The 121,896-nt window shown below is 32.4% G+C and overlaps 6 protein-coding genes and 2 long non-coding RNA genes across 11 annotated transcripts; 5 read left to right on the top strand and 3 right to left on the bottom strand.

Annotated features, from left to right (window-relative positions):
- The first annotated feature begins 5,691 nt into the window (after positions 1-5,691).
- Positions 5,692-11,547, top strand: LOC135123047 (uncharacterized). The gene is made up of 2 exons (XR_010279529.1): positions 5,692-5,846; positions 11,181-11,547. It is a non-coding gene; the product is annotated as an uncharacterized LOC135123047 (long non-coding RNA).
- An 8,750-nt stretch (positions 11,548-20,297) lies between these two features.
- On the bottom strand, positions 20,298-22,708 carry LOC135123045 (uncharacterized). The gene is made up of 2 exons (XM_064047542.1): positions 22,544-22,708; positions 20,298-21,700 (listed from the first exon to the last, which is right to left on the bottom strand). Exons 1-2 carry the CDS (start codon positions 22,678-22,680, stop codon positions 20,353-20,355), a joined length of 1,485 nt encoding a protein of 494 aa, XP_063903612.1. The 5' UTR covers positions 22,681-22,708; the 3' UTR covers positions 20,298-20,352.
- Positions 22,709-26,234: 3,526 nt separating this feature from the next.
- Positions 26,235-27,990, bottom strand: LOC135123792 (uncharacterized). Its single transcript, XM_064048669.1, has 2 exons — positions 27,735-27,990; positions 26,235-27,683 (listed from the first exon to the last, which is right to left on the bottom strand). Exon 2 carries the CDS (start codon positions 27,327-27,329, stop codon positions 26,235-26,237), a length of 1,095 nt encoding a protein of 364 aa, XP_063904739.1. The 5' UTR covers positions 27,330-27,683; positions 27,735-27,990.
- A 708-nt stretch (positions 27,991-28,698) lies between these two features.
- Positions 28,699-32,995, top strand: LOC135123791 (uncharacterized). Its single transcript, XM_064048668.1, has 9 exons — positions 28,699-29,163; positions 29,225-29,483; positions 29,533-29,709; positions 29,761-29,892; positions 30,321-30,589; positions 31,670-32,044; positions 32,238-32,496; positions 32,548-32,724; positions 32,775-32,995. Exons 1-9 carry the CDS (start codon positions 28,823-28,825, stop codon positions 32,910-32,912), a joined length of 2,127 nt encoding a protein of 708 aa, XP_063904738.1. The 5' UTR covers positions 28,699-28,822; the 3' UTR covers positions 32,913-32,995.
- A 3,355-nt stretch (positions 32,996-36,350) lies between these two features.
- LOC135123454 (eukaryotic translation initiation factor 6-like) lies at positions 36,351-37,971 on the top strand. Of its 2 annotated transcripts, XM_064048108.1 has the most exons (5): positions 36,351-36,832; positions 37,026-37,284; positions 37,334-37,510; positions 37,562-37,729; positions 37,784-37,971. In XM_064048108.1, exons 1-4 carry the CDS (start codon positions 36,492-36,494, stop codon positions 37,697-37,699), a joined length of 915 nt encoding a protein of 304 aa, XP_063904178.1. In that variant the 5' UTR covers positions 36,351-36,491; the 3' UTR covers positions 37,700-37,729; positions 37,784-37,971. The 2 variants fall into 2 exon arrangements, with proteins under 2 accessions (XP_063904178.1, XP_063904177.1); XM_064048107.1 differs by having other exon boundaries at positions 37,562-37,785.
- Positions 37,972-38,950: 979 nt separating this feature from the next.
- On the top strand, positions 38,951-40,217 carry LOC135123455 (eukaryotic translation initiation factor 6-like). The gene is made up of 4 exons (XM_064048110.1): positions 38,951-39,403; positions 39,465-39,723; positions 39,773-39,949; positions 40,001-40,217. Exons 1-4 carry the CDS (start codon positions 39,078-39,080, stop codon positions 40,136-40,138), a joined length of 900 nt encoding a protein of 299 aa, XP_063904180.1. The 5' UTR covers positions 38,951-39,077; the 3' UTR covers positions 40,139-40,217.
- Positions 40,218-45,669: 5,452 nt separating this feature from the next.
- On the bottom strand, positions 45,670-47,019 carry LOC135123456 (uncharacterized). 2 transcript variants are annotated; one of them, XR_010279621.1, is made up of 4 exons: positions 47,005-47,019; positions 46,796-46,952; positions 46,287-46,655; positions 45,670-46,228 (listed from the first exon to the last, which is right to left on the bottom strand). It is a non-coding gene; the product is annotated as an uncharacterized LOC135123456 (long non-coding RNA). The 2 variants fall into 2 exon arrangements; XR_010279620.1 differs by having other exon boundaries at positions 46,796-47,018.
- A 31-nt stretch (positions 47,020-47,050) lies between these two features.
- LOC135123453 (eukaryotic translation initiation factor 6-like) lies at positions 47,051-48,631 on the top strand. 2 transcript variants are annotated; one of them, XM_064048106.1, is made up of 5 exons: positions 47,051-47,115; positions 47,383-47,822; positions 47,883-48,141; positions 48,191-48,367; positions 48,419-48,631. In XM_064048106.1, the coding sequence occupies exons 1-5, from the start codon at positions 47,077-47,079 to the stop codon at positions 48,563-48,565; spliced, it is 1,062 nt and encodes a 353-aa protein (XP_063904176.1). In that variant the 5' UTR covers positions 47,051-47,076; the 3' UTR covers positions 48,566-48,631. The 2 variants fall into 2 exon arrangements, with proteins under 2 accessions (XP_063904176.1, XP_063904175.1); XM_064048105.1 differs by lacking the exon at positions 47,051-47,115 and adding an exon at positions 47,185-47,331.
- Positions 48,632-121,896: the final 73,265 nt, after the last annotated feature.

Here is a 121,896-nt window from a genome sequence, read left to right as displayed (position 1 = left end):
AATCGTCTGTAATTCACCTAAGGTATGCTGTATGCATAGTTTCATTAACTGAAGGAATTTATACTTGAAATATGTATATGTACTTCTATATTTTTTAAATGACTTTAAAGACTTGGTCATTTTCTAGAGTGTATACCGTTTGCGTATACACCAAATTTTCCAACTCACATTATTCTTTTAAATAAAGTTTATATTCATCTATTATTCATTAACAAATAGTTTTCACATCAATTTTACATACAGGGTGTTTTAGAAAAATCTATCAATATTTTAAATTGATTAAAAACTTGTTCAATGGGTTGATTTCTAGAATCATTAAATTCGGGCGAAGCCCTCATGAACGAAGCGAAATTTGAACTGTTGTGCTGAACAGACCCATCTACATGAGTTTCTATAGCATGCCTTCTACCTTATTAAAACAGGGTAAAATCATCAAAAAAACAAAGTGTGTTCTGAGGGGGCCTACTAGTACAAAATTCAAAACAGGGTAAAATCTTTGAAAAATGTTAATTTTAAAATATACTTTAAAAACAAGGTAAAATTTTTAATTTTAAGTGTTTTTAAAGAGGGGAATTTGTTCGGCCAAAATCATATTCATATGTGTGCTGAAGTGGCCTAACAAAAAAACGGTAAAAAGGCGAATTTTAACTTTTAACAAAGGTACGATGTGTTCTGAAGGGGTTTACTAGTAAAAAAGTCTTTAACACGGGGCAAAATTTCTAATTTTGAGTGTTTTTGAAAGGCAAATTTGTTTGGAGAAAATCGTATTTAATTGTGCTGAAATGGCCCAATAGAAAAACAGGGTTAAAAGACGAATTTTAAGTGTTTTTAAATGGTAACTTTTCTTGGCCGAAACCGTATTCACGTTTGATAAAACAGGATATATTTCTTAAAATTTTGACTTTTTTAAAAAAGGATGACTTCGAAAAACCGGGCAAATTCTTTAAAAATTTTAACTTTTTAAAAGTTACTTTGAAAACCAGGCTAAAAGCATTAAAAATGTATTGTGTTCTGACGGGGCCTTTGTAGTAGTTTACTTTTTCACAACATATTGTAGCTTTAACTTCAAACTTGTCTAAAATGTTGGGTTTTATAATGCGTGCTTCGGCACATTTTAAAAATCCATTGTTATTAAAATTCTTGTATTTTGCGTTTATTGTTAGTCAAGTGGAATATACGTAAGTTTAGCTTTTTCTTAGAGAGTCTTTTATAGGCAAGCAGTAGGCCCGCCCACCCACCGCCTCTTCATTCTGGTGACTACTCTTAATACTGTTAATTATTGACAATATTATTGTGTCACTAGAATCTTCTATAAATCATTCGATCTACACCTTACATTTCAAGGGGTTTTTCTTTGTTTAAAGTGATCGCGATGTTTTATTCGCCATATTACATATAATACAACATAGGTTAATGGCACATCAAATTAAAATACAAAATATAGAATGTGCAATAAGGAAAATATAAAATATAAATGTAAATAGCCTGAACCAACCAAAATCTTGGAGAGTTTGTTATCAATTTTTAAATTCTCTAATAATTTCTTGCATCAAAATTTATTAAGTTTTATGCCAGAGAGAGAAATTTCGAGTCGCCAAGTTCTTTTTTTTAATCTAAGAAAATTTTGAGGCTGCATGCGAGTGTTTTGTTTTTGAAAAAATTTAAAAGAATTTTAGGGGTTTTGATGTTTAATTTTTGATTTTTTGAAGAAATTTGAAAGAATCTTGAGTTCCTTCGTGTTTTTTTTTTTTTAATTTAAAAGAATTTTTATGCTGGGAGCGTTTTGTTTTTGAATAAATTGAAAATAATCTTGGGGGCCCATTATTTTTCAATTTTGAAAAATGTTGAATCTTGAGGTACCTAGAGTTCTTTTTTTTAGATTTTAATCAAATTCTCAGTATCTTTTTTTTAAGATCGTGAAAAAATATTAATATTCACATTGCGGGGGATTTGTGAAAGCAATTGAAAGAATCTTGCTTCTATTTTGGAGAAAGTTAAAAGAATCTTGATGACCCTAGTGATTTTTTTTTTTAATTTAAGAGAATTTTGAAACCGCGGGTGTTTTGTTTTTGAAAGATTTTAAAAGAATCTTGATGTTTCATTTTTGAAGAAAGTTGAAAAAATCTTAAGGACCTTGGCGTACTTTTTTCGAATTTAAAAGAATCTTGAGGTCCCTTGATTTTTTTAGAATTTAAAACAACTTTAAGCTAAATATGATCGTTTTGTTTTTGAAAGAATTATAATAGGAGTCTTGAGGGCTGCTTCATTTTTAAAGAAATTTGAAAGAATTCTGGAATACTTAGAATCTAGAAGAATCCTAGAGATTCCACTGTTCGTTTCTAAGAATCTAAAAAAATTTGAGGCCGCGGGTGTATTGTTTTTAAAAAAATCTTGGGAGGCAGTAATTTTAATTTTTGAAGAAAGTTGAAAGAATTTTCAGATTTCTAGTGTTTTTTATACTTGAAAATAATCTCAGAGTCCCAATATCTAAAAGAATCTTGAGACAGCCGATGTTTTCTTGAAATAATTTGGGATCCCTAGTTTTTTCTTTCGAATTTAAAAGAATATTGGAGTATTCAGTGTCTATTTTTAAGAATCTAAAAGAATTTTGAGCACGTGGGTGTTTTGTTTTTTAAAGAATTTAAAAGAATCTTGAAGTTTGTAGTGTTCTTTTTTTAGAATCTTGGAGTCCACAGTGTCTTTTAAGAATTCAAAAATATCTTGGAGTACCTTTTTTTAATTCTAAAAGAAATTTGTAACCGAGAGTGTTTTGTTTTTGAAAAAAATTGAAATTATCTTGGAGTCCCAAGTCTTTTCAAGATTCTAAAAGAAATCTGTGACCGGGGTCGTTTTGTTTCTGAAAGAAATTGAAAAGCTTTTGGGGGGCCTGGATGTTTCATTTTTGAAGAAAGTAGAAAGAATTTTGAGGACTCTAGTAGTTCTTTATTGGAATTCAAAAAGCGTCTTCGAGTCTATAGGGTTTTATTTTGAGAATCGAAAAGAACTTGGTGTTTCATTTTAGAAGAAAGTTGAAAGAATTTTGAAGTACCTAGTTTTTTTTTTAAGAGTTTAAAAGAATATTGGCGCCTTTGGTGCATTTAGTCTTTTTTTTTAAGAGATTAATAAAACTTTGTTTAGAAGAATCCTAGAATCCTCAGTGCACTTTTTAAGAATCTAAAAAAATCTTGAGGTAGCTGGTGTTTTTTTTTATAAATTAAAAGAATTTTAGGGTGCCTAGTTTTTTTAATTAAAAAAATTCTTGGAGGTTTCAACGTCTATTGTTAAGAATCTAAAAGAATCTTGAGGACGTGAGTGTTTTGTTTTTAAAAGAATTTAGAAGAATCTTGAGATTCGAAGTATTTTGTTCAGAATCTGAAAGCATCTTGGAATCCACAGATTCTTTTAAAGAATGTGGAAAAATCTTAAAGCTGCGAGTGTTTTGTTTTTTAACCAATTTAAAAGAATTTCGGGGGGTCATTGTTTAATTTTTGAAGATTCTAAAAAAATATTCACATCGCGGGCGTTTTTTGAAAAAAATTGAAAGAATCTTAAGGGCCCTTGATGCTTCTCTTTTGGAGAAAGTTGAAAGAATCTGTTTTAAATTTAAGAGAATTTTCGAGTACCGAGGGTCTTATTTTAAGAATTTAAAAGAGTTTTGAGGCCGCGGGTCTTTTCTTTTTGAACGAATTTAAAATAATCTTGAAGACTATTGATGTTTCACTTTTGAAGAAAGTTGAAAAGATCTTGAGAACCCTTTTTGGAATTTAAACGATTTTTCGAGTGCCTAGGAATCTAAGAGAATTTTGAGGCCGTGTGCGTTTTGTTTTTGAAAGAATTTTGGGGGGTCTGGATGTTTAATTTTTGAATTTTTGACGAAATTTGAAAAAATCTAGTGTTTTTTTACAATTTAAAAGAATTTTTAGGTTGCGAGTGTTTTGTTTTTTGAAAGAATTGAAAAGAATATTGAGGTCCCTATTTTTGTTAGGATTAAAAAAAAATTTAGGTTGTTTTGTTTTTGAAAGAATTGTAAAGAATCTTAGGGGCTCTTGATGTTTCATTTTTGAAAAAATCTGAAAAACTCCCGAGGTTCCTTTTTTTAGAATTTACAATAATCTTGGAGTCCCCAGTGTCTTTTAAGAATATAAAAGAATCTTGATGTAGCGGGTATTTTGTTTTTTGAAAAAATTGAAAAAAATCTTGGGAGCAAATAGTATAGTAAAAAAGCTACAGTTAGAATTAAAGCCTTTTTTACTTTTTTTACATCCTAGGTTCAATTAGTTTCCTCTCACACACGACAGAAGAAAATAATTACGTACATGTATTGTTTGGCAATCACATTATACAAACCGTCAATTAAGGATAGAACGTATTCAGAGACGATTTTTGAAATTTCTTTCTTTCAAACGTGATGGAGTATATCCTTCTAGAAATATTGATTATCAGCTGTTAGATTTATGTAGATTTATGTGGAAATTAATTCATGACTACCTATGTAGATTGTGCCCAGCTCCTTGCTAATATTAATTTTCATGTGCCACTTTTATTTTCGCGTTATTCATCTACATTTACATGTATTAAGGAATTCATCAGTACATAATTTATGTCGGAATGCTAACAATGTATATCTTGACATATCTTGATAAAATTTAATTAATTAGGAATTAGGATAGTACTTTGGGTAGCCAAAATTTATATTAAACCTGTTTTTTGTTCTAATGTTGATATTATTTTGTTATATATTTATAGTGTAAAGAATGTGTTTAATTTAAGTTTTTTATTTTATTATTATTATTATAATGAAAATTTACAAATTTTACTTCCGCACATCTGTAGTAAATTGATTCTGAAATGGATTTGTTTTTGAAAAATCAAAATCGGATAATAAATAATCTTTAAATCACATGCCGAAGAAACAAATTATTGGGGACAAGAGCAGGTATACGCCAAAAGATGACGCTACCCGTCATAAAGAAACGGGTTATAGTTAAAAGGCCAATTATGTTGTGATCAAGAATAATCTTTTACTAGAAATCATTTAACTAATTTTGTGAAGTGAAGTGTCTCTCTGGTGCCCGTGAAATGACGCCAGGAATTAAAAAACACTAAAAATAAAAAAACTATAAATTTAAATTTGATAATACTGCTGGTAATTTTTTATTGTATTAATTTGTCGTTATTAATTTTATAAATTTGACACCTTTAAAATCATGATTCTTTGTTTTTGTGTCGTTTTTGTTTTTCCTATTTTGTATTAATTTAATTTTTCTGTCTATTTATGCTAGTAAAAAGTTTTTCAGGCGATTCTAAAGAATGTATTTGTATTTCAAATAAAACCTACTAATAACGAATAAAAATATTCGGAATGAAGGGTATTCCGAACAGTAAGTATGGGCCGAATTTACCTGGAAGGACGGCTTTAACACCCAGGGGTTTCTCCAATCGTCCAATCTATCATAAAACCGAAACTTTTCCTGGTTATTTGAAACTCAGGACAATATTTACAACATGAATCATGACATTTCATCTTTCTAGATAAATCCCGATAGAATGACGATAAATTGTTTTTAAATTAACACAAAAATTGATAAAAAAAGCAAAATATGCAGTTTACAAACATAACAAATTCAAAGTAAGCGCGTCCGCACTCTATACCCACTTCATCGCTGGTCGGGTGGAGGGGGTGCGCGCACACATTGGCTCTTCGCGACCACGCGACCAATTCAGTTTATCCATCCTCTGTTTAGCAAGAAAGCATACTCCAGGATGTCTGAAATTTCACCTTCCGATCCCGCTGTCGAATTTAATTTACTATGTTTACCAGTGGAGCTTTGGGTCATGATCCTGAGGTACGTATAATTTTATTTTGTTGTTATTTTTCGCTAATATCAGTGAGTATACATGTTAATAGACAGGCAACCTCTTACCCCTCACTTCATTAAAGCATCCACAAACGTAATAGTGGATAGTGGCTCTCCCTTCTTTTTTCTTGTGAACTACGTTAACAGTAGTCTGGACAAACACCATCTCATCAGCCTCGAGGCCATTGTGATTACGTTAAAGCACCCCCGAATGAACGGTGGACTGGCGAAAGGTTTTGTTCAATTTTAGCCAAATTTCAGCCTTTCTTTAATTATTGTTATGATAAGCACATGTTGACAACATGCCAATAAATCCCAATTTTTAGAGGACGCCTGGTGTATGTGTTTAAATTCATACTTTATTTAAATAAAAAAATGAACGGCCATTTTACCATATACGATGGCATGAATGCAAGTTTAGCGCTTGGTGTGTTTAATACATAATTAACATAAATAACTTCCAATTTTTACAACAATTAGGGTGTGCTTACGCATAACATCTGTACTTTACTGGTATAAAAGGAGAAAAACAGTACCATATATTCAGATTGTCCATACAATTCAATTATTACTTAGAAGTCATACGTATCAAATAAGTACATATTATCAAAATAAAAAAAAAATGGTCGAATATTTCCACAGAACTCCCTTCGGTGACTCATTCTTAATTTGATCAATAAAAAGTTTGTTATGCCGTCATAAACATAGATAGTACAAGTCAGCGGCGGATTCGTACACCACAACCATAGGCGTATATTACTGCATAACATTTAAATCATTTTAAAATAAAATTCTTTGAAATGATGCCATCAAATTGTTGGTGGGAATGATTAGTCAAATTTTGGTTACCGTTTTATCGTCCTAACATGTACAAAATTTGACAACAATCGGTACAGTTGTTTCGGAAGTTAGGTATCTAAAAAAAAATTGATACAGACGCCAAACAGACAGACAGACAGACATAAATGGGACACTACTTTTTTCGTACTCGATTACTATATTATATTACTGTAGAGATATTTTATAAAGATTTGAAAAAAACTAGTTTTGTAGTTTTCAAAATAATTTATAGAATTTACTCATATATTTTTCCTTCCTGAATGCCGTCACGAATTTTTATTAGACAGATAATCTCCGAAAGTACTGAGCCGATTGTTGTTGTCAAAATTTGTATTTTATATTAGGAATTTCATGTACATGGTAAAACGCTAACCAAAATTTGTCTAATCATCCTCAGCAATAATGTGATAACGTCACTTCAAAATTGTACATATTAAATGGGTTTTAATTTGTATAAAATAATATAGTTCTACACATGTAGTTTTACCAGAAACGTCAAGATTTTTGGAAAAAAATCAAAAGTATAACACATTTTGCAATTTAATTTTGAATCTGCAAAACCGAATGTTTTGAAAAAAAAATTGATACGTCCGCTCAAAATTTTGCACAACAATGTATGTATGTAATGGAACAAATCAACAAATTTTTTGTTTGGGTTTCTCGAGTTTTCGATTTCTCGATTTTTTTATTTTTCAGTTCTTCAGTACATATTCAGTCAATTTTCCAATTTTTTTCTTCGAATTTTCGATTTTTAAACTTTAGATTTTTCAATTTTTCGACTGCTTTATGTTTCGATTTCTCACTAGTCTTTCAACTTTTCGATATTTTAATTTTTAATTTTTAAAATTCTAGATTTTTCGATTGCTCGAGTTCTCAGTTCTTGTATATTTTAATTTTTTACTTTTCCGAGTTTTTAAATTTTCGATTTGTCAATTTTTTGCGATCTCGATTTATCGAAATGGGGATAGTTTAATCTTTCAATTTATCAATTTTTCTATTTTTAACTTTACGATTTTTCGAATTTGGCCTATTTCGGTTTCTCAATTTTTCGATTTTTCGACTTCTCCACTTTTCGACCCCTCGATGTCTCAGTTTTTGAATTTTTCGATGTTTCGATTTTTCAATTTGTCGGTTTTTCGATTTTTAGTTTTAGATATTTGCTTTATTCGTTTTTTCAACCATTGTTCCATTTTTTTTTAATTTTCCAATTTTGGTTTCTCGATTTGTTGATTTTTTAGATTTTCCATTTTCAAATTTTAGATTTTTCAATTTATATTTTATTGAATTTTTGATGTTTAGATTTCTCCATTTTTCAATTTTACGATATTTTAATTTTTCAATGTTTTAAATTTTAGATTTTTCAATTTTTCAGTTCAGTATTTTTAAATTTTTACGTTTCAGGATTTTCAGATTTCTGATTTCTCAATTAATCTACTTTTTGTTTTTCCATTTCTCGACTTCCCAAAGTTTCGATCTTTCAGTTCTTTAGTTCAATTTTTCGATTTTTCAGGTTTTTGATTTTTAAATTTTTCCATTTTTTAACTTTGCGATTTTTCGAATTTGCTTCTACTTTTACGTTGTCTTGACCTTTCGTGGCCCTAGAGTACAAAGAAATAGGTCTCCCGTTTCCGTTTGTCTGTCCGCAGTCACGAATTTTTATTAGTCAGATAATCTCCGAAAGTACTGGGCCGATTGTTGTCAAATTTTGTATTTTATATTAGAAATTTCATGTAGATGGGAAAACGCTAACCAAAATTTGTCTAATCATCCCCACCAATAGTGTGATAACGTCACTTCAAAATTGTATCCAGTAAATGGGTTTTAAATTGTATAAAATGCACATGTAGTTTCTACGTCTGAATTTTTCGATTTTTTATTTCTTCGTTTTTAAACTTTAGATTTTTCAATTTTTCGAATGTTTTATATTTCGATATTTTTCAGTGCTTCAGTTCAATTTTTCGATTTTCAGGTTTTTGATTTTTAAATTTTTCGATGTTTTAAATTTGCGAGTTCTCGAATTTGCTTTTTAACTTTTTGGTTTCTGAATTTTTCAATTCTTTAACTTTCTAATTTTAGAATATTTTGTTCAATTTTGTGATTTTTCAGTTTTTCTACTCTTTTTCAGTATTTCGATTTTTCTAATTCTGGATATTTCGATTTCTCGACTTTTTACTGTTTAGATTTTCAACTTTACGTTTTTTAAACTTTAGATTTTTCAATTTTTCGACTGTTTTATACTTCGATTTCTCAATTTTTCAACTTTTTTTTTTCTCAATTTTGAATATTTCTTTCAGTTTTGGGATTTTTCAATATTTCGTTTCTTCGAATTTTCTATTTTCGACTTCTGAATTTTTCGATTTTTTATTTCTTCGTTTTTAAACTTTAGATTTTTGAATTTTTCGACTGTTTTATATTTCGATTTTTCAGTCTTTCAACTTTTCGATATTTTAATTTTTCATTTTTAAAATTCCAGATTTTTCGATTTCTCGAGTTCTCAGTTCTTGTATATTTTAATTTTTTAATTTTCCGAATTTTTAACGTTTCGATTTTTCGATTTTGGCCCATTTCGGTTTCTCAATTTTTCGATTTTTCGACTTCTCCACTTTTCGACCCCTCGAATTTTTCGATTTTTCGATTTGTCGGTTTTTCGATTTTTAGTTTTAGATTTTTGCATTATTCGTTTTTTCAAGCGTTTTTCCATTTTTTTTTAATTTTCGAAATTCGATTTCTCGATTTGTTGATTTTTTAGTTTTTCAATTTTTAAATTTTAGATTTTTCAACTTATATTTTTTTGTTTTTTTGATGTTTAGATTTCTCCATTTTTCAATTTTTCGATTTTTCAGTTCTTCAATATTTTTAAATTTTTCAAATTTTGACGTTTCAAAATTTTCAGATTTCCGATTTCTCAATTAATCTATTTTTTGATTTTTCCATTTCTCGACTTCCCAAAGTTTCGCTCTTTCAGTTCTTCAGTTCAATTTTTCGATTTTTCCATTTTTCGATTTTTTTAATTTTGCGATTTTTCGAATTTGCTTTATGACTTTTTGGTTTCTCAATTTTTCAATTCTTTAACTTTCTAATTTTAGAATATTTTGTTCAATTTTGTGATTTTTCAGTTTTTCTACTCTTCTTCAGTATTTCGACTTTTGGATTTTTCTAATTCTGGATATTTCGATTTTTCGACTTTACTTTACTGTTTGGATTTTCAACTTTTCGTTTTTTAAACTTTAGATTTTTCAATTTTTCGACCGTTTTATACTTCGATTTCTCAATTTTTCAACTTTTCGATTTTTTAACTTTTCAGTTTTTAAAATTTTAGGTTTTTCGATTTCTCGAGTTTTCAGTTCTTCTATGTCTCAATTTTTTAATTTTCCAAATTTTTAAATTTTCGATTTTACATTTTTTATATTTTCGAGTTTCGATTTCTCGATTTATTGATTTTTCAGTTTTTCAATTTTTAAATTTTAGATTTTTCAATTTATAATTTTTTTGATTTTTTGATGTTTAAATTTCTCCATTTTTCAATTTTACGATATTTTAATTTTTCACTGTGTTAAATTTTAGATTTTTCGATTTTTCGGTTCTTCAGTATTTTTAAATTTTTCAAATGTTGACGTTTCAAAATTTTCAGAATTCCGATTTCTCAAATAATCTACTTTTTGATTTTTCCATTTCTCGACTTCCCAAAGTTTCGATCTTTCAATTCTTCAGTTCAATTTTTCGATTTTTTAAATTTGCGATTTTTCGAATTTGCTTTTTGACTTTTTGGTTTTTCAATTTTTCAATTCTTTAAATTCCTAATTTTAGAATATTTTGTTCAATTTTGTGATTTTTCAGTTTTTCTACTCTTTTTCAGTATTTCGACTTTTCGATTTTTTTAATTCTGGATATTTCGATTTCTCGACTTTTTACTGTTTGGATTTTCAACTTTTCGTTTTTTAAACTTTAGATTTTTCAATTTTTCGACTGTTTTATACTTCTATTTCTCAATTTTTCAACTTTTCGATTTTTTAACTTTTCAGTTTTTAAAATTTTAGGTTTTTCGATTTCTCGAGTTTTCAGTTCTTCTGTATCTCAATTTTTCAATTTTCCGAATTTTTAAATTTTCGATTTTCCATTTTTTGTTATTTTTCGATTTTCCAATTTTTCGATGTTTCGATTTTTCATTTATCCATTATTCAATTTCTCGGTTTTAATTTTTTTATATCTTCATATTTAGACTTCTCAATTTTACAATTTCTCGATATTTGAATTTTTCAAGTATAAATATTGAAATTAAAATTTTTCGACTTTTCAATTTATAGATTTCTCGATTTTTCAAGTTTTCGATTTCTCAATAAATTTCTGATAATATTGAAAAAATTCAATTTCTTTTTTCAATTCTGAACGCTTAGAGTCGACATTGGCCTGAGCGCGCTCCGGTCTGTGGATCAAACATGTTCCCAGGCGAAATACATAGTCACTGCTAATATTTTGTTTCAGATATCTAGACCCAACCTCGCTGATGATGGCTACCAGAGCCAATGACCAATGGGCACGAATCACCCGAGACGACCCAGTTTTGTGGAAGACCCTCAAGGAGCACCTTTTGCAACGAAAAAGACGCTTTGATGAGATTGTGTTTAATATGATTCCACCATTCATACCTATACGTTTATTACTGTCTGCTACCATACAACACCAGGAAGATGGTTCACTTAGAATTACAAGCACAAATGGCAATTATTACAACCCACGCAAAAAGTAAACTTCTCTAAAATGAAAACGTTGGACTAATTCGCAAAAAGCACAAAACAATGAATTTTGTGAAACAGTGTAAAATTAATAAAACTTATTATTGTGTTATGAACTCCTGTCTTTAGTTATCTCAGAAAAACCCAGATTCCAATATGACCATTTATTAACATACAAAATCCATATTTCATGTTTTAAACACGTTTTAAGTTTTCTGTTGCGAAAAGAAGATTACGAACAAGAAAAAAAGGCAAAATATTTTGGCTTAAATGTAGACTTCTTTTCGCGAATTTCTAATTTATTTTATTAATAAATATTAGTGAAAACGTGTTGTGTTAGTACTGTGGATACGAGCGAAAGTGGATATTTTTCCGAAAAGGACCGAAAACGGGGAAGTACGACTTCAGTTTTAATTTATCAAGTTCTGTGATTCGTTTACTCGACAATGTTTAAATTTTCACTATGCAATTAAATAAAATTTAGACATAATTGATATTATTTATAATGTTCAAATATGGTAAGTAACTATTAAGATATGATAATCAAACCGAAAACGGTTTTACTAAAAACACGATGGTATTAAAAACAAACCAATTTGTTTAAATATTGTTAAGTTAATCCTGAAAATGTTGAATTTCCCCGCCAAAATGTGAAAAATAATTTTTGCAATCTCATCGTGACGTGCGATGACGCCACTGTCGCGTGAGCTAGCTGTCCAAAGGTCACGTTTTTCGGTCCTCTGTGTTCAGTTTTAATTTCTGTTTGATGGCGACAAGATCGTCGAGTCCTTTTGGCGTAAAGTAGAGCAATTTCGCGAATTTCTAATTTATTATTAATAAATATTAGGGAAAATGTGTTGTGTTATTGCTGTGAAGTACGACTTCAGTTTGAATTTATCAGATTCCGTGATTCGTTTCCTCGACAAAGTTTAAATTTGGGGGAAATTTTCAAAACGACTGAAGTTGGTCTGTCAACGCTATAAATATTCAGGATATAATTAAATAATTTTTAAACATACAATGTTTAAATATGATAAGGTTATAATTCATAAAGTACGGCGTCGGAATATACAAAGTGCGACGTTCATTTATAAATATAATGTTTCGCCCAAATTTTGATTGTTAAAAATTGGCTGAATCTTTCATCTCATTTGACAGTTCGCACTTGTCATTTTTAACTTGTCATTTAAAATCATCGCTTTTATTAGGATCTTAGTGTTTTGGTGCGAAAATTTTGTGTTTGTGCTGGAAGCGAAGACTGAAAAAAATTCGGTTGGGCAATACACTTTTATTGTTTTTATTCTTATATCTTATTACCGCAATGGGACATTCGTAGATGGAGAGACGTAACCGCTTGTGAGCAAGAATATCTGGCCAAGTGCCCTGGTCATCAATGCGCCTTCAACTTCTGAAAAACAGTTTGAAAATGAACTACATTTGAGGTTATCTAACTCCGTAACATCTTATTATGATAGTAGTGATAGCTGGCAGTAGCAACAAACTAATAAGAGACGAATGCAATGATTTTTAAACTTTTACGTTCAACTGTCAACAGTGTCATTTGTCAACTGTCAACCAAATGTCAGTTATTATGTCAGTCACTTAGGTAAGTCACATGTTTAATGATGCATGCGTTTTCGATATTTAATCATGAAGCATCTAGGCAACCAGTTATATACATAGATGCTTGTACGATGTGGTGCTTGTCGTGCGTCCTTGGGCATTTAGTAAAGCGCACATAAAATGAAAGGCGGCACACATCCATGACCTACTTCGACCCTATAATCATTCACTAAGCTCTAAATTCCCATTTACAAAGCCAGGTTGACGTCGTTTTTATTTGAAGAATTCAGGTATAATAATCCCAGCAGGTCAGGTAAATACAATTGCAAAAGTAAGTAAAAAAAAATTACTTGAAAAGGAATGCAGAAGGGCCATCAAGTTTTTCCAAAAATAAAATTTCATCTGTTCACAAGTTTATTTAATCTCTTTCAAAAGCAAAACATCACAGAGCCCAAGCTTCTTTCAAAATTGTTCTGAAACCAAAACTCTAGAGATCTTGGACTGGATTTTCATAAAGGTAGACACCCAAAAGAAATTACTTCACTTTTGTAATTTTTTTTTGGGTGCGCTTATAAACTAGACGAAACTTTATTTTTCTTGTACGGAAATGATAAAAAATGAACCAGCAACAAAAATTACAAATGTAACACAAACTTCACAGTGGGACGAGTTTACAATTTTTAGATGTATTTAAAACAATTACATGACAAATTTTACGTTACTAGTCACATAATACCGGGTATTTATTTCTAGGTCTGAATAGTCTCGTAGTATTAAACTAGGGTACAAAACTAACTCATAATGTAGAACTAAATCAGTTATTTAAATATTATACAGTTTTCTTTCAAAAGTAATAATTTTCCTGTGAGTAGAAGTAATAGGTAAACCATTAATAAGAGAATACAACATTTTCGTAGTTCGAATTTGAAGTGTTTTTATAAAATATTTTCTAAAAATATCTCGAGTCAGTTGGACAAGCCTAGGAACTCGTGGATGATTTTCAATTTTTTTAAGAGTGTTGCCCGACAATTTTTTTTCATCAAGCTTTGAAATAAGTTCATAGACTTTCGAATTGGCAAAGTAATCTAGAAGATGATGAATGTGTTTATCCCCGTAACACATAATTTTTTCTGGAAGTTGTTCCACATCAAAATTAACATCTAAGATGAAGCTTAACGGTGAATTTTTCAGTAGGATGTTTTCTCTAAACATGTCTTCTACCACCTCAAAATCATCAGAATCAGAATCAGATAAGTCACTTGGTAAGCTTTCTGGTTGTGCTTCCTCTATGTCCATATTTGAACAGTTCGCAGTAACCATACTCGCTGTACACAACATCAAAAATGTTGGCTTTAACTCTCAAACCATACATTAAGAGATAAATAAAAATTTCTGTTGTGGTGGATTCGTTGTTAGTTTCAACCATACAACGAAAAAAGTATTCACTATCTAAATTTTCAACGAAACGTATAACACTCTGGCTCACTGTCTGATTTTTTTCAATAAGTAAGATTAGTTTCTCTAATGTTGAATTTATGCTGAAAATTTTTTCACACTGATATTCCTCCGGTAACTCCAAGTAACTGCGGAAAGTATGCTTTCCACATCCACAGCAACTGCTAGAGAATCTCAGAAATCTAGTATTATAATGAAAGACACATTTTTCGAAAACCTGGCATATTTCAGGAGCACACTTTTCCAACAGAATTTCCAAATAATCGTTTTTTTAGACCAAGCAAACTAGTCAAAAGTTCACAGAAATTACGTTTCTCGTCTTGTGGCCCATACGTCATGGCCGTACAAAATTCAAACTCGTATTCAAAAGCTTTATGAAACAGAAAAGAGTTTTGTTGTGCCAGTTTCAACAGAACGTTAAATTGCATAACGTGAGGTGAATATTCATCAAATTTATGAAAAAATACCACGTCCTGGATAAAATTTGGCAGCTCAAAATTGACTGTCCGGTCAAATATGTCAGGTAAATCGGTGGCATAACTTAACAGGGTGGTGATATGTTGATCGTCGACATGGCCAGAAGAATTGGAAATGGCGCTTTCTATTATTTTCTCCAAACATGTGCCACTTGTGATTAACTCACAGATATAATAATGAGTGTTATCGTTGTTCTGGTCACAAGCAAATTGTAATGCGGTCTTGCCAGAATTATTTGGGGCTATCAAATCTTCACTACAATAGCTGCAGCAAACGTGTAACAAAAAGTCAAAAATTTCTTTCCTGAAAAAATTTTGCAATTTTCAAATAATCAGGGTTGTCAAACTCACCGATTACTCTTTATGGCTTCTAGTATTAACTTTAGGCCCGATTTGGTGTTTGTTGTATTCCACATATGTATTGTTTCTGCAGATAAACGTTTGAAATCGTCCACTTGATCATTTTCAATAAGAATGACCAACTCATGCATGAGCAAAACCAAATTTGCCGAAGAAGGGTCGTCTCTTGAAGCTTGCATTACTGGAAGTTTAATAAACCTTGTAGCAAGGCTACGCAATTGTGAAATTATTTCGAATACTTCGACACTGTTTTTTATCGCGAATAAAGTGTTTACATCGCCGATAAGATACAATATCTTATACGACGAAGCCACCGATCACTCAGTTAATGTTTCAATGATCTCCAAGACAGATTATGGAGTCATTGACGTTCTGCATACAGAATTTGACAACAATCGGTCTGGTAGTTTAGAAACATTCTGTAAGAATTTCGAATGCTAGTGTGAGTGTGTCACGGTGTCTCGGGTCTTTAAACAAAGTTTATTTGTACTTAAGTTCATTATAGATCTTTAAGCCAACAAGGTAATTGATGCAATAATGGCATCTCTGTAAAGGATCTATAATTGCAAGTTTTTGTAAGTAGTTGCTTTGAATTAATTCATATTTTGTGGAGGTTAACAGTTTACGTTTTAATACATGGCTGGGTGTTATCAATGCAAAAGAAATAACAAGGTATTTTCTTGTGATGCCTGCAAACAGTCGTATTGCAAAGATTGTGCAGAACTTTCTGAAACAGAAATTAGAGCTCTCGAACTAAAAAATCGTACAAGGAGATTCTTTTGCAAAAAATGCGATGATGCTATGGCTCTAATCCCTCAGTTGACTGATTTAATAAAAAGTCTGCAAGATCAAATTAATCAACTTAAAGCAAATTATCAACAACAAACAACAAATATCTGTATTAATGAGTCGGATATTACTGATGAAATACATGATCGTATTAATCGATCAAAAAATGTAATTGTTTATGATGTGGCGGAACGAAATTCAACTGAAGTAAATAAAAGAATTGAGCATGATAATAATTTGGTTAAACAAATTATTAATGAAGATCTAGGAATAAATGCTAATATTAAGAAAGTCATTAGAATAGGTAAGGTCATAAATGGGAATATTTCAAAATGTAGGCCATTAAAAGTCTTTTGGAAGTATTCGGAGGATGCATTAGATATATTAAGGAACAGGAGTAAATGCAAAAACAATATTAAGATTAATAATGATCTCACTCTGATGCAACGTGAAAAACTAAAACGAGTTAAGACTGAACTGATTGAAAGAAAATCGAATGGAGAAATGAACTTGACGTTAAAATATATCAGGGGTGTACCCACAATAACTACAGCAAATAAACCTGAACAAAAAAACTAAAGTCATTTCTTATGCTTGAGAACATAAATATTTATTTTCATAATGTAGGTGGCTTAAGGACCAAAGTAAATACTCTTCAAAAAAATGTTAGTGATAATGAATATGATGTGTTAATACTTATCGAGACTTGGCTTAACAGTAATTTTAGCGATTCACAATTAGATTTATTTAACTATATCATTTTTAGAGCTGATAGAGATAGTGAGTTGGTTGGGAAGTTTAGGGGAGGAGGGGTCCTTATTGCAATACATAAAAGAATTCCATGTTAAAAAATTTTAGCAGTTAGTGAGATTTTTGATACGCTCATTGTATCACTACAAGTAAGCAAATTTGAGTCAGTCATTATTGGTGCAACGTATATACCTCCTGGGGTGGACCTAGAAGTATATGAAAGGTACTGCTCTATCACTAAGCATACACTTGAAAGTTGTTTGGATTCTTTGGTGATTATATGTGGGGATTACAATTTGCCTAATGCTACATGGAATAACATTGACAATACAATGGTGGTCGATAGCAATAATAATCCCAAGGTTCTAAGCACAACAAATTGCTTCTCTTATTTAAATATGTTTCAGATTAATTATTTACCAAATAGTATGAACACTTTTCTTGATTTAGTATTTTCCAATGAAGTTAATTTTACAACTAAGTATGCAGATACAGCTATTGTCTAAGTATGCAGATACAGCTATTGTAAATGAATCTATGTTTCACTTAAGCTACGTAGTCCAAATTACTTGTTATGCCAAATTTCGTAATCTTGAGATAATTTTAACTTTAACAATGCAAATTTTGAAGAAATAAATTATCGGCTTAATCTATTCAATTGGGAAACACTCTTTTTATCTCAAGATTTAGATCAAGCGGTGAACACATTTTACTCTGTAATATACAATATAATTCAAGATATGGTCTCTGTAAAGAAATTCCGATCTTCCCAATACCCTAAGTGGTTTTCTGGAGAATTGAAAAAACTTATTCGACAGAAAAAACAGCTACATACCAAATATAAGGAAACAGGTCACTGTAATGATTATTTTAAATTCTCACAAATCAGAAGACTTTGTAAAGATAAAACACAAGAATGTTATGACGTAGAACTGAACATGACATAAATTCTGATCCCAAACTATTTTGGAAGTATTGCAGAAATAAAAACAATGTCAATAGTTATCCCAATACGATGAAATATAATGAAACGTCGTCTTGCGAACCAAATGAAGTTGTCAATTTATTTGCACATTATTTTCAAACAGTTTACAGAGATCCATCCAAAAGTATTGACCTGAACAAAGTACAGATATCTGCTAAAACTAATTTTAATTTCAGTTTAGTAACTATGGAAGAAGTATTTAATGGAATCTTAGCCTTGAAACCTTCGAGTAGTGCAGGTCCGGATGGGATTCCAACACAATTTTTAATACCGTGTGTGTTTACCCTATGTAAGCCCATTCAATATTTATTCAATTTATCCATTTCCTTTGGTAAATTTCCTGATTTTTGGAAAACAAGTTATTTGATACCAATTTACAAATCTGGTGACAAGGAGCTTATAACAAACTATAGGGGGATTTGCAATCAGTCTGTGTTACCAAAACTTCTAGATCGATTAATTGTTGATCAGTTAAAAGTAGTATGTAAACAGATAATCGTCGATGAACAACATGGATTCTGTCAAGGCAGATCAACTTCAACAAATCTACTTATTTACCAAAACTATATTGTAAGCAGTCTTGAAGGGGGTAATCAAGTTGATTCGGCCTATGAAGATTTTTCAAAAGCGTTTGATAGGGTTGATCATCAAATTTTAATATATAAACTCAATGCAATGAATTTTGATGATAGATTTGTTAAGTGGGTAGAAAGCTTCATTGCAACTCGTTCTCAACTAGTAAAAATCGGCAAATTTCTCTCAAAGGCAGTTATTGTAAAATCCGGAGTTCCTCTGGGGTCACATTGTGGGCCTCTTTTATTTAATCTCTTTATAAATGATATAGGCAATCCGGTAAAATATTCGAGAATACTTATATTTGCAGATGACTTGAAAATATTTAGGAGTATATCTTCGGTAATGGAGTGTTCGCTTCTCCAGAGTGATCTCCTAAAGGTTGAAAATTGGTGCAAATGGAACGATATGGAAACAAATTTTGACAAGTGTTATAAAATCTCTTTTTATAGGACTAAACATAGCATTGTTTTTTCATATAAAATCAATCAGATACCGGTAAAGGTGATTTCGGAAATTCGTGATTTGGGTATTATAATGGACTCCAAACTGTGTTTTGTTCCACATATACAGTACATTGTTAGTAAGGCTTACAGAATGCTTGGATTGATTAATAGATCATTGAAATTATTCTCCGTCAATTCGTATAAATTAGTATATTGCTCCATTGTAAGGTCTCATTTAGGATATGCAAGTGTGGTATGGTCGCCTATGTATATGACCCATATCAAAAATTTGGAAAAGGTTCAAAATTCGTTTCTACGCACTTGTGCATGGAAATTAGGGTACACAAGAGAAGAATATACTTACCAAAATATAAGGGACATACTAAATTTAAGCACTCTTGAAAGCAAAAGATTACATACTGACCTTATTTATGTTTTTAGATTATTTAATGGTTATATCAGCTGTTCAGAACTGTTAGCACTTTTTAGTTTAAACTGCCCCACAAGACAGATGAGAAGCAATCCAACTTTTCACACGAAGCTGCATCCTACGAATTATGGATTTTTTTCTCCAATAGCTAGATTAACTTGGGAAGTTAATGCACATGGTGTGGAAATTTTTGGTCCGTCCTTAAGACAATTTAAAACTAGCATTGAGAATTTAGTTATTTAATGTATGTAATAATGTAATTTGAATTTAATTTTAAGTTGATTTAATCTGATTCACCTACATCAGCACTAATTATTGTAATGTGTACTAAAGGGGTCTCTCGTGAATAAATTTATTTATTTAAGATTATGAGTCTGGTTAAAATCAGTACAGATGCGGACAAACGACAGAGAGACAGACGGAAACGAGAGACCTATGTTTTCGTCTTCTAGGGGTCATAGAACATCAAAATAGCCAGTCTACACGGTTTCTAGTTAAAGTTTGCGGTTTTGTCATTGCCCGAATAGATGTTGAAATCGAAACTTCATGAAAAGAGTTGCTTCCGCGTGAAAGGCGTAGCTCGTTCCCACAGCTGGGCTGTTTTTCGAAGATCGAGTAGAGAGTACAATATGCGGCAGGTTTTTTGGTGTATCGAGAAAAAGATGTGCATCAATGATATCGAAGTCAAAATACCAAAGGGGGATATGTGTGTTACGTTAAATATAAATGTTAATGTTAATGTAAATAAGTAATTATTCTTCTACTTTTGTAACAGTAGAATAAACTAACTTTATCCCACTAGGGAATAAAGTGTTAGTTAAAACAGTTCATAATTTAGGACTAAAATCCAATTATAAGTTGATTCTGGATAAAATTAAAATATATGAAATTGCCGGTACATCTATAATAGATGACTACTAAAAGGTTTCAAGTGACTACAAAGTTCACGAAAATTTATTTAATCTAAACCTACGGTGTTACAAATTTTCAGCATACTGGAAGCCTCAGGTTACCTTAATAATGTCTTGCGACAAAGAATAACTAAATATGGAATTACAAAATCTAAAATTTGATGTAATACTTATTACATTTATCTAAGTATCATAGAGTTTTGTTTCAAAAGTAATAATTTTCTTATGAGTAGAAGCAATAGATAGGCCATTAATAAGAGAATACAACATTTTGGTATTTCGAATTTGGAATCTTTCTATAAAATATTTTCTAAAAATATTTCGACTCAATTCGACAAGCAAAGGTACTCGTGGATGTTTTTCTACTTTTTTGCGAGTGTTGTCGTCCCGCAATCTTGTTTCATTTTCAAGTTTTGAAACAAGTTCATAGACTTTTGGATGGGCAAAGTAATCTAGAAGATATTGGATGTGTCGATCACTGTAAAACTTCCATTTCTCTGGGAGTTGTTCCACATCAAAATTGACATCTAAGATGAAGTTTAAGGGTGAATACTCGGGTGACGCATCCTCTATGTCCATATGTAGACACACTCTGAAGAGTTCGCAATAACCATACCTTCTATACACAACATCAGAAAGGTTGTCTTGAACTCTCAAGCCATACATTAAAAGATAATTAAAAATTTCTGTTGTGGTCGACTCGTTGTTTCTTTCAGTGACAGAAGTAAGAAAGTATGTGCTCCTTAATATATCAATGAAACGGATAACACACTGACTCACCGTCTCACTTTTTTCCAAAAGTAATTCCAGTTTGTCTATTGTTAGATATTTGCTGAACATTTTTTCACACTGATATGTCACCGATAAGTCGGTGTAATTGTAGTTAACAGATAATCCACATCCACAGCGAGTGCTTCTCCTTTTCGGAAAAGCAGTTTTAGAATGAAGGGCACATTTTTCGAAAATCTGACATATTTCAGGAGCACACTTTTCCAACAGAATTTCCAAATAATCGTTCTTTAGACTGATCAAACTAATCAAAAGATCACCGAAATTACGTTTCTCGTCTAGTGGTTTATCCGTCACGGCAAAACAAAACTTAAACTCGTACTCAAAAGCTTTGTGGAACAGAAAAGGGTTTTGTTCTGCCAGTTTTAACAGAGTGTTAAATTGCATGACGTGAGATGAATATTCATCAAATTTATGGAAAAATACCATGTCCTGAATAAAATTTGGTAGTTCAAAATTGACTACTACCCGGTCAAATATGTCAGGTAGATCAGTGGCGTAAGTTAACAAGGTGGTGATATGTTCCTCATCAAGAGAGTCAGAAGAATTGGAAAGGGCGTTTTTTATTGCTTTCTCCAAATAACTGCTAGTTCCGATTAACTCACAGATGTAGTAATGAGTGTTGTTGTTCTTCTGATCCCAAGCAACTTCTATTGCTGTCTTACCAGATTCATTTGCGACCATAAAGTCTTCCGTACACCAGCTGTAGCAATCGTGTAGCAAGTGGTCAAAAATTTCTTTCCTGACAATCCAACTCGAAAATTCTTAACCAATAAAATGGCAGAATTGTTTGAAATTTGTCCAATGGCATTCACCGAAAAATTTTTTCAGTGAAAAAACATTCTTCTGTCAGGCAACAACACTGTTTTTCAGCGAAAAAAAAAATGTCAAATTAATTTGTCAAACTTGTCAAATGAACTTTAATAAAAAAATGATAATGTAACATACAACTACTTTTCTATTGGCGTTAAAGGCATAATTTTCCAAAATACTGGCCACCTCGTTCATTTCGACTGCTTTATTCAGAGGAAACTTGCGTATTTCACAAAATTCTGTAAACTGGTTCTAAATTGAATCTTGCGTTCTTGCGGTCTTTCGGCACTGACTTTCTTTCACTGCATTTCGAATTTCATACACAGTCTTGTTACCAAATCTTGCTCCCAGAATTAAGAAAATCAACCAGCACCACACACAAAATTTGATGTTTAGAAATTTATTTACGTTTTGCCTTGTTGTTTTGTTACTATTTAGACTAAGTAGGTATGGTTACTCAACGACTACGCTAACTATAAATTATGTGAATTATTGTCCGTAAAAAGTAAATAAAAATTTTCTCTTTGGATTGTCAAGCCGAATATAACTCGTGATCTGATTTTTTCTGCAAAATTTGTGTGAAAATTAACTCGTAGCTGTTGCTTTTGGAAAATCACACTCGTCTCCTTCGTCGACTCGTGTGATTTTCGTCGCAACAGCTACTCGTTAATTTGTGTCACAAATTTTGTCGGAAAAAATCAGACCACTTGTTATATTATATTTGAAAAAACGTTTCAGTTTCAAAATAATCATTGAGAATTGTTGAAATTACCGATTACCCTTTATGGCTTCTAGTATTAACTTCAGGCCAGATTTGGTTCTTCTAATATCAAACATTGATGCTTCGGATAAACGTTTTTTGAAATCGTCTACTTTATTCTTTTCAATAAGAATAAGTAAATCATGCATGATCGGAATTAATCTTGCTAAGTAAGGGTCATTCTCTAAAGCTTGCATTATTGGAATTTTAATAAACCTAGTGGTAAGACGACGCAAATTCGAAGTCATTCGCAACACAACTATTTCTTTTGCAATTTTTAATCTAAAATACGTGTTAATCGCCGATAAAATTACGCGTAAAGATAAGGTAAGATACCCCCTCCCCCATCATCGTATCAACTTGATCAATATCTGTGTCTATCTGTAACATTTGATTTTCCTTTTTGAAAGCTGTAGGTGTGGACGATTTTTGGAGCTGGGAAAGCGTTATGGGTGTAAGATTTGTTTTCCCAGTGGAAGTGCTGGTTACGAATCCTACAGCGTTGCAAATATTTTTTTCTCATCAAAACAAAAAAGGCACAATAGATACTATTATTATTTCTCATACTGTACTTATCTGTCTGATTTACATCAATCGCTGCAATGGATGTCATAGACAAAACTAAAGTACTCGTATGATACACCAATGAATGCAGAAAAAAAATCTCTAGAAGAATCTCCAAAATAAATTCATATCCATTCATTTGTTTATCCGTTACTTCGTACGTCGCGGTGAAACAGTATATGTAAAGAAACTCATAGACAAAACGATCGTTTGGAAGTAAGACATGCGGAGGGCGGCTGCAGGGAATCACTCGACCAGATGGAGAGAGGACAGCGACAATTGTAAAACAAATACGAAAAAAATTTTGCTTGCAGGGCTTATGCTTTTCTATGTTTGTCACCTGTATCATTGTCATTATCATTTCCGACCATGGATATTACACATACCATACATATGAATGACTTCCTGAGCCTAAACTAAAGAAGTATGGTAATCAAGTCCATCGGGCGACTTGCCACTTTCATGTTTCCTCGACGTTTGAAGATCCCTAGAATACGAGAAAAGTCGTCCCAATTGTTATCAAATTTTATATGTGTATTAGGAATAGCGTGTATATGGTAAAACGCTAACGAAATGTTGGCTGATCATCCCCTTCGCCAATGGAATGACGTCATTCCAAAATTTGCAATTGTATTTTTTTTTTTAATTTCATAAAATACGAAACTTCTGCACACTGTGCTGCATTTTTACATTAGAAATCCAGAGTTTTGGCGAAAAAAAAATTGTATAATATTTTGCATTTTAAATTTGAAATTGCAAAACCGAATGCTCTGAAATCTTGCAACCGTTTTAAGCTTATCATAGTCCTGATAAATCGATAATCAAAATTGATTCGTTTATCCCATTCCAAAAAATTGATGACTCAGCCCAAATTTTTCCGAATAAATTCTATTTCAAATCTGCAAACTATTATGACTCTATTCTTGTGGTTTACCAATGGATGCAGAGGTATTAGAATTACTTAAACAGGAGCACTCAAAAAAATGAATGAGTGACGCAATTTATTAAATTGATTGAGTTAAGAACCACTCACTCCATTTTCCCGAAAATTTGGCAAAACAGTACTGCTGTTATTAGTATTACACTCCATATATGATGACGTTATCCGTTATCACAAAATTTTGTATTGGAAAAACTCACTTGAAACAAACGTATAGCACGTTCCTTTATGTTTACTTTAATATTACACACATATCTTTATTTCAACTTATAAGGGTTTCCATAAAAAAATTAATTTGCACAATCAAATGATTTTCGAAAAAGTGGACTTGTACTCAAGGGCGAGGGAAGTTCTGTCGAGATAACTTTTGATCAATTTTTTAATTTAGAGATACTTTTATAAGCATGAGGTTCACCACTTTGCATTTAAACGTATTCCGCTACAAAATAAAATCACATGTAGGATTCTATTTAGGCCACGAACACAGTTCAAGACAAAATTTTGAATCTTCCCCAGGTTTTTTCACATGTCAAATTTTGGCGAAATATTTGGGAGTTTGGGTTATCGCAAATGGATTTAAACAGAACCTTAAAATCACACGTTTAATTTTATTACCATTTTTCCTTTTCTATTAGTCTATTCTCTGTTTAGAAGAAAAAATGAACATTTTTAAGAAAGAGCAATTTATTGAATCAACTAATACCATTTGACAACTGTTGAAAATCAAAGCATTATATAGATCAATTTTTTCAAGTCATTAAAGCCAACAGTCACTTGTCCATCTATGTAGATCTTAAATTTCATTAGTAACTAAAGAGTATGAAAAATAAATATATTTTCGGAGCATATGGTTGTAGACACTAAATTGAAAAACAATGCGTTGCATTTAAATTGACTTATTATTGAACTTTTAGAGAGTTCAACAGTTGTTTTGAAAATTTAAATTACGCCACCAATTTTTTTAATGCCAGCACTTATTCTTTTGCGCATGTTTAAAAATTGGTCTAAGATTATTTAGGCAAGGTGTAAGAAAAAAGTGGCTCATAAGAAAATTGAACCCGCGACCATCGCGTTATTAACACGACGCTTCCTCAACTTACTCCTTACCTTACTCGGTCATTGTTCTGCTTTCCTGTTATACTATTATTAGAATGTGGTTATACAATTTGCATTGTTATTACGAAAATCAGGGGGGATTCATAAACTACAAGTACAGAAGTATATTATTTTATAAAATTGACATCATGAAATTGTTGGTGGGGATGGCTGTTGTGGAATATTGTGAAAATTTGACACTCTCATATTCTAACTTTCTTGGGCGTTCAAAAATGACTCAAACATTATTGATCATGCTATATTTTTCATGACAAAAAATTAGTTAATTAGTTAATTTTTTTCATGTAGATGGTCGGATGATTTACCAACTATTTATCATTTTAATAACTTTTGATGAGTTCTGAATTTTGAAGGGGGGATACGCTACCCTCCCATACCCACCCAACGACGCCTCTGATCGTAGTCACCGACATTGATTAAGTGCCTACATACAACTATGTGCTTAATATACTCAGGGGCACTTTTCTAACTACTTTACATTTGAACGCATTATGCCATAAAAAGAAAACACAACGCAGCGTTCCATTTTGTCCGCGATTACCTACACAGCATGCCAAATTTTGCATTTTTCGCATGTTTTAAAAACTTTGCTGACAAGTCTAATTTTAGTGGGTTATCCCGCCATTAAAAGGATTTAAACAAAATCTTAAAGTGTGACGAACGGCGAAATGGGCCGAAACTGTATCATTAGAATGTAAATATATAGATTAGTACTCTCAACATTCACATGTTTACCAAAATTTTAAATTTCAAATCGATGGTTACAGGAAGAATTTGAAAAGTAAATAAGCTTGTGAAGCAAACTATTGTGGATACTAAACTGAAAAACACAGACACTTTTTTATACAGTCTAAAATTAGTTTCGAGAATTTTTGATAGGTCCTAAATTTACTTTATGTCACAAGTACAGCAATATATTATTTTATAAAATTTAAATAGCATTTACCATGAATTTTTGAAGTGACGTTATCAAACTGTTGGTGATGATCAGACAAATTTGGGTTAGCGTTTTATTGTCCATATGGCATTTCTAAAATACCTAAAACGCATTGTTTAAAAACTAAGCTAGGATAAAAAAGTAACTCATGATGTAGTACTTATTATTTTATTTAAGATTGATAGATTTTTTTTTTCAAAAGTAATCATTTTCTTATGGGTAGAAGTAATAGGTAGACCATTAATAAGAGAATACAACATTTTCGTAGTTCGAATTTGGAATGTTTCAATAAGATATTTTCTAAAAATATTTCGACTCAATTCGACGAGCAAAGGCACTCGTGGATGATATTCTACTTTTTTAAGAGTGTTGTCCCACAGTCTTTTATCTTTTTCAAGTTTTGAAATAAGTTCATAGACTTTTGGATGAGCAAAGTAATCAAGAAGATGCTGAACGTGTTTATCACTGTAAGATTTAAATTTTTCTGGGAGTTGTTCCACATCAAAATTAACATCTAAGATGAAGTTTAACGGTGAATTTTTCAGCTGAATATTTTTGGTAAACATATTCTCTACCAGATTAAAATCGTCGTCGTAAAATAAGTCTCTTTGTGAGTTTTTCGGTGGTTCTTCCTCTATGTCCATATGCAGACACAGTTTGAAGAGGTCGCAATAACCATAATTTCTGTACACAACGTTAAAAAGGTTGGCTTTAACTCTCAAACCATACATTAAGAGATAGGTAAAAATTTCTGTTGCGGTGGATTCGTTGTTACTTTCAGCCACACAACGAAAAAAGTATTCGCTGTCTAATATATCAATGAAACGAATAACACACTGACTCACCGTCTCATTTTTTTCTAAAAATAATACTAGTCTGTCTAATGTTGAACATTTGCTGAACATTTTTTCACATTGATATTCCACTGGTAACTCAAAGTACTCGTAGTCAGTAGATAATCCACATCCACACCAACTGCTATCGCTTTTCAGAAAAGCAGTTTTATAATGAAGGGCACATTTTTCGAAAATCTGACATATTTCAGGAGCACACCTTTCCAACAGAATTTCCAGATAATCGTGTTTTAGGCCGAGCAAACTAATCAAAAGATCACCGAAATAACGTTTCTCGTGTTGTGGTGCATCCGTCACGGCCATACAAAACTTAAACTCGTACTCAAAAGCTTTATGGAACAGAAAAGAATTTTGTTCTGCCAGTTTTAACAGAACGTTAAATTGCATAAGGTGAGATGAATATTCATCAAATTTATGGAAAAATACCACATCCTGAATAAAATTTGGCAGTTCGAAATTGACTACTGCCTGTCAAATATGTCAGGTAGGTCGGTGGCATAAGTTAACAGGCTGGTGATATGTTCCTCATCGATATAGTCAGAAGAATTGGAAACGGTGTTTTTTATTACTTTCTCCAAATAACTGCTACTTTTCAATAACTCACAGAGGTAGTATTGAGTGTTGTTGTTCTTCTGATCCCAAGCAACTTCTATTGCTGTCTTACCAAATTCGTTTGCGACTATAAAATCTTCGCTACAACAACTGTAGCAATCGTGTAACAAATGGTCAAAAATTTCTTTCCTGAAAAAACTTTGCAGTTTTCAAATAATAATCAAGCGTTGTAAAATTTACCTATTCCATTTTATGGCTTCTAGTATTAACTTTAGGCCAGATTTGGTTCTTCTTATATCCCACATTGATGCTTCGGATAAACGTTTTTTGAAATGGTTCACTTTATTCTTTTCAATAAGGATAAGTAAATCATACATGAGTGGAATTAATTTTGCCGAATAAGGGTCGTTTTCTAAAGCTTGCATTATTGGAATTTTAAGTGGTAAGACGACGCAAGTGAGAAATCATTCTCAACACAACTGTTTCCATAATGAAGGCGATGTGCACACAACGTAGTGCTCTATTTTTAATCTATAATACGGAGAAGGAGATCTTCCTAAGTGTGTAAATCGCCGATAAGATACGCGTAAAGTACAGTATTTTATTCACAACCAATTATGAGGCATCGTATTCGGATTATTTTTTTAAATGACTTGATCGATCACTCATGGAATGTTTCGATAATTCTCCAAGACGGATCATGGCGTGATTGATATGCCGCTTTCGTGTTTATTGTTTATCAAATCATGTAAAATTTGTGGAAAAGTCATTCACGTCTAAAGAATGATTGGAGTCTAAATCACCCAAGGCGGAACAACTGCTTCTATTAGCATTTGTTTTATATGTAAGAAAATTTATCCAATCGATACGATAGGGTTCCACACTAAGGGTATCTACATATGCAGATATTTCGATGTGTGCTTGTTTAAAGCTTGAACGTAGAATACAGTTATATGAACCAAAAGCAAAGCTTTGTAAAATCTTAAATTATTTAACAATGTAGTCAACCAACTATACTTCCAATCAATACGACGAACAATGATGTTAAATTTAACCAGTGTCATACTTTACATAATAATCATTTAAGAAATGAAACCTGAGTTGTAAATCAAACCAACTCTATGAATCACGTGACGAATATCTCCTTTTATGTTGTTATATTATATCATGATTATGAAATTATGATCGGTATCTATATATAATATTGCACAATATTACCACAATACTGTACAATTCAGTGTATAAAACGTTCAACGGTGTACGTTTTTTAAAGTAGTGTATTCGCATCTTTCAGTGCTGTTACACGACCAAGTGTTATTGCTTTAACAATGTCCGGTGAACCTGTGGTTGAACAAAGTGGTGAATTAGCACAAGAAACAGAACCAGAAGTTGTTGCGACTCGTAATTATACGAGCACCGCAGAGAAAGATGGCTGGTGGTACATAGCGCGGTATTCAAAAGAACATAAATATTATTATGGAAATACTGGTGACCGTTCGGGTCAAGCGTTTCGAACTCGGAGGGCACAATGCGGTTTTATTTGGGAAAATAAATGGACACAAGCTTTAAGAACAAGCATTGGTAATAGCGACGATGTTGGCGCATTTCTTAACTTGACGAATTCCTATCTGCTCGTTTGTGATGGAGAGGAATCAAACAACTTTTGCAAGTAATTTCATAATTTGTAGTAAACGTTGGTTAATATTATTAATCTTGTAAATATTTCTTAGAGTCGCGCAGGATGATTTGCCTGACATTCCTGTGGTGAAGACCTCACTGGCAGGCTGCAGAGTTATAGGGCGTATGTGTGTTGGGAATAAAAATGGACTGATCGTACCTGAAACAACCTCAGACATAGAGGTGCAACATTTAAAACGTGAATTGCCCGATTCTGTTGAAGTTAGAACACTGGAAGACAGACTGTCTGCTTTAGGAAACGTGATCGTGTGTAATGATCACGTTGCTTTGGTCCACCCAGATTTAGATAAAGTGGGTAAAAATTCTGGTCAAACAACAGTCGTAACTTGGGTATTTACAGGAAAGTGAAGAAATTGTTGCAGACACATTAAAAGTTGAAGTTTTTCGCCACTTGATAGCCAATAATTCCTTAGTAGGTTCATATTGTGTCATGAACAACAATGGAGGCCTAGTTCATATAGATGCAAGTAAAACTGAATTGGAGGATTTATCGTCGCTTCTGCAGTTACAGTTAATTGTAAGAAATATGAACCAGTTTTGAACTGTTAAAAAATTGTGTTATTTCTAGGCTGGGACAGTTAATGGTGGGAATAAAACTGTGGCATCAGGATTAGTCGCAAATGATTGCATTGCGTATGCAGGAATGAAAACAACAGGGAAAGAATTTGCGTCTATTGAAACAGCGTTACAGTTGAAAATTCATTAATGTATTTAAATCGTTATGTGATAATTTATTGTATGTTTTTTCTCATGCATTGATGACTGTGATAATAATTATACGTATTTTTAGAAGCTTGTGTTTACTTGGAAATTTCAAAAAATTGTTTGACGAATAACTAGAGCACAACTTCTTGTACCCCTATACAAAGTTTCAGTTGATTTGTACAATTGGTTCTCAAAATATTCGTTTCCATACATTCTAACGACCCTGTATAGATATTTCGAACTGAGGACTTGTTTAAACCGTGACTGTAGTATATGTATATGAACCAAAGACAAAGCTTTGTAAATATGTTGTAAAATCTTAAATTATTTAACAATGCAGTCAGCGAACTGTAGTTTCAATTAATATGACGAACAGTGATATTAGATGTTGTAAGATGTGTGGAAATGACTAACACCAGGTAGGGTTTCTCTATAGTTTATTTACAAATTCGGATATCTTACACGTGGAACAGGAGACGGTGCCCATCTTCTTCGTTTCGATGTCGGCGGCAGAAGAGAGTACTTGCCGTACTCGCGCCTCCTTGTGTCCCCAGTTGGTCTCTGCGTCGGCGCCAGGCTAACCAATCACGAGTGGTGTTCGGTGAGCATATTGAGTTGCCTACTCGTAGGCGAGAGGAAGTAGTACGTGTGCGTTGTGTTGCCTACATTAACATCACAGCAACGCCACAGATGTAAGCTTTAAAGTTCGTATGTACCATTTTCTTTGTAATTTTATAAAAAGAAAATATTTAAACAATGATTAATAGTATCAAACGCCACAGTCGTCTTCAACCAGTATAAATTAGTGACACATCGGTTTACACCTGAAATGTGTAAAACTTCGACTATTCCATAAACAGTGGATTTTTTTTTGTTTTCATTGTATGTAAATTCACTGTTCATATTAAGATTTTTAACATTTCATGATTTCAGCACAATTTAACTGCAATCATGGGAAATGGCCCTTTTAATGGTTATTTTAAATTAACCATGTATCTAAAAGTTCTACATGTTCTCACTTAAGTTATTACATTATCCACATTTCAGAAGGTTGTCACTTAGGATTTATAACAGTTCATTTATGGTATTTAAACTAATCTTAAATGTTGCTCTATTTTAAGAGTAACGACCTTGAAAATTTTCATCAGTAAAATGAATAATACCGTTGAATGGGGAGTGTGGGGTTTCATTTGTGCTTGTTTTACTGTAATGTGGTCCTCGTACACGATATTGAATTTTCAGTTACCGTTAACATAAATGTTCAACACGTGTAGAAGTATGTTATTTACTTTTGGTGGGGATGATTAGACAAAGTCTGATTAGCGGTTTACCATCTACACGATATTCCTAATACATCTACATTGAAAATTTAACAGCAATCGGTCCAGTGGTTTCGGAGATTGTCTCGGGGCTACCTACTTTTTCGTACTTCAGGGGTTATGAAACGTCGACAAAATCTAAAAGTAGCGATTCGTTGGATGGACCCTACTACAAAAGTGAAAATATTAACACTCACATAATACGAAAAAGGTGGAACGCTCGAAATTATTGAAGTAATCATTTAAAAAATGAAACCTAAGTTGCAAATCAAACCAACTCTATGAATCACTCCACGACCGTCTCATATTATGTTCTTGTATCATAATTATGAAATTATAATCTATTGATCGGTATCTATAGTATTGCACAATATTATCGCAATACTGTACAATTCAGTGTATAAAACGTGCAGCGGTGTAGGTTTATTAAAGTAGTGTATTCGTATCTTTCAGTGCTGTTACACGACCAAGTGTTATTGCTTTAACAATGTCCGTTGAACCTGTGGTTGAACAAAGTGGTGAATTAGAACAACAAACAGAACCAGAAGTAGTTGCGACTCGTAATTATACGAGCATCGCAGAGAAAGATGCCTGGTGGTACATAGCTCGATTTTCAAAAGATTATAAATATTGTTACGGAAATACCCAGGATTTGTCGGCCCAAGCATTTCGTACCCGAAGAGCACAAAGCGGATATGTGTGGGAAAAGAAGTGGACACAAGCTTTAAGAACAAGCATTGGTAATAGCGACGATGTTGGCGCATTTCTTAACTTGACGAATGCCTATCTGCTCGTTTGTGATGGGGAGGAATCAAACAACTTTTGCAAGTAATTTCATAATTTTTAGTAAACGTTGGTTAATACATGACCGTTTTCCGGGTTGGAACCGTGTTAATTGAGTTTTTGGGCTCTCAATTAACACGGTTCCAACCCGGAAAGCGATCATGTATTGATTCCGACCGTAGAAGCCTCCGAAATTAACATTGGCTAATATATTATTAATCTTGTAAATATTTCTTAGAGTCGCGCAGGATGATTTGCCTGACATTCCTGTGGTGAAGACCTCACTGGCAGGCTGCAGAGTTATAGGGCGTATGTGTGTTGGGAATAAAAATGGACTGATCGTACCTGAAACAACCTCCGACGTAGAGCTGCAACATTTAAAACGTGAATTGCCCGATTCTATTGAAGTTAGGACACTGGAAGACAGACTGTCTGCTTTAGGAAACGTGATCGTGTGTAATGATCACGTTGCTTTGGTCCATCCAGATTTAGATAAAGTGGGTACCTATAAATTTTGTTCAAACAACATTTGTAACATATATTTACAGGAAAGTGAAGAAATTGTTGCAGACACATTAAAAGTTGAAGTTTTTCGGCACGTGATAGCCAGTAATTCCTTAGTAGGTTCATATTGTGTCATGAACAACAATGGAGGCCTAGTTCACATAGATGCTAGTAAAACTGAATTGGAGGATTTATCATCACTTCTGCAGTTGCAGTTAGTTGTAAGAAATATGAACTAGTTTTGAACTGTTAAAAATTGTGTTATTTCTAGGCTGGGACAGTTAATGGTGGGAATAAAACTGTGGCATCGGGATTAGTCGTAAACGATTGCATTGCGTATGCAGGAATGAAAACAACAAGTAAAGAATTTGCGTCTATTGAAGCAGCGTTACAATTGAAAATTCATTAATGTATTTAAACCGTTATGTGATAATTTATTGTATGTTTTTTCTTATGCATTGACGACTGTGATAATTATACGTATTTTTAGAAGCTTGTGTTTACTTGGAAATTTAAAAAAATTGTTTGACGAATAACTAGAGCACAACTTCTTGTACCCCTATACAAAATTTCAGTTGATTTGTACAATTGGTTTTCAAAATATTCGTTTCCATACATTCTAGCGACTCTGTATAGATATTTCGAACTGAGGGCTTGTTTAATATATGATTATATGAACCAAAGGCAAAGCTTTGTAAAATCTTAAATTATTTAACAATGTAATCAGCCAACAATAGTTTCAGTAATATGACGAACAGTGATATTAGATGTTGTAAGCTTTAAAGTTCGTACTGTGGTGACCGAATTTAAATCAAAGTTTTCGCGCTGAAATTAATTAACAGCGGCGCGAAATCACACTTGAATAATTTGAATTTGAAAGAAAAAAAATCAATCACAAAAAGGAAGTCGTTAAACATAGGCAACCAAATATGCACATCGGGTTTAATGCATGTAGTGCCCCAGGAACCAAGTTTGTTCTGCAGGGTTTAGTTATAGCGCTAGGGAGTTTTTAGTTACAGGGTTGGTTGATGGGTAGAGAGAGAAACTGCATGGCGTAGATTCAGTCTGAATATGCTTGTGTGAGTTGTAACCACGTGGTAACCGCTAGGTTTAAATTAGTTGGTTTGGTAGTTATTAAAACGGGAGGAAGCCTTCGTTTAACGACAATCAATAGTAACTTTCATAATGACAGTTGTCCCCAACCTGCGCGCTCAATGCTTGCGGCCTTTTAATCGGAGAAATGCGGACTTCCGGTCGACACGAGACAGGTGCTGTAAATTTGTTTCATTGTTTGTAAATTCACCAATCAAGTTAGTTTTTCTTAATAGTCAACTAGTGCAAACATAGTTTAACAATCAGGATTATTTAAATGAACCACTTGCTAGAAGATTTCATGAAATTCACTTAGTCAGGAAACACCTTATTGTTTAATTACGAATAAGCTCCTGGATGCATATACGTAAGTGTTACATTATAACACTTCTTAATTCTTCACACAAGATTGCTAATAATTCATTTACGGCAGTTAAACAAGTTCATTATACTGCGAACTGGCGGGGGTTATGATATTTTCTTCCCTTAGGTGGTTATCATCGTTATCATGATTAATTCATCGGGGCATGCCACACAACGCCACATATTGATTAATTCATCGAGGCATGCCATCACAACGCGCCAGATTGATTAATTAATCGAGGTATGCCCTCACAACGCTACAGATTGATAGAGGTCCGTCCTCGCGACGTTAGAGATTAATAATATCACCAAGACGCTTTTTCCTCGCAACGATTTTAAAATTTACATCACCGAGACGCTTTTTCCTCGCAACGATTTTATAACTTACATCACCTAGACGCTTATTCCCTCGGAGCGATGATTGGATATTTTTGTGTTTGTTTATTGTGTGTTTTGTTGGGATAACCAGTTCGCGGTATTTTAAACTCTCAAAGTAAATTGTTTTTTTTTTGAAGTAACCAATCACTTAGATCATGATATAGTTTGACAAAACGTAAACTCTTTGTTTGAATCGTTGATAAAGTGTGGCAATTATTAATCTCCTGTAAATTTTGTTAACTCTGCAAATTTCCACCTCATACAATATTTCTTTAATGTCACAACCTCAGTCATTTTATTTGTTGTACCTATCATTTTAATTGAACGTAAATTTCATGTTCTACAGTTTTATCCTCACATAATATTTTTATTTGTACAAGTTTATTACACACCAGATCTTCTGTTTGATAAATCTTTGCTGAATTCTGTTTTGTAAATACTTTGCTGATGAATGTTCATATAGATTATTTGATGTCCAACTTTAATCTCACATAAGAATTATTTGTTGTTTAAAATTTCACAAGGTTGTATGGCGAATCTAAATGTTGTTTATTGCTCTTTGAAACTTTAACACTTGTTTAGTTGTTGTTAATATCAGAGTTATAAGAGATTGAATATTTGAAAATGGAATTGAGGTTAAATGACACAAAAAACGTGGCAGAAGCGAAGTTCGGTTCCTAGTCGAGCTGGCGAGATTTATCGTGTCACCTGTACAAGCCCACAGGTTTGGATAGATTCAGGGGCGGCCGCCGGTTTGTAGTGGTCTCGACTTGAACCAATAGTCGAGATCCACTTGCGGGTCTTGTGACCGTAATGGCCGTAATGGCAGGGCACGTTCGCAATGGAGATATGCGTGTGGGGTAGGCTTTGCGATAGATAGAATCACCGTCGTGGGGGGAGAACAGGTCCAGACCGGTAGCCCAAAACTCCGCTTGTGTTACGACACCCCAGGGGTACTTTTGTTGTGCTCTTAAAAATCTACCGCCACACGCCCGTAATAACTTGTGTATTTGCATCCAGTTACTTAAGTCGGATTTTGCTTTGTTTTATTAAATTTGTGATATTCAAATATTTGCATTGATTCCAAACAGATGTATAGAATTTTGCGTTTGTTCGTTTTTCATATGTGTATGTCTGTCAATTCGCGAGTGTTTTCTTTCATGTATCTTAAGGTGTTTGAAATGTAATATTTCGGTGAATAAAACCCCAGGAGGTTTTTGGGAATGAAGACCGATGACGCCGTGGCCCTGCGGATTCACCAGAAGGGCACGCTGAGTCACTGTCGCTCTTCGTTTCTTTTCCTCCTAAGGAAGGATTTCGACCTCCCTAATTTTGTCTATTATTTCTTGCACTCTCAACTCAGATGCAGTATATGCTCACTTGTATGAAAGAACGTCTTCCCGCCATTTATCAAAAACAAAAAAAAAAAACACACACAACGTAGGTTCCTATTTGTTAGACGATCACAGCTTCACAGCCAAGGCCAAACTTTGAATTTTTGAAATTTTCGCGAGCCTTTCAAACTTTTTCAAGGTCAATTTAAAAGGCGGGAGGTTTGGGTTATCACAGTATGTACAATTTTCTTTGTAATTTTATAAAAATAAACTATTTAAACAACGATTAATATCATCCAACGCCACAGTCCTCATCAACCAGTATAAATCAGTGACATATCGGTTTACACCTGAAATGTATAAAACTTCGACTATTCCATAAACACTACATATGTAGATATTTCGATGTGTGCTTGTATAAAGCTTGAACGTAGAATGTAGTTATATGTATGAACCAAAGGTAAAGCTTTGTAAAATCTTAAATTTATTTAACAATGTAGTCAACCAACTATACTTCCAATCAATACGGCGTACAATGATGTTAAATTTAACCAGTGTCATACTTTACATAATAATCATTTAAGAAATGAAACCTGAGTTGTAAATCAAACCAACTCTATGAATCACTTGACGAGTATCTCATTTTATGTTGTTATATTATATCATAATTATGAAATTATGATCGGTATCTATAATATTGCACAATATTACCACAATACTGTACAATTCAGTGTATAAAACGTGCAACGATGTACGTTTTTTAAAGTAGTGTATTCGCATCTTTCAGTCCTGTTACACGACCAAGTGTTATTGCTTTAACAATGTCCGGTGAACCTGTGCTTGAACAAAGTGGTGAATTAGCACAAGAAACAGAACCAGAAGTTGTTGCGACTCGTAATTATACGAGCATCGCAGAGAAAGATGTATGGTGGTACATAGCGCGGTATTCAAAAGAACATAAATATTTTTATGGAAATACTGGTTACCGATCGGCTCAAGCGTTTCGAACTCGGAGGGCACAACGTGGTATTATTTGGGAAAATAAATGGACACAAGCTTTAAGAACAAGCATTGGTAATAGCGACGATGTTGGCGCATTTCTTAACTTGACGAATTCGTACCTGCTTGTTTGTGATGGGGAGGAATCAAACAACTTTTGCAAGTAATTTCATAATTTTTAGTAAACGTTGGTTAATACATGACCGTTTTCCGGGTTGGAACCGTGTTAATTGAGTTTTTGGGCTCTCAATTAACACGGTTCCAACCCGGAAAGCGATCATGTATTGATTCCGACCGTGCAAGCCTCCGAAATTAACATTGGCTAATATATTATTAATCTTGTAAATATTTCTTAGAGTCGCGCAGGATGATTTGCCTGACATTCCTGTGGTGAAAACTTCACTGGCAGGCTGCAGAGTAATAGGGCGTATGTGTGTAGGGAATAAAAATGGACTGATCGTACCTGAAACAACCTCCGACATAGAGCTGCAACATTTAAAACGTGAATTGCCCGATTCTGTTGAAGTTAGGACACTGGAAGACAGACTGTCTGCTTTAGGAAACGTGATCGTGTGTAATGATAACGTTGCCTTGGTCCACCCAGACTTAGATAAAGTGGGTAAAAATTCTGGTCAAACAACGCTCGTAACTTACGTATTTACAGGAAAGTGAAGAAATTGTTGCAGACACATTAAAAGTTGAAGTTTTTCGCCACTTGATAGCCAATAATTCTTTAGTAGGTTCATATTGTGTCATGAACAACAATGGAGGCCTAGTTCATATAGATGCAAGTAAAACTGAATTGGAGGATTTATCGTCGCTTCTGCAGTTACAGTTAATTGTAAGAAATATGAACTAGTTTTGAACTGTTAAAAAATTGTGTTATTTCTAGGCTGGGACAGTTAATGGTGGGAATAAAACTGTGGCATCAGGATTAGTCGCAAATGATTGCATTGCGTATGCAGGAATGAAAACAACAGGGAAAGAATTTGCGTCTATTGAAACAGCGTTACAGTTGAAAATTCATTAATGTATTTAAATCGTTATGTGATAATTTATTGTATGTTTTTTCTCATGCATTGATGACTGTGATAATAATTATACGTATTTTTAGAAGCTTGTGTTTACTTGGAAATTTCAAAAAATTGTTTGACGAATAACTAGAGCACAACTTCTTGTACCCCTATAAAAAGTTTCAGTTGATTTGTACAATTGGTTCTCAAAATATTCGTTTCCATACATTCTAACGACCTTGTATAGATATTTCGAACTGAGGGCTTGTTTAAACCGTGACCTATGTATGATGTATATGTACATGAACCAAAGGCAAAGCTTTGTAAATATGTTGTAAAGTCTTAAATTATTTAACAATGTAGTCAGCCAACGATAGTTTCAATAATATGACGAACAGTGATATTAAATGTTGTAAGCTGTAAGCTTTGAAGTTCGTATGTACAATTTTCTTTGTAATTTTATAAAAATGGACTATTTAAACAAAAATTAATAGTATCCGACGCCACAGTCCTTTTCAACCAGTATAATTAGTGAAATACAGATTTACACCTGAAATGTGTAAAACTTCGACTATTCTATAAACACGGGTGATTTTTTTTGTTTTCATTGTATGTAAATTCGCTGTTCATATTAAAATTTTTAACAGCTCATGATTTCAGCACAATGTAACTGCAATCATGGGAAATTGTCCTTTAAAACACGTGACAGAATTTCTCTTATTCAGGCTCAAGATATTTTAAATTAATTATTATGTATCTAAAAGTGGTTATCACTTGGGATTTATAACAGTTCATTCAAACTAATCTTAAACGTTGATCTATTTTAAGAGTAATGAGCTTGAAAATTTTCATCAGTAAAATGAATAATACCGTGGATTGGGGAGTGTAGGGTTTCATCTGTGCTTGTTTTGGTGATGTTGTTTGTGTATCACCGTTTGCGTTTGGCAAGCTGAATTTGGAGATTTTACCGTTAACATAAACATTCAACACGTATTCATAAACTACAGGTGGAGGAGTATGTTATTTACTGTTGGTGGGGATGATTAGACAATGTTTGATTAGCGGTTTACCATCTACACGATATTCCTAATATAGGTTCGTAGAAAATTTTACGACAATCGGTCCAGTAGTTTCGGAGATTATTAGAAATGAAACCTGAGTTGTAAATCTAACCAACTCTATGAATCACTCGACGACCGTCTCATATTATGTTGTTGTGTAATAATTATGAAATTATAATCTATTGATCGGTATCTATAGTAGTTATTGCACAATATTATCACAACACTGCACAATTCAGTATGTAAAACGTGCAACGGTGTAAGTTTTTTAACGCAGTGCATTCGTATCGTTCAGTGCTGTTACACGACAAAAAAGTCTTTAATAGTTTTAACAATGTCCGTTGAACAAAGTGGTAAATTAAAACAACAAACAGAGCCGGAAGTAGTTGCGACTCGTAATTATACAAGCCTCAGAGAGAAAGATAGCTGGTGGTACATAGCTCGGTACACAAAAGAACATAAAAATGAATGTGGAGATACTGACCTATCGGCCCAAGCGTTTCGAACCCGAAGGGCACGACATGGTTACATTTGGGAAGATAAATGGACACAAGCCTTAAGAACAAGTATTGGTAATAGTGACGATGTTGGCGCATTTCTTAACTTGACGAATTCCTATCTGCTCGTTTGTGATGAGGAGGAATCGGACAACTTTTGCAAGTAATTTCATAATTTTTAATAAACTTTGGTTAAAATTATTAATCCTGTAAATATTTTTTAGAGTCGCGCAGGATGATTTGCCTAACATTCCTGTGGTGAAAACCTCACTGGCAGGCTGTAGAGTAATAGGTCGTATGTGTGTAGGGAATAAAAATGGACTGATCGTACCTGAAACAACCTCAGACATAGAGCTGCAACATTTAAAACGTGAATTGCCTGATTCTGTTGAAGTTAGAACACTGGAAGACCGACTCTCTGCTTTAGGAAACGTGATCGTGTGTAATGATCACGTTGCTTTAGTCCACCCAGATTTAAATAAAGTGGGTACAAATTCTGGTCAAACAACACTCGTAACTTGGGTATTTACAGGAAAGTGAAGAAATTGTTGCAGACACATTAAAAGTTGAAGTTTTTCGCCACTTGATAGCCAATAATTCCTTAGTAGGTTCATATTGTGTCATGAACAACAATGGAGGCCTAGTTCATATAGATGCAAGTAAAACTGAATTGGAGGATTTATCATCGCTTCTGCAGTTACAGTTAATTGTAAGAAATATGAACTAGTTTTGAACTGTTAAAAAATTGCGTTATTTCTAGGCTGGGACAGTTAATGGTGGGAATAAAACTGTGGCATCAGGATTAGTCGCAAACGATTGCATTGCGTATGCAGGAATGAAAACAACAGGGAAAGAATTTGCGTCTATTGAAACGGCGTTACAGTTGAAAATTAATTAATGTATTCAAGCCCTTACGTGATAATTGTATGTTTTCCCCGTGCATTGACGACTGTGATAATTATACGTATTTTTATAAACTTGTGTTTGCTTGGAAATTTCACTTTGTAATTTTTTTTGTTATACTGGTGAGCATTATAATAACGGTTCCCTGACCAAATTTCAATGCAACACAAAATACATATCTCATAAATAACACTTTTTATATTTTATTTTTCTAAAATGTACAAACATAGTTGCCTAGTAGCTAATTTTCTCTTTCGCAATAATTCTATTTGTCAAATTTTGAGCTCTGATAAGTTTTTAGTTACCCTGTACAGGGTCGCTAGAATGTATGAAACTGTTAAATATCTTGAGAACCAATTTCACAAATCAACTGAAATGAGGTAAAGGGGTACAAGAACTTGTGCTCTACTTATTCATCATAAAAAAATTGTTTCCTTCATTTGGTTTCGGGATGCAAGGAAGACTTGATTTTTTTTAAATGACATTACCATTATATTAATGCATTTTTGAATAGAGCTTCTTCTGAATTCATTAATATGGCACCATCATACTGTTACGAAATACACCTTTAGGCCGCCCCGGTACGACGCCTATGGCCGTCGAGAGCTTTCTGCTGGTCGTACGCGTGCGATGAGTCATTATCCCACGCGTACGCGGTGTTCGCATAAAGACAAGTCTGGAGCCGGCCACCGGAAGTCTCGATTGTAGGGATTTATTTAAATAGAGGCCACCGTCGGAAACCTTTCATTCAGTCAAGAAGTCGAGTGAGCGAATGGATTTAAGTTGCAAAGTTATTTTGTATAATTTAGTAATAGTTAGACGTGTAATTCGAGTGAGTTATTAAGAAATAAACTGTTGAGTTTACCTACGTCAATTTAATTCGCCTGCACAGACGTAACAATACTTTCTTTCTGACTGAAATGGAAAAATTAATTATTAAACCATACTTGAATAAATTAAAAATTAATTAATATTAAAGAATAAATAAATTAACTAGTAGTAAAAGTGAGGGGCATAAGTAGAGGGAGCGGATGCTTAAGTAATGAAATAGGAAAAGAGAAGAAGATATGGGTATGGAATGAAAAAGGAATTGAGCATTATAAAAAAAATGTTGGAAGTGGAATTTAAAGAAAAAGGAACTGAAAAGAAAATGGAACAATTAAAAAGAGAAATTGAAAAAGCAGCCATAAGAAAAGAAATTGTAACGAGAAATTTAGAAAAGAGAAACAGATGGTGGGATAGCAGATGCAAAGATTTAAAAACAGAAGCAAGGAAATGTTTACGAAGATGGAAAAAGGGGAAAGGTATAAAAGAAGAGTACTGGCAAGCAAAAAATAATTATAGAAAACGATGCAAAGACAAGAAAGAAGAGATACAGCAAGAAGAAGAAGAAGAAAAAATTAAAGCCATAAGAACTAAGCAAGAGGCATGGAAGTATATAAATAAAGAACGGAAGAACAAAATCACGATTAGTGAAAACATACCTAATATACAGTGGAAGAAGCATTTTCTGGAACTGTTAAATGGAAAGGAAGACAGAATTGTAGCGCAAGATAGTAAAACCGGGAATGGTGGTAGAGAAAGGGAGGCTGATATTCGAGTAGAGGAAGTAGGAAAACAAGTAGGAAGACTGAAAAGAGGAAAAGCACCGAGGAGGGATGGGTTGGTAAACGAAGTGTGGATATTTGAGACGGATGGGATGATTAAAAGATTGAGCGAGTTAATGAATGATCTGTGGACGGGTAAAGGTTTTCCCAGGGAATGGAGAGTAGGGCAAATATGCCCAATTCATAAAAAGGGTAATAAAGAAAAAGTAGAGAATTATCGGGGAATAATAACTCTCCTAAATACGGCATATAAACTGTATGCAATGGTGTTAAATGAAAGGTTGGTGACAGAGATGAACGAAAAGAGTATATTACCGGAAAGTCAAGCGGGATTTAGAAGAGGTAGAGGGGCTATGGACAATGTATATATCCTGCATCATCTAATAGAAAAAGAGTTGCTAAAGGAAGGAGGTCAGGTATATGCACTGTTTGTAGACCTAAGAGCCGCGTTTGATACGGTGGACAGAGAGTGTTTGTGGGAATGCATGGAGAGAAGAGGACTGAGTGAAAAGTTAATTGCAACAGCAAGAGAGATCTATAGAGAGACAGTGACTAGTGTGAGAGTGAGAGGAATAGAAAGTGAAATGTTTTGGACGACGAAAGGATTGAGACAGGGATGCCCATTAAGTCCGAGTCTGGTTGCTTGTTACATAACCGATATCGAGGAAATGTTTAGAGGAGTACAAGCGGGAGGAATTGTGGTGGGGAGAGAAAAGGTATGGTATTTGGAATTTGCAGATGATTTGGTAATATTGGCGAAGGATGAAGGTGGAATGAATGAGATGAAAAAAAAATCTGCAAAGATACTTTAAAAGAAAGAAACTGGAGGTATAAATGTAGAAAAAAACAAAAATGATGGTGTTTAGAAAAGAAGGAAGAAAAGGGGAGGAAAAAGTGTGGCGTTGGGAAGATCGAATCATAGACACAGTAAAGGAGTTTAAATATTTAGTATTTAAGTTTACAACAACTAACACGGTAAAAGCACACGTAAGAGAAAGAAGGGTCAAAGCAATGCAGATAATCGGAATGGTGTGGAGTATAGGTGAGAGAATATTTGGACATGACGTAAGAAGAAGAATGAACAGGGGCGGCTGGTCAGGGGCGGCAGGGTCGGCCACGCCGTACCAGTCATTTTAAAATACTTAGTAAGCGTTGAAATTAGAAAATAAAAAAAGAAATAAAGTTTGAATGTACGTTAGGATAGATCATATATATTAAAAATATATTTTATTATATTGTAGTTACAAAATAAAGCATTTGTTGCTAATTTTAAATGCTGATAAACACGCTTTGCCGGCGAGATTTCGGCACGCCGTATCGAGGAATGCATTATGCTCGATGTTTCGACTTCGTAGCAGCTTACGGTTTCATCGTTCATCGTTGTCTAGTACACTGTAGTAGACAAAGACCTGGCGGAACGTATGTTGTGCCAGGTCCGGCGAAATCCTCTTTCGCCGTACCCAGCAACGCGAATTTAGTTTTTAAAACGCTTAATATTTAAGATAGCTAACCAAATTACAAAACAATAACGGCTTCGATGTTCTTCAGTGCATACTATTTTTTTTTTTAATAATAATAATTGTCGATTTAATACATTTTCCTGTGTATGAATAATAAACGAAAAAAATTACATTAAATTATCTAAAATTTTATTTTTCGGACATAACTTAGCTACAACATAAATGCGCTTTTTCTGTATTTTTAGCATCTAAGCGTTTTCAGATATTTCAGAAACGAATTTAAAGTTTTAAATCATTTTAATTTTTCAATTATTCAATTAATTTATTTGACAATTTGTCATATACATTAAAAAAAAATAAATGTAAATGAAGATAGTTAACAGTTGGTACTTTTATTATTACTTTTTTTTATATTTTTTAACTGCATGTCATTATTTAATTATTATTATTTAATTGTGGATGTCCGGGGTCGGCAAGCCGTATAGCCGCCGGTCGACGCGGAACTCAGTAAAAATAATGTTTTCGGTGGTTCTCAATTAATGATAAAGCAGAACAAGTAGAATTAAGGATTAACAGTATTTGGAATCAAACTGACATTGTCAATTTCCTATAAAAAATTATTTTAACAGGTCGAAACATTTGAGATGTTTTGTACATCCTGGCACGTAAAATGTCAGTGGTTAATGAGTAGCAGCCATACATTACGAAAATATATAACACCAAGGTGTAGACTCAAAATATTTGGCCGACCCGGAATTTTGACCCACCAGCCGCCACTGAGGATGAAAATGTTTGATAGTTTAGTTAAGAGTGTATTAATGTATAGAGTGTAGATATGGGAATGGAAAGAATATGCAGAGATGGAAGCAGTACTAGAAAAATATTTGAGGTGGATGTTAGGGCTACGGAAAGAGACACCAGGCTATATAGTAAGAGAAGAATGTAAAAGAGAGAAATTAAGAGTATACACTGGGAAAAAGAGTTGTAAAGTATGATGAAAGGTTGAAAGAAAGAGAGGAATGTACGATATTGTATGAATGCTGGAAGGAAAAAAAAAAGGAAGCGGAGAAAGAACATCACAAGGGTAGACGAGGATATTATGAAAGACTGGAATACGCATGGATGGAAATAGAGAGAAAGAGAGAAATAGAAATGGGGGTGAGTATGAGAGAAGAGTTGTGTATGCGTGACAGAGACATAGATAAACAAGAGAGAAGAGCGAGTGTAAGTAAATCTAGACACAATGCTGACTATAGAAAGTAGAAAGATAATATAACAGAAACAATACCAAAGTACCTAAACAGAGAGCAAAGAAAGAGAGGAGAGTGTGATAGAGATATTGAACGAAAACGGAAGAGGGATGAAATGGATGAAAGAAGTGGGGAGGACAAGAGTAAGGCTGGGGCAAGGGGAGATGGGATAAAGGAAAAAAAATAGTTATTTGGTTTATAAAATGTTTTATTTAGTTTTTGTTAATTAGGAAAAAAAATGTAGTGTTGTAAATCAAGAATCTTTTAAGCCCGTAGGGTAAAAATAAACACTTACTATATTATCTGAAAACAGATTTCCTGGATCACCTTGTAAAAATGATCTTTTGGAATCCATAAACTTATATACATACTCTAAAAATATATATGTACCGAGTTTAATGCAAAAATCTTATTACCAAAAAGTATGTATTTATGGAAAGTTTATTTAAAAAAGAGAGTGTTATATATGTTACCACCTTTTGTTTTTTCCTTGTGTCATTATTTCCGAAATGAATTTTGAAAGCTGTCATTTACTTGTCAGCTTGTCACATTGACTGTTGTGGATTAATAACATTTAAACGGAGTTTGACCAGAGATAATAGAGATATGACAGCTCGCAAAATTAAGCGACAATAGTCCTTATGTACTGTGCCCCAAACCGTCACTTTCGGGCGCGCTATTTAAATTTGAGTGAAACTTTCGTAGCGCGGCTATTTGATTACCAGGGATATTTCCAATCGTAAGAATATACCAAAAGTGGTTAATCTTTCTTCCAAAAATACTAGGTTGCTCATAAATGGAAAAAGACAAGATTAAAAAAATTACAATCATTAAGTTTATTCGAAAAATGATTGCATTATATCTAACATTTGTTGGTGCTTTTGTAATGTTTACATCCTGATTAATAGTAAATGGATAAAAAAAAACATTAAATTACTCAAAATGCTTGTATTAACTTTTCTTATCCTTTAAAACTCTAAAATGTGCATACACAACACAAACTGTACAATTTTATAGCGAGGATAATAATAAAAGTACCCTCTAGCTCATTCAAAGATTGTTATTACAACCTAACGTTGAAATTCAAGGACGACACTTTAAGGGGTACAAATACAGTTATAATATTGAATGTTACCTTTTCATTGCGAAGATGACTTTAGTCACTTTTAGTTCTGTGCGGGTGTTAATAAAATTATTTTTATCCTCATATTATTAATAGTTATTTACATCACACTTTATTAGAATATAACCAAATACAAGCTATTGTTCTGTATAAAATATATGCAGCACAACCCAACTGGTAATTGTGCTTCTGATTTAGCAACATTTTGTGGGGGCTAACAAATCCCACAAAATTGTGCAACATGTAATATTTGTATAGTCTGTATTTATTGACTTCCAACCACTATCATCCTGAAACTTTCTCTTCGTACACCTGCATGTCGTAAAACCTATCTTTTGTTCGCCCTTCCCAATAATTCTTATCCTTCGAAGATTTCGAGTACCTTCTAAGAACCCTTTCGACACAACCGTTTCACCGCTCTCTACCGACCTGTCTTTTCATTTTCAAAATCACAGACAACACTCTTCGCTTTTCCCTTATCTACTGAACCGACAACATTAAAAATAAATACACCACAAACGCAAGTCCTCTTTTAATCATCTGATCACACCACAATTCTTATCTGCTAATGAAGATATCTCCAATTTAAGTGAGAGGTACAACATCCCCACCATAATTAATAATTCCCAACCATCTCATAATGCCCTAAAAATAGATAGGATAGAGTACAAAGAGTTTGATTTAGCTGAACAAAATATCTTACGATAAATATGTGGATACTCAGTGGATGCATGCTTAAAACACTCTTCTCAGATATGCTGTGAATATACAAATGCATGTGGCAGAAATTCTAGAACTACATTATTGTCGTTTCCAAGCCCACAATTCTGAAACTTTATCTTATGGCAATCTTAATGTTTCGTATGAACAGTTTGCATATTACATTGAACAATTAGAAAATGCCTTCAGTAGATAATACACTTTCGCTTCAAGTTCCCAGACAACTTAAAAACCAGCTGGCCTTAATAGCATCCATGTAGTAATCTCCCCCTTGATTACCTTTTGTCATTATTTGTGCGATTACGTATATTTTATACATTGAAATTCCATAATAGGGAACTACAGAAGCAACCTAAAAAACAGAGTAAATTAATCATTTTGTCCCATTTATAGAGCATTTGCCAGTTTCATCGATTAATAATTAATTATAGCTGCAGAAAATCATCGGTTTACTTATCGATGTTATTTTTATAGAACTATTCCTGTACTTACCAATAGTATATTGTTTGTTAAAATGTATGTAACTGTAATAAATACATACATACATATGCAGTTAACATGACTTTTCTTTTATAATTTGAAACCATCGCATCATATTTAATTGAGGTTATCTCAGAGTTCGTGTTTTTCGTTCGTTATGTCACTTTTACTAGTAATATATTTAGTAACATTTAACATAGATATTAAGATATCAGGTTTACCACCACAAATGTTGTGCCCCCAACCATCCTTTACGTCAAATTCTGTGTTCACTTCGCTCCCATGCATTTCTTATGGAGCATTCAAAAGCTGTCATATCTCTGTTATCTCTGGTTTGACTTTATCCATGGCCGACTAGTATAAAGATTATTTATTTATTTATCTTTATACTAGTCGGCCATGCTTTATCATCGAAAATGACAATTGTCTTGAATACTGTGACAAACACTACGACAATACGACATACTGAAACAAACAATAAAATAAGAGACAGCCCTCTTGACTCCTCTTTAGTTTTTTTTAAATTAGGCAACCATTATAACACTGTGGTCATAACCCCCAGTATTAATCTTATTCAGTATTGCACAATATTGTTACAGATCCCACAAATGTATAAATTGGCGTATAAATTGTGGACTGGTACACGAATTTTCAGTAGTGCATTTACATCGTTGTGTGTTTACACGTTTGCAACAATTTTAACAATGTCCGCAGAACCAACTGGCGAATTAGAACAACAAATAGAACCAGAAGTAGTTCCGACTCGTAATTATACATGTACCTGGGAGAAAAATCGTTGGTGGTATATAGCTCGATATTCAAAAGATTATAAATATTGTTACGGAAATACCCAGGATTTGTCGGCCCAAGCTTTTCGTACCCGAAGATCACATAGCGGATATGTATGGGAAACACAAAAGAAGTGGACACAAGCTTTAAGAACAAGCATTGGTAATAGCGACGATGTTGGCGCATTTCTTAACTTGACGAATTCCTATTTGCTCGTTTGTGATGAGGAGGAATCAGACAACTTTTGCAAGTAATTTCACAATTTTCAGAAAACGTTATTTATGTTATTAATCTTGTAAATATTTCTTAGAGTCGCACAGGACGATTTGCCTGACATTCCTGTGGTGAAAACCTCACTGGCAGGTTGCAGAGTAATAGGGCGTATGTGTGTAGGGAATAAAAATGGACTGATCGTACCTGAAACAACCTCTGACATAGAGCTGCAACATTTAAAACGTGAATTGCCCGATTCTGTTGAAGTTAGAACACTGGAAGACAGACTGTCTGCTTTAGGAAACGTGATCGTGTGTAATGATCACGTTGCTTTGGTCCACCCAGATTTAGATAAAGTGGGTAAAAATTCTGGTCAAATAACACTCGTAACTTACGTATTTACAGGAAAGTGAAGAAATTGTTGCAGACACATTAAAAGTTGAAGTTTTTCGGCACTTGATAGCCAATAATTCCTTAGTCGGGTCTTATTGTGTCATAAACAACCATGGAGGCCTAGTTCATATAGATGCAAGTAAAACTGAATTGGAGGATTTATCATCACTCCTACAGTTACAGTTAATTGTAAGAAATATGAATTGGTCTTGAACTGTTAAAAAATTGTGTTATTTCTAGGCTGGGACAGTTAATGGTGGGAATAAAACTGTGGCATCAGGATTAGTTGCAAATGATTGCATTGCGTATGCAGGAATGAAAACAACAGGCAAAGAATTTGTGTCTATTGAGACAGCGTTACATTTTCCAATACATAAGTGTAGTTAATAGTAATAATTGTACTTTTTTGTGTTTGATAAATTGATGACTGTGATAATTACATATTTATAAGAATTTCATGTTTATATCTTGCAACCTTACTTTTTTGTGGTGTTATAAAACGAAATTTTAGGTATTTAATAACCAAAATGTCCTGTATTGTAAAAAATGTGTTCTTCCAAATTTTGTCTATTGAATTTTAAGGTCTTGACTAGTAAACATTGAATGTGATCCTGGTTGCCTATGTAATGTGTGTAATTTAGACAAAGAGCCTATAGCACAGTATAGACATCAATTGGTAGGGACAACTCGTGTCGGCGCCTTTAATCTTTCTGACTCGAATTTTAAGCCGTCATGGGTGGTCGTTGCCTAAATTATTTATAGATGTCGCCACCCAATTTAAAAATTATCACAATCGCAAAAGAATTAAAATAGTGTAAAAACAATGAAAGTTTGTAGTTGATCTTACAAATCACACAGTATACTACAAAAATAATAAATTAAGCGCCCTATAACACCGATGTCGTGTTGAAATTAAGATTTGGCCCCGCTTTTCCGATTACGATTTTACGTTTCATTAATTTCTTTTCAATGTTCTTGTGGTTGTAAAATTCAACGTTGTTAGAAAACGCTAATATACATTTTATTTTTTTACAAAAAAATTAAACAGTAAACAATGGTTCCATCAAAACATGAACAATGTTTTTTAGAATGTCTGTGAAAATTACACTTAACTAAACTTCCAAATTTCAAATATTTCACATTAGTCACTAGATAACCAAAGTACCTCAGTTCAATGTTTCAATGTGTAAGAAAGAGAAGTATCTTGCGTTGCGCGCCCTCATACGGTCACAAGACAAACGACCACCCATGAAAACGGGTCAGTGAAAATAGCGAGTTGTCCCTACTGAATGATCTCTATACTGTGCTGTGGCCTACAACTGTTGTATGAGTATGCACCTTACTATACGCAGTCGTATATAAAGTTGCGGATATTATTTACTGTACTTTAAAAAAAAGCGGCATAAATGACATGAATGTGTTAAGGGGACAAAATCTCTTGTTCTTGATAAATGCTACTTCTTAACCCTTAACATCTCTGTTATAGATCTTGGACGCACCTGCACTATCACGTTTCTTCGTGATATAATTCCTGCGTTGGACTACTGAAAACACTCAAAACGTAATTATTAGGACGTATGTATCAGGTGAACGTTATTTGCGACGAACGAATAAGCGAAAAAAGTCTAAACTTTATATTTTGTAGAATGGACAAACGCAGAACAAAAAAGTATAGAAGCCATGGAAGTACCTAGGTAGGTACCTCCATAATAGACGCGGAATTTTGTTCGAAAGTAAAAAGGGCTACAAAATCACTTATGTTATTATAAAAATTTGTTAATCGCATCTAATCACTATTGTTTCCAGTGTTAACAGTTGTCAGTTGTCCAAAATGGGCAATCTTTTTATGATTTTAAATTTTATATAAGAAAGTCAATTTTTGTATATGTGACCAACAATATTATAGAAAGTGATAATTATTAAAATAAGGATTAAAAACCAATCATGTTCCAAAATAAAAAACACTTTTCCTAGAACTGTGAATGATAAATTATTATAAGAAACTTTATACATATATTTGCATACGAGTTTACACATACAGGATTATGATAAAGTAATGCACAAAATTAATAAAAAGCGCAGCATTTGCAATGCAAAAACATGTTAAGCTTTCTATTTTACTATACATCTTTTGATATTTTTGATCTTACTAATGAATAATAAAGAAGGATAAGTATTGGTTTTTATACTCGAAAAATCTCTGCAATTTCGGTATATAAAGCCGTACGATTTGAATGCATTTTGTACTGCGTCGTTAATATGGTCCACAAATGTAAAAGATGTATCAAAAATGATACCTAAATATTTGATCTTTTGAGATCTGTTTAGAGTGACACCATCGATCATCTAGGAATACAACAAAGGAACTTTTTTTAGTGTATGATATAACAAAACATTTTGATACATTTAAATATAATTTATTCAGGGCACAACATCTAAATAAAGAACATAAATCAGCGTGTAAATTCTCACAATCCAGGACTGAATTAATCTTAGCGTATATTTTCAGATCATCTGCGAAGAGTAACTTATCGTTATTGATAAATTCGGGTAGATCATTGACAAATAGGAAAAACAAGAGAGGATTTAAATTTGAATCTTGAGGAATCCCCGAAGTTGGAGTATAGGGTTCAGACCAGAAATTCCGATATCTCACTGAATGGTGCCGATTAGTCATGTATGAAAATAACAAACTGGAAAGAGTTCGAAAAACCAAGAACTGACAATTTATTTAATAGAATGTTATGATCTATGCTGTCCTCTATTATCGAGAGTTTCCGAAACAAATTGTGTAATGCACCCCAAATTCGTTATTGTCGATCTCTGGTTCACAAAATCATGTTGGTAAGGAGAGATAATATGTTTGATAGTTGAATAAATCTGGTTATACAATCACGATTCAAAAATTTTTGCGAAGTTGCACAATATAGAAATGGGTCTATATAGTTATTTATTTGAGCAGGATGTCCTTTTTTAAGAACTGGAGTTACACAGGCTTTCTTCCATATGTATAAATTTATTATTCTTTATTACTGGATTAAACAAAATATATAGAGGAGTAACAAGTATGGAGGCACAATCGCGTAATAGAAAATTCGGTATCCCATCAGCACCGGAAGTTAAAGTGTTGTTGCTACGTTTTAATGCACTTATAATCTCTTTTTCACTAATATGTGAAATTGTCACCACTTCATTTGATACATGTTTAATTTCGGGGTTACATACATAATTAGGATCTGATGAGATAGTATACACAGACTGAAAATATTCTTTAAATGCGTTTACTATTTCATGGGGTGGGGTCAATTCTGCTCCATTGAGGTGGACACATCCGGGTATTCTTGTTTGAAATTAAATTAATCTAACTTATGAATCATCGTAATTTTTTAATTCTTTGAATCATCTTTTACACCCTTCTGTTTCATACTTCTTTTAATTGTTCAGAATTTTTACTTAACTGTGTCATGGTTTTTTTTTCTTCTGTTCTTCTAAACGAACCATTTATTTTGCCTTCGTTTTCTCATCAAAACTAATTCTATTCTCCCATTTTGCCATTTTTGTTCCTGTATTTTTTTTTCTTCTTAATTTCTTAGAAGAAATTAAGAAGAAGAAAGAAAGAAGAAGAATCTTCATCTAGAACGAAATTTCGTTTCTGATTTTTTTTCTCTGAGAATATCTACGACAAAATTATTGTATACTTTGAAATTAAATTCGTCTAACTCATAAATCATCGTAGTTTTTTACTTCTTTGGATCATTTTTTACACCTTTCTTTTTCATTCATCTCTTAATTTTTTGATTTTTTTGCTTCTATTCTTCTAAATGATCTATATATTTTGCCTTCGTTTTCTCATCAAAACTAATTCTAAGCTTCCCATTTTGCAATTTTGTTCCTTTATTTCTCTTTTCTACTTAATTTCTTCTAAGAATGGCCTAATCTCAATGATCTTCGTCTAGAACAGAAATTTCGTTTCTGATTTGTTTTCCCTGAGAATATCCCTTACCAAATTATTCTATACATTGAAATTAAATTCTCTTAAATTTTCATAATTTTTTACTTCTTTGGATTATCTTTTACACCCTGCATTTTCATTCTTCTCTTAATTGTTCAAAAATTTTACTTAATTTTGTTATTTTTTTCATTTCTTCTATTCTTCTAAATGATCTTTTAAACTTTCTCATTTTAGCAAGAACTAGCCCCACCCACCCACCTTCTTCTCATTCTAACGACAAATTTTATTTCTGTTTGGTATAAAATCACTAATTTCATTCAGATCGGATAAAATCAATCACTGAAAAGGAGACAGAGTGGGTGGGCGGGGATAATTATTAATAACTAATTCCTCAAATTCTACCAAGTTAGACGAGCCAGTTCTCGAGGGAAGGGTGCTTTTTAAATTATTGATTGCCTTATTTGCTAAAGCTTATTTATCTGCATATGAAAATGTATAGAAATTGTTCAAACTGTTCCCCATTCACTATCTGACACAAACCCAGACGATGGTAGACCTGATTGATGGAAATTTCAATACTCTGAGGAATTATACGAGTCATTTCATGACGAATTTGTGCTTTCAAGTCGTCTAAATTATTGGGTCTGTTCATGTAAACACGACTTTTTAAATGTCTCCGTAAAAAAAATCAAGAGATGTCAGATCCGGAGACCTAGGTGGTCATTCTATTTATCCACGCCTTCCAATCCATCTTCCATTAAATTGACTATCCAAAAAAATCCTTACATTTGCGCCATAATGTGGCGGTGCCCCATGCTGTTGGAACCAAATTCTGTTTGGATGGAATTTGAAAATAGAAAAACAGAAGGTAAATGAGAACAATGTACAAGAAAGTAAGAAACAAGTTACCAAAGAACCAAAGAACAAAAGTCGGGGCAGCTAAGAGAAGAGAAAAAATAAATATTACACGAAGAAAAGTAGCAGTACTGATGTAAATATGTAGAATGAATATGTTAGAAGAAAAGGAAGCAGAAACAAAGAAAAAAGAAAAAATATTTGTACAAAACTTAAGACGTCAAACTTTCTACCTCTGATAAATCTCCAAACTCATCATCTTTTGGCATTTCTAATTAACCAACTATACTGTTTTTCGTAAAGATCGTTCTATGGAATATACAAGTTTGTCTAGAGGTGGCGGAGTTGTTTTTGCCGCTAAAAACTGTTACTTTTGCATTAAGAACGATTTTTCATTAGTAACCAACATCTTTCCTTCTGTTGATATTGTCGGTACAAGAGTGATTTATTGATAATTGTTAGTTCCCCTGAGATTTAACTTAATCATAGAAGCTACGGAAAAAAGAAAGATATACATATGACATGGGGGGCATAATGGATGGAACGGAAAATGTAGTGAGTTGAAGAGAAAAGCAAGGGAAGAAAATGGAAGAGCAAGCGAAAGCAAGAGAGAATTATAGAAGAGAATGGGAAGAAAGAAAATAGAAAAACGAGAAGAAGAAGAGAAGACAATAAAGTTTCTGAAAACAGAAGAAGAAATATGGAGATATATAAACAAGAAACGGAGAAGGAAGACTGAAGTCAATAGGAAAATCAAAATACATGAATAGAAAAGACATTTTATGGAATTATTGGGAGGTTGTGAGGAAAAATACTGCAAAATAAATAAAGGAATCACAACGACGCGACGGCAGAAATGTGGGGAGGTTCAGAAATAACAAAAGATGAAATAGGAAGACAGATTGCAAGACTGAAAAGAGGAAAGGCACCAGGAGGTGATGGAATCCAGAACGAAGCGTAGATGTTCGGGACAGAAGGAGTGAAAGAAAGGATATGGGAAGTGGTAGACGAAGTTTGGAAGGGAAAAGGGTTTCCTGGGCAGTGGAGAGAAAGTATAATAATCCTATTATTTAAAAAGGGGCAAAAAAGTGATGTGAAGAACTTCCGAGGGATCACCTTGCTCAATACGGCGTACAAGATTTACGCAATGATACTAGATGAGAGGTTACGAAAGGAGATGTTACCAGATGGTCAGGCAGTGTTTAGGAAAGGAAGAGGTACTATGGACAATGTGTACATCCTGCGGCATTTAGTGGGAAGAGAAATAAGGAAAGAGGGTGGACGAATGTACGCATTGTTCATAGATTTCAAAGCAGTATTTGATAGCGTGAATAGAGAGAAAATGAGGGAGTATTTGAGGAGAAAGGGAGTAGACGCGTACCTGGCAACGAAAATGGAAGAAATATATAAAGAAACAGTAAATAAAGTGAGAGTGAATGGAATAGAGAGCGAGAGTTTTTATACAAATTGAGGAGTGAGACAGGGATGCCCACTCAGCCCCGCATTGTTTGCAGCTTATAGGAGATATAGATGAAATGTTCAGAAAAGCACAGACAGGGGGGGTGGTAGTGCGCAAAGAGAAAGTGTGGTCGTTGGCGTACGCAGATGATTTGGTGATTGTGGCAAAGAAAAGAGAAGAAATGAAAACAATGATTAAAAGTTTCGAGAAGTACGTACAAAAAAAGGAATTGGAAGTGAATGTGGAGAAAACAAAAATGGTGGTGTTTTGGAAGAAAGTAAGAAAGGAAAAGGAAGAGTGGGCATGGAGAGGGAAGAAGATTGAACAGGTGAAAGAATTCCAGTACTTAGGATATACATTAGAGAGCAATAACTCAGATAGAGCGCATATTCAAGAAATGGTCCGAAAAGCGAACAAAGTGATAGGAATAGTAGGGGGAACAGGAGAGAGAAAATTTGGAGATGATTATAAGAGAAGAATGATGATGTTTGATAGTTTGATCGAAAGTGTATTTATGTACGGAGCTGATATTTGGGGATGGAGGGATATGAAGAGATAGAGAGAGTGCAAGAAAAATACTTGAAATGGACATTGGGATTGGAAAAGTATACCCGGGGTATATAGTGAGAGAACAAACAAAAAAGGGGAAAATGAGAGTGGAAGCGGGTAAAAGAGCGGTTGGATTTGAAGAGCAGTTTACTGAGAGAGATGAATATTGCAAGAATGTTGGAAAGAAATAAGAAAGGAAGGGGGAAAACATGTTTGGAACGAAAGAGACAAGTTTTATGAAGGAAAAGGATCCCCATGTGAATAAATGGAGAGAATGAGAGAAATGGGAAGGAGTATGAAAGAAGAACTGAGTGTAAGAGATAAAGATAAAGATATAGATAAGCAAGAATGCAGATCGAGAATATCGGAGTCTAGATATAATGCAGAGTCTAGAAACATAGTAAAGAATGAAGTACCAAAGTACACACACAAAGAGAGTATAAAGGAGAAAAGAATGATGGCGAGATTTAGGTGTGGAAATGAAGAGAAAGAGAATAATTTTTGGATGGATGATATTGACAGAAGGTGTAGGATATGTTGGAGAGAGGGAGAAACAATAGAGCATATGCTGGAAGGATGGGAAGGATTGAGAGAATCGGAGGAAAGTAGGGAAGAAGTGCTAAACGAGGATGGAAGAGGCCTGGACTGGATGAAAGAAGTACGGAAGATAAGGGAACTATGGCAAGGGGTGGGCAAGCAGAAGGAATAGAACATTTATATTATAAAACTCGAACATTTATTTTATTTATTTTTATTGATTCATCTGTATTATGTAGATTAAGTTAATTTGTACCCCTACTGGGAATATTATTAAGCCTGTAAGCCAAATAATAAATTAATACTACTAATGAGTTATCTGATTTATCTGAAATTGTTGAGGCTTTTGCAGACTTCTTCGATAGTGTGTTTATTGCTTCTAAACCTATGGAGTAGTCTCAGCTCATTTTTAACACTAATTCTAATAGGGTTGTTTTACAATGGGTATTGATGGAATTTCTTCTTTCTTATTTAAAGACTGTGCGCAGATTCTTGCTGAGCTTGTAGAGAATTTGTAAATCAGCGAACTCTTATCATATTATGTTTTCATTTGGTAAGATCAAGACTGGAGTACGGAACAGTTATTTGGTACCCCATCTACGCAATCCAAGACAATTTTCAAAATTCTTAGCTTTCTTACAAGACGGTGTTTACCCCCCACGTGTTGTTGAGCATTCAGATCTTTTGAAGAGATTTAATTTTACGTCACTTTATACTCGGCGAAATATGCTCTTGATTCGCTTCTTATATAATCTTCTTCATAATAGAACTGATTGTTCTGTGTGCTCTTGGGTAAAATTAATTTTCTTATACCATGACTAAATACTCGCCAATAGATCTCCAATTAATTTAATGTGCGGTTTATATAACTGTATTTCTAATAATTGTGATATTCATCATGATTCATTAATTCTGATCTCTGCGAACTTGCTAAAGATTGTAGAATAATATTACATATATATTTAAGATGTACTCTTATTATGTTTAAGGTTACTTAATTTTTTTGTCAATTTTCTAGTTATTTTTAGTTTATTTGGTTTCTGTAATTGGGATTTCTTCCTGTTGAAATCAATAAATATTAAGACCCACCACTGACCCGGAAATGACCGGTATTCAGGCAAGACTTCTATCATTACGGGTATTAAGACCAAGTAATGATGTGCATTGATTAGATTAACAAAACAACTTTCGAGATTCTAGAATTACAGCATACAAATTAGTCTGCTATTATTCTCTAATCTCACCCCATCCCCAAAAGTTTAGCGTAACTACCGATCATTTATCCGGGCATCACTTGGAAAGTGACTTACACTACTCTGACCTACTGGTGCTAATCTAATGTTCCTAAGAAAACAGGTTTTTGAATTTTGACAATTATTGAATCATTAAAATGCAAAGACTTTAAATTCTCAATTAAGCTATTTGGGACTACACTTATATTAGAGATAACTAAAGGTAAAATTGAAATTTTTTTAAGATTCAACATGGATTTCATTTCTATCGATAATTGTAGATATTTTGAAATCTTGGTTTGGTATGTTTGAATAATGTTGTTTGTGTTAGGAATAGCAATGTCAATGAGAATGGCTTCGTTCGTGTGTTTTTTGATAAGTATGATGTCTGGTCTGTTAGCTGTAATGTTTAAGTTTGTAAGTATTGTGCGATCCCAGTATAATTTGTATTTGTTATTTTCAAGGAACGGAGATGGAATGTAAGTGTAATAGGGTGTCGTATCTTCGATTAAGTTCATAAGTGTTGCTAATTCTTTGTGAATGATTTTGGCTGCGTTGTTGTGTCTAGCTTTGTAGTCAGTTTGTGCCAGGATGCTGCAGGAGGAGATTATGTGTTGGATCGTTTCAGGTTTTGCTTTGCAGAGGCGACAGCAGTCGTTTCTTATATTCGGATCTTTGATGATGTATTTTCTGTAATTCTTGGTATTGATTACTTGGTCTTGAATAGCAAACACAAATCCTTCTGTTTCGGTATACAAACTTGATTTTTTTAACAAAATCAATGACATCTTCTTGTTGAAATAAGTTTCTTATAAGTCTTTGTAGAATTTTCCATGTAGTTGTTTTTGTTTTAGCCCACTTATTATTTTGTCTATTGTGTGGGGGGTGTGGATTTCTTCGGTGTTCGACAGATTTAAGGTTGTGTGGTTCAAATCTGCTCTTGTGATGGTGCGAAACATTTCATTTCTTCCCGCTCGTTTCAAGAAATACTTCTTCAAATCTGAGATTTGTCTCTGATATAAGTTTTCTAGGTTCTGGAAACCCCTTCCTCCATTCTGTCTTGGTAATGAGAATCTTTCAATCGACGATTTTGGATGATGCCTTCTATACTGTGTGAAGATTTTCCTTGTTGCGATGTTTAAATTTTCAAGATCAGTTTTTGACCATTTAATGTCTCCAAAAGAATATGTTAGCAGTAGAACGCAGAATGTATTTGCTGCTTTCATTAAATTTTTTCCATTTAACTGTGTCTTCAATATTAATTTTAATCTCGCTAGGTATTGATCTTTCAACTGTGTTTTCGTTTTGGTATGATTGATGTGGGAGGATTGACAGAAACCAAGATATTTGTATGTATCATTTCGTTCTTGGGCTTCGATTATTTCGTTATTCTGGGTTATATGTGGTACTTGGTGTTGGATGCCTTTTCTGATTGCTTGGGTCTTACATTTCTCAATACCAAAACAGATACCAATATCACCGGAAAACTGTTCAGTCAGATTTAATAGGTTTGTTAATTGATTTTGTGTACTTGGATATATTTTTATGTCATCCATATACAGCAAGTGACTTATTCTGTTTTCTCTTTGTTTGTTAATTCTTATATTGAACACATAATTGCTGCTGTTCAGGATATCGGAGAGGGGATTTATTGTTAAGCAGAACCATAACGGGCTAAGAGAATCGCCTTGAAAAATTCCTCTTCGGATCATTATTGGATCTGACTGAATTGTTTGTTCATTTAAGGTTATTTGGAGGGTGGTCTTCCAAAATTCCATGGATCATTTGAGAAAAGTGCACATTTTAGTATCAATTTTGAATAATTCTAGAATTTTGCATAGCCAGGAATGAGGGACAGAATCGTAAGCTTTCTTATAATCAATAAAAGCAGTATATATGTTTCGGTTTTCTTTTCTAGCTTGTTCACAGATGATGGAATCTATGATTAATTGCTCTTTGCAACCAAAGGATCCTTTAATACGCCCTTTCTGTTCTTCATTAATGATGTCAGAATTAAAACAGTGTTGATAGATTTTTTGTGTAATGCATGAGGTTAATATTTTATAGATTGTCGGTAAACATGTGATAGGTCTGTATTTTGATAGATTTTTTGTGTCGTTATCTTTAGGTTTTAGGTATGTTACACCATGACATAAGAATGTTGGAAAGGAGGATGGGTCAAAAGGAACTGATTTAAGTGATGTAGTAAATGAATATGTACACAATTTAATTTTTTTATCCAAAAATTATGGATTTTGTCTGGTCCTGGTGATTTCCAGTTGTGTGTCTTATTGATGGTATTTATTAATTCGACAAGTGTTATCTGATGATCGTTCATTGGTGTAACTGTGGGTAGTTTATGGGATATTTGAGGAATCCATTTGGCAGATTGGTTAAATTCAAATTCTTGAGACCAAAGTTTTGACCAAAATGTTGTTACATCCTGTGAACTTGGAAGTTCACCAGGTAATTGAGTTTTGCTTGAATTAGTTAAATGTTGATAGAATAGTTTTTCGTTGTTTAAAAATTTAGTGTTATGAATTTTTCTGAGATGTGATTGTTTGTATCTTTTAAGTCTTTTACTATATAAGGAAAGCTTTTGTAATAAGGTATCTTTAATTTGGGATAGTGTTGTGTTGTACTCATCGTAATCAGTTTGATGAAAATTATTGTTGGTCAGTATCGAATGCATACATGTCATGATATGTGGTGTTTTAACTCCTCTAAGGTACTGTGTTATTTGACCTAGTTGTTTTCTAATGTTATTAATTTTATAATTTAACCGTGTTTCCTAATGAGGGGTGGAAGGTATACGATTGGTGTTTGTATTTATTATGTTATCTTTAAATGTGTTAATTTGAATACAAGTTAAAGCTACACAGTAGATAATTGTATGAAGTTTTTCAAAAGAGATCGAGTCTGTGAGATATTTTGGTAAAAATATTATTAATATTATTATTGATATTATAATTTCCAAACAGCGATCTAGCAAGTGTGGAGAAGAGGTTGTAGTTCTCTCTAAGTAAATTCAACGACATTTGTAATAGTCACAGTACAGATAAATTCAAAGCGAGGTTGTCCATGAGAAAAACACCAAGTCGAATATGTTTTTGAAAAACTTGTTCACTCTCACCAGCCAAAACTGCCACAATTATATTAAGAGCAAGCGTAGGTGCCCCCCTATTAGCTCACATAAACCTCGTTACAACAATCAAGTGTCGATGACGTCACCATCCTCACCCCATTATCCTTATTGAAAATTGACCCCGTACATGTTTATCAAATAAACTCGTCCAGCAAATTCTTTAGGTGTAATCCCATCTCAGGCCCTCCGGGGGTGGGTGGGAACCTCGTAATCGATGTCGACTGGCCCCGTCCGAGGGGAATCGACACCGCAATTTTGGGGTGGATGATAGAACTTAGGAGCACCCTTACATGCGAAGGAGGGTAATCTGTGTCGGGGTCGGCCACGTCCGAAATAAACTCGACGAAATGAGTTTTTCTGATTGCGGATCGGAAATCGTTGTTTGCGGGTAAATATTTAAAAAGGGCGCGCTTCGTACATTTTTTTAAACCGGCACTGTAAACAGGGGTGGGCTGGCGGCGTTTCGTAAAGCAGACGGAAACTGATACCTCAGCACAAAGGGGTTTGCTGATCAATTACGTCGTTAAGGGTAACAGGTGAGGAGATTTTAGATCAATAGGAAGGTGTGAAGTGGTGGATAAATGATGGAGTTGTTGCTTTGAAGGTCGGTCAAGATTCGGGAAACGGGCTGCTGAATTTTGTACGAGATGCGTTATAGAGGGTTGGGTGAGATATTTTAGGCACGTTTGAGGAGTTCGTGAGTTGACACATTTGTTTGTATGGCAGGTTTTCGTGGTAAGGGGTGTCTGTGTCACGTGTGAATTGGCATGTTGGGTTGGAAAGTTACGACATCAGGGCTAATACATTGAACGATCAATTCCGATCAGCAATTTGTATTTGTTACGAGATGGAGGGTGATTACCAATCGAACCGTAATCTTTATTCCCACATTTGACAGTCGACTGATTAATAATACGATAATTATTTTTACTCTAAAACAGCAACTCGAATCTTTTACTACTCCTGACGGCGAATATATCGCTAATGGAGGAAATGAGCGTCGAAGAAGGAGCAAAATATCATTATTATTATTATTATTATTATTAAAATCAATCAAACCGAATTTTAATTCTAAAGATGTAAAACTTTCGATAGTGGTAGAATTTTTTCTCTCTGCATCTTTTGCACTTAAACGATTTAGTGATCAAACAAAACAAGTTATATTTAAGTAAGGATTAATTCTTAGTTGTGTTTGATACTAGCAAAACGTCCTAAATTAGCAATACTAGTGGAACCGTTATCATGCAATAGTTTTTTTTGGGAAAGTGCAGTTATTTTAATGTTTTAGAAGCATTTTGTATTAATTTATACATACTTTTAGCCTCAATTTTTCGATTTCTTTATTTTTGAATTATTCGATTTTTCAATTTTCCAATTTTTTGTAATTTCGGAGTTTGGATTTCATGATTTGTTGATTTTTCAGTTTTTCGATTTTTAAATTTTAGATTTTCTAATTTTTATTTTTTTGATTTTTTGATGTTTGGATTTCTCCATTTTCAGTTTTAGGATATTTTAATTTTTCGATGTTTGAAATTTTGTTCGATTTTTCGATTTTTCAGTTATTAAATATTTTTTAATTTTTCAAATTTTGACATTTCTGAATTTTTAGTTTACGATTTATCATTTAATCTATTTTTTATTTTCCCATTTCTCGACTCCCCAAAGTTTCAATTTTCCAGTTCTTCAGTTCTTCAATTTTTCGATTTTTCAGGTTTTTATTTTTCAATTTTTCGAGTTTGGTTTTTTGACTTTTCGATTCCTCAATTTTTTAATTTTTTAATTCCCCAATTTTTGGAAATTTCGTTCAATTTTGTGATTTATCAGTTTTTCTTCTATCTTTCAATTTTTGGGTATTTCGGTTTTGGGATTTTTTAGTCTTTCGACTTTTCAATTTTTTGAGTTCTGGATTTTTCGAATTTTTAATTTTTGGATTTTCAGTTTTTCGTTTTTTAAACTTTCGATTTTTCAATTTTTCGATTTTCCAATATAAGGCCAAAATGGAAAAATTGAAAAGTTAAAACTTGATAAATTAAAATATATAACAAAAAATTCTAGAAATAGAAAAATGTAGAATTTTAAAAACTGAGAATTAAAATATCGAAAAGTTGAAAAATTGAAAAATAGAGATTTAAAACAGTCGAAAAATTGAAAAATCTAAAGTTTAAAAAACGAAAAACTGCAAATCCAATAAATAAAGAAATTAAAAAAATGGAAAATTGACAAATCGAAAAAGCAAAGTCGAAAAATCGAAGAATTGAAGAACTGAAAAATCTAAATTTTGAGAAGTCGAGAAATAGGAAAATCAAAAATAGATTAATTAAGAAATCGGAAAACTGAAAATTTGGCACCGTCAGTAATTGAAAAATCGAAAAATAGAAATACTGAAGGATTGAAAAGTACAAAAATCGAAAACTCGAAAAATCTGTATTTAAAACATTGAACAATATAAATTTCGCAAAATTGAAAAAATCGAGAAATCAAAAATCACAAAATAAAAATTCGAAAATCGAAAAATTAAAAAGTCCAAAAGTAAAAAATCGAAAAACCGAGAAATCCAAAAATCTAAACATCGAAAAATTCACAAACTGAGACATGGAGAAATCGAAAATCAGAGGATCGTGAAATTGAGAAGTCGAAAGTCGAGAAGAAAAGTTAAAAAAATTGAAAACATTGATGAATCGAGAAAATGGACAATCAAAACTCGAAACGGAGGAATTCGATAAATCGAGAAATCAGAAAATTGAAAAACCGAAAAATTTTAAAAAAGAAAAATTGGAAAATCAAAAATTGAAAAATTGGGAAAATTGAAAATTTGAAATATAGGAAGCTCGAGAAATCGAAAAACCCAGAAATTTAAAAACTGAAAAATTAAAACATCGAAAAGTTTAACGAAAAATTGAAAATCCAAAAAGTAAAAAATCCAGGAGTTCAAAAATTGAAAAGCTGAAAGATCGAAATATTGAAAAATCAAAAAACTGAGAGAAATGTCCTAAAAATTGAAAACTTAAAAAATTGGAAAACTGAGAAATCAAAAAACTAAAAAAGCAAAGTTGAAAAATCGTAAGCTTAAAAAATCGAAAAAAAGTCGGGAAATGGGAAAATAAAAAAAAGATTACTCAGAAATCGGAAAACTAAAAATTTAGAAACGCCAAAATTTCAAAAAAATTGAAAAAGTGAAATACTTAAAATCGTGAAATAGAAGAGGACACAAATTGAGAAATCATTTCAGTCATTGAAAGATAGGAAAATTTGAAAATTTGAAAAATGAAAAAATTGAAAAAGCCCAGAAGTGAAATATTGAAATATAAAGAAATCGAAAAGCCGAAAAATCTCAATAAAAATTTAAAAATTCTGAAAATTGAAAAATTAAAATATCGAAGAACTGAAAAATTTTAAGGATAAAAAACGAAAAACTAAAACTCCAAAAAATAAAAAATCGAAAAGTCGAAGAATCCAAATATTGGAAAAATCCCAAAACTGAAAGAAATATCCAAAAATTGAGAAATTAGAAAAAACCTAAGAACTGAAGAAGTGAAAAATCGAAACTTTAAGACGTTGAGAAATATGAAAATCAAAAATAGATTAATTAAGAAATCAAAAAACTGAAAATTTAACCACGTCAGTGGTAATTGAAAAATCGAAAAATAGAAATACTGAAGAACTGAAAAATATAAAAAGCGAGAACTCGAAAAATCTAAATTTAAAACATTGGACATAAATTTCGCAAAATTGAAAAATCGACAAATCGAAAAATCTCAAAATAAAAATTCGAAAATCTAAAATTTAAAAATCGACAAATCGAGAAATAAAAACATTGAAAAATCGTATAACTGAAAAATCGAAACATCGAAAAATTGAAAAATCGAAAAATTAAGAAGCCCAAAAGTAAAAAATTGAGGAGTCGAAAGATGAGAAGGAAAGTTAACAATTGAAAAAATTGATGAATCGAAAAATTGAACAAATAAAACATCGAAACATCTGAATTCGATAAAATTGAAAAATCGAATAATTTTAAAAAAGAAAAATTCGTAAATCGAAAATTGAAAAATTGGGAAAATTGAAAAATTGAAATTATAGAAGAACTGAAAATTCGAGAAATCGAAAAACCTAGAAATTTAAAAATTGAAAAATTAAAACATCGAAAAGTTGAAAAATTGAGAAATCTTACGTTTAACGAAAAATTGAAAATCCAAAAAGTAAAAAATCTAGGAGTTCAAGTCGAAAGATCGACATATTGAAAAATCAAAAAACTGGAAGAAATGTCAAAAAAAGTGAGAAGTTAAAAAATTGGAAAGTTGAGAAATCGAAAAACTAAAAAAGCAAAGTTGTAAAAATCGTAAGCTTAAAAAATCCAAAAAAGTCGGGAAAAGAGGAAATAAAAAGAAAATTATTCAGAAATCGAAAAACTAAAAATTTAGAAACTTCAAAATTTGAAAAAGCGAAATATTTAAAATCGTAAAATTCAAGAAGACAAAAATTGAGATATCATTGTAACATAGGAAAATTGAGAAAAATTTGAAAAATGAAAAAATTGAAACTTCTAGAGTTGAAAAATAGAGAAATCGAAAAACCGAAAAGTCTCAATAGCGAATGTATAAACCACAAGTTCAGGACTATGATACATTTTAATATTCAAATAACATTTATTCGACAGAATTGTAAGATGACATCATCAGTTTCTGGGGACATGAACCGATAAATTTTGACTAGCGATTTAACATGCTTCCAATAGCTATAAAATGAAAAATGTTGTTGATTTTTTTTCTAAAAATCTTGACGTCTAAGACGGATTCATAAACCGTAAACGGAGGATATAAAATTTAAATTACATCTACTATTGTAAAGTTTGGAGATTACGTAATTTCTTTGTTGGTGACAGATTTTGGTGAGCGTTTTACCATTTGAAAATATTTTTCAAGAGAGTAACTAGTTAGTCAATAAAATAGGTAGTTAATAGAGTAATAGAATACACCGGCATGTAACTTCCATTAAGAAAAATCAGCAACATAACGATATTAGCAATTATTTAAGACCCGCTTTATCCATACATTTTTTAAGATTAAATTACGCTCAGGAAAAAAAAAGGGAAAATCGATAAATGTTAATATGTATATTGCACAAACTTACAAAATATTTCTAAATCTAATATCACCTTAATCATTCACACTGTTCGTGTTTTCTATGTAGTCGTCGTTGTAACAACAGAACTACTTCCAACTGCCGCACTCGTCATAGGGGTAGTTCTAGGCCTAGGCGGCCTACCATTGTAAGCTATTCTAGGCCTAAACGGCATTCTTGGCGGTATCATGGGTGGCATTCCTGGTCTAAATGGGTACGGAAATGGTCCTGGTGGCATCATGTGATGAAGCATGGGATTAGGAAAACAAAATTCTGCACCCTATTAGAATAATTAAATAATAAGAAATCTGCAACACGATCAGACATAAAAACTATTACCCCAAAATATGGATTTGGTATTCGCGGAGGCTCGTACTTCTCGCGCCTTTCAGTCCTGTCTTCGTCATATCGTCGACTACTTCTCGATCTGCTTCTTCTGGATCTTTCGCGGCGATAGGGCGATCTACTGCGTCTAGATCTATAGTGGGGCGAATAACTTCGACTCCGGCCTCTGCAAGAAACATAAAACATCCCTTGATTTTTTTAATATTCACAAAAAAAAAGCTGATGTACCTGCTGCTCCTTCTCGGTGGAGGCGTCCTTGACCGGTGCCGACTCCTTAATTTTTCCGGAGGGGCTGTTTTGTGATTAGACGGAGATCGACTGTGTCTGTCATGAGAACGTCTGGGTGACCGTTCACGTTTTTTGTGTACCTCCGGAGACCTCCGAGGGCTTTTGCTTCGATGGTATCGAGGAGGTGTGTAGTGGGAATTCGACTTACTTCGCCTAATTAAAATGTATGGCAGGTTAAATTTACTATTTTTGATTGAGTTTGTTCATCTTACCGAGATTTGGAAGAATAATGTTCACTGGTCCTGTACCCTTCTTTGGAGTGGGCTCTGGACGTGTGTGCCACAGTACTACTAGAACTAGGTCGATGGGATAAACCCTTGTTATTTCCTTCTGAAGAGGTTACGACCATCCGCTCTTCTTGCCTTTGTGTATTGACAATAATGTTACCACGATCAAAAATTGGTCGAACTCCCTCATCTGAAAATTAGTGTCAAGTTTTTCAACAGAGCAAAAAACTCTTACTATACAAAGAGGGATTGTCCTTCTGCCTTTGCAGAATTGTGCTTTTTGGGGGGTCATTTATTTTACACAAAATCAGATATAGTAACTTAATTACTTAGTAAAATTCAACTACGTGAAGTTAAATTAAAATCTACAAAACTGAAGCTACTATTTACCTGGCCTATAATGAACAACCAATTGTGATGGATCTTCCAAGCTTCGCTCTAAAGGTTCAGACGTATTTGGTTCACTTATATTTCTTCGCACAATCGATACCTTTATACTTTTGAGTTCCGTTTCGTCTAATTTTAAACGTGCACCCATTCGGGTCTCACCCGGCCTAAAAGTAACACATTTAATATTTTGGAACACAAACGGTTTCAACAGTTTATACTTTGAATTAGAGGAAATGGACATTGTGAGAAGTACCCGAAAATTAATAAACAACTAATACTCGTTACTTGGAGAGTAATGATTTCTACTCCATTTGGTGAAACAATCACAAGACTCTGCACACCAGGATGGTCACAAGACAACACAAATTGTAGTGATAACTGATAAGTTCGATGTTTAACTTTCAAGAAAAGTGGGGGTGCGGAGGGATGTTCAGCTGCAGGTTGTCTCAGTGCGGTGGTTAAAGGGATTAGTACTAACGAGTCTCAGATTTACGACCCTTGAGAATTATCTTTAGAAATGTATAAGTACCGACCCCAGGTAGGTACTTATGGAGAAAAGGAGGTTTCGGGGAACAGATGATTTATTAGTGGACCTTTTCTCTTTATCTTTGGCCATGTACCCATTACCAACATGAAATTACAAAAATTAAAATATTTTTCTTGCATTTGTCAAGTGTTTGATTTTTCTATATCAATAGCTCAAAAAAGTACCCGATTAATAGGAGGACCAGAGAACCAAAATTTCTTAAAAAGAACCAACTTAAACATCAGTGATACACAAAACAATCACTACAACACAGTAAGCTGTATAGTTACCGTATTCGAGATACACCCACATAAATTTTTATGGGACCAATCACTCAAAACGCGGTGCTCCTGAAACCGCAACCATAAATTATGAAAAGGTCATTTTATACAGAGCCGTATTCGGGTTGAGTTGAAAGTTTTACCTGCTTTCGGTAATGAAATTGTTTACTCAGATTCCCAAAAGGTACTTTGGGTAGATTTGAATTGGTCTTCATTTCAATAACTGATTTCACATCTTACTTGTCGGTCGTTATAGTGACTTATAATCTTATAAATATTATTTACCTAATACAATTTGTCTATTATTTCATCTTATTTTTTTTAACAGAGTACGGCCCAGAAAAATTCTGCCGGAACGTGCCCATATCTGGTCCCATAGGGTGTTAAAAGCAATAAATTACTGTTGCCATTGTGCAAGGGTTTCACTCATTGTCTGTCATAAAGTTTTATGTGAGTGTATCTCGAATGAAATGTGTATACTGTCAACAGTACAAAATTAAAAATTCTAGATGCACTAGTTCCGTAGATTGAGTACCGGTATTCTGTAGTAGATAAGCAACAAAATTTTTAAGTACGGGATTACAATACCCAAAAATCCAGTCCAACAAAACCCCCTTCTTTTGAAAATTATAAAATTTACGATAACGTTAAAACGTTTACAATTTCGGAGCATTCAGTTTTGTAGTTTCAAAATTAAATTGCAAAATGTTGTGGTACAATTTTGTTTTTTGTTTTGAAAAATCTGGTTGTCCATGGTAAAACCCAACACGGATTCATAAGTAACAAGTACAGGAGTAACTAACTAACGCTCTCAATATTATTATTATTTTGCACTAGAGGAAAGGAAAGAAAAGGTCTGGAAATTCCAATATCATCGTGAAGACTTTCGGAAGTCATCTTTCTATACATTAAGTTAAATCATAAAACTTTTTAAGAAGAAGGTCGCATTCGTGTCCCTTTAATGTCTGAAGTTTAAATTAGTGTTTTTCAAGACAACGGCTTGTTAGTCTCGTGCTTTTATTTATTAATTTTGTTAAAAGTAAAGAACTATTGAAAATTAAAACAAAAACTTAAAAAAAATTGGATAACTGAAAAATCAAAACATCGAAAAATTGAAAAATCGAAAAATTAAAAAATCCAAAAGTAAAAAATCGAAACACCGACAAATCCAAACATCCAAACAACGAAAAATTCACAAACTGAGATATCGAGGAATCGAAAAATCAGTGGATCGTGAAATTGAGGAGTCGAAAGCCGAGAAGAAAAGTTACAAATTGAAAAAAATTATGATTCCAGAAATTGAACAATCAAAACATCGAAACATCTGAATTCAATAAATCGAGAAATAAAAAAATAAAAAAATCGAAAAATTAAAAAACAATGGAAAATCAAAAATTAAAATATAGAAGTACTGAAAATTAGAGAAATCGAAAAACCTAGAAATTTAACAATTGAAAAATTAAAACATCGAAAAGTTGAAAAATTGAGAAATCGAAGTATAAAACAGTCGAAAAATTGAAAAATCTTAAGTTTAACCACAAATTGAAAATCCAAAAAGTAAAAAATCCAGGAGTTCAAAAATCGAAAATTCGAAAGATCGAAATATTGAACAATCAAAAAACTGATAGAAATGTCAAAAAAATTGAGAAATTAAAAAATTGGAAAATTGAGAAACCGAAAAACAAAAAAAGCAAAGTTGAAAAAACGTAAGTTTAAAAAATGGAAAAAAAGTTGGGAAAAGGGGAAAATAAAAAAAAGATTACTCAGAAATCGGAAAACTAAAAATTTGAAAAAAATTGAAAAAGCCAGAAATCCAGAAATCCAAGCATCGAAAAATTCACAAACTGAGACATCGACAAGAAAAGCTAATAATTGAAAAAATTGAGGAATCGAGAAATTGAACAATCAAAACATCGAAACATCTGAATTCGATAAATCGAGAAATAAAAAAAATTAAAAACTGGAAAATCGAAAACTGAAAAATTGGGAAAATTGAAAAATTGAAATATAGAAGTACTGAAAACTCGAGAAATCGAAAAACCTAGAAATTAAAAAATCGAATAATTAAAACATCGAAAAGTTGAAACATTGAGAAATCGAAGTATAAAACAGTCGAAAAATTGAAGAATCTTAAGTTTAACAAAAAATTGAGAATCCAAAAAGTAAAAAATCCAGGAGTTCAAAAATCTAAAATTCAAAAGATCGGAATATTGACAAATCAAAAAACTGAAAGAAATGTAAAAAAAATTGAGAAATTAAAAAATTTGAAAATTGAGAAATCGAAAAACTAAAAAAGCAAAGTTGAAAAATCGTAAGCTTCTAAAATGGAAAAAAAGTTGGGAAATGGGGAAAATAAAAAAAAGATTACTCAGAAATTGGAAAACTAAGAATTTTAAAAAATTGAAAAAGCGAGAAATCCAGAAATCTAAACATCGAAAAATTCACAAACTGAGACATCGAGAAAAAAAGCTAAGAATTGAAAAAATTGAGGAATCGAGAAATTGAACAATCAAAACATCGATACATCTGAATTCGATAAATCGAGAAATAAAAAAATTGAAAAATCGAAAAATTTAAAAAACTGGATAATCGAAAACTGAAAAATAGGGAAAATTGAAAAATTGAAATATAGAAAAATTCACAAACTGAGACATCGAGAAGAAAAGCTAAAAATTGAAAAAATTGAGGAATCGAGAAATTGAACAATCAAAACATCGAAACATCTGAATACGATAACTCGAGAAATAAAAAAATTGAAAAATCGGATAATTTTAAAAATTGGATAATCGAAAATTGAAAAATTTGGAAAATTGAAAAATTGAAATAGGTATAGAAGCACTGAAAACTGGAGAAATTGAAAAACCTAAAAATTTAAAAATCGAAAAATTATAACAGTCGAAAAATTGAAAAATCTAAAAGTCGAAAGATCGGAATATTGAAAAATCAAAAAACTGAAAGAAATGTAAAAAAAATTGAGAAATTAAAAATTGGAAAGTTGAGAAATCGAAAAACTAAAAATGCAAAGTTGAAAATTCGTAGGCATAAAACATGGAAAAAAGTTGGGAGATGGGAAAATAACAAAAAAGGTTACTCAGAAATCGGAAAACTAAAAATTTGAAAAAAATTGAAAAAGTGAAATGTTTCAAATCCTAAAATTGAAGGGGACAAGAATTGAGAAATCGTAACTATCATTGAAACATAGGAAAATTGAGAAATCGAAAAATAAAAAAATCGGGAAATCGAAAATTTTAAAAATGAAAAAATTGAAAAAGCCCAAAATGAAATATTGAAAAATTGAGACATCTAGAGTTGAAAAATAGAAAAATCGAAACGCCGAAAAATCTCAACAGCGTATTTATAGATCACAAGTTCAGGACTATGCTACTTTTTAACATTTAAATAACATCATCAGTTCCTGGGGGCATGAATCGATAAATTTTGAGTAGCGGTTTAACATGCTTCCAATAGCTATAAATTGGAAAGTGTTTTTGATTATTTTTTTGCAAAAATCTTGACGTCTAATATAAAAACTCAACACGGATTCATAAACCGTAAACGGAGGATATAAAATTTAAATTACATCCATAAATGCTAATATTGCACAAACTTACAAAATATATCTAAATCTAATATCACCTTAATCATTTACATTGTTCGTTGTTTTTTATGAAGTCGTCGTTGTAACAACAGAACTACTTCCAACTGCCGCACTCGTCGTAGGGGTAGTTCTAGGCCACGGCGGCCTACCATTATAACCTATTTTAGGCCTGAACGGCATTCTTGGCGGTATCATGGGTGGCATTCCTGGTCTAAATGGGTACGGAAATGGTCCAAGTGGCATCATGTGATGAAACATGGGATTAGGAAAACAAAATTCTGCACCCTATTAGAATAATTAAATAATAAGAAATCTGCAACACGATCAGACATAAAAACTATTACCCCAAAATATGGATTTGGTATTCGCGGAGGTTCGTACTTTTCGCGCCTTTCAGACCTATCTTCGTCATATCGTCGACTACTTCTCGATCTGCTTCTTCTGGATCTTTCGCGGCGATAGGGCGATCTACTGCGTCTAGATCTATAGTGGGGCGAATAACTTCGACTCCGGCCTCTGCAAGAAACATAAAACATCCCTTGATTTTTTAATATTCACAAGAAAAAAGCTGATGTACCTGCTGCTCCTTCTCGGTGGAGGCGTCCTTGACCGGTGCCGACTCCTTAATTTTTCCGGAGGGGCTGTTTTGCGAGTAGACGGAGATCGACTGTACCTGTGACGAGAACCTCTGGGTGACCGTTCGCGGTTTTTGTGTGCCTCCGGAGACCTCCGAGGGCTTTTGCTTCGATGGTATCGAGGTGTGTTGCGGGATTTCGACCTACTTCGCCTAATTAAAATGTATGCCAGGTTAAATTTACTATTTTTGATTTAGTTTGTTTATTTTACCGAGATTTGGAAGAATAATGTTCACTGCTCCTGTACTCTTCCTTGGAGTGGTCTCTGGACGTGTGTGCATCAGTACTACTAGAACTAGGTCGATGGGATAAACCCTTGTTATTTCCTTTTGAAGAGGTTACGACCATCCGTTCTTCTTGTCTTTGTGTATTGACAATAATGTTACCACGATCAAAAATTGGTCGAACTCCCTCATCTGAAAATTAGTGTCAAGTTTCTCAACAAAGCAAAAAATTCTTACTATACAAAGAGGAATTGTTCTTCTGTCTCTGCAGAATTGTGCTTTTGGTGTGTCATTTATTTTACACAAAATCAGATGCAGTAACTTAATTACTAAGTAAAATTCAACCACCAAATTTTGATTAAAATCTACAAAATTAAAGCTACTATTTACCTGGCCTATAATGAACAACCAATTGTGACGGATCTTCCAAGCTTCGCACTAAAGGTTCAGACGTATTTGGTTCACCTATATTTCTTCGCACAATCGATACCTTTATACTTTTGAGTTCCGTTTCGTCTAATTTTAAACGTGTACCCATTCGGGTCTCACCCGACCTAAAAGTAACACATTTAATATTTTGGAACACAAACAGTTTCAACAGTTTATACCTTGAATTAGAGGAAATGGACATTATGAGATGTACCCGAAAATTAATAAACCACTAATACTCGTTACTAGGAGTGTAATGATTTCTACTCCATTTGGTGAAACAATCACAAGACTCTGCACACCAGGATGGTCACAAGACAACACAAATTGTAGTGATAACTGATAAGTTCGATGTTTAACTTTCAAGAAAAGTGGGGGTGCGGAGGGATGTTCAGGTGCAGGTTGTCGCAGTGCGGTGGTTAAAGGGATTAGTACTGATGAAACTCAGATTTACGACCCTTGAGAATTATCTTTAGAAATGTATAAGTACTGACCGCAGGTAGGTACTTATGGAGAAAAGGAGGTTTCGGGGAACAGATGATTTATTAGTGGACCTTTTCTCTCTATCTTTGTCTATGCACCCATTACCAACATGAAATTACAAAAATTAAAATATTTTACTTGCATTTGTCAAGTGTTTTGATTTTTCTTTATCAATAGCTCAAAAAAGTACCCGATTAATAGAAGGACCAGGGAACAAAAATTTCTTAAAAAGAACCAACTTAAACATCAGTGATACACAAAACAATCACTACAACACAGTAAGTTATACTGTCAACAGTACAAAATTAAAAATTCTAGATGCACTAGTTCCGTAGATTCAGTACCGGTATTCTGTACTAGATAAGCAACAAAATTTTAAAGTAGGGGACTACAATACCCAAAAATCCAGTCCAACAAAACCCCTTTCTTTTGAAAATTATAAAATTTACGATAACGTTAAAATGTTTACAGGATTTCGGAGCATTCAGTTTTGTAGTTTCAAAATTAAATTGCAAAATGTTGTGGTACAATTTTGTTTTTTGTTTTGAAAAATCTGGTTGTCTAGGGTAAAAACCTAACACGGATTCATAAGTGACAAGTGCAGGAGTAACTACCTAACGCTCTCAATTTTATTATTATTTTGCAGTAGAGGAAAGGAAAGAAGAGGTCTGGAAATTCCAACATTATCGCTAAGGCTTTTGGAAGTCATTTTGCTATATGTTAGCGCAATAATCACGAAAACGATGGAATGTGCTTTTATATGTTTATTTACAACATCAACAACTATTTGCTATATACAAGTGTACTCGTCGTACTGTTCTCGTCGGTTGTTCGGAGACGACTCTCTTCACACCCTGATCACTTCCCCGAAGGAAGGGGTAGGTTAGCGGGCGATTACCTGGTTGGTCGTAAAAGCGGTACCATAGCTCCCCACCTTGAATACTATGAGGATTCAAAATTAATAATTATAATGTAATTACAAGTCATGAGATTGCACAATAAGTATTAAGAAACATGTATGTATGTACATAATAATAATAAAAATTGGTAAATAGATCAAGAGCGAAATATGCATGCATAACATTGGTAAAAATAGAAATAAATAAAATAGTACAATTAACACTTGAATATAGGTATATACGTTTCACGAATGGTTTCACGGCACTCGTTAAATTGCGCAATCACTCCCGCACAATTGTTCACTCATTTCCACCTTCTTTATCCAGTGGTAAGATGCACAATTTGGAAATGTACACTCCCTTGCTCGTTTTCACTGTGGCCACGCGCACTAAACCGTCGCTTCCTGGGCGGACTTCTTGTACCCTCCCCATGGGCCATCTTAGCGGTGGTGTCTGCTCATCTACCAAGAGCACTAGGGATCCCGGGCCACTTGTTTCGGCGCTGAAGTTGTGTGACGTACTCAAGCTGGAATCTGTGCCAAAAGTGTTGGCGCATTTTTTCAATCAATTGATATCGATTCAAATGATTGAGTTTGGCTTCCTGCAAGTCTCGCTCCATAGGCGCAGTCAGCGTATCCCCAATTAGAAAATGTCCAGGCGACAATGTGGTCAAGTCATTTGGATCATTGGACATAGGTGTAAGGGGACGGGAGTTGAGGACGGCTTCTACGCGGGTTAGGAAGGTGTACATTTCTTCAAACGTCAACGCAGCACTGCCAATCACTTTTTTTAAATGTGTTTTGACTGCTTTAATATTGCTTTCTCAAATTCCTCCAAAATTGGGCGATTTTGGAGGAATAAAGACCCACTTGATATGTTCTTGCAAACCTTGGAAAACCTTGACTTTAAATTCATCCGTATTCATTAGTTGCCCTAATTCCCTCAACTGATTGTTACTTCCAATGAAATTTTTAGCATTGTCCGAATGTATTTCTAATATGTTACCCCTACGAGAAATAAATCTTTTAAATGCGTTTAAAAAGGCGTTTGCGGTTAAGTCCCTTACTAGTTCCAAGTGAACAGCCTTGGTGCAGAGGCAAATGAAAAGAGCTATGTAGGCCTTCACTGTGCGCTTGCCTCTGCCACGACCTTCTTTTATATTAATTGGCTCGCAATAATCAATGCCTGATTTTTGAAAAGGTCTACCTGGGTTTAACCTTTGGTCAGGCAAGTTACCCATTTTTTGGAAAGATATTGTTGGTTTTACTCGGAAACAAGGGATGTATTTATGTAAAACCTGTCTAATTGCGCTTCGGCTTGAGATAATCCAGTATTGCTGCCTTATAGCGGCAAGAGTGGCCTGCGCCCCAGCATGTAAATGTTGCGTGTGAAAATGTTGAATTATTAATTTGGTAAAATGATGATGCTTGGGAAGCAGTACTGGGTGTTTTACATCAAAACAGAGATTTGAGTTTTTTATTCTTCCGCCAACTCTGATAATGTTATTTTGATCTAGGAATGGACTTAAACTTAACAGTTTACTTTTTTTACTAACCTCACCACTTGCTTTCAAGTGGCTAAATTCGTTACTAAAAGCTTCTTTTTGAACAAATCTGACGATTTTGATGCGCGCCTCATCGAAGTCTTGTGGATGTAATGATCTTTTGTTAAAATTATTTTTTGACGGCGAGGTAATGAATTCAATAAACCGAAAAAAATACGCTACACACTTATTAATGAGTCTATTGTAATTAGAGAAAGATTCAATTAACGTGAACGATCGATTATTATTTGTTATCGTTGTTATTACTCTTTTACGTGTTTCGGGAACGTCTTGTAGCATAACATCGAGTTGAAATTTACCTGGCCAATTGTCTGAGTTTTTTGTTAACCAATGTGGCCCGTGCCACCATAGAGTACATTTTGACAATTGTTCTGGGGACATGCCTCGTGAAACTATATTGGCGGGATTATCGACACCGTTAACATGACGCCACTGGTCAATGTTGCAATTAGATTGGATTTGCTCTACTCGATTAACTACAAAAATTTGCCAGTGAGTAGCCGGTTTAGACAACCAATGTAAAAGTATGGTCGAGTCCGTCCAAAAGAATTTAGCTGATATAGTGATGTCTAATATTTGAGAAACACGAGTTGTTAAATCGGATAAAAGTACTGCCGCCATTAGCTCCAATCTTGGAATTTTGAGGTCAATAATTGAATTTGAACATTTCCGTCAATGTCGACAGTTCGAAAATAGATAGCTGCACCGTAGGCCTTTTCGGAAGCGTCCGAAAATCCATGTAACTCGATATTAGTGACGTTTGGAGGTATTGTTTTGCGACTGATACGAATTTTATCCAGATGTGTTAAATCATGAATGAGATTTAGCCATTCACCATGAATGTTTTGGGGAACCCTCTGATCCCATCTTAAATTTGCCGACCAGCATTGTTGTAATAGCAATTTTGCTTTTACTACAATGGGACTTATTAGACCCAAGGGGTCAAACACCTTTGGGATGGTTGACAAAATGTGTTTTTTTGTTATGTTTGTAGAAGATGTGTTGGTGTTAATATTGAATTTATACCCTAGTGTATCTTGACTAAAATTCCAATACAAACCTAGTGTTTTATTTGTGTCATGCTTGTCGAAATTAAAATTGTCGGTAAAGGTGCGATCAACTTCAGGTATTAAATTTATGTCATTAGATGCCCATTTTGTTAAATGAAAACCTCCTGAGCGTAAAATTTTGTCAATTTGTGATTGTAATTCCATGGCTTGTGGCAGGGAATCAGCACCTGATAGTAAGTCATCGACATAAAAATCTCGAATGATTTTGGCACTTGCATTTGGAAATGACTCCCGGTTTTCGTGAGCTAATTGTTGAAGTGATCGTATTACTAAAAATGGGGCACTGGTGGTCCCATATGTGACTGTTGTTAAACGGTAAACTTGCATGGGATCTTCCCTGTTTTCACGCCAAAATATTCGGTGGTAATCGCGATCGGGTGTATTTAAATAAATTTGCCGATACATTTTAGCAATGTCAGCCTTGATAACGTATTGAAATGTTCTGAACCTAAGTGTTATGTCGAAAATGTCCTGCTGAATAACTGGACCCGCAAGTAAATTTTGATTTAAGGCCAAACCGTTGTCGGACTTCATGCTACCATCAAAAACTACCCGAATTTTTGTTCCCTTGAAGACCGAATGATGTGGTATGTAATATGTATTTGGATTATGTAATTGATCATTTGGAACCTTTTCCATGTGACCAAGTTCCTCGTATTCACGCATGAACTCAACGTATTTTAATTTTAAATTTGGATCCTTATTTAGTTTCTTTTCTAAACTGAGAAATCGTTTGCGAGCCATTTCGGAGGAAGACCCTAATTGCATGGAATTGTCTTTTATGGGCAGGGAAACCCAAAAACGACCGTCGGCGTCCCTTTTTGTGTTTGCCTTGAAATGTGATTCACAAATAATATCTTGCTGGACGGGTACTGGTTTATTAGTGTGATAATCCTCTGTTTCCCAAAATTTTGCTACCTGTTTAGATAAATTTTCGAGATCAGAATTTATGGTCACTGTATTGTTATTGCAGGAAGTATTATTAGAAGTTGGGAATTCCTTAGAAAATCCTACACTCAAAGGCCCCGACAAAATCCATCCGAGGGTGGTATTATGCAGATAAAGTAACGGTTTTAATAGGATTTTACCGGATGTTAATATATCCAAGAATAATTCCGAACCAATGAGTAAATCGATAGGACCGCTAATGTTAAATGTGGGGTCGGCTAGATTCAAGGTATTTGAAATACTTAATTGTTGAGCGGAGAATGAATTTAGGGGTAGTGATTCTGTTATTGTTTCCAGAATTAAACAATTAATGTTGGCTGTATAGTCACTCAACCTTGATTTTAAACTTACGCTTGTCATTTCTGTAAACTTGGATTCAGACTGATTGGCAAAAGTTAGTTTGTGATTAGTGAAGCCTGTTTTTAGTCCTAGTTTCTTGCAAAATGCTCTAGTTATTAGATTAGATTGCGAACCACTGTCTAATAGTATTCTGCATTTGTGAAAATAACCAAGGTTGTCCATAATAAATACCACTGCCGTGGACAGCAAATTTTCAATATTGTTAATAAATGATGACACATGATTACTAGTTGATTGAACTATCACTTGATCTTGATGGAGTAAGGTATTATGACGTGAATTACATGTGCGACAATTGTGTGATGATCTACAGTCTGAGATATTGTGTTTTCTGAGACAATTAGAACAAAGTTTCAACTGTTTTGTTTTTTCAATGCGATTGTTAATATTCATCTGCAGAAATTCGTTGCACTGATGCATAAAATGATTCTCCTTGCAAACAAAACATGAATTGTTTTTTACTGTAACATGTACTGAAGAATGTGTCTGAATTGTATGTTTAATATTGAATTTGTTTGATTTGAACATAACTGGAATATTTGGACGTGCTTTGCTATTAACAGATTCAAGATAACGACAACGAGTCTCCAAAAATTCTATTAATTCGTTAAATGTGGGAAGGTTAGTTGTTAATTTACCTTGCCAATCTCGATTCGATTGAAAATCTAATTTATCACCCAAGCATGTTACTAAAATTGCATCCCATTCATGAGTAGGAAGTTGTAAAACCTTAAGAGCTTCCAAGTTAATTTTTACGTCGTCAATTAATTTACGTAAAGAGTCATAAGAACCCTTTGTTATTGTGGGAGCATTTAAAATATTTCGTACATGTGCCTCTATCAACAGACGATGATTTTCAAAGCGTTTTGTTATAAGATCCCAAGCCGAATCGTAATTAGCACTTGATATTGTAAGCGCCTCGATAGCACGGAGCACTTCGCCTTTTAATGTTGAGCGTAAATAGTGCATTTTTTCAAGATTGCTGAGATTTTCATTATTATGAACGAGAGATTCGAAAACATCTCGGAAGGACAACCAGTCTGCATAATTACCGTTGAACTCAGGTAATTGAATTGTGGGTAGGTTAATTTTTAATTTTGGATTCGTTTGTCGTTCCGATTTGCTTCCAGAACTGACCCTTGCATTTTTGGCCTCATTATGTTGTTCAATTAATAATTCCATTTTGGCGATAGTTGAAAAGTAAGTATCTTCAAATTTAACTCTTTCAGCAAAACTGTCCAATGGTACTAGTTCTTCAATATTGTCCTGAAGAACATTAAATTCTTTGAATGTATCTAGAGCTATTTGATACCTAGCCTTAATTAAAGTAATGTCATTACTGGTGGAAACAAATGAAGCGATTCGCTCGAGACGATTGATAATAATTTGTGGCCGTTTCTTTATATATGATTCTGACATGATTACGATTTGAAGAGATTATGAATGCGTTTGTTGACACCAAAAGAAAGGTACACCGTGTAAAATAAGGATGATGAAAAAAGGATCTGACCTGTGTTGTTTCTGTTGACCTGATGCTGGCCTCGTGGAACTGTTGTTGATATTGCGGTAACGCGAACTTGCTGTTGCTGATGTTGCGGTAACGCGAACTTGCTGTTGCTGATGTTGCGGTAACGCGAACTTGCTGTTGCTGATGTCGCGGTTACGCGCACTTGAATCTTGCAGAATTGATTAATTACACTAACACGTGAAACTTGCCAGAGATTTCTTAGTAACCTAGATACGGTGATCCTATGCAAAAGCGAACATACGTTCTTGGCCAACATGTACACTATGCGTTTTGCTTTCCATCTTCTTTTACAGCATGGGAACGCAGGAGTATGATTTTGTAGGTCTTTGTTTAAACCTAGCAATTTACGATTTTGAGCAGTAAACCCTTAAATTCTGCTAGCGCAAGTCGGATCTTAATTCATACAATCGCCGGTGTTTGTGTGTTTGTTAGTTTGTTCTAAGAGATTTCTTAGGTTATAAGATTTATATCACGGTTATAAGTTTAAATTGCATAGAATTTCCAAAAATGGGTTACATAGTGTGTGTTGTATGCAAAGAAAGATCTAATAATTCTTTTGTTTCGCAAAAATATTACAAAGATTTTTAATAATCCCGACATGAACAATCAGTGCATTTCACAGGGATTACTAGATAATCACAAAATACAATTGATGAAGGCAATAGCGCAAATTTAAAATTATTAATTTAAAAGTCCGCTTGCAACACGAAGCAAAACTGGTAAATTTTGCTTCAAAACAGGCGAAAATAAGAAGTAAATTAGTAAAATACATTTCATTTAATAATGAGTAACTAAGATTACATTAAATCACCAGTATTTAATAATAATGTTAATAAATTTATACCACAGCTGTACGTCTTTTTTCTTTTTCGTTTTAAGTTCTCAACATTGCGCATGCAAATAAATACAATACGATTCTCTATTTATGTTAGAAACGTTCGTGGCAACAAAAACTTTTGACTATAAGAAATTGTATTATGTCATTTTTCAAGAGTTTCGCCGGTGTGAATGATAAAGAAAAAGTACGAAAAAAGGGAAGTCGACAGTCAAATTTATTTCAACGATCTTGTCCGTGTAATATTTTAATCTTAACATTACAAATCATTTTGGAGATTGCTTAGAAACTTTTCGTTTGCCACTTGTTAAAAAACTCGAGTTATGATTCTCTTTTATACCATTTTAAATCAGTGCGCCAAATTATCAACCAATGTTAACAGTCGCTAGAATTAGACGAAGATAATACTAGTATGTAGTGCACATTACAACGAGTAAGAGAAAGACAGAGAACTGAAAGTATGTCGACACTATTTTCATACATGTTGTTCCACACTTTGCTGCCCATAGCCGTATCTAGGTTACTAAGAAATCTCTGAAACTTGCACGTTCGGCTTGCATATCCGGCTCGAAGGACCAAAATTATGTTAGCGCAATAATCACGAAAACGATGGAATGTGCTTTTATATGTTTATTTACAACATCAACAACTATTTGCTATATACAAGTGTACTCGTCGTACTGTTCTCGTCGGTTGTTCGGAGACGACTCTCTTTACACCCTGGTCACTTCCCCGAAGGAAGGGGTAGGTTAGCGGGCGATTACCTGGTTGGTCGTAAAAGCGGTACCACTATACATTAGGTTAAATCATAAAACTTTTTAAGAAGAAGGTCGGATTCGTGTCCCTTTAATGTCTGAAGTTTAAATTAGTCTTTTTCAAGACAACGGCTTGTTAGTCTCGTGCTTTTATTTATTAATTTAGTTAAAAGCAAAACTATTGAAAATTAAAACAAAAACTTTTTAAAAAATTGGTCTAAAGAGTTTAGACAGTACTTCCCTCGCTGTCAGAAACTTGACGACTGCATGGCTATTGTGTTTTTTTCTCATTACATTTTTGTAGTGGGAATTTAAAAAAAATTGCGATGACGTCATCAACATTTTTGCAAGGACACGTATATCAGTTGGGATAGATGTAGTGTAATACTAAGAATAAAATTATTGTATTCCCAAATTTTCGGGAAAATGAATTGGGTCGTTTTGAATATTGATTTTTTATAATCAATAAAATAACGAAACAATTTACTCGCGTATACGGCAACTGAAAATCGTTTATGTATAAACATTCTTAATTTAAGATGACAAGCGTAACAGCATACGTGAGAGTCGAACAGAGAAACTGTAAACAACACGACCATCGGTTTTATTGCTTCGACTTCCGCTTATTATACAAAACATTGGGTTTTATTTTAATTCTTGACGGTGAAATTCACAATTGGTTGATTATAAACATGTCTATTTCACATTCGCGGAACCAAGTGATCGCATAAAACAAATGCAGGTCTGTAATGTTAAAGTCGATGTAAATAAGCGATGCTACCCTTATGTTTCAACCGAGTTTTTCCTTTAACAAATTTTGTGTCTACCAAATTGGGTTGGTTGGGGTGTAATACTAATAATAAGTGTTGCCTTTAATTTAATCAATAAAATAAATTGACTTCATTAATTTTTTTGAACCACCTCTTAAGAAAATCTAAAAAATATGAATGGAATGATAAATCACAAGTACAAACTCATCATATTTTTTGCATTTTAGATAGGATTTATTCAGCAAAATTTAAGGGTGACGTCATCAATTTTTTTAGGAGGGATGAACAAATACATTTTGAACAAAAGTTTACCATGCTTATAATAACTTTAAAATATTCCCAAGATTTCAAAGCATTCGGTTTTGTAATTCCTGATCAAATCGATAAAATAAATTCACGCCTTCATTAATTTTTTTGAGTCACCCTGCATATGCAAATCCAAAAATATGAATGGAATGATAAATCGCAAGTACAAACTCATCATATTTTGTACATTTTAGATACGATTTATTCGGCAAATTTTCGAGCTGACGTCATCAAGTTTTGGAGGGGATAAGTAAATATATTTTGACTAAACATTTATTATGCTCTTTATAACCTTAAAACATCTGCAAGATGTCAGAGCATTCCGTTTTGTAGTTCCTGATTAAATCAATAAAATATATTTACGCATTCATTAATTTTTTTGAGGCACTCTGTATATGCAAATCCAAAAAATATGAATGGCGTGATAAATGACAAGTACAGACTCATCATATTTTGTACATTTTAGATATGATTTATTCGGCAAACTTTCGAGCTGACGTCATCAAGTTTTTGGAGGGGATAAGCAAATATATTTTGACTAAACATTTATTATGCTCTTTATGACCTTAAAACATCTGCAAGATTTCAGAGCATTCGGTTTTGTAGTTCCTGATTAAATCAATAAAATATATTTACGCATTCATTAATTTTTTTGAGTCACCCTGTATATGCAAATCCAAAAAATATGAATGGAGTGATATATCACAAGCACAGACGCATCATATTTTGTACATTTTAGATAGGATTTATTTGGCAAACTTTTGAGCTGACGTCATCAAGTTTTTGGAGGGGATAACCAAATATATTTTGACTAAAGATTTATGATGCTCTTTAGAGCCTTAAAACATCTGCAACATTTCAAAACATTCGGGTTAGCAGATTCAAAATTAAATTGCAAAATGTTGTTTTATAGTTTTGATTTTTTTTCCAAAAATCTGGACGTTTCGGGTAAAAACTGAATTCGGAGTCGTAAACTACATGTGTAGGACTATGTTATTTTATACAATTTAAGACCTATTTACTATGTACAATTTTGAAGTGACGTCATCGCATTAGTGGTGGGGATGATTAGACAAATTTTGGTTAGCGTTTTACCATCTACATGATATTCCTAATATAAGTACAAAATTTCACAACAATCGGTCCAGTACTTTCGGAGATTATCTGTCTAATAAAAATCCGGGACGGCAGACGGACAGACGGACGGACAGACGGACAGACGGACGGACAGACAGACGGAAATGGGAGACCTATTTCTTCGTCTTCTAGGGGTCATGAAAGATCGAGAAAACGTAAAAGCAGAGAGTCGGCCGACGGACTCGATTACAATACTTCCTTTGTAAAAATTGGATAACTGAAAAATCAAAACATCGAAAAATTGGAAAATTGAAAAATTAAAAAATCCAAACATCCAAACATCGAAAAATTCACAAACTGAGACATCGAGGAATCGAAAAATCAGTGGATCGTGAAATGGAGGAGTCGAAAGCCGAGAAGAAAAGTTACAAATTGAAAAAAAATATGATTCGAGACATTGAGCAATCAAAACATCGAAACATCTGAATTCATTAAATCGAGAAATAATAAAATTAAAAAAAATTGGAAAATCGAAAATTAAAATGTAGAAGTACTGAAAACTAGAGAAATCGAAAAACCTAGAAATTTAAAAATTGAAGAATTAAAACATCCAAAAGTTGAAAAATTGGGAAATGGAAGTATATAACAGTCGAAAAATTGAAAAACCTTAAGTTTAACAAAAAATTTAAAATCCAAAAAGAAAAAATCCAGGAGTTCAGAAATCGAAAAGTCGAAAGATCGAAATATTGAAAAATTAAAAAACTGAAAGAAATGCCAAAAAAATTGAGAAATTAAAAAATTGGAAAATTGACAAATCGAAAAACTAAAAAAGCAAAGTTGAAAATTCGTAAGCTTAAAAAATGGAAAAAAGTTGGGAAATGGGAAAAAAAAAAATTACTCAGAAATCGGGAAACTAAAAATTTGAAAAAAATTGAAAAAGCGAGAAATTAAAAAATGCAAACATCCAAAAATTCACAAACTGAGACATCGAGAAGAAAAGCTAATAATTGAAAAAATTGAGGAATCGAAAAATTGAACAATTAAAACATCTAAACATCTGAATTCGATAAATCGAGAAATAAAAAAATGAAAAATCGAAAAATTTTTAAAACTGGATAATCGAAAATTGAAAAATTGGGAAAATTGAAAAATTGAAGTAGGTATAGAAGTACTGAAAACTCGAGAAATCGAACAACCTTGAAATTTAAAAATCGAATAATTAAAACATCGAAAAGTTGAAACATTGAGAAATCGAAGTATAAAACAGTCGAAAAATTGAAAAATCTTAAGTTTAACGAAAAATTGAAAATCCAAAAAGTGAAAAATCCAGTAGTTCAAAAATCTAAAAGTCGAAAGATCGGAATATTGGAAAATCAAAAAACTGAAAGAAATGTAAAAAAAATGAGAAATTAAAAAATTGGAAAATTGAGAAATCGAAAAACTAAAAAAGCAAAGTTGAAAAATCGTAAGCTTAAAAAATGGAAAAAAAGTTGGGAAATGGGAAAATAAAAAAAAATATTACTCAGAAATCGGGAAACTAAAAATTTGAAAAAATTGAAAAAGCGAGAAATTAAAAAATCCAAACATCGAAAAATTCACAAACTGAGACATCGAGAAGAAAAGCTAAAAACTGAAAAAATTGAGGAATCGAGAAATTGAACAATGAAAACATCGAAACATCTGAATTCGATAAATCGAGAAATAAAAAAATTGAAAAATCGAAAAATTTTAAAAACTGGGTAATCGAAAACTGAAAAATTGGGAAAATTGAAAAATTGAAATATAGAAAAATTCACAAACTGAGACATCGAGAAGAAAAGCTAAAAATTGAAAAAATTGAGGAATCGAGAAATTGAACAATCAAAACATCGAAACATCTGAAAATGATAAATCGAGAAATAAAAAAATTAGAGATGTACCGACTGTAGGTCTGGCCGACTAACCGACTAGCCGATTATTCGGTCAGTAAAAATCGACTAGTCGGCCGAATGTTCGGCTTTGCTAAAACCGGTTTATAAATGCGACAGACAGTATGTTTTTTTTTCTATTTCTCTGACTATCTTAAAAATTTGTTTTATTTAAATAAAAGGAATAACTAGTTTTTTCGTTTTCCAAAAAATGTGTTAAATTTGTTTGGATAATTTTAACATTTAATTTTTTTGTTGTAACTCAGTACAAAAATAAAGAATAACACAATTTATGGCCATTTTATACAATATTTTAACTGAGATTAAGTTGATCGCTCATTTAACAAGGCCATTAGCGACGTCTCATTGGCGTAGAGTCGGTCACATGGTACTTTAACGCGGGGTTAAAAATTAAATCGCAATTAAATATTTAATTGAGGTTCTGTAAACCGGGTTTAATTGTTTTATATACTTACTATTTTAATTTTAATAAAAAAAGCCGACCGATAGGCTGTTTTGCCGACCAGTCGCCGACTGCCAGCCGACGATGAAAAACGGCCGAATAGTCGGCTTATCCGACCGGTCGGCCACTAGTCGGTACATCCCTAAAAAAAATTGATAATTCGAAAAATTTTAAAAACTGGATAATCGAAAATTGAAAAATTGAAACAGGTATAGAAGTACTGAAAAAGTTAAAAATTCATAAACTGAAAACATGGAAAAAAGTTGGGAGATGGGAAAATAACAAAAAAGATTACTCAGAAATCGGAAAACTAAAAATTTGAAAAAAATTGAAAAAGTGAAATAATTCAAATCGTAAAATTGAAAGGGACAAGAATTGAGAAATCGTAACTATCATTGAAACATAGGAAAATTGAGAAATCGAAAAATAAAAAAAATCGAGAAATCGAAAATTTTAAAAATGTAAAAATTGAAAAAGCCCAAAAATGAAACATTGAAAAATTGAGACATCTAGAGTTGAAAAATAGAGAAATCGAAAAACCGAAAAATCTCAATAGCGTATTAATAGATCACAAGTTCAGGACTATGCTACTTTTTAACATTTAAATAAGATATATTCTACAGAATTGTAAGATGACATCATCAGTTCCTGGGGGCATGAACCGATAAATTTTGACTAGTGATTTAACATGCTTCCGATAGCTATAAATTGGAAAGTGTTTTTGATTTTTTTACCAAAAATCTTGACGCCTAATATAAAAACTCAACACGGATTCTTAAACCGTAAACGGACGATATAAAATTTAAATTACATCTAGTATTGTAAAATGTGGAGATTATATCATTTAATCTTTGGAGGCAAATTTTGGTGAGCGTTTTACCATTTGATAATACAATTTGAAATCTACATTTTGTCATTCGGGAACATTATGTATTAAATCGATAAAAAATATCTTCAAAACAATATACTATTAAGTGATCGAAGACATTCATTTAAAATGGAAAATCTAGAAAAACATTATAATAAATGTAAATAATAGTCCTAATATTTATTCAAGAGGGTAACTAATTTGTCAATAAATTAGCTAGTTAATAGAGTAATAGGATACACCATTAAATTTCGCTCAGGAAAAACAAACCGAAAAAATCATAAATGCTAATATGTATATTGCACAAACTTACAAAATATATCTACATCTAATATCACCTTAATCATTTACATTGTTCGTTGTTTTTTATGTAGTCGTCGTTGTAACAACAGAACTACTTCCAACTGCCGCACTTGTCGTAGGGGTTGTTCTAGGCCACGGCGGCCTACCATTATAACCTATTCTAGGCCTAAACGGCATTCTTGGCGGTATCATGGGTGGCATTCCTGGTCTAAATGGGTACGGAAATGGTCCAGGTGGCATCATGTGATGAACCATGGGATTAGGAAGACAAAATTCTGCACCCTGTTAGAATAATTAAATAATAAGAAATCTGCAACACGATCAGACATAAAAAGTATTACCCCAAAATATGGATTTGGAATTCGTGGAAGTTCGTACTTCTCGCGCCTTTCAGTCCTGTCTTCGTCATATCGTCGACTACTTCTCGATCTGCTTCTTCTGGATCTTTCGCGGCGATAGGGCGATCTACTGCGTCTAGATCTATAGTGGGGCGAATAGCTTCGACTCCGGCTTCTACAAGAAACATAAAACATCCCTTGATTTTTTAATATTCAGAAGAAAAAAGCTGAGGTACCTGCTGCTCCTTCTCGGTGGAGGCGTCCTTGACCGGTGCCGACTCCTTAATTTTTCCGGAGGGGCTATTTTGTGACTAGACGGAGATCGACTGTACCTGTGACGAGAACCTCTGGGTGGCCGTTCGCGGTTTTTATGTGGCTCCGGAGACCTCCGAGGGCTTTTGCTTCGATGGTATCGAGGTGTGTTGCGGGATTTCGACCTACTTCGCCTAATTAAAATGTAAGCCAGGTTAAATTTACTATTTTTGATTTAGTTTGTTTATTGTACCGAGATTTGGAAGAATAATGTTCACTGCTCCTGTACTCTTCCTTGGAGTGGTCTCTGGACGTGTGTGCATCAGTACTACTAGAACTAGGTCGATGGGATAAACCCTTGTTATTTCCTTTTGAAGAGGTTACGACCATCCGTTCTTCTTGTCTTTGTGTATTGACAATAATGTTACCACGATCAAAAATTGGTCGAACTCCCTCATCTGAAAATTAGTGTCAGTTTCTCAACAGAGCAAAAAATTCTTACTATACAAAGAGAATTTGTTCTTCTGTCTCTGCATAATTGTGCTTTTGGCGTGTCATTTATTTTACACAAAATCAGATGCAGTAACTTAATCACTTAGTAAAATTCAACCACGTAAAATTAAATTAAAATCTACAAAATTGAAGCTACTATTTACCTGGCCTATAATGAACAACTACTTGTGACGGATCTTCCAAGCTTCGCACTAAAGGTTCAGACATATTTGGTTCACTTATATTTCTTCGCACAATCGATACCTTTATACTTTTGAGTTCCGTTTCGTCTAATTTTAAACGTGCACCCATTCGGGTCTCACCCGACCTAAAAGTAACACATTTAATATTTTGAAACACAAACGGTTTCAACAGTTTATACCTTGAATTAGAGGAAATGGACATTATGTGAAGTACCCGAAAATTAATAAACAACTAATACTCGTTACTTGGAGAGTAATGATTTCTACTCCATTTGGTGAAACAATCACAAGACTCTACACACCAGGATGGTCAGAAGACAACACAAATTGTAGTGATAACTGATAACTTCCATGTTTAACTTTCAAGAAAAGTGGGGGTGCGGAGGGATGTTCAGGTGCAGGTTGTCGCAGTGCGGTGGTTAAAGGGATTAGTACTAATGAGTCTCAGATTTACGACCCTTGAGAATTATCTTTAGAAATGTATAAGTACCGACCCCAGGTAGGTACTTATTCAGAAAAGGAGGTTTCGGGGAACTGATGATTTATTAGTGGACCTTTTCTCTCCATCTTTGGCCATGTACCCATTACCAACATGAAATTACAAAAATTAAAATATTTTACTTGCATTTGTCAAGTGTTTGATTTTTCTATATCAATAGCTCAAAAAAGTACCCGATTAATAGGAGGACCAGGGAACCAAAATTTCTTAAAAAGAACCAACTTAAACATCAGTGATACACAAAACAATCACTACAACACAGTAAGTTAAATAGTTATACTATCCTCAGAGATATTTGGCGTTTATGGCTTTGACGTTTAAAGTACTTTACAGCCGACCCTTCATAAAACTTAGTAAATGTAAACCATGCCACGTGCCAGGGACGGTCGAGACGCGAAGGACCGGACTCAGAGTAATTTTGTTTGTTAAAATTTTTAAAAATTATTGTCTTACATTAAATAGTGACAAATAAATAAAAAAAAATAATAACAGGCCATTTAATTAGTATTTTTGTAACAATTTATTTTTAAATACTTTTCGAAATATTGTAGCAAAAAATTTTGCCGGTGATCCCAAAAACATATATTTGTAAGTAGAAATGCGGTTTGTAGCAGAAGCTACAAAACACAGTGCCTTCTTGAAGAATAAATTCAGGAAAAGATTTAATCTATAAATTAATTTGAGTTATCTTCGACATATTGACACACGTGTACTGTTTTAAATGCTTTCAAAGCAAACTCAAGTTGAAAAGTAACAGGATAACGTCTCAAACATACTTTTAATACACTTAAATAACGGAATTTCCGAAAATAATAAGGGACCGGATTTAAGTCGTTAACCACTTCCAAGAAATACTTCTCAAACAATATAATCCTTAATGCTTGTACCTACCTGGCTTCGGAGCGAATTTGACACAATTATTAGAAGTGTTACACACTCGAAAATTTGAGAAACAATATAAAATAGATGCTATGGCGCGAGATCGTGGATTTAGGGTGATTAGACTTCCGCCGTACCATTGTATATTTAACCCCATCGAACTAATCTGGTCGCAAATGAAAAATAATATAAGAAGGAATAATACGGCACCAAAATTTAGTAGTGCAACAATTGACATAATTAGGGAAGAAGCTTCCAAAATAACTGCCGAAATGTGGGCCAATTGTGTACGACATTCCACAAAAGAAGAAGACCAGTACAGGGCACGGTTGATAACACCGTTAATTATTAATTTAGAAGAGTCGAGTGATGATGACAGTGACTATTTCGATCAATAAATAAGCAGTAGTAGTTAATAAGTAAATAGTTGTGCTGTAATAAAAAATGATTGAGTACAAAGTTACTTTGTTTTTACTTAAAATAAAAAACTCGAAAGGCGCAGTTGTCGGTAAATGCAAAACTCAGTCCTGCCCTGTGCTTTTACCAGAAAAGGTCTTTTCAGGTAGGTATCGGTGAGCGGGTTTAAGACATCCGGTTGTGACGGCCTATTGAATTATAATGGGAGTCAAATTGGTGTGAAGTCATAAACGCCAAATACGTTTGAGGATAGTATACCGTATTCGAGATACACCCACATAAATTTTTATGGGACCAATCACTCAAAAAGCGTTGCTCCTGAAACCGCAACCATAAATTATGAAAAGGGCTTGACAGGTCATTTTATACAGAGCCGTATTCGGGTTGAGTTGAAAGTTTTACCTGCTTTCGGTAATGAAATTGTTTACTCAAATTCCCAAAAGGTACTTTGGGTAGATTTGAATTGGTCTTCATTTCAATAACTGATTTCACATCTTACTTGTCGGTCGTTATAGTGACTTATAATCTTATAAATATTATTTAACTAATACAATTTGTCTATTATTTCACCTTATTTTTTTAACAGAGTACGGCCCTGAAAAATTCTGCCGGAACGTGCCGATATCTGGTCTCATAGGGTGTTAAAAGTAATAAATTACTGTTGCCATTGTGCAGGGGTTTCACTCATTATCTGTCATAAAGTTTTATGTGGGTGAATCTCGAATGAAATTTGTATACTGTCAACAGTACAAAATTAAAAATTCTAGATGCACTAGTTCCGTAGATTGGGTACCGGTATTCTGTTGTAGATAAGCAACAAAATTTTTAAGTACGGGATTACAATACCCAAAAATCCAGTCCAACAAAACCCCCTTCTTTTGAAAATTATAAAATTTGCGATAACGTTAAAATGTTTACAGGATTAGGGAGCATTCAGTTTTGTAGTTTCAGAATTAAATTGCAAAATGTTGTGGTACAATTTTGTTTTTTGTTTTGAAAAATCTGGTTGTCTAGGGTAAAAACCCAACACGGATTCATAAGTAACAAGAGTAGGAGTAACTAACTAACGCTCTCAATTTTGTTATTATTTTGCACTAGAGGAAAGGAAAGAAGAGGTCTGGAAATTCCAACATCATCGTGAAGGTTTTCGGAAGTCATCTTTCTATACATTAAGTTAAATCATAAAACTTTTTAAGAAGAAGGTCGCATTCGTGTCCCTTTAGTGTCTGAAGTTTAAATTAGTCTTTTTCAAGACAACGGCTTGTTAGTCTCGTGCTTTTATTTATTAATTTAGTTAAAAGTAAAGAACTATTGAAAATTAAAAAAATAACTTTTTAAAAAATTGGAGAACTGAAAAATCAAAACATCGAAAAATTGGAAAATCGAAAAATTAAAAAATCCAAAAGTAAAAAATCGAAACACCGAGAAATCCAAACATCCAAACAACGAAAAATTCCCAAACTGAAACATCGAGGAATCGAAAAATCAGTGGATCGTGAAATTGAGAAGTCGAAAGCCGAGAAGAAAAGTTACAAATTGAAAAAAATTATGATTCTAGAAATTGAACAATCAAAACATCGAAACATCTGAATTCAATAAATCGAGAAATAAAAGAACTAAAAAATCGAAAAATTAAAAAAAAATGGAAAATCGAAAATTAAAATATAAAAGTACTGAAAACTAGAGAAATCGAAAAACCTAGAAATTTAACAATTGAAAAATTAAAACATCGAAAAGTTGAAAAATTGAGAAATCGAAGTTTAAAACAGTCGAAAAATTGAAAAATCTTCAGTTTAACGAAAAATTGAAAATCAAAAAAGAACAAATCCAGGAGTTCAAAAATCGAAAATTCGAAAGATCGAAATATTGAACAATCCAAAAACTGAAAGAAATGTCAAAAAAATTGAGAAATTAAAAAATTGGAAAATTGAGAAACCGAAAAACTAAAAAAGCAAAGTTGAAAAATCGTAAGCTTAAAAAATGGAAAGAAAGTTGGGAAAAGGGGAAAATAAAAAAAAGATTACTCAGAAATCGGAAAACTAAAAATTTGAAAAAAATTGAAAAAGCGAGAAATCCAAAAATCCAAACATCCAAAAATTCACAAACTGAGACATCGGGAAGAAAAGCTAATAATTGAAAAAATTGAGGAATCGAAAAATTGAACAATCAAAACATCGAAACATCTGAATTCGATAAATCAAGAAATAAAAAAATTGAAAAATAGAAAAATTTTAAAAACTGGATAATCGAAAATTGAAAAATTGGGAAAATTGAAAAATTGAAATAGGTATAGAAGTACTGAAAACTCGAGAAATCGAAAAACCTAGAAATTTAAAAATCGAAAAATTAAAACATCGAAAATTTGAAAAATTTGGAAATGGAAGTATAACAGTCGAAAAATAGAAAAAATTTAAGTTTAACGAAAAATTGAAAATCCAAAAAGTAAAAAATCCAGGAGTTCAAAAATCGAAAAGTCGAAAGATCGGAATATTGAAAAATCAAAAAACTGAAAGAAATGTAAAAAAATTGAGAAATTAAAAAATTGGAAAATTGAGAAATCGAAAAACTAAAAATGCAAAGTTGAAAATTCGTAGGCATAAAACATGGAAAAAAGTTGGGAGATGGGAAAATAACAAAAAAGGTTACTCAGAAATCGGAAAACTAAAAATTTGAAAAAAATTGAAAAAGTGAAATATTTCAAATCGTAACTATCATTGAAACATAGGAAAATTGGGAAATCGAAAAATAAAAAAATCGAGAAATCGAAAATTTTAAAAATGAAAAAATTGAAAAAGCCCAAAATGAAATATTGAAAAATTGAGACATCTAGAGTTGAAAAATAGAAAAATCGAAACGCCGAAAAATCTCAACAGCGTATTTATAGATCACAAGTTCAGGACTATGCTACTTTTTATCATTTAAATAACGTCATCAGTTCCTGGAGGCATGAATCGATAAATTTTGAGTAGCGATTTAACATGCTTCCAATAGCTGTAAATTGGAAAGTGTTTTTGATTTTTTTTCCAAAAATTTTGACGTCTAATATAAAAACTCAACACGGATTCATAAACCGTAAACGGAGGATATAAAATTTAAATTACATCCATAAATGCTAATATTGCACAAACTTACAAAATATATCTAAATCTAATATCACCTTAATCATTTACATTGTTCGTTGTTTTTTATGAAGTCGTCGTTGTAACAACAGAACTACTTCCAACTGACGCATTCGTCGTAGGGGTAGTTCTGGGCCACGGCGGCCTACCATTATAACCTATTCTAGGCCTAAATGGCATTCTTGGCGGTATCATGGGTGGCATTCCTGGTCTAAATGGGTACGGAAATGGTGCAGGTGGCATCATGTGATGAAGCATGGGATTAGGAAAACAAAATTCTGCACCCTATTAAAATAATTAAATAATAAGAAATCTGCAACACGATTAGACATAAAAAGTATTACCCCAAAATATGGATTTGGTATTCGCGGAGGTTTGTACTTTTCGCGCCTTTCGGACCTGTCTTCATCATATCGTCGACTACTTTTCGATCTGCTTCTTCTAGATCTTTCCCGGCGATAGGGAGATCTACTGCGTCTAGATCTATAGTGGGGCGAATAGCTTCGGCTCCGGCCTCTGCAAGTAACATAAAACATCCCTTGATTTTTTAATATTCACAAGAAAAAAGCTGAGGTAGCTGCTGCTCCTTCTCGGTGAAGGCGTCCTTGACCTGTGCCGACTCCTTAATTTTTCCGGAGGGGCTGTTTTGTGACTAGACGGAGATCGACTGTACCTATGACGAGAACCTCTGGGTGACCGTTCGCGGTTTTTATGTGCCTCCGGAGACCTCCGAGGGCTATTGCTTCGATGGTATCGAGGAGGTGTGTTGCGGGAATTCGACTTACTTCGCCTAATTAAAATCTACGCCAGGTTAAATTTACTATTTTTGATTGAGTTTGTTCATCTTACCGAGATTTGGAAGAATAATGTTCACTGGTCCTGTACTCTTCCTTGGAGTGGTCTCTGGACGTGTGTGCATCAGTACTACTAGAACTAGGTCGATGGGATGAACCCTTGTTATTTCCTTTTGAAGAGGTTACCACCATCCGTTCTTCTTGTCTTTGTGTATTGACAATAATGTAACCACGATCAAAAATTGGTCGAACTCCCTCATCTGAAAATTAGTGTCAAGTTTCTCAACAGAGCAAAAAATTCTTGCTATACAAAAAGAAATTGTTCTTCTGTCTCTGCATAATTGTGCTTTTGGCGTGTCATTTATTTTACACAAAATCAGATGCAGTAACTTAATTACTAAGTAAAATTCAACCACCAAATTTTGATTAAAATCTACAAAATTAAAGCTACTATTTACCTGGCCTATAATGAACAACCAATTGTGACGGATGTTCCAAGCTTCGCACTAAAGGTTCAGACGTATTTGGTTCACTTATATTTCTTCGCACAATCGATACCTTTATACTTTTGAGTTCCGTTTCGTCTAATTTTAAACGTGTACCCATTCGGGTCTCACCCGAGCTAAAAGTAACACATTTAATATTTTGGAACACAAACGGTTTCAACAGTTTATACCTTGAATTAGAGGAAATGGACATTATGTGAAGTACCCGAAAATTAATAAACAACTAATACTCGTTACTTGGAGAGTAATGATTTCTACTCCATTTGGTGAAACAATCACAAGACTCTGCACACCAGGATGGTCACAAGACAACACAAATTGTAGTGATAACTGATAAGTTCGATGTTTAACTTTCAAGAAAAGTGGGGGTACGGAGGGATGTTCAGGTGCAGGTTGTCACAGTGCGGTGGTTAAAGGGATTAGTACTAATAAGTCTCAGATTTACGACCCTTGTGAATTATCTTTAGAAATGTATAAGTACCGACCCCAGGTAGGTACTTATGGAGAAAAGGAGGTTTCGGGGAACAGATGATTTATTAGTGGACCTTTTCTCTCCTAAGCAACAAAATTTGCGGGACTACAATACCCAAAAATCCAGTCCAACAAAACCCCCTCTTTTGAAAATTATAAAATTTGCGATAACGTTAAATCGTTTACAGGATTTCGGAGCATTCAGTTTTGTAGTTTCAAAATTAAATGGCAAAATCTTGTGGTACAATTTTGTTTTTTGTTTTGAAAAATCTGGTTGTCTAGGGTAGAACCCATAGAAAACCCAACACGGATTCATAAGTAACAAGTACAGGAGTAACTAACTAACGCTCTCAATTTTATTATTATTTTGCAGTGGAGGAAAGGAAAGAAGAGGTATGGAAATTCCAACGTCATTGTGAAAGCTTTCGGAAGTCATCTTGCTATACATTAAGTTAAATCATAAAACTTTTTAAGAAGTTCGCATTCGTGTCCCTTTTGTTAAATCTAGATTCATTTAAAAGTAAACAAGTTTTGAAAATTTAAATAAAAAGTTGTTTATCGCTAGCAGTTCAGAAATAATAAATACGTGTATACAAATACCGCAACCGTCCTTAATCGAATCAACATCTTCAAACCGAGTCGACATTTGCATAAACATTATTTCAGCGTCATTAAAATTTTGTTACACTTATTAAAAAATGCCTTGCATGTTCGTATTACCTACATTTCCTTCTTACCAGTGTTTTAAGATTATTTATGCTCGAACAGGTTTCACAAACCAACCATTAACATATCCTCTGGTCACCTTTATTTGATTTATACCTGTCTGTTGTTGACAAATTATGGCTTTGGTTGGGGCTGAGGAGAAGAATTCGTCTATTTGTGGGTGTGTTTGTTCGTTGATAAGGGTCAGGGTGAGAGTCGGGGGTGGATTACTCCGTTTTAATGGGGTGTATTTTATTAAGGTGGGTTGGAGAAGTGTGCGGTTTAATGGACTTGCTTTATTTTTGCTTCCGGGGCGAGAGTTAAGAACTGGATGGTGTGGTATCTTGGGGTTTCACGAATTGAGGAACGAGAAAATGCAGGCTGTGGTTTTCGGCAGGAGATTAGTTTGAAGGTGTAAAAAAGTGAAAAAAATAGGAGTAATTGGTTCATTAAGATTTCTGGAATGGACTAGTGTGAAAAAAATATGTAATCGATTCACTAGTGTGTAAGAGATGGAGCACGTCGCTCTGTGGCGTGAATTATTTGAACAAATAATCACACTTAAATTGGTAAATTGTTAGTCAATATGACATGAACACTGATCAAAAAGTGAAGTCGTTGGTGACGAGCTGAAGTCCTCTTACTGAGGATGTAATTTATGAATTATAAATTTCGGAGAAAAATGATAGCGTTTATAGAGAAAATAAGTACTTAATTGTTATGAATGAGGAAAGTAAGTAAAATGAAGTACTTTTGCATACAGTGACATCAAATGTTCAAAATGTACTCCTTCGATGTTTATATAAATTTTGTAAAAGTGTTAATACTTATTTTATTGGTTTAGAATCGAAAGATCAAAAATCGAAAAATGGGAAAACCGAAAAACCGTAAATCGAAATTGCAAAGCCTAAAAGCTGACGAACAGAAAAATCAAAAAATCAGAAAAACGGAACAACGAAAATCGGAAAATCGAAAAATTTAAAATCCAAAAACTGAAAAATCGAAAATCTGAAAATTAAAAATTCTGATTATCGAAATATGGGAAAGTAACAAAATTGTGGTCTAAAAGTTGAAGAAGGTAAAAATTGAAAACTCGAAAAATTCTAAAGATTAATAATCGAAAAATCGAAAACAGCTAAATTCAAAATTGAAAATTAGAAAAACCGAAAATCGAAACTCGAAAAATCGAAGAGCAACAAAATGGAAGTCGAAAAACCGAAGAATGGAAAAATTGAAAATCAAAAATTCGAACAATCAACAATCCAAAACTTGGAAAATGTAGAATGGAAAATCGAAAAACCAAAAATCTGAAAATTGAAACTCGAAAATTCGGAATATCGAAAAGTAACAAAATTGAAATCTAAAAGCAGAAAAGTGGAAAATTTGAAAAATCAAAAATTCGAAAATCAAATATCGAAAAATCTAAAAGCCAAAAAATCGAAAATTTGATGAATGATTAAATATGCGACAAACCAAAAAAAAACTTGAAAATTCTGAAAATCGTAAAATCAAAAAGCAAAAAATCGGAAAGTAACAAAATTGAAGTTGACGAACAGAAAAATAAAAAATCAAAAAACCGAAAAGCCAAAATCGGAAAATCGAAAATCGAAAAAACGAAAATCAAAAGATCCAAAATGCAAAAACTGAAAAATCGAATATCTGAAAATTGAAAATTCTGAATATCGAAATGTGGGAAAGTAATAAAATTGAGGTCTAAAAGCTGAAGAAGGCAAAAATTGAAAAATCGAAAAGTTCTAAAGATTAATAATCGAAAAATCGACAACCGCCAAATTCAAAATTGAAAATTGGAAAAACCGAAAATCGAAAGGATGGAAAAATTAAAAATCAATCGGAAAGTAATAAAATTGAATTCTTAAAACGGAAAAATGGAAAAATTGATTGAGATCAATAATCGAATAATCGAAAATCGCAAAATTCAAAGAATGAAAAAATTAAAAATCAAAAATTCTAAAAATCAACAGTCGAAAAACTGAAATATTTAAAATGAAAAATCGAAAAATCAAAAATCTGAAAATTGAAACTCGAAAATTCAGAATATTGATAAGCAACAAAATTGAAATCTAAAAGCAGAAAAGTTGAAAAATTTGAAAAATCGAAAATTCGAAAATCAAAAAATCGAAAAGTAAAAAATTGCAAAGCCTAAAAGCTGACGAACAGAAAAATCAAAAAATCAGAAAAACGGAGCAACGAAAATCGGAAAATCGAAAAATTTAAAATCCAAAAATTGAAAAATCGAAAATCTGAAAATTGAAAATTCTGAATATCGAAATATGGGAAAGTAACAAAATTGAGGTCTAAAAGCTGAAGAAGGCATAAATTGAAAAATCGAAAAGTTCTAAAGATTAATAATCGAAAAATCGACAACCGCCAAATTCAGAATTGAAAATTGGAAAAACCGAAAATCGAAAGGATGGAAAAATTAAAAATCAATCGGAAAGTAATAAAATTGAATTCTTAAAACGGAAAAATGGAAAAATTGATTGAGATCAATAATCGAATAATCGAAAATCGCAAAATTCAAAGAATGAAAAAATTAAAAATCAAAAATTCTAAAAATCAACAGTCGAAAAACTGAAATATTTAAAATGAAAAATCGAAAAATCAAAAATCTGAAAATTGAAACTCGAAAATTCAGAATATTGATAAGCAACAAAATTGAAATCTAAAAGCAGAAAAGTTGAAAAATTTGAAAAATCGAAAATTCGAAAATCAAAAAATCGAAAAGTAAAAAATTGCAAAGCCTAAAAGCTGACGAACAGAAAAATCAAAAAATCAGAAAAACGGAGCAACGAAAATCGGAAAATCGAAAAATTTAAAATCCAAAAATTGAAAAATCGAAAATCTGAAAATTGAAAATTCTGAATATCGAAATATGGGAAAGTAACAAAATTGAGGTCTAAAAGCTGAAGAAGGCATAAATTGAAAACTCGAAAAATTCTAAAGATTAATAATCGAAAAATCGAAAACAACTAAATTCAAAATTGAAAATTGGAAAAACCGAAAATCGAAACTCGAAAAATCGAAGAGAAACAAAATGGAAGTCTAAAAACCGAAGAATGGAAAAATTGAAAATCAAAAATTCGAAAAATCAACAATCCAAAAATTGGAAAATCTAGAATGGAAAATCGAAAAACCAAAAATGTGAAAATTGAAACTCGAAAATTCAGAATATCGAAAAGTAACAACATTGAACTCTAACAGCTGAAAAATGGAAAAATTGAAAAATCGAAAATTTGAAAATCAAATATCCGAATTTCAAAGAGCCGAAAAGTCGAAATTTTGATTAATCAAAGTTGAGGAAAAAGGAAAATCGAAAAAACTAAAATTCACTAACGCAATAAACAGAAAAGCGGAAATTACAAAACTGAAAAATCGAAAATCTAAAAATGGAAAACCGAAAAATCGAAAATTCAATGAATCAAATACCTAGGTTGATTGAAAAAGCGGAAATTCACAAATCAAAAAATCGGACAGAAAAATAATCGAAAAATCTAAAAGTAAAATAGTCGAAAAATTGAAAAGCAAAAAATTGCAAAGCCTAAAAACTGACGAACAGAAAAATCAAAAAATCGGAAAAACGAAAAGCAAAAATCTTAAAATCGAAAATCGGAAAAACGAAGTTCCAAAAATTTGAAAGCCTAAAACTCGAAAATCGAAAAATCTAAAATCTGAAAACTGAAAATTCTGAATATCGGAAAATCGGAAAGTAATAAAATTGAACTCTTAAAACGGAAGAATGGAAAAATTGATTGAGATCAATAATCGAATAATCGATAATCGTAAAATTCAAAATTGAAAAATTGAAACTCGAAACTCGAAAAAAAAACAAATGGAGGTCAAAAAACCGAAGAATAAAAAAATTAAAAATCAAAAATTCTAAAAATCAACAGTCGAAAAACTGAAATATTTAAAGTGAAAAATCGAAAAATCAAAAATCTGAAAATTGAAACTCGAAAATTCAGAATATTAATAAGTAACAAAATTGAAATCTAAAACAGAAAAGTGGAAAAATTTGAAAAATCGAAAATTCGAAAAACAAATATCGAAAAATCGAAAATTTGATGAATCAAATATGCGAAAAACCGAAAAGTGAAAAAACTGAAATTCGCTAATGTGAAAAACAGAAAATCTGAAAATACAAAACTGAAAAATCGAAAATCTAAAAATGGGAAAACCGAAAATTCGAAAATCAAAAAAATCTAAAAGTAAAATAATAATCGAAAAATCTAAAAGTAAAATAATCTAAAAATTGAAAACCGCAAAATTCAAAATTGAAAATTCGAAAAACCGATAATCGAAACTCGAAAAATCGAAAAGAAACAAAAGGGAGGTCCAAAAATCGAAGAATGAAAAAATTAAAAATCAAACATTCGATAAATCAACAATCGAAAAATTGAAATATCTAAAATGGAAAACCGAAAAATCAAAAACCGAAAAACCGAAAATTTGATGAATGAAATATGCGACAAACCGAAAAAAAAACTTGAAAATTCTGAAAATCGTAAAATCAAAAAGCAAAAAATTAGAAAAGTAACAAAATTGAAGTTGACGAACAGAAAAATCAAAAAATCAAAAAAAACCGAAAAACGAAAATCGGAAAATCGGAATTCGAAAAAACGAAAATCAAAAGATACAAAATACAAAAACTGAAAAATCGGAAATCTGAAAATTGAAAATTCTAAATATCGAACTGTGGGAAAGTAACAAAATTGAGGTCTAAAAGCTGAAGAAGGCAAAAATTGAAAAATCGAAAAGTTCTAAAGATTAATAATCGAAAAATCGACAACCGCGAAATTCAAAATTGAAAATTTGAAAAACCGAAAATCGAAACTAGAAAAATCGAAGAGAAACAAAATAGAAGTCTAAAAACCGAAGAATGGAAAAATGAAAAATCAAAAATTCGAAAAATCAACAATCCAAAAATTGGAAAATCGAAAAATCAAAAATCTGAAAATTGAAACTCGAAAATCCGGAATATCGAAAAGTAACAATATTGAAGTCTAACAGCTGAAAAATGGAAAAATTGAAAAATCGAAAATTCGAAAATCAAATATCCGTAATTAAAAAAGCCGCAAAGTCGAAATTTTGATGAATCAAAGTTGAGAAAAATGGAAAATCGAAAAAACTGAAATTCACTAAAGCAAATAAAAAAAAAGGGGAATTACAAAACTGAAAAATCGAAAATCTAACAATGGAAAAACCGAAAAATCGAAAATTCAATGAATCAAATACCTAGGTTGATTGAAAAAGCGGAAATTCACAAATCAAAAAATCGGACAGAAAAATAATCGAAAAATCTAAAAGTAAAATAAACGAAAAATTGAAAAGTAAAAAATTGCAAAGCCTAAAAACTGACGAACAGAAAAATCAAAAAATCGGAAAAACGAAAAGCAAAAATCTTAAAATCGAAAATCGGAAAAACGAAGTTCCAAAAATTGAAAAGCCTAAAACTCGAAAATCAAAAAATCTAAAATCCGAAAACTGAAAATTCTGAATATCGGAAAATCGGAAAGTAATAAAATTGAACTCTTAAAACGGAAGAATGGAAAAATTGATTGAGATCAATAATCGAATAATCGAAAATCGCAAAATTCAAAATTGAAAATTCGAAAAATCGAAAATCGAAACTCGAAAAGAAACAAATGGAGGTCAAAAATCCGAAGAATGAAAAATTCAAAAATTCTAAAAATCAACAATCGAAAAACTGAAATATTTAAAATGAAAAATCGAAAAATCAAAAATCTGAAAATTGAAACTCGAAAATTCAGAATATTGATAAGTAAGAAAATTGAAATCTAAAAGGAGAAAAGTGGAAAATTTGAAAAATCGAAAATTCGAAAATCAAATATCGAAAAATCGAAAATTTGATGAATCAAATATGCGAAAAACTGAAATTCGCTAATGTGAAAAACAGAAAATCTGAAAATACAAAACTGAAAAATCAAAAATCTAAAAATGGGAAAACCGAAAATTCGAAAATCAAAAAAATCGAAAAGTAAAATAATCGAAAAATCTAAAAGTAAAAGAATTGTAAAGTCTAAAAACTCACGAATAGAAAAATCAAAAAATCAAAAAATCCGAAAAACGAAAATCTAAAAACGGAAAATCGAAAATGGAAAAACCGAAAAATCGAAAATCTGATAATTGAAACTTGAAAATTCTGAAAATCGTAAAATCAAAAAGCAAAAAATCGGAAAGTAACAAAATTGAAGCTGAAGAATGGAAAAATTGAAAAATCGAGAATTCTAAAAATCAATCGCAAATTTAAAAATTGAAAATTCTAAAAACGGAAAAATCGAAAACTAAAAAAATTGCACAAAGTTTTAAAACTGACGAATGGAAAATTTGAAAAGTCAAAAATCGGAAAACGACAATTCAAAAATCAAAAAATTGAAAATCTTAAACTGAAACTTGAAAATTTTGGGAATCGGGAAATTGAAAGCGAAAAATCGAAAAGTAACAAAATTGAAGTCTGAAAGCTGAAAAATGGAATCGAAAATTCTAAAATCAATGATCGAAAAATTGAAAATCACAAAATTAAAAACTAAAAATTCCAAAAACCTAAAAACCGAAAACTCGAGTATCAAGACTGAAAAATCGTAAAAACGAAAATCGAAAAGCTGAAAAATTGAAAATTGGAAAAATTGAAAAAATTCACAAATGTGAAACATCGAAAAACCGAAAAATTGCAAATCCAAAAAAATCAAAAATCGAAATATCGAGAATCGAATAATAAAAAAACGAAAAATCGAAATTCAAAAATCAGTCTAAAAACTGATGAACAATTGAAAAGTCAAAAAATCTAAAAATTGAAATATCGAAAAATTGGAAAATCTCGTCGAATAATTTCGTTGTTTTTCAACTTTTTTGTGTAATAGGTATCTATAAACGACCTGTGTTTGCTATCAAAAGGATAGTTAGATTTTTTAATCTGAACTGGCCCATGTTCTGTTAAAAAATCTTAAGTTACTTGGAATTATTTGAGACCAGAGAGCAATATTTGCAGAAAAGCAACCAACATAATTACGAATTTGACAGGTTCAATCCATCGTGTTTTAGCTTTACCTTGAAACACAAAATTGTTTTAAATTTTTCAGAAAAAAAGAGGGGGTACCAAAGTTAACTCAAAAGCAGGTCAGGTTAGCATTTTCCAAAAATGAAACACCAAAGACCCCCAAAATTCTTTTAAATATTTTACAAAAAAATCTCCATGGGCTCTCAGAATAACACACCATGGGTTCCCAAACACTGCTGCACCCAAGACCCCATTCGTAAAAAAAATGATTACAAAAACAACACATCTATATCTTTGTACATTCTAACTGAAATGGTAATTAAACATGGTCATGAGCCAGAGAAATATTAACTAAAAGTTTTTTTACTAGTTATTGTGATAATAAATGTGTGTTGAACAAAAACATCCAAAATCCAAAATTAAGTTTAAACGCGTTAATAATTATAGTAATATAATGGAATTAGAAAATTGTAAACACTTAGGTATTTAGTGAAAGAAATAATTCGTTGTACGCTTAACTGTTAGCATAATAAACTAGAACTTCCAGGTAATATTTAAAAATAGAGTAGCTTGTGTGCGCACCGTTTTGATCGAAAAAATAACTGTTCAAATAGTCGGGTTCGTATTATACATCTGCGTTTTGCAGCGACTTGACTGACTACAAACTCAATAATGCAACATCTACGAGACGACCATTCCTCAGAAGCTATGTCTCAACTAATTCAAGACATAAAAAATAACAAGGTGGAAGATTTCAAAAAACGTTTACCTAAAGTGGCAATATGGAACGTAGGAAGAACCATATCTCTCCCAGAGCTAGTTCTAGAAACCATAAACTGTAATCGGTAAGTTTTGCAACAATCGATGATCACTCAAATATTTTAAGTTCTTTCAGAAAAGAAATTTTTGATTATTTACTGCAGGACTGCCATTGCTGTATAGCTGGCGGGTTGATGGTTCCAAACTACTTTGACAAGACAATACTAGAACTTGCATGTGAACGAAAGAACGATAAAACTCATTATTATGTCCGTGAGTTAATCAAACATACCTTACATTTGGAGAAAACGATAGAGATAGCCCTTCATAATTCGTCTAGATACATCGATGAGGAACACATCGCCACCTTGTTATGTTACGCTGCTGACCTACCTGATACATTTGATCGAATAGTTCTTTTTGGACTACCGAGTTTTATTCAAGACGCTGTATTTTTTTATGTGTTTGATGAGCATTCAAACCACAAGGTCATGCAATTTAAAGTTCTATTAACACTAGCTGGGATAAATAATTTTCTATTTCACAAAGTTTTGGAATATGGGTTTGAGTTTCGTATGCCTGTGACGTATACACCAGAAAGCGATAAACGTGAGTTTGGTGATCTTTTGACCAGTTTGTTTTACCTGGAAAATCATCATTTAGAAATTCTGTTGGGAAAGTGTGCTTCCGAAATATGTCAAATTTTCAAGAAATGTGCTTTTCATAGTAGTATTCTTGTTAAGGAGTACTCTATGTGTGAGTATTTATGTAGTGAGTCCAGAAATACTCCCCAGTATAACATCCTATACCAATACACGTGTGAGAGTATGTTCAGCATAAAGCAGACCCTAGACAGACTAACACTTTTTCTTGAAAACGATATAGTAAGTCAATCTTTTATCGGTCTGATTGAAATTTTAGACAGCATAGATTTGTTTTGCCTCGTATCCCAAACCAAGAACGAATCTACAACAACAGAAATTTTTATTTATCTCTCAATGTATGGTTTAAGGGTTAAAGTCAAACTTCTTGATATTGTGTACAACAGATATGGTTACTGCGAACTTTTCAAACTTCTCCTACATATGGACATAGAAGAACCCGACCCGACAAATCTACGGACACACTCATTTTATGAGTACGAGTTTGATCTGGAAGACATTTCTAGAGCAAACATCCAACTGAAAAATTCGTTGTTAAACTTCATTTTGGATGTTAATTTTGATGTAGAGAAGCTTCCGGAACAGTTTCGGTGTTACAACAACAAACGTATTCAGCATCTTCTAGATTACTTTGCGCATCCAAAAGTTTATGAACTTATTTCAAAATTTGCAGAAAGGAGAAAATTGTCGAGTGACACTCTAAGAAAAATAGAAAATCATCCACGAGTCCCTTTGCTTATGGAAATGGCGCGAGATATTTTTAGGAAGTATTTTAGAGAAAGATTTCAAATTACGACGACAAAAATGTTCTATTCTCTTATTAATGGTTTACCTATTACTTCTACTCATAAGAAAATTATTACTTTTGAGACAAAAATGTACCATGTTTAAAATGATGAAATAATATTTTAATATTAGTATCCCTGACAGTGTTTGTATTTGTATATGCAAGTTATAATTTAAAACTTCATTCTGTAATGATTTTCGTACAACTGCCAAAATATTTTCATGTCGAAATACAATTTTTTGAAAGATGACTGTTTTTATTTGTAGGATATAAGATAGAATAAAGTTTATTCTATAATGCATATATATTAAAACATTAAAATTAAAAATATAGCCTTCAGCTAATTCTGCGTCCGGAACATTCTGGCAATTCTGCCACAGTAGCCACTCAGAACTTCTCAAGGGCAGTCTATTCAGCACCATGTTGTATAAATTGGATCTGATTAAGATGCGTAATAGTTTAAACGTTGGGTATCCAGTTCGTAGTGAAGTTAAAAGTATTAAAATGGTAGGAGGATTAAATATTTAACTCAATTAAATATTAAATCTAATGTGCGATCAAGCCATAAACCTGACAACATGATCGCCCAATTTGATTAAGGGACTGGTTCAAGGGTCATCTGCGTTTTTACTTTGTTATTAGCTAAAGGAACAAATTAGTCGAAGGTTATCTCGAGAGAGTTTCCCTTGTCTCTGAAGTAGAGCCCAACAAATATCGCCTTTTTGAAAAATTTATACAAAATTTGGCCTAAATAACACTCTCGCACCTTTTTTGATTTGAATTTTTCAATTTTTAAATTTTTTTGTTCTTCAGTTTTTCGATTTGCGATTTTTCGAGTTTTCAGTTTTTATATTTCCAATTTTTCGATTCTTTAATTTTTCATTTGCCATTTTTCATTTTGTTTTTTTCTTCAATTCTTTGTTTCTTGAATTTTTTGATTTGCATTTTCTCAATTTTTATTTTTTTTTTGTTTCGTCAATTTTACGCGAGTTTCCATCTTAAATTTTTCAGTATTTTGTTTTTCCAACTTTTGGATGTTGCAATTGTAAGTTTTTGCAGGTTTTCTATTTGCAATTTCACGAGTTCTCAATTCTTAATTTTTTAATTCTTCGATTTTTCAATTTTTCAATGGTTCGGTTTTTTATTTTCGTAATTTTTTGAATTTTTCGGTTTTTCAATGTTCTGATTTTATAATTTTTCTTTATTTCAATGTGAAATTTTAAAATTTTTCGGTTTTCAGTTTTTCTTTTTTTCAATTTTAGATTTTCTGATTTTTTGTTTTTCCTATTTAAATATTTCCAATTTTTCATTTTTTCAGTGTTTCAATTTTTTGATTTGCAATTTTTCATTTCAGTTTCTTATTTCCTCTATTTTTTTAATTTTTCGGTTTTCAGTTTTCTATTTTTCAATTTTAGATTTTCTTATTTTTGATTTTTTCAATTTAAATATTTTCAATTTTTCGTTTCTTCAGTTTTTTGTTTCTTCAATGTTACGATGTGTAACTCTTCGAGTTTTCATTTACATTTTTCAGTATTTTTGTTTTCCAATTTTTGGATGTTTCAATTGTAAGATTTTGCAATTTTTCGATTTGCAATTTCACGAGTTTTCAATTTTTAATTTTTCACTGTTTCAATTTTTTAATTTTTCAATTCTTCGGTTTTTTGATTTGCAGTTTTTTGTTTCGGTTTCTTATATTCTTTATTTTTTCAATTGTAAGGTTTTTCAATGTACTGATTTTATAATTTTTCTTTATTTCAATGTGAAATTTTAAAATTTTTCGGTTTTCAGTTTTTCTATTTTTCAATTTTAGATTTTTTGATTTTTTGTTTTTTTCAATTGAAATATTTTTAATTTTTTGTTTTTTCAGTTTTTTGTTTCTTGAATTTTTCGATTTGCAATTTTTTAATTTTTCATTTTTTTTTGTTTCTTCAATTTTACGATATGTAATTCTTCGAGTTTTCATTTACATTTTTCAGGATTTTGGTTTTCCAACTTTTGGATGTTTCAACTGTAAGATTTTGCAATTTTTCGATTTGAAATTTCACGAGTTTTCAATTCTTATATTTTTAATTTTTCGATTTTTCAATTTTTCAATGCTTTAATTTTTTGACTTGCAGTTTTTCGTTGCGGTTTCTTATTTTCTTTATATTTTAAATTTTCGGTTTTTCAACGTCCCAACTTTATAGTTTTTTTTTATTTCAATGTGAAATTTAAAAATTTCTCGGTTTTCAGTTTTTCTATCTTTCAATTTTAGATTTTTTGATTTTTTCTTTTTTGTAATTTAAATATTTAAAATTTTTCGTTTCTTCAGTTTTTTGTTTCTTGAATTTTTCGATTTAGAATTTTTCAATTTTTCATTTTTTGTTTCTTCAATTTTACGATGTGTAAATGTTCGAATTGTCATTTACATTTTTCAGTATTTTGGTTCTCGGATTTTTGGATGTTTCAACTCTAAGATTTTGCAATGTTTTGATTTGCAATTTTTCGTTTCGGTTTCTTATTTTCTTTATTTTTTTTCAATTTCTCAGTATTTAAATGTTCTGATTTTATAATTTTTCTTTACTTCAATGTGAAATTTTAAAATTTTTCGGTTTTCAGTGTTTCCATTTTTCAACTTTGGTTTTTTTATTTTTTTTTGAATTTAAATATTTTTAATTGTTTGTTTTTCAGTTTTTTGTTTCTTGAATTTTTCGATTTGCAATTTTTTAATTTTTTATTTTTTTTGTTTCTTCAATTTTACGATATGTAATTCTTCGAGTTTTTATTTACATTTTTCAGTATTTTGGTTTTCCAACTTTTGGATGTTTCAACTGTAAGATTTTGCAATTTTTCGATTTGAAATTTCACGAGTTTTCAATTCTTATGTTTTTAATTTTTCGATTTTTCAATTTTTCAATGCTTCAATTTTTGATTTGCTGTTTTTCCTTTGGGTTTATTATTTTATTTATTTTTTCAATTTTTCGGTTTTTAAATGTTCTGATTTTATAATTTTTCTTTCTTGCAATATGAAATTTTAAAATTTTTCTGTTTTCAGTTTTATATTTTTGTATTTTAGATTTTCTGATGTTTTGTTTTTTTAATTTAAATATTTTCAACTTTTCGGATTTCAGTTTTTCTACTTTTCAATTTTAGATTTCTTGATTTTTTGTTATTCTATTTAAATATTTTCAATTCTTCGTTTCTTCAGTTTATTGTTCTTCAATTTAAATATTTTCAATTTTTCGTATTCTTCAGTTTTTTTTTCAATTTAAATATTTGAAATTTTTCGTTTCTTCAGTTTTTTGTTTCTTCAATTTTTCGATTTGCAATTTTTCAATTTTTAATTTTTTTTGTTTCTCCAATTTTACGATGTGTAACTCTTCGAGTTTTCATTTACATTTTTCAGTATTTTGGTTTTCCAATTTTTGGATGTTTCAACTGTAAGATTTTGCAATTTTTCGATTTGCAATTTCACGAGTTTTCAATTTTCAATTTTTCAATTTTTCAATTTTTCATTGTTTCAATTTTTTGATTTGCAATTTTTCGTTTCGGTTTCTTATTTTCTTTATTTTTAAAACTTTTCGGTTTTCCAATGTTCTGATTTTATAATTTTTCTTTTTTCAATGTGAAATTTTTTAATTTTTCGGTTTTCAGTTTTCTAATTTTCAATGCTAGATTTTCTGATTTTTTGTTTTTTCAATTTAAATATTTTCAATTTTTCGGATTTCAGTTTTTCTACTTTTCAATTTTAGATTTCTTGATTTTTTGTTATTCTATTTAAATATTTTCAATTCTTCGTTTCTTCAGTTTATTGTTCTTCAATTTAAATATTTTCAATTTTTCGTATTCTTCAGTTTTTTTTTCAATTTAAATATTTGAAATTTTTCGTTTCTTCAGTTTTTTGTTTCTTCAATTTTTCGATTTGCAATTTTTCAATTTTTAATTTTTTTTGTTTCTCCAATTTTACGATGTGTAACTCTTTGAGTTTTCATTTACATTTTTCAGTATTTTGCTTTTCCAATTTTTGGATGTTCCAACTGTAAGATTTTGCAATTTTTCAATTTGCAATTTCACAAGTTTTCAATTTTTAATTTTTTAATTTTTTATTGTGTCAGTTTTTTGAATTGCAATATTTCGTTTCGGTTTCTTATTTTCTTTGTTTTTAAAATTTTTCGGTTTTCCAATCTTCTGATTGTATAGTTTTTCTTTTTTCAATGTGAAATTTTTAAATTTTCGATCATCAGTTTTTCTATTTTTCAATTTTAGATTTTTTAATTTAATTATAATTAAAAAAATGTCATCAATTTTACGGTTTTAAAATGTTTTCATTTTTCAACTTTTTCATTTATTCAATTTTTCAATTTTTAAATTTCGTATTTTTAATTTTTGAATTTGTCGATATTTGATTTTTCAATTTTTCGATCTTAATCTCATTAATATTTTAAGATTTTTAAGTTTCTCGATTTTTAGATGTTGAAAAATTTTTTTATTCATTTAGAAAAAACAAAAAATTAAAAATTCAGAAATTAAAATTGGAAAATTAAAAAAATCGAAAAAAAAAAATAAAAAATTGAAAAACTGAAAAAGCGAGAAATATTCCTTTAGTTTTTCGATTTGTAATTTTCGATTTTCCACTTTTCGATTTCGCTATTTCCAGGTTTTTCATTTTTTCGATTTTTAATTTTGTTCGGTTTTTTTAAATTACGAATTTTAATTTTTCGGTTTTTCAATATTAATAAAAAAATTGGAAAAACTGAAAAATCAAAAATGAACAAAATAAAAAATTTAAAAATTGGAAATCAAGAACTTGAAGAATTGAAGAAACCAAAATTTGAAAAATAGAAAGATTAAATAATTAGAAATCTAAAAATCGAAAAATTGCAAAATTGAGAAAACGAAATATGTATTGATTGTAAAATCGAAATATTGAAAATTAAATAAATCGGAAAATCCGGTAATTAAAAACAGAGAGAGAAATTGGAAAATCGAAAATTGAAAATGTAAAAATTGAGAAAATGAAAAATTGAAAAATTTGGTCAAGAAATTGAAAAATTGAAAAAAATTAACGTTGAAAAAAAAACTAAACACGGATTCATAAACCACATGGGAAGGATTATCTTATTTCATAAAATTTAAATAATATTTACTAATGCAAATTTTGGAGATGACGTCATCCCAGTGTTGGTGGGGATGTTTATCCGAATTTTGGTTAGCTTTTTACCATCTACATGATATTTCTAACACACGTGTAACATTTGACAACAATCGGTCCAGTAGTTTATCTATCTAATAAAAATTTGGACAGACAGCAGATGGACTGATAGACAGACGGAAACAAGACACCTATTTTTTCCTTCTCTAAGGGTCTTTAAACGTCAAGAACGAATAAATAAGAGAAAACATAAAGGAGATAATAGTTTAATTGTAGGTTATAGAAACAAACTTTCAGTAAGATTTATCTTAAACAAAAATAAAAAATCGTGTTAGTAATTATTGGTTTAAGAATTGATTTTTGTGAGTGAGATAGTCAGGCAAATTTTACATTTTTTTTTATTATGTACGTTTTACATTTTTCTGTATTTTTTGTTTCAAGTTTTGATAAAACTTTCCCGTTTATATGATATCTCAACAGGTCTTAAATTTCCCGATAGTTCAGTAATTTTGAAATACCTTATTATGGAAATACGCTTCGCATTTATTGACTTGTGGATAAAAATTTAAACTTCAGGTAACTATAAAAAGCCAAAAATGTTTCGAAAATAGATTTTATCATGCTCGTTTGAGTTGTACCTCATAAAATTTTATGATTGATAATGCTCTGGTTACGACAGAACGGAAGATGAGCATTCGACAAGATTTATGACTTGAGTATGGACTCTCTGCTAGTCAGGGTCGGACTTTTCGTATTTGTTATTATTTTTTATGGGTTATAGTTGGAGGAAATTAAAGTGGTAACTTCTCTCAGGTAGAAAACACGTGTCGATGTGTTAAGAAGTGAATACTAGGTGTTTTGACAAATCATATGGCGGTTTTAAAAGTTAAGTTAATCACTTTAAGTTTGACCGATTATACGTAAGTGGTACGGAAGAAACAAAAAAAAAAATTAAAGGCGGATTCATAAACCACAAATAGAGAAGTATGTTATTTTATAAAATGTAGGTAAATTATTTCACATAATATGCTTTGGGATGATATGTGCACGTGTTCACAATTTTTTTGGCAGGCGTGTTTGTACGTCGGTCTATTTTTTTATAGGCGAATAATTGTGCTGATGGTTTTAACACAAGAAGTGGAATAATGAACTGTATCAGTAGGGTATAATTATAGAGAAACTGAGTGAAAGACACAAATTATTCCAAATAGAACGTTAGAGGGTAATCGTGCCACAATAAAATAACCAACTTAACAAAGTGACAATGATCAAGGAAACTGGTAACTGATAAGAGTGAAGTTCACGATTCGATAAAATCTGTTTCCGATGCGATGATCTAACTTCCTTAATCACAAGTAATCCATTGGTGGCGATTGTTTATGCTACACTGTATTTTACAAGAATCTAATTAAAAGATTTGCGTCAACACTTCTACAAAAAGTACATATGCGATAAAAAGTGCTATGAAATAATAAATTTAGCGTTTTCCTTTTGGAGCGAGATAATTACTTCCGAAAGTCTGGTTTTTCCAAAAGGTGTTATGTTTACATTTCTTGATATCAGTTTGCTGTTATTGTTGTTTTCAACACGTACCTATCCAATATTATGTTCCAGTTTATTGTAAGCAATTTTGTGTTTTTCTACATAACGCGCCTACGCTTACTGGTTTAATTACCCATTAATATAGCTTGGACGACTAAGTAGCCATTATTTCGCTTGTAACATGCCGAATACAATGGTTAATTTCCTTTTCTGCCATGACCCTTACCTCTTTAACTTGTACTTAGTTAACCGTTAGTTAAGGAGTGTCGTATATTGACTTACACTTTTGCTGTGCGTCTAATTGTACATAATTAGATGTTCGAAAAAAAAATAGCTTGCAGTCGAAGAAAGTGGTAATAAATACTCTTCCATTTATATTTATAGATCAATGTCGGTGTGATGGTTCAATGGTGGCGACAGAGAAAGTGAAAAATTTATTAATAAGACGAAACCAAAACCGGGAGTTTATTATTATTTTTGTGTAGAAATTTTTTACTTTCTCTGTGTACTTTTTGTTCATGTTTACTTAAAATCTGTGGTGGTGCTCAGCGATGTGTGGTACCGCTTATACATAGAAAGCCAGTTATATAAATGTACCTTTTGTGATATTGAAAAATTGATTTAAAAATTTTGCGTAGGACTTCCCCGATTCTATGAAGTGTGACTAATACCCAATTTATAAGTTTTTTTCGAAGCTGCACAACCTTGACTTTGAAACTGGGTCATTTTCAATGACGTTCAATTTACTTTATCACAATAGTCCTGGAAATACACCTAGTCAAAAACACTTAGAATGTGACATTTTTTAGTAACTTTTTATGGTGATTTCTTATATGTTACGAATATGTTGCGCTGGATAAATCTAGTGTACCTAAATAATATAATGATAAGAGTAGAGCAAATACTGACAAAAGGTCAGTGGCGTTACTAGGAAAATTTTAAATAGGGGTGACTATGGAATTAGTGGTATTAAGCTTATTTACATAATATAATAAACAAAATATCGAAGACAATTATTTTTTATTTCGAAATTTGTCGGTTAAATAGTTTTAATATAAACTCAAGAAATTTTGGACAACGAAACTGTTACCCTTTATTTTTTTTTTTTATTTTTGATTTGCATTTTCAACCAAATCCCTCATTGCATGGATTTTGCTGGGCCATTTTCTGGTATAGATTTTCAGACGGTAAACTATCATTCTTGCAGTAAATTTTGTTTTGCTGTTGCAGCATGTTGGAAATTGTATTGAGCGATAAGTCGAATTTTTCCTAATTTCTTTTTTCATGACTTCCAAACATTACCAGTGCAAAAATTTTTAGTCTTTAAATAATCTCTCAAATTACAAAATATTTGCTCTACTAAAATTGCTATTTGGAACGCGTTCTCTGAAGCGTAATGTAAAGCACCAGTTTTATATTCTTTTAATGCCACAAATTTTGCATAATTTTCATTACAATTCTTCTTAGAGACCAAAGCAACAAAACATTTTTTGAAAAAAATTTTGATTTTTTATCAAGCTTGTAACAACGTAACCTGTGCAACTGTACAAAGCATTTTTTTCTCTCAAAGAAAATTCTTTTTTCTTCAAATTCCAATTTCTAGGTAAAGCTAAATTTTCTTTTCCTTTAGGAACATCGTTTTCTTTTCTGTTATTATTTTTAATATAGCTCAAAAAACCAACTAAAAGTGTTGTTTTGTCGGTTTCGTAATTTGAGTTTTTTGGAACGTCCAAATATTGAGAAACTGATAAAAGTTTTGAGTCATATTTAAATTGAATGGCCGCCTTGATCGAATTTGGGAAAATACATTTGCTAAACAATCTAGAGAAAATCTCGATGTTAATTAATATGAGTATTTTTTTTTCGTTCAAAAACAAGTTTTGCAGGTCTAAAATTGATGTTGTAGTCAGTATAACACCTGTTTGAATATGCTTCCAAACTGCTTTTCCAAATTTGTCAGGAGCGACTTTTAAGTTTAAAAATAACTTAATGATCTCTTGAAGGAATTCTATAGTTTCCCTATAGACAGCCATATTAAACTTGCTCACGGCCAAAATAGTTGATCTAGAACTAGAACAACATCAATAAAAACAGCTGTCGTTAGAGAAGATATGTCTTCTCTCTCCTCTTCCGAATCAAATTTTATTCCACAACTAACATTTCCATTGAAAACGTTTAGAGAATTTGACACCTTCATTTTGTTAAAATGGTCAGATTGTAAAAGATCCAGATTTAATTTAGACGCAAATTGCAGCTCAAATTTGCCTTCTTCTTCACAAAAATCTTGAATGTGTTGCACGTCACTCAGATCAGAAGTTAGTTTATATTTTTCAACAAAATCATTTGGTAATTGAATGATTTTGTTTTGTACCAAAAATGGCTTTATATTTTTTAATAAATGTGGCCCATCTGCTAAAAAGTAATTTTTTTCGCCATTAACAGTGTTTAGGACATAATTTTTTGTTTCGCATTTTCTTTCAGCTTTTATTCCAAAGGTTTTCCACATAGCTTGATTCGCCGATCCCATATCTGAGGTTACAGACTGAACCTTCAAACCAATTGCACTGATTTTCTTAAAAACTTTTTTAAGAACATCAGCTAGAACTGGCCCAATTCATACTGTCTCCAGTAAAATAGTATGAGTATAAGATAGAAAGAGACAAAGTTTGATTTCTGTATTTCTGTCTGTAAAATCTCAATTTTCATTTTTTGTGTCCAGTAATTTACATATGTTAAGCTAAATAGAACAAAGGAACAGATTGTTTTATATATTTTAAGTGAAATTTACTTAGCAACATTTTGATATGACGTCATCAATTTCTTAGAAGGATGCATTAGCGTTTCACATTTACTCGATAAACTACTGAAATTTCACGTTACCTAATAGTTTCAGTAGTTGTAGATATTATCTACCTCCAAAATAAAGACAAACGACGGCAGGCAAACAGACAGACATACAGACGGAAACTGGAGACTTCAATGATTTTTTTTTGGCTTACCTTGGGAAATTCCTTTGGATCTCGTTAGTGGAATGAGACATTATATTGAAATTGAAAGTGAAGGTCTGGCATCGCCCTACGTTCAAGAATTCGTTCAGGCAGTTAGGGTAATTTATTATTCTCTTCCTTCTCCTAGTAAAGAAGTTAATGATGTGTGAAGTTGTCATAATGAGGCATGCTATTGGCTCTAAAGTTTTAGGCATGGGGAAGTAACTCTAGATCCTGATCTTTTGATTGTCACATCGTATTTTATTATAACTTTTTTAAATTGCCTTTTAATAGATACTATTTATTTTTAATGAAATTATGTTTGATACTAATCAAAAATTATGAATAATATCTTGGTGGATATTTTTATTTTTTATTTTATTAGATATTGGACAATATATATGAGAACAACATACAGGGTGAGTCACGAAGAGCGCGGTCTTTGATACTTGGCTAATTGTCATTAGAGACACAGACTGAAGAATAATACACACTATGTATATATTTTTAGACAGTTTGAGTGCTTTAAAATCATTTTTGTATTTCCAATGCAACGTTGTCATGCTATTCCAATTTTATTGAAATTTTTCAGCAATACGAGTGTTTACAAAAAATATAGCAATAGGGCAATTTTAAAATTTGAATAATAATAGTTTGTGAAAAAGCAAACATTTATGCGCTTTGTTGTGGTATTAGTTAAACCAAATTCTAATATACAGAGTGTTTATAAGCAATTCTAAAATGTTACAATTATTAAATATCATTTTTGTAACTCCCGCTTATTCCATTTTTTTACCGATATGTCGGTCTGGCTCTCAAAAAACTAAAAAATCGCAGTAATAACCATTTTAAAAACAAATACTTAATAAAAGACAAGTAGAACAAAAAACAGAATAAGATGCAATAATAAAATATAGGGTATTCTATTTGAGAAAACTGAATACAAATATTTGAAAATTGTAAAGTTTTAGAAGTTTTTTATACATAGCCTGTATATTAAGACTCCATGTGATTTATGGTACAATAAAGCGCGTATCTTTATTTATTTCATTACAAAAAATTGTAAAATACATTTTAAAAATAACTCTACTGCGATTTTATTTTCAACCCCATTCCTAAAAAATTTCAATAAAAATGGCAACGTTGCATCGGAATTTCAAAAAGAAATAAAATAAATTGGTTATAAAACCTAACAAGGAATCAATTAGAATATCTTAAAAATATACAAGTGTTCGATTTGAAAAAATTTAGTTATGCACCTTTTGTCGATTTCTAACAATAGAATCAGATATCGAGGAGTCCGCAGGTGTTGAGTTCTTGTAGCACAAAAAATGTTTAAGAAAATATTTTTAAAAGGATGTTTCTTTCTCAACGCGACAGACTTCTTTACATTTTTTTTAGATTCAGATTCAAAGAAAAAATGATCGTTTTCATTTCTCGTGTCTAAGCTAATTTTCATGGATGTCTATTTCTAGTTCAAGAATATAAAAGTGTCTGTTTCCTGTTTCCGTCTGTCGGTCTGTCTATATGGTGGAAACCGATAATCCCCGAACTTGCTAAACTATTATGTAGGTTTTGTGAAATTTCAGTTGTACTTTAAATAAGATTATTGTATAAATTATTTTACCTCTATTTTCTTCTGACACGCAGTAATCGTTCTAAAAAAAGAAAAAAGAAAAACACATACTGTGTGTTTGAAAAAAAAAAAACAGACTCTTATGTGTCTTGTTACTACCCGAACGGAAAGCTAAGGCAGTATAGTAATCTCGTCCGTCGGATCAATGGCCACCTTTATATTTTCTCGACGTTTCATGACCCCCAGAGTACGAAAAAAGTAGTCCGTCCGTCCGTCCATCTGCCTGTCTATGTCTGTCTGTCCCCATTTTTATTATTTATTTATAATCCGAAACTACTGGATCGATTGTTGTCAAACTTTGTATGTATATTAGAAGTATCATGTTAAATGCTAACTAAAATTTTGCTAATTACCCCACCAACAATTTGATGACGTCATTTCAAAGAATTCTATGTTTATTTGATTTAACTGTACAACAACGTAGGGCATCCCGGTCGTGATCTAGTGGTTACGAATCAGGAATGTGGACCGGACGTGCCGTTCGATTCCAAACTTGGCCTTTTCTTTTTTTTTGTTTTCTCTTTTTTTCTAGCATTGTGCATTATCTACGTTTATGACGCCATGACAATTTTTTTAATGATAAAATTACCCCACTTTTTCGAAAAGGCGAGAATACACCCCTCTTTGATTAAAAATGTAAAACTTTCTCGGGGGCGCTAAATGTATTTTTTTAAGAATGTGAAACCTTCTCGGAGGTTCCAACTGTCTTGTTTCAAAATGTAAAATCTTCTCGCGGGCGCCTAATGTTTTTTTTTAGAATGTGAAACCTTCTCGGAGGTTCCAACTGTCCTTCTTAAAAATGTAAAACCTTCTCGGGGGCTCTAAATGTCTTCTTTTTAATATGAAACCTTCTCGAGGGTCCCAACTGGATTTTTTAATGTAAAACCTTCTCAAGGACGCCAAATGTCTTTTTTAATGTGAAACCTTCTCGGGAGTCCCAACTGTGTTTTTAGTATTAATTTATTATATGCCCTACAGGCTTAATAACATCTCCAGTAGGGGTACAAATTAACTTAATCTACATAATTCAAATAAATCAACAAAATAAATAAAATAAAATAAATATTCGAGTTTTATGTAATCCAACCGCCCTTTTACCCGCTTCCACTCTCATTTTCTCCTTTTTTGCTTCTTCTCGCACTATATACCCCGGCGTATACTTTTCCAATCCCATCCCAATGTCCATTTTCAAGTATTTTTCTTGCACTCTCTCTATTTCTTCATATTCCCTCTGTTCCTAAATCTCAGCTCCGTACATAAATACACTTTTGATCAAACTATCAAACATCATCATTCTTCTCTTATAATCATGTCCAAATTTTCGCTTTCCTATTCCCCATTCTATTGCTGTCACTTTGTTCGCTTTTCGGACCATTTCTTGAATATGCGCTCTATCTGAGTTATTGCTCTTTAATGTATATCCTAAGTACTGGAATTCTTTCACCTGTTCAATTTTCTTCCCTCTCCATGCCCACTATTCCTTCTCCTTTTGCCAATAAGTACTCATCAAAAATGACATATCTAATTAATTTTACAAGAAATACAATTTCATGCATAATCCTACGATTGCTTAAAGATACATACGAAAACTCATTCAATAACAAATCATAAGGATAACCATGTTCAACGAAGCTTTTATGCCTCCGATAATATAAGATTTTTAGATATTTGCGTTGCACTCTTTCAACCATATCAGCATATTTCTTATAGCATGGATTCCAAACAATAGAACAATACTCCAATTTGCTACGAATGTAAGCATTATAGAAACTGATAAGTGCTTGATTATTGAGATCACGCGTATTTCTGGCAAGAAATCCTAAAATACTGTAACACCCTTTGCACGACGTTTCGACATGACTGTTAAATGTTAATTTTGAATCAAATATGACACCAAGATCTCTGAATGTGTCACAACGTTTCAACGCTTTTTGATTAATTGCATATTGGTAAACAATGGTATCCTGTTTCCTTGAGAAAGTCATGACCCTACACTTGTCTTTATTTAGTACCAAACTGTTAGCAGTACACCACTGATAAAGCATGTTAAGGTCAGTTTGAAGTAACTCACAATCTATTGCCGATTCAATAGTTCGATATATTTTTAAATCGTCCGCATAAAGTAAATAATTAGAAGAAGAAAGACTCTGCACAACATCATCAATAAAAACACAAAACAACAAGAGAGCAAGCATTGACCTCTGTGGAACTCCAATCGGAGGTTCATATATCCGAGACTTGACACCTTGATATTCAACACAGTTTTTCCTACCCTGCAGGTAGGAACGAACAAGCTCAATCAAATCAGTCGACAAACCAAAGACATGTAGCTTATGTAAAAGCAAAGAATCTTGTACCGCATCAAAAGCCTTAGAGAAGTTACAGTAAATTGTATCAACCTGTAAACAGTTGTCAAGGGCATGTGATGCATAATCCGTAAAAGAACAAAGATTGGTAACAGTAGATTTTCCTTTGACAAATTCGTGTTGTTTGGACGACAGTTGATGAACCATATGGAAGGAAATAGGTTTGTAAAGCAACGATTCAAAAGCTTTTGCAAAGTTATTGATAATCGAAATCGGACGATAGTGATTTACTTCACTTTTAATGCCAGATTTAAAAACAGGTGTTATACGTGATATTTTCCAACACTCCGGAAAGATTTTTGTTTTTAGCGTCAAATTATATATATGTAAAACCGGCTTCACAAGCACATTTCTACAGTCTCTTACAACGAAAGATGGTACTAGATCAGGTCCGGCAGTACAATTGTTCTTTAAATTGCAAAGTGCTGCTAACACCTCAGTATCACTGAATTCCTTTACTATGCAGATAATATTAACATTAGAATTAGGTAGCAGCTCACATGTAGAATTTACAGCAGATTTTCTTTCATACACAGACTCAAATTGCGACATAAATGCATCGGTAATATCCTGGGGACTATCAATAACATCACCCTTGATGTTTAACATAAAACCTGGAATACGCGTTTGCCCCTTGAGACTGTTTATAAACGACCCCAGTTTTTTAGGATCATCTCGAATACAATTAGATACCATTGCAAGATAATTAACATGATCAGTCTTAATGCTCTATTTTACAAGTTTGCGATAATTCTTAAATTTAACACAATAAACATTAGACTTGGTTGACCTCCACATTTTTAAGTAATGTTTCTTAATTCTTATGAGTCGCCTAGTTTTTGAAGAAAACCAAACAGGAAATGAATATTTACGTTTACAGACAACTGGTAGAGTTAGATTTAAATAAGAATTCAATATGGCATAAAAATGTGTGCATACACTATCAACATTATTACATTTCAAAACGGGAGACCAATCAGTACTAAGAATAAGACTATACAATTCATTAAAATTACATCTCTTAAAATTATATGATGTAGAATTAAATACTATAAAAGGTTTAAATCTCTCAGATGGAAATTGAACATCAAATAACAATGCAGGATGATGAGAGTCTTCTTGTACTAAGGTAATTTCTGAGTGGCCTAAACTATATGTTACATCTTTAGAGCAGAAAATCAAGTCTAAACATCTGTTATTAACATTCTTTACCTCATTAATTTGTAGAGCACCAACAGAACTAATAAAATTTGTTATACTAAGAGATTTAGAGCAAGCTACCTCATTCAACAGCGGAACGTTGAAATCACCCGCAAAAATGAACTTATTATTAAACAAATCAGTTAATTCTAGCTTATGAAATAGATGCTCATATACCAAGGATGGGGTAGATGGAGGAATATAAGTTACAATAACTATGAAATTCAGTCCTCTAAAATGCAATTTTAAACAAATAACATCAACTTTGTAATCATTCCAAAATTATCAATTTCAAATTTCATTAACTTACAACCAAACCACGATTTTACCCCAATCATAAAACCACCACCGACACCTGAGCTACGATCACACCTAAAAACTTGATAATCAACTGGAAACAATTCAGAGTTTAGTATATCATCACTAGCCCACGTTTTCGTAAGAAAAATAACATCTAGATCATCACTAGCTAGGACATTTTGATAAAACTCAAGAGTTTTAGTCCTTATACCCCGCACATACTGATAATAACATCTTATAGAACCAAAGTCTAACGGTTGGATAGTTACAGGTTTTTTGCAACAACTATCTGAGGCATACCATTAGAGTATTTTAAATAAATATTTTCCCCCTTAGCCTTCCTATCATGAAAATCCGTGATAATCTTTCTCTTCAAACCCAGTTGCCTCACAGTTAAATCTTTATTGATAAATAGTTTGGGATTACGCACAAAAGTTTTTAGATTTTTGCTTTTCTTTAATATCAATCCCACTTCATCTTTAGAATTTAACACTATCTTCAAAGGTCGAATTTTATCTTCAGATCTATCTTTCCCTAATCTAAAAATCCCAATTTTGCCAGTATCTACTTTAACATCTAAACCTCTTAGATAAGCTGCAAACAATGCGGGCCTGAGTGGGCATCCCTGTCTCACTCCTCTATTTGTATAAAAACTCTCGCTTTCTATTCCATTCACTCTCACCTTACTTACTGTTCCTTCATATATTTCTTCCATTTTCGTCACCAATTTCTTCCATTTTCGTCACCAGGAACGCATCTACTCCATTTCTCCTCAAATACTCCCACATTTTTTCTCTATTCACTCTATCAAACACTGCTTTGAAATCTATGAACAATGTCTACATTAGTCCATCCTCTTTCCTTATTCCTCTTCCCATTAAATGCCGCAGGATGTACACATTGTCCAGAGTACCTCTTCCTTTCCTAAACCCTGCCTGACCGTCTGGTAACATACCCCTTGCTTCCATCTCCTTTCGTAACCTCTCATCTAGTATCATTGCTCATATCTTGTACGCCGTATTGAGCAAGGTGATCCCTCGGTAGTTCTTCACATCACTTTTTTGTCCCGTTTTAAATAATGGTATTATTATACCTTCTCTCCACTGCCGAGGAAACCCTTTTCCGTTCCAAACTCCATCTACCATTTCCCATATCCTTTTTTTCACTCTTTCTGTCCCGAACATCCACGCTTCGTTCTGAATTCCATCCTCTCCTGATGCCTTTCCTCTTTTCAGTCTTTCAATCTGTCTTCCTATTTCAACTTCTGTTATTTCCGAACCTCTCCACATTTCTTCCGTCATTGTGATTCCTTTATTTATTTTGCAGCACCTCCCAATAATTCCATAAAGTGTCTTTTCCGTTCATGCATTTTGATTTTCCTACTGACTTCAGTCTTCCGTCTCCGTTCTTCGTTTATATATCTCCATACTTCTTCTTCTGTTTTCAGGGACTTTATTGTCTTTTCTTCTTCTTCTCGTTTTTCTCTTTTTCTTTCTTCACATTTTCTCCTATAATTCTCTCTTGTTTTTATGTACTAATCTCCTTTGCTTCCCTTGTTATTCTTCCATTTTCTTAATTTTTCCCTTGTTTTTTTCTTCAACTCACTACATTCTCCGTTCCATCCATTATTCCTCTCTTGCCATATGTATATCATTCTTCTTTCCGTAGCTTCTGCAATTAAGTTGCCCAGTTCCGCTATCATAGCTTCTTTTATTTTGAATTTCCTTTTTCTCTCTTCTCCCCTAGCCCCTACGTACGTCCATTCTCCTTCTTCATCTCCTTCCTTGTTTCCATTCAAAATTTCCCATCCAATTTAAAGTGAAATCTTCTCGGGGCTCCCAACTGTCTTTTTATAAAAAGGTAAAACCTTCTCGGGGACCCAAATGTTTTTTTTTAGAATGTGAAATCTCTTCCAACTGTCTTTCTTAAAAATGTAAAATCTTCTCGGAGCCTTCAAATGTCGTTTTTTTAATGTGAAACCTTCTGGGGGATCCTCACTGTACTTTTTTTTATGTAAAACGTTCTCGGAGACCTCAAATGTGTTTTTTTTTAAGAATGTAAAGCATTCTCGGGGGTCCCAACTATCCTTTTTTAAACAAGGCGAAATCTTCCCGGGGCTGCAAATATCTTTTTTTTTAAGAATATTAATTCTTCTTGGAGTTCTCAACTGTTTTTTTTTTAAAGGTGAAACCTTCTTTTTCTATATTACTCTGTGACCAGTAACTTCTATATTGTTTTTATTCCATAGAGGTTATCACGAGAAAGCTAAATTCGGCAAAATCAAATTTTATATTTTTTTTGTGTGTAACATTCAGTTTCAGTTTTGATTATGAACCGCGATCCGAAATTTTCATAAATAATAATAATTGAGATACTTTTTTTGATAAGTGATGCAAAAATTTCAACAAAACTAAAAAAAAAATATATGATAAACCGTTTTTTAAAAAAAGTGTGTTTTAAAAAAAATTACAAAGAAAAGTATGAAAATATTGAAAAATTTGTCTCAGAATTCAAACAAAACAGAGTAACGAAATGTTAGGTTTGGACATTCCCGACATACTTTACTTATGAAGTTAATGAACGTGAAACTAGAATTTGAAGTGCCATTACTTTTTGTAAAAAAAATTAATAATATTTAATTACGAAACTTTTCTGATGTTTTTAGTAGAAGTATCTTGTCTGACATAATATAAAAAAAAATATATATCATT

This window comes from Zophobas morio, unplaced genomic scaffold (assembly GCF_036711695.1).
Source record: "Zophobas morio isolate AGI-343-1 ecotype UQ-CSIRO unplaced genomic scaffold, CSIRO_AGI_Zmor_V1 ptg000006l, whole genome shotgun sequence".
Lineage (NCBI taxonomy): Eukaryota > Metazoa > Arthropoda > Insecta > Coleoptera > Tenebrionidae > Zophobas > Zophobas morio.
Note: the sequence above shows the minus strand (reverse complement) of the source record. Positions and strands in the feature narration are given on the sequence as shown.

What these genes read in the sequence shown, in the direction of transcription:
- LOC135123045 (XM_064047542.1), bottom strand. Translation starts at nt 22,680, where the DNA reads ATGCATGATTTACTTATTCTTATTGAAAAGAATAAAGTAGACGATTTC. An exon ending in GAAGCCATAAAGGGTAATCG is followed by an intron (nt 21,701 to 22,543) that starts GTAATTTCAACA and finishes TTGGATTGTCAG; the next exon opens with GAAAGAAATTTTTGACCACT.
- LOC135123792 (XM_064048669.1), bottom strand. Translation starts at nt 27,329, where the DNA reads ATGCAATTTAACGTTCTGTTAAAACTGGCAGAACAAAATTCTTTTCTG.
- LOC135123791 (XM_064048668.1), top strand. Translation starts at nt 28,823, where the DNA reads ATGTCCGGTGAACCTGTGGTTGAACAAAGTGGTGAATTAGCACAAGAA. An exon ending in TCCACCCAGATTTAGATAAA is followed by an intron (nt 29,484 to 29,532) that starts GTGGGTAAAAAT and finishes GGGTATTTACAG; the next exon opens with GAAAGTGAAGAAATTGTTGC. An exon ending in TCCATCCAGATTTAGATAAA is followed by an intron (nt 32,497 to 32,547) that starts GTGGGTACCTAT and finishes ATATATTTACAG; the next exon opens with GAAAGTGAAGAAATTGTTGC.
- LOC135123454 (XM_064048108.1), top strand. Translation starts at nt 36,492, where the DNA reads ATGTCCGGTGAACCTGTGCTTGAACAAAGTGGTGAATTAGCACAAGAA. An exon ending in GAATCAAACAACTTTTGCAA is followed by an intron (nt 36,833 to 37,025) that starts GTAATTTCATAA and finishes AATATTTCTTAG; the next exon opens with AGTCGCGCAGGATGATTTGC. An exon ending in TCCACCCAGACTTAGATAAA is followed by an intron (nt 37,285 to 37,333) that starts GTGGGTAAAAAT and finishes ACGTATTTACAG; the next exon opens with GAAAGTGAAGAAATTGTTGC.
- LOC135123455 (XM_064048110.1), top strand. Translation starts at nt 39,078, where the DNA reads ATGTCCGTTGAACAAAGTGGTAAATTAAAACAACAAACAGAGCCGGAA. An exon ending in GAATCGGACAACTTTTGCAA is followed by an intron (nt 39,404 to 39,464) that starts GTAATTTCATAA and finishes AATATTTTTTAG; the next exon opens with AGTCGCGCAGGATGATTTGC. An exon ending in TTCTGCAGTTACAGTTAATT is followed by an intron (nt 39,950 to 40,000) that starts GTAAGAAATATG and finishes CGTTATTTCTAG; the next exon opens with GCTGGGACAGTTAATGGTGG.
- LOC135123453 (XM_064048105.1), top strand. Translation starts at nt 47,200, where the DNA reads ATGACAATTGTCTTGAATACTGTGACAAACACTACGACAATACGACAT. An exon ending in GCAACCATTATAACACTGTG is followed by an intron (nt 47,332 to 47,382) that starts GTCATAACCCCC and finishes ATATTGTTACAG; the next exon opens with ATCCCACAAATGTATAAATT. An exon ending in TCCTACAGTTACAGTTAATT is followed by an intron (nt 48,368 to 48,418) that starts GTAAGAAATATG and finishes TGTTATTTCTAG; the next exon opens with GCTGGGACAGTTAATGGTGG.